Raw genomic sequence first — 144,179 nt, 5'->3', positions numbered from 1 at the left:
TATTTATTTTTCTAACCCCACGCAGTGATTTCACTGAACACAGGGAAAGAAATGGTAAATGCTACCAAAAGGCTCATTATGGACTGCTCAGTGTCAAGGGATGCGGTTCTCAACTGTGGATTGCATTCTTTTCGTCCTTCTCTGTGGCACCTTCCAGGCTGTGACTAGTGCCATAAACGTAGGAGGGGTACAAAGTCTCAGAGATAGTTGCTTCTCTCTTCCGCATCTGTGGGGCTATAGGAAGCTCACAATGGGCTAATCAGAGCCCCTGACTTTTGGTCTCAAAGATGAAGAGTTCACCAATTAGCAGAGCAGCAAGAAAGCAGGAGGCAATTTCTCAGCAAAAGAGAGAAGGCCTGCAATTTGCAATTGTCCAAGAAATTCTTGGAGTATCAGTAAATAATGAGAAGAAATAAAAATTTCAAAACAGACTAGTGCATCTTTGAAACTGGTATTTTTTTTTTAACCAGAGAAATAATTCTAGACGGACAATTTCATACATACAGAGCACAGGGATACTTCCATAGAATCCATTGTACCCAATATTTCTGCCTAATTCAAGTCTTTGACCAGACAATAGCACTTGAATGGTCAATGCCTAGCTCCACAAGCATGGATAAAGTATAATGAAGAGGACTGCTCCATGAAGCCATGGATACAGGCGTAGGGATGTGTGATGTCTTTACATGTGTACACATTATATATGGAATGTGTACAGTTGAGGCACATTACTCTCTTGTCCTAATTGTCTCCGTAATTTGTAAGTGAAAGTGAAATTAAAACTACTGTTACACCTTTAGATGACTTCCACATTTGAATGTATTTACCGCGAGGCAATTCAATTTTATTGTATCTAGGACTATTCATTTATTTCTGGATCTATGTTATTTTTCATTTGGGTGAAATGTTTATACATTTCTAGGAAATGTGGGCTTTAAAACATGGGTCATAATTACTCAATTTATTTCTCACTTTCTGATGTTCCACCAATATGGCAACATATTACTATTTTGGGTGGCTTAGAAGCAGCATTGATTTTTAAGGGAATAACTTGGTAGTATCTGTCTGTAAGTATATGCACTATATCCATGAACTCAGAGGACATTCTTAATGTCTGGCAGGGAAACAAATGGAAGTGGCTGGAAGTGTGTATTCTCAGTGCTCAGGGGAGACAGACCAAAAAAAAAAAAAAAAAAAAAAAAGCCTCTAAGACAGTGGCTGGCACTAAGTAAATAAATAATAAAAAGTAAATTAATGTTGCCACATAAACTGACAGAATCCAGCAACACATTAGTTAGGATAAGAAAAAGTGTGGGGTGTCAAAGCTGTGAGAAAATGAAAATAGATGTCATGGCTGAAGGGTGATAGGCAGGAAGTACTGCAGGAGGCTATGAAAATGAGAGTCAAACAGCAGTCTGCTGGGAGCCGATAGTGACCGTGGATTGGGATTCCAGAAACATGGTGCTAGACAGTCCCTTATCTTGCCTCCTACTGAGCTATGGTCATATCAATGCCTAGCTATGTTCTCTCCATAAGCTGGTGTTGAAACGCATTATAGAAATGAAAGAGAAGGAAATTAGAGAGGCCCTTCTAATCTCTATTTAAAAATTCAAACTGACAAAGCCTATGTGTTTGTTACAGAGAGAATGGCAATTATAACACACTAATAAAAATTTCAAAGCTCTCTGTGAAAAGACTTCAACAAACGAACTTTAAAAATCTCTTGTTTAGTAAGCCTGATGCAAAACTGAGATTTTCCAGTGAATCCAAGTGGCCTTTAGTTCAAGCAAGTTAAGGACACCTGACCAGAAGTCCAACACACTTCATATGTTTGAATCAAAGGAGAAAATGAAAATGCACGTTCGTCTCCTATCATTTCTGCCCTGGCATTTTGACTAACATGCTTATTTATTAGTATTTTATATCCGCAAATGATGGATGGGTAGGAAGAAAAAGAAAAGGGACAGAAGGAGGCAAGAGGAAATGGGGGAGGAAATGGGGGAGGAAATGGGGAAAGGAAAGAGTGAGGAAGATGGAGAGAAAGGAAGAGGGAGGGGAGGGAGGAAGGAGGAAGACAAGGAAGCAAGGAGGGACAGAGGAAATAGACTTTATTAGATGATAAATGTGTGGCTGGTTTATCCCTTAATTCAGTGGCCCTACACCTTCCTAATGCTGCGACCCTTTAATACAGATCCTCATGTTGTGGTGCCCCCCAACTAAATTATTTTTGTTGCTCCTTCATTATAGTAATTTTGTTACTGTTAAGAATTGTAATGTAAACATCTGATATGCAGGATATCTGATATATGACCCCTGTGAAAGGCTCATTCAACCTCCAAAGAGGTAAGTAACCCATAGGTTGAGACTCACTACCTTACTTTAACAGGGTCCTATGCTGAGAAGTGGCCTTCACAGGCATGTGTATGACCTTAAAAAGACACTGAGTTGCTCTGGAATTCAGTTGCATTGTTTTAAAATGGTTGTATTTGGGTAAAGAAATCCTAAAGTTATAGTGCACATATTCTTTGATTTATCTCCTCCTAATTTGATTTTTTTTTCAAACAATAGTTGGACACTAGTGTTTCTACTTCTTGGGAGTAGTTTTTAAACAGCACCCCAAATTCATTTTTTTACAGCTCTAGAAATCAGCATATCTAAGAGCAGAGTGCCAACTGGGTTGGGTTATGAGGAAAGTCTGCTTTAGGACTACAGGAGTCTGCTCCTTGGTATGTCCTCCCATGGTAGAAAGGACCAGTGAGTGAAACCCCTGGGCACTACTCCCCTTCCTAAAAGCTCTTTCATGCTGCTAATCATTTCTCCACAAAGGCTTCAACTCTTATTGCTATTACTTTGGGGGTTAGGATTTTAACATATCTATTTGGAGATGACACCTAAGCAGAGGAGGAGTCAGGAGGAGATACTGTATGTACACATCAGCAATAGAGAAAGACATAGTCTCTATGAAGCCTTGAGATCATGGATACCAATGAACCAACAGCTTCCTGCTTCCACAAGGCAGGCTGGACTGTAAACATTTGGGATGTTTAACAAGAGTGCTTTAATCAAGTCTCTCTGCTTTGAAAGGGGAAAAGCAGGGACTTTTCTAAATTTGATTTTTGGCTAAAACTCTCCTCGCCAATTCCCTTGAACAATAAATTCTGAATAGTGGTATTTTATGTCTCCCAGACAAATGTTTCTTTCATGAAAATAGGTGGGGGTGGATGAATTTCAAAATGTCATAATTTTAGCAACCATTTATTCTACTCTATTACAAATTCAATAACCTTGAACCAGAGTTAATAGAAATTCATGATAAGTAATAAAACTCCAGCTGGCCTCCAATTCCCTGACTTCAAATACCATCTCTAAATTACCAACCCCTCAGTCAGTCTCACTTAGTTCTCTCCTGAGTTCCTGCCAAATCACTCAGGTAGACATCCCCCACATGGATGTCTTCTTAGAGCATCAAACTGGACATCTATACTCTCGACTCTGGTCCTTTTCACCCAAGTCAGCACTTCCCTGAGTATCCTGTGTCTCTGTGAAGGATTCCTCCATCCAGCCTGGCTCCTGGGGTGGGCTCCATAATAACCTTCTTTCCTTTGTCTCAAAAGCTGTTGGTGCAACCTCTGGAATTTCATCAGATGAACCCTAACCTTTCCCATGAACAGCATCTCCACTCAGGAGCCTGAAACACAAGTCTAGGCTGGGCATGGTGGTGACAATATATAATACCAGTGCTTTGGAGGATGAGCCATTACAGAGAGTTTAAAGACCACATGAACCATTTAGAAAACCCTAGTTCAAAATCAATAGAGGAATAAACAATAAATTAATCAAGAATAAAATGTAGTTGTGATTATTTTACAGCCTATAATATGTCAGTGTCCTTAGAGTAAAACTCAGTTTCTTTAACAGAGCATCGAAGGTGATACCTAATCAGGTTGCCCAGCCTCATTGACAGCCACTCTCCTGATTCCCACTGAAGATTCTGGCCATTTGCTGGCTCATTATAAGCTCTTCTCAGTTTCTCAGAACTCTATACATTTTCTTTGTCCATGTAGTCTCTGTATATATCATTCTTTCTTAGGGGGGAGTGTCTCTCATTCTCACTTTTAGGTATTGTCTTGGACTATGCTCAGCCCCCTCTGCCATGACCCTCCCTGGACTATGTGAACACTTGACAGTAACCTTGGCTTCATTTACTTTATGATTGGTACTTGGTAAATAATGAATGTTCAGTCAACATATAATAAATTAACATATGTGTAGTAAAGAGTATTTGAGAATGGAGCTCTTAGTCTAAGGATCCAGGGACAATCTTGTGCATACTTGTCCTAACCTGACTATTAAAAGTCCCTATCTTTATACTCCAAATGTCAAGGGCAATACTTTTTCAATCATTGTCTATGAGGTAATGCACAAGATAATTTTATAGACTATTTGATAGTATAGCATTTCAAAGCCACAGCTATATATTCACAGAGAGATTTGGGATGGATGATATTGCTCAACTAGGAAAACCTCCAAGGATGTCCCCTTCCACTATCTTTACTTTAATTAACTGACTTTCTTGCTTTCCTTGAACATATGGCACTTGTACAAAGTAAAGCTGGTTTTTGAAAAAGTCACAATATAATTTATTTCATGTGAATTTTCTAGAATATTCAGTTTTATCTTTAGAGCTGCTGAACATGCCAAATTCTCCACATTGAAAGTCAGCTTAGTAAATGGCAAGATGATTCCATCATGGAGATAAAAGACATCTGAAATTTGTGGTTACATTCACAGATATGTTACCCAAACCTTTATTCCATGAAAAATGAAACCAAACGAAACTCAAATAAACAGTTCTAGCGGACAGGATACCGGACTAGGCAGACATTTGTTTTGAAAGGTCTAGACTTCCACAGCTGCTGAGGAGAATGAATGTGCAGATGAAACTTTCACACAGCAACGGCATATGGAAAATGTTAGATGGAACATAAACACTGCTAATCAGAATCCAGCAGAGGTAATCCGGAAAATGTCCTCATGTGTGAATGTTCTTCCACACTCAGCTCTTCTTTGCAAACTAATGCATTGCATGAGTTTGAATGACTAAAGCTTAATGGGATGTTGGTGTGGAAGAAAAGCAATCATGTCTCCGATCAAGGTTTTGGACTGATTAAATGTGTGGCGTGAAGCATCCTTGGCCAGTCACTTTTAACTTGTACTTAAATATAGAAGTTATAAGTACATTCGTGATTGAGTCAGTTTCAAATAAAGTTCCGGACCAATTACTTTTACTTACTTTCTCTGTTTTTCTTGCTGACTTGCAGATGCAGCCAAAAGAGAACAAACACATCTGTTCTGCCTGAACGGGGATATTTAAAATAAATCATCTCCATGTCGGAGGATTCCGATTGGAGGCTGTGGCTCACATATCTCCCAGAGTCTTCTATTTCTGACATAATTCTGATGACTTACAAAGTCTTGAACCTCAGCTTAAAGGAAGAGACAGTGGGGAGCTGCCAAAGGGCCCTACTCCCCTCCCCCGAGGGAGGAAGGTCTGTGGCTAGACTCTACAAATGATAGCTGACTTGAGGGGGAAGTATGTCCCCTAGCCAGGATGAGGATAACTAGTGAATTGTGAAATCACAGCCTAGAGATTTAAGTTCAAATGCTGCCCTGGGTCTTTGGTTGGTTTGCTGAAGCTCCTGATGCAGTCCAATGGAAGAATGGGCTCCAGGGAACATCAACACTCATCACCTACACCCCAAAGAATCAGTGTCCTGAGATGAGTTCAGAGGAGACATTTTCAGAAGTACAGATTAGACAGAGAAAAACAAATGTTCCTCAACTCCTCAACAACTTTCCTCTCGGGAGAAGTGACCATGATGGTGATGGTGGAAACAGAGCCTCTGTGCAAAGTGATATTCTTGCAGGACATGAGGAAGGTGAAGGTTGCCCTTAGCAACTCATCACACTAGAAATTAATTTCTTGTGGAGAGTGTGCTTCCTCTTAACACATACCCCCCATGGCAATTCATCCTTTTCCAGTCTCTCCATCAGTATCTATCTGTCCAGCTTCAGACACTAACTTCACAGGCCACCGGGCATCTCAGATTTCTGATCTTTTCTACTCAAGCATCATGTTGGCATCTCAAACTCAGAGTCAACACATCCAGTCCTTATCTCTTTATCCATCACTGGTTTTAATATTTTAGTCTTTGGGAATGGTTTCACCATCTTTCCTAGCAAAAATCTACCAGAAATTTTAATCGCATTTTGGTAGACTATGTTCCTTCAATACACAAAATAAAATTTACATTTAAAAAGATTCCCATGTCAATCACAAACAAAAATAAAACCAGAAGGAAACATGTAAACATAAAAAAAAAAATCTAAGGAAGCAATTTTCCACAAGGACTGTAGAATCCTAAACAAACAAACAAACAAACAAACAAACAAAAAACAAAAACCTTAAAGCAAACAATCCATTTCTTTTGGACAGCTCTGTATCTACACTATCTTGTTCTGTGCTCTTTTTAAGTTTTCTTAAGAATATATCCTAAAATCTATTATTCTTGATATGTGGCTTCCTACATTCTCTTTACATCTAGATGGTATCCTATTTATATCCACCACAATTTATTTAAGCAGGTCTCTATGGATGGATGATTTTTTCCTGCCAATGCTGTAGCAAATAACTGTAGACATACATACAAAATTATATATCTACAAATACATTCCTGGAAGTGAATTGCTGGGATAAAGGCAAGTGCATTGGTAATCTTAATGTTTATGTTGCTCAATTTCTCTCCATGGGACTTATCATTGTCTTTTGAACTCCCACCCCAGAATATTTGTAAACTTGCTTCTTCAGACCTTTTCAAGAAAGCTGTCAAACTTCTGGAGGATTCTGCCAATAGGAAAAAAAAAAACATTATTCTAGTGTTCTATTATTTTAGTTTTGGGTCAAGTTGGATGTATGCCATTTGTGTAAGTTCTAAAGATTTTGTTTACGACTGCTCACCTTTGTTTATCTTCTCTCTTCCCCACCCTCTGCATTAGCCATCATCTCTGGTCTGTTCTCTAATGCAAGTGTCCCCTGCATCATTTACTGCCAACATCACTGTTTTCTTTCAGATCCTACCATCTCTTATAGAATGCTCCAGTTTGCTTCCTATCCACCACCCTGGCTGCATGATCAGTATCATAATTGACCTCTCCAACTGGGGAAACAGAAAATGGCCAGAATAATTATCTTAAAACTCAAAGCGGTGAGCCATCCCAGTAAAAAGTCTTTGGGAAACCCTGCTCCTTCCTCCCTCATTTCTTTGATTTCTACCATTTATGCCTAGAAGACAAAATGTCCTCGCATTGCCCTGTACACTTGCCCTATTCCTGTACATCTCTTAAACTCTTGGTCAGAATCTCTTGTGTCCTTCTATAACACCTTGTCTTTAGCTTCGTTGGCTATATTTAGGGTTTGTGGGTTTCTCTGGTTCTTCAGTGGAACTCCAGAGCCTTACACGGCAAGTTGGGTATTAAGATTTTTCTCTCTCCTACAAATGGCTACTAACCGCCACATGAGCTATCCAACTGCTGTGGATGATGACATTGTTCTGCAAAGCCATGATGAATATAAAGAGCATACAGATGAAATACCTGGCTCAGAGCTTGACATGCAGTAAGCCATTGTAATGACCCTGGTGTACTGCAAACTATCACCCAAGGGGCAATTCTGGTCCATGAGTGTGTTTTTATCTGGCTCAAGGTTCTATTTAAGATAGAGAAGTTTTGTCTACAAATGCTGAGCTTAAATTTGTTATGAAAACACGTCTTAAAATCTGATAACACTGGGCCTGTATTCTTCATGCAATCAGCATCTCAAGCCAAGTAGTACCTGCTTCCCTTGGGTGAAACAAGAAGCCTGCTATCTTACTATGGCATCAGCCCTTATGCTCTCAGCCCTGGCCTGCCTCAAGTTCCTTCCAGCCTGTCACCCTGCCTTATTCAGGATGAACTAATGGAAATACCTCTCTCTGTCTCTGTCTCTCTCTGTCTCTGTCTCTCTGTCTCTCTCTCCCTGTGTGTGTGCATGTGTGTGTGTGTGTGCATGTGTGTGTGTGTGCATGTGTGTGTGTGTGTGCATGTGTGTGTGTGTGTGTGCATGTATGTGTGTGTGTGCATGTATGTGCGTGTGTGTGTGTGTGTGTGTGTGTGTGTCTGTGTGTGTGTGTGTGTGTCTGTGTGTGTCTGTGTGTGTATCTGTGTGCAGATGTGAACACAGGCATGCACATACTTGTGAAATCTCAAGATTAACTTCAGATGTCTTTAAGGTGCCATCCACCTTTGCTTTCTTTTATTTATTTTTTTATTTAGAGACAAAGTCTCCCACTTGTCTGGGACTCATCAGGTAGGTTATGCTGGCTGACCAGTGAGCCCCAGGATTCTATCTGGCTCTGCCTCTCCTGTACTGATTGACAAATGTGTGTCACCAAACTTGTATTTTTTTTTTTTTACATGAGTTCTTCGAGTTGAACTTGGGTTCTCTACTGGCTAAGGTATCTCTCTAGCTCTCAAATTTGTAGAAACTCTTTTCAGGAGTACATGTGCAAGATCACATGCAGAACTGTCTAAGTCTGTGTAATCTGATCTTCCCTCCAAGGACCTGCATGCTATAAATCTCTATAGATAATAGAAAAACTCTAATCATAACATGGAAGTCAGAACCATCAGAGGATATCTGCCATTGTTCTTTTTTTTAAAATTTTTATTCCTTCCAGAAACATAGCATGAGCTAGAGGATTGACTATTTACCTCACATAGCCTAGGGGAGCAGGCCTGTGCTTCATTTCTTAAAAGGTAGACTGAAGGATAAGGGACCCCCAACTGGGGATTGCTGTCCCTCCTTGCACAGACCACCAGCTGCTGGTGACATTTTTTCAAATCAGTGAGGTGTCCCGTTGTGTGGGGAGCCTCAGCCTTCAAGCCCCATGGGGCCTCTGATTATGGCATTCCTTGTTAAATTCTCTGCACACTGATGTCCCCTTCCTAAGAAAGGGACTTCCCATGAGGCCTCTGATGTTCTGTTCTGCGACATCTTTTCACAGACTACAAAAACCCAACTCTGAGCATCTTGACCTCCAGTTCTATGCAGATCAAACACAAGCAGCATGCTTCAACAGCAGCTCGGAATTCAGCATTGTGGTGAACTCTAATTCTAAACTTGATCCTAATTTGTTGTTTGACCCTGGGCTAGCTAAAGCGCTCATGAATCCCAATCTTCTTGTGATGATTTGGAGAATTATTGAATCGAAATATATATCACACTTGGCATATGCATGCACACACAAAATGATTTATAAAAGCATGCCCTATAAATGCTCTCACTACCACCCAATTGAATAAAAGAATTACAAAGCAAAGTAGCCATGGAAAAATCAGTATTTTCAATCAATAGGAGGATTTGGTAATTTTCTATAAAGACAGTTAGAGACCTATCTATTTTCTAATCAAATTCTAAGGTTCTTTAAGTCCTAAGCACACACTGAAATGTTGTGTAGAAATAACATTCTCTTTAATAGCCTACGTGTGTGATTGTGTTTATTCCTATGAAAGTACTAAGATTAGAAAAGGGTGTGTAGGATCAACATTGGGGAGTTTTAATAACGTAAAACATTGTAAGAGGACTCCTGGTTTACAGACATTAAACATGTCCCAACACATGAATAAAAGGACTTTGTCTACAAGTCATTAGTGATACTTGAAATGTACCGCCAAGTCCCTCCCACATCACTAACCCTAAGGAGATATAGGAAGTGAAACCCATTTACTATTTATTAACTTACTTGTTATTTATTTTAGCAGGACAGAGGTTTGAACCTACAACCCTCATGTGCCATGCAAGCACTCTACCACTGAGCTCCAGCTCAAGCTCTTGAAACTTGATTTTATTTAAAGGCCCAAGTATAGAATTAATGGCTCTCCTCTGACTGGATGCCTCTTTGCCTTATTTTATGTAAAGAGGGAAAATACTTGAGGACATAGCACACATACATTTGGTATCCATATCTTACAGCCTGCAAGAAATATCATTTATAAACTCATGGAAGGTAAAACATCTCACCAAGGATAAATGTTCATCAGTAATGAATCAATACACAGTCACCTCTGTCCCCATTGACTTGCAAATAGTGACCCAGGCTTCCTACTCGCCATTATATATGACATTTAAACCCAGTTAATTTGGACCATGGCCTTAGTTAAGCCCAGGCAAGTTAAGATCCTAAACAAAAGCTTGTTAATATATCAGTACTGGAGTATTTTTATTTCCCCTCTTTTCTTCCCTCCCTCCCTTTTCTTCAATTCCCATCTCTTCTCCCTCCCTCCTTCTTAAATAAAATTTTCCATAAACGATGCCACTATTTTGTATAATAGAATGCTTCAGGTCACACACTTCACTGGTGTCGGAAAACATAACATAATGTAACATGACTTCTAACTTGGTAAAGAATGACTAATCTATTGAGTGGGGATGAGTTTTCATCTCAATTATGGATTGTATGTTTATTTTCTGCAAATGTTACTGTTCAGCAAAATAAGTCGAACTTAACTGAAACCAGTGGTCAACATATATCTTATACCAGAATCAAAGAGTAAATAGAATTACTACAGAGTTGAATAAGATGTTCTTTACTGTGTGTACTAGTCAAGCTTGGCTGAGATCCCAACTAAAAAAAAAAAAAAAAAAAAAGAAGAAGAATCTGCTCCTGTGATTAAAAGGACTGCAGAAAGCACACTGTAAATTACAAAGTTATATCAGAACAAGCAAAACATGGAATGGAACAATCTCTATAACCTGTCAATAATTCCATATGCCCTTCAACATGAGATTTCTCACCATCAAGTAGAGTATGCTAGAGTCCTCAAGAAATAGTTATGTCTCAAAAAGTATTCTTTAGCAGGGTCAATAATTAACAAGAGTGTTTAATATAGTGTGAGTGATGAGTTTGACACATTTTTGCATCTGGGGAAGGAACTGTTGCTGTCACAGAATTCAGCATGTCTAAATGTCATCGGCTTTCTTTTCCAGTGATTTTATTCTAGAAATGATGATAATGCAGACAGCAGCCAACTAACCCACTCATACTAACACTGAGGCCCTGCAGCCCAGACTGGCAAGAAAAACAAGTTCTCGGGTTGCTGAAGAATGTTTATGGAAGGGCTGGAGCAAAGGTACAGCAGTTAGGAGCACTTGCTGCTTCTGCAGAGGACATGGGTTTGATTCCTAGCACTCACTCGGCGTCCCATGACTATCTGTAACTCTAGTTCCAGGGAATCCAATAACTTCTTGGCATCTGAACATACCCGGCACACATGTGGGGCACATACATACATACAGGCAAAGCATCCATACACATAGAAGAAGAACAAACATATCTTTAAAACAAGAAAACGGATGTCAATAGAATTAGCTTCAAGGCTGCAGACTGGATGGAGGTTGTTTGATGCTCTAGTTATATGGCTGTTGGAAAGAGGATGAAAGATTCCTTTTTTGTACTTAACATTGATGTTTCAACAAAACACTCCCTCCTTTTTCTTACCCATACAGTGACAGGGTTGGGTTAGATGGTCATTGGCACTAAAGAACTAGAAGAAAGGGTGCCACCACAGGAAGTACACAGAGGCCAGTTCTGCAGTTTGAATGTAAACATCACCATGCATGAGCATGGTAATCCAGGAACGGTTGCAACTTAACCTTTCGTGCTACCATGCTTCAAGAGACTACTGGGATAATCTAATATAAATCCAATATTGTACAAACAAGGAAACTGAGGAATTCTGTCAATGGGGACCTTACCAAAGCTATTTTTAGAACCCTTTCTATATGGAATTAAATGCATGAAGATCATTGAGTGCAATGAGGAGAGATAAAACTATAAAAATTATTAATTTTTCAATATGAAAATGTTACAAAGGAAGTCAATTCTTTAAACTATGAAACAATTATGAAAGTGATGTAGATTCTTGCAATCTGCAATCTAGCACATTATTTTCTTACAAAGGAAAAGAAAAGATTGTATAATTTGTATATAATAACCCCATTGTTCATTTTTGCATTAAACAAAAGATAAAGTTGTAACAAAGGCAAAATGCATTATTTCTGAATTGGTAAGAATTAAAACAGAAACAGTAACATTGGAAAACAAGTTAAACATCTTTATGCCAGAAAGTCAATATTATAAGACAGTAAAACCCAAGCATTCTAAGAGCAAGATTTTCTTCTAATTATTTTCTAATGGATGTAATTCTAGATAAATACATCATGCATTCAGACAATATTGAAAGCCATAAAAACTCACTTCCAAACTTTAAAAGTTAGGTTAATCCAAGCTTGTAGGTAAAATTAATAGACTATGCGTTCCTTGCCTCCCACCAAACACTAAAAATGTAACTCAAAAATCTCACAACAGTGGGTAGGGCAGAATACCAAAAGAAAGCTCACAGCAGGGTTTCCAGACAGCTGGGAGTTAATCAAGTACAAACTCTCCAGAAGTTAGGATCTGAATCATCATTTAAACAAAAATTCTTCATAGACAGTTTATGATGAGAGTCTAGTCATCCAACTGCTAAAACTTTTAGAAAAAAAAAAATATGACTTTAAAAGAGAAGGAAGAACTAACAAGTTTTATCACACAAAAGCCAAGTCAGAAAAAGCCTGTAGAAATTCTGAACTGTGTTCCTGATGCTTCTGTGGCTCTCTGAACATGATCATTCTACCATATGTGGAAGGATGACTTGCTCTTTAGCACACATTGTGACGGGGGACCCCTGATATCCTTACAGCCAGTGCCTGTTAGCACATAGCTAACTCAGAGCCTCACCACATGCTCCCAAAACTCATGTATGGGTGGAGGAAATGGGAAAGGAAAAGGCAGCTCTTGCAGTGTTGGAGGCTGTCTGTCACGGACAGCACAGCTAGGGGTCAGGTGAAGGCGCCTGGCTTCTCAGATCCTGCATCCAACCTCACCCAACAGAGTAATCAGCATACATCACCGGCCAGCCATTATTAATGCTCGCTGACGGTAAAGCAAATTTACAGAGGATTAAGGAGCCCAAACATACTATTATGCCACTTTAAAGTTTCAACCAGAGTCGGGAAATCTTCAAAGGGAATTCTGAGAAGGGTAGGACACAGAACAAGGGAAGCCAACATTAAATTAAAAAATACTTAACTGCTAAGCAACAAGATAACCATCTGTATGCTCATAAACACAAAGTCCCTGGGTCTGACTTTGAAGGTCAGAACACTGATGCACCCGCCATCTTGCTAAGCCTGTGACCTTTGGGGTGAGCAACATTTCAAGGCATGTTACAATTTTGGTTTAGGAACATAGCATCATAAAATTTTACTTCTTTTTTGAGGGTACTTTCCAGTTAACCTCTTTTAAATGAGATTGGACACAATACCATTGGCTTATTTAGGTAAATTTATAAGTTTAATATTATACCCTTCTTAAATGTGTGGGAAAATTCATAGCATTTAACCATCTTTTAGGGTTTCCTTTCAGAACTTGGTTAGATTGTCCAGAGCTCTGCTTCATTTTTATTCCGACTTTGACCATTGACCGTTTAGCCATAATGTGTGTGGCATCCGCTGGAGAATATGAATGGTCAATTATTCTCTTGGCCCATCTCTTTCCTTAGCAAATAGTCTACAGTGTGTGTTTTTTTCCCTCCTTACTCAGCAGTAGTCTTTACTAAAAGAAAAATATCAATTAGAGGTTGTCACTGCTCCTACATGGCTATCAAAGCTTACCTATGACAGATACATATAGTGGTGGTCCCCTGCAATCCCATGTAGTCACATGGTTGAGGTGAGAGGATTGGAAATTCAAGAGCAGGTTGAAAAACTTAGCAAGAAGTTGTCTCAAAATTAAAATAAGAGTTTGGAATATATCTGAATGAGTTATTTCTTGGCTAGAATTCATAAAGCCTTAAATTTAATCTCTAATACTGAAAAATTAATTAACTAACTAATTAAGTAATTTAAAAAACTGAAGATGCAGTTCAGCAGCAGAGGTTTAATGGTATACAAAAGGCCAGAGATTCAGTCCCCAGTACAAAAATTAAGAATAGAAAAGAAATGATCTATTGTGAATACTTAGTTTTCAAATAAAAATAAGACTACTCAAATTGATTTACAGTATACTTAGGAGTCTAGCTTAGCAATAGAGTACTTGTCAAGCACATTCAAGGCCCAGCATTCTAGTCTCAATGCTCTGGCAGAAACTTTGCTGAAGATATTTACATATAGGTTGTCAACCCAAACAGAACAGTGGCTCAAGGTGAACAACCGATCTTATGACTTACCCATAGACACCTTTGCAGTAAAAGACACAAAGGGAGAGTTTCCCAGCACTTTCTGTAAATCTTCTACTGAGGAAGGCCTAAGGTCCTCCAGATTGGAGGTTAACAAAAGGATGAGTATTGCTGGTACAATAGAGAGAGTAGACTTCCACCTTCCATGAGTCTACTGTGCTAGGTTGAGCAACGATCCTTGGGGACCTCAAAGAGGAGCTTCATTCTTCCTGGCCCCTCTGTTGGTCTTTGAGGGGGTCATTGAGGCTAGTGATAGAGCTGCAGTAACTTTGTCTTGGAAATATAGCTACTTTCAAAGATAAATAGAATCAGGTTTTTGTTGCTGTTTGGTTTTTTTATTTTTGTATCAGCAGTTTCATTAAATGTGGCTCATATTGAGTTAATGTTGCAATGGCAGCTTTAGTTTTAGACTGGAATTGTACTCACATCTATGCTAGCTTCCTTGCACAATTTGTGAAATTAGAAAAAAATATAAAAATGCTTAGTTAGAATCTGAATAATTTCATTTGCCACATACTTATAACTTACATATTAAAGATCACACTTTGCTTTATCTCTCTTTGGAACCATAATGTACAGTGCAATGTCTGGCCCAGAACTTGCCCAGATGAGCTGAAATATTAGTACATCTATCTTTTTTGTTGTTGTTTTTGTTTTTCGAGACAGGGTTTCTTTGTGTAGCTTTGTGCCTTTCCTGGAACTCATTTGGTATCCCAGGCAGGCCTCAAACTCACAGAGATGCACCTGGCTCTGCCTCCCGAGTGCTGGGATTAAAGGTGTGCACCACTACCACTGCCCAGCTTAGTACATCTATCTTAACTAGCTCACCTAAATGAAAATATAAGCCATATGTGCCCTGACACAAGAATTTGAAAGCACTAGGCTACTACAACACTGTCTAGTAAAAGAATGTTTTGGTACTATTTTGTCAAAATAGATATGAAGATTGTCTGGAATAAATATAATGATAGGGTCCTAAAGTTCTAGAAAGTCATCATCTAAGACTAAAAATAATGAAATTGACATACTTAGGAAGGATAAAATATGCATTTAATTTATTCCATAATAAGCTATGAAAATATAAGGCCCTCCATGTTCATCTGTTAAAAAAAAATAATAATAATAACTTGACTAACAGTTACTCAAGCTCACCTGTCTCAAATACTGCTAAGCCCTGGGCCAGCCCTGCTGGGCAGACCAAGTCTCAAACCACGATTACATACTAGGTACCAGTGTCTTTCCTCCCTAATTATGATTTTCAAAGGCATTCCCAAAGGGGCTGTGATTTACAGAATGGATGGAGACAATGTAATTATGCTACTTTAAAACAAAATCAAATTGCTAAAGTATGCATCTAGGGAGAAAAGTATCTTTATGTAATTTCTTTGAAGCCTTTGGTGAGCAAGAAGATTTTCAGAAATGTAGATAAATGGACTAATGCTCCTAGCTGACAAATAATAAGTGAGTTATGTGCGTCTCCTTCATCGTGCTTCATATTAAGAAGTGATACATTTTCAGAAAGAGCCACTTCATAAAAAAACACCTCAAATGGCTTTTCCTTTGCATTATGCTAGATTTTCCCCAACTATCTGCTGAGGGGAAAAGGAGGGAGGGAGACAGAGAGAGGAAGAGCACACACACACACACACACACACACACACACACACACACACACACACACAATGGAACAAGTAGGTGTAAATGACAAAGCTTCCCTCTGTAGCCTCTATTACTATTAAGGAGTATAATTGAATGTATTAGCGGGTCTCTGTAGGAATGCAATATGCTAACACACTCTAATTTTCATTAGTTTCTCAAAACTGTCATGTGAGGAATTTGAAATATGTGCAGGAGAGAAATTAATAATGTCTGGTCTGAACAAAAGTATTAAATTGGTTTAAAATGGAAGAAGAGAAGCAGAAGTTGCTTATGAGAAGAAAGATGCTTAAATCACACCCAGGAAAGTGTTCCACTGACAGAGTAGCATTTATTATCCTCAAGGAGCAGCTGTGCAGAGGAGCGAGAATGAATGCAAGTCCTCCAGTCTCCACCACAGCAAAAACCATTGCACAAAGGTGGGCTTAGAGAAGCTAAAATTGTGTAGGAGACAAAGGGTTTCTTTTTATTTTTCAAAAAGAAAAGTCTTGTCAGTGGGGCTGCATGTTTTTCTAAGAAAAGACCAAATACCTTGCAAATACCTGGGTGTATTTGGAGGGTAACACGATAATTACAGCTCTCGAGCCTGCAACCTTATATGTCAAATGAGCAAAATGGAGTTAAAGTCAGCTTAGTTCATTCATCTCTAAAACTACCCCAAGGGCAATGACTTGTTACTGTTATTTCTACTTTAGAGACTAGAAACTGGAGATTGGCAGAGACTCACAGGCCCACCGGAGCTGGGATGAGTTTATTCCATTAAATGCTAGGTTTAAGGAGAAGCTATGTGCCACTGAGCTGAACAGGAGCAGGTACCCTCACCTACTAGTATTGCTCATCATGTTCTGCATACAGTGCTCTAGAGCTTCCCTAGCCCACATCTCCAAGCTCTTCCACATTCCTCATACAAACCAGCTCCAAAGTCCTAAGAACCACATGGTCAGGTCCAGGGGAAGTCATCAACAGCACTACACTAGCACTATGTTTTTAATTTATTTTCTTATTGCTCTGCCCAATACTAGACACAAGCAACTTAAAGAAGAGATTTCTTCTGGCTCACAATCTCAGAAGTTTCTATCCATTCCTGCAGGAGAGATATGGCTAACAGTGTCAATAATGTAGAGCAGAGGGATTTTCTAACACAATAGACCAGGAAACAGAAACAAGAGAGGTGCTTAAACTTTCAAAGCCAATCTCCCTTCAACAGCGGCCTATTTCCACAGGGTAGGCCTACCTTCTGAAGGTTCTAAGCTTCCAAAACAGTTCTAGCAACTAGGAAACAAGTGTTTGAAACACAAGACTATGGGGGATATTTCAGATTTACGCAGTAGCTTGTACGTACCTGTCTGGAATCATCTTTTCACCAACTCATGGAAGGAAGGCCTAAGTCAATGTGTAGAACCACATGTAAGTCTCTGCCTACATGGTCCCACTCTCCTGCTGGCTAAAGCCAGTCACGTACAACCACATTAATGGTGTAATTAAAGTAGCCATCACAGTAAGAAGAATGTTGATTTATTCTATGCAAACATTTGCTAACAACTATTCAAATAATCATAATAGTAAAAACAGTGTGAAGTCAAAATAAACAAAAACAGACATAAGGCTAAAAGGCTGAGATTTCCACCTTACTTTCGAAGAGCATATGGACATCAGGGCCAGTCAAACATAGTTCTAAATACAGTATCACTTTTCTCATACATGAGTCTGGGAAAAATTAACATACTCACTCACATGACTGTTTTCACATAGTGCTATAAGCACATGGATGTCTTTTATGACAGTCTAATATATGTTACAAATGATGATTGTGGTCTCTGGTGACAACAGTGATGGGGTGGATAAAGACGGTAACAAAGTATCAAAAATTTCAATGACTTAACTGATTTTATGTCAGATTACAATAATTTCAGGATATTTATATATGCTAAAGAAACAAGACACTGTATACCCAGTTATCCACCCCCCCAAAATTCATAGATTTTATTATCTGTGATTAGTATTCTAAGATTCTGGCTCTTACACAGCCTTATGGTGACCCTACTTGTCAAGCTATTTGTCAGCCCTCCCCCCACAGTGACCTGATAAGGAGAAGTGTTTGAATCCCTGTTCTGTTTTTCCTGGTTCAATGTCATGACCATTTGATCCTGTCCAATAAACCACTTCTCTCATTCCATCCCGTCTTCTCCCCACCTAACCTATTTGTGAGAGAGTTTTCTGATGAGGTTAACTGAGATGGGAAGATCCACCATACTGAGAATGGTACCATTCCATGGGCGGGCGCTCTGAATTCAATGAAGAGGAAAGGGGAGGCTGAGCATCAGTATTCATCTATCTCTGCTCCTTCATTGTAGGGCAGTGTGCTCTGCTACCTCATACTCCTGTGGTCACACTCTCCTTGACTGCCACGATGGACTGTACCTTCAAATGCTGAGCCAAGGCAAAATGAGCAAATTAATAATTTTGAGCACATGAAACACAAAATGCAAGATGTAAAAAGAGAAAATCAGCAGCGCTCACTCGATGGCTCAAATTTAAAAAAAAATAATTGTCTACATTTTTTTTTTATCATCTGTGTATGATTCCAGATAGAGTCCAGCCCTTTCACAGGAACTACTGTAGGCTAGCCTCCATGGGAAATCCCATCCACACTAATGTCAAGAGTTTTCTTTAATGGAAAAGCAGTTGTCAGCTCCTCCGGGGGTGTAAGCGTCCTCCCTCAGGCCATCTCTAGACCATGCTCGGCTGCAGGCACAGGAGTGAGCAAGGATGCCCACGTCATGCTCAGTCCTTAGCAACCAAGTGAGTTGGTAGGTATCACTGCGGCTTTCCCTCCTGGTGATAGAGGAATAAGAAATCACAACCTGAAGGAGCCCTCCAGCCAGGAAACCCCACCAAAAGCAAGTGACAGCGGGACTGGCCAGCTGGAGTTCCCCATCTTTTCAACACAAGTACCGGGTAACCATGGCGAAATCCTATTGCTGTATAATTACTAGAGTTTCACAGCTAAAAGGCCGGGAGGTTGGCCTCTAACACACTGTAGCCTGTGCATGTGGCCCTCAGCACTGCATGGGCTGCACTCTGTTTTTGTGTATTCCCCCCCCCCCAAAAAAAAAATTTAAAAAATCAGAAATGCCGATTAAAATCAACCTCTATGTCTTCTTTCATTTTCAGTTTGCTTTGCTGAGGTAAGATGGGCTATGGGTCCAGGCTAACCTGGAAGGTACATTCTTCCTGCAGCTCCCTCAATGCTGGGATCATGAGTCTGCACTACTGGACTGGGTGACCACTATCAGCTCATTCAACTTGCATTGTCATCTAGAGGTCAGCACAAATTGGAGACGTGTTATTATGTCTTTCTTCTAGAGTACCTTTGGCATGGGAGGTGCTTAGTCATTGAGAAAGTGAGCAGACAGAAGAAAATAAGAGGGGAGGAGAGGGAGGCTAGGAGGTGGCTATGCACTTGAGAAGACAAGAACGGGGAATGATGGGAGTAAGGGTGGTACTTAGGTTACTGATAAGATATTATAATGAGACTTTCCATGTAGAAATTCTGTCTTGACAGTTGTTTAGCTTGAACTGTTTGGGAGGCCCCCAGGCAGTGAGACCAGAACCTGTCCTTAGTGCATGAGCTGGATTTTTGGAACCTAGTGTCTATGCTGAGGCATTTTGCTCAGCCTTGGTGCAGGGAGGAGGGGACTGGACCTGCCTCAACTGAATCTACCAGGCTGGGCTGACTACCCAGGGGAAACTTGCCTTTGAGGAGGTGGGAATAGGAGGTAGGTTGGGGGGGAAGCTTGAGGGAGAGGCTGGGGGGGGGAGGAGGGAGAACAGGGAAATCCATGGTTGATATGTAAAAACGAATAGAAAATCTCTTAATAAAAAGGAGGAAAAAAAGTAACACTCTGAAGGAAAAAAAAAAGAAATTCTGTCTTGATAGCTTGCTAAAATTTATGATGTAAGTGGAACTTACTCTCCACCTGTTACATCAGTTTGTAAAGAGTATTTATTCTATGGCTTGTTATTTATAAAAGAGCACTAACCATCAGTACATGGGCCAAGAATGGTGTGAGGAGATCTCTGAGTACTTGTGAGGAAACTTTAAGGAAACAAGACACAAGTCGTGCGGCCTCAATTTCTTCAAAACATGGAATTGTTCTGGGAGTGGGTTGTCATGCTCCTCCCACGTGTGGCGGATAGGAGTGAGTTTACTTCAGCTGCTGTTATTCATACATCTCTGTGCTAGACAGTTTTATGTCAACTTGACATAAACTAAAGTTATTTGAGAGGAGGGATCCTCAATTAAGAAAATGCCTCCATAAGAGAGAGCTTAGGGGAGCAGGAGATCCCAGCTGGATCAAGAACAGAGAGGGAGAACAAGGAAAGAGAGACCCATGATAAATGAAGACCCCATGGGAATAGGAAGAAGCAAAGTGCTAGAGAGGTCCCCAGAAATCCACAAAGATATCTCCATAATAAACTACTGGCAATGGTAGAGAAAGCCCAAACTGGCCTACTCTGGTGATCCAATGGCCAAACACCCTAACTGTTGTGCTAGAACTCTCATCCAATGACTGATGGAAGTGGATGCAGAGATCCACAGCCAGGCCCCAGGTGGAGCTCCAGGAGTCCAATTGGCGAGAAAGAGGAGAGATTATATGAGCAAGAGATGTTGAGACCATGATTGGAAAAAGCACAGGGACAAGTAGCCAAACTAGTGGAAACACATGAACTGTGAACCAATAGCTAAGGAGCCCCCATGGAACTGGATCAGGCCCTCTGGATAAGTGAGACAGTCAATTAGCTTGAACTGTTTGGGAGGCCCCCAGGCAGTGGGACCGGGACCTGTCCTTAGTACATGAGCTGGCTTTTTGGAGCCTGGGGCCTATGCTGGGACACTTTGCTCAGCCTGGGTGAAGGGAGGAGTGAACTGGATCTGCCTTGACTGAATCTACCAGGCTGAGCTGAATCCCCAGGGGAGTCCTTGCCCTGGAGGAGATGGGAATGAGGGATGGATTGGGGAGAGAGAAGGAGGGGGAGGTGGGGGGGGGGGGGAAGGGAGGACAGGGGAATCCGTGGCTGATATGTAAAATTAAATTATATATATATGATCCGGCCATAGGAAAGCATATGGGGCATTTTCTTAATCATTGATTGATAGTGGGGAGAACCCAGCCTATTGTAGGTGAGAACACCTCTGGGCTGGTGGTCCTGGGCTCTATAAGAGAGCAGGCTGACCAAGCCATGGGGAAGAAGCCAATACACAGCACTCTTCATGGCCTCTGCATCAACTCCTGCCTCCAGGTTTCCGCCCTGCTTGAGGTCCTGTCCTGACTACCTTCAATGAAGAACTATGATCTAGACGTATAAGTCAAATAAACCCTTCCTTCCCCAACTTGCTTTTTAGTCATAGTGTTTTGTCACAGCAATAGAAACCCTAAGACAGCCTCTATGGGAAAACATGGTTTTGCCATGTGTGGCGTGTCCTTATGATTGCCTGATGCACTGAATAAAGTTGTCTGTTGCATGAGACTTTAGTTCACCTCATTTTAGGTCCCATTCTCCCAGGTCATGCCGCCAACCAGAGAGGTAAGTAACCAACCATCCCTGCATACTTCCAAGTTCAGTCACTTAATCCAATGTTGGAAATTGTCAAATAGCCCTGCAGTCTGTCAGCACTAGATTCCCCAGTCCCACCATCCAAACCACCTCTGGCCCTTTAATCATTTCTTTCATTAAAAAAAAAAAAAATCAGCCAGGTAGTGGTGGCACACGCCTTTAATCCCAGCACTTGGGAGGCAGAGGCAGGCGGATCTCTGTGAGTTCAAGGCCAGCCTGGTCTACAGAGTGAGTTCCAGGAAGGGCACAAAACTACACAGAGAAACCCTGTCTTGAAAAACTGAAGAAAAAAAATCAAACTATTTTGTCTTAAGAAAACCCAACAATCACGGCTGAAATCACTTATGTCCTGCCAAGTACACCCCACTTCTGGGCTTTATTTCTTAGGTGCTGATGAGAGGGCTCAAGGGGAATTCCTGATGAGTCAAAGCCCTGGGTAGCATAAGAAGGGAAACAGCCTGTGAGTGAATGCTCAGTGCTTCCTATCAACATGCTAAGGACAGTAGTTCAGTGAGCCCTGGCACTCAAAGGATGGAGGAGCATCTATTTCACTAGCCTGTATCTTTAATCCATGACTAGTATGCCCCTTAAAGTCACCTAGAAATGCCAAGCCTGTCTTACCTGGGCTGCTAAATTACATCCCGACTTGAATATGTATGACTTGATTTATTGACCTAAAGGTGGAGCTTTCTGTCTAGTCCCATTTAATTTCATCTTATTGGATTTCCTTGTCATTCACTCTACCCTTCTGAGATGTCTTTGAGCCTTCTTTTGCCTTTCAATATACTAATATCTCCCCCAGTTTTCTGTCAGAAATTAGATCATCAGTATCATTATCCATGTGATGCATTTTAAAAATAAGAAACAAAATAAATAGAAGGTGAGGGTTTTGCCTGAGCACATGAACTAAATTGTCATCCATGAACTAATGCTCTCTTCTTGGGTGTGGTCACTTCATTGATTATAGGCATTCTGTCACATGGGCCTTTGTTTTCCTACTCGATGCCACAGAGCATTCCATAAACTGGAGAAGACAGGGAGAAGATTCTGGAGGTGAGGGTGGGGTGGGGGACTGTGTCTCTCCTCTTCCTAGGATATATTTGTATTTTTCTTTTCTTCTTTATTTTGGTTGGGGAGGGGAAATTACATCTATCTCTCCATTTACTTTTGTTTGAAAAGAAAATTCCTGAGGGCTTAACAAGGCTTTGAAAACAATAGATTGAAGCCAAATTTCTCTACTTTCTGTGCACCCATCCTAAAATCCTTTGGCAAATGCCCTTGAAATTCAGACCCATTGCATGGACCTTCCTCTCACTAGTACTATACTGATTCATTTCATTGTCAACTTGATTGGGCTAAGAAATACATGGGGTATCAATGAGGCACACATGGTATGCCTGTAAGGGTGTTTCCCTAGAGGTTTAACAGAGCAAGGCAGAACCATCCTGAATGTGGGCAGCACTATCATTCCATGTGCCAGGGTCCCAGCCTCAATGGATGCTCCCTGGTTAGTGCTACAATGTAAGCTGTAACCCCTGTCACACCTCTGACCAAAATAAACTGTATTCTACTAAACAATGAGCCTCAATAATATTTTCTCCTCTTAAATTGCTTCTTGCCACCAACAAAAACAGTAACTAATACACAGTATTACCAATCAGAAGGAAAATAATCTTGGAAAATCCTCATGACATCATGATGCTTCTTCATTTTATTCCAGTTCTCAAAATATACTTCATATTCTCCCTTTCACTGCTCTGGAATGGAAGTCAAGTTTTCATTTCTTAGATTTATCTTTTAATATTTTTCCATTGTAGATATGCCTGTGTGTGGGTATATGCACATGATTACACATGCTTTCAGAGGCCAGGAAAGGCCATCCCACATCCTGGAGCAGGGGTTATAGGCAGTTGTGAGCTGCCTGAATTGGGTGCTAGGAACTGAATTCAGGCCCTCTGAAAGAGCAGTACATGCTCTTAACCACTAAGTCATTGCTCCAGCCCCAAGTTTATCCTTTGTGAGACTGCATTTGCCAAACCAAGGAAAATCATTGTTTTTTTTTTTTCCTACAAATATGTCACAATGATCAATAAAAACCAAGGAAAATAACTTTCAAATTCTTTTTGAGATATTAGACAACAATTCATTTCTATTAAGGTGTGGAATCAAATGGTATTGCGATCCCCTTCTGTTGGGACTTTCCCTCTACCTAAAGCCCATGACCAGAGTCAAGAAACTCCATTCGCTTCAGAGAAAATGCAGCACAATGGGTAGCAAGCAAGCCTGCCGGCAGCATCATTAGTCCACAACTCACATGTTTTCATCTAGAGGAACCAGGTATGTATTAGAGACTAGCAATATTTACTAGACTTTGCACTCAGTATTTGGTAGCTCTGTGGAGCAACTCCTGGCCACTGGGATACAATGGGTAGCGTTATTAATCTTTTTACACATAGAGATATAACACAATGTGCTCCAGTGGTAGTGAACATCTATAACATGAAGTAAAATATCAGTGGACTGTGAACAGTATTTTTGAAACTCTGATAAAATTTCATATTTTTGCCAGTAGCCTATGTTCACATTGAGACAAATTTCATCCAGGTTGAAGGCCGGCAATATTTTAGGCTGTCATCCAAATACAAAATGTTTTCCTGCAGATTTAGTAGATAGCCCTGCAAACTCTAGACTGGGCGTCATAAAGAACACAAGAGAAAAAGGATAATTATGTAAAGCCAACATTTGAATGCATTGTGTGTGGCTGGCAGCCTTCTTCTGCCTCGCATTAATATTCACACCGGGCACTGTTTAATGACGCCATTCAGTGTGGGGATGTGGAGCAGGAAGAGGAATAGAGGCAATCAAAAAATAATTTATTGCAATAGAAATATTCCTCCTTTTGAGGCATCATCTGAAAAAATAAAAAAAGGTACTTTCCCCCCAGTTCCTAATTTCACTAAATAGATTCTCTTTCCTGTCAAGTCCCCAAGGTTTCTTTATGAGAAATATGAAATTGGTCTGATAAAAATTCCTACCCCACATGTATCCCACTCAGGTGCCTCCTGCACGAAAATCCTAAATCTACCAACTGCCTCCAACAAGCCAGCACCTTCCCCGGATCACATGCTGCTTTGCTCCATGGTTTTGTGGCTTTGCCAGGTACTTGAAACACCTAAAGAAAGGACATGCTTCCTCTGCTGTCTTTGCATTCCCCATCTCCCTTTGTCCATTTTCAGCTGAATTATACTGAGAAGGAGGAGACCTTAATTGCTTTCTCTCATGGAATCTGAGAATCTGAGGTTAAGCCTTACTTCCCTGAGGCAGTAATGAGAGATGGGGGGCACACGATGACATTCTCTTCAGTGGTGTGGCTACTGGTAAGTGGACTGTACCAGCTGTGCTCCTGTAAGTAACCCCAATGAAACTCTCTGGTTCACCAGGTTTATACACACACACACACACACACACACACACACACACACACACACACACATAAGGGTGGGGGTGGGGAATGGGGAACTAGTTAAGGAGGACTTCAGAGTGGGGGGAAGGACAAGGAAAATATTTATAAGTACAAAATGAAACTCATCACTGCATATAATTAATGTATGCTAATAAGAAACTTTAAAAACTGCTAAGCCTTCCAAGGCCATTGACGTCCTATCATTAGGGAAGAGCACATATATAATAAAGCTTGTTGCTTTATTAAACAGCCTGCAAAGGGCTGAGGAGGAGGGAGAGCGGACAGGGGACGAGCAAGCACAGAACAGTTTCAAAAGCCACAAAGGACCTTATGACATGTGTGCTGTTATCATTCCCACCTCAGAAACTTACCAACAGAAATGTTGCACGAATGCCAAGGCTTATCTAAAATACATAAAGATCGCTTAATAACAAAGCTAAGCCTGTGTGCATATACAACAAGGAAGAGAAGCAATTACAAGTAAAAATGTAGCTCAGAAAGTGTCCAGTAACTTTTGACTGACCTGAGGATAGTTCTAAGGAAAAAGACCCTGGAAGTAATTTAGATGTCGAGGCTAAAAGGGGTATCTATCCATAAGAAGATAATTGAGTACAAATTACAGATGAAAGAGTTACAGAGACTTAAGTAAAGCGGCATTTGGTTTTCTTACAAGCAGCACAACATCTTGAGAGAGCGGCTACTAGCACTGATTTGATAACGTTAAGAATGATGATATGGAAATCTTCTGGCCATTTACTTCACAGTTAAAAAAAGAAAAAAAGCTGCTGTGACTCCAGCAATCATACCACAAAGATGTGGGGTGAGAGAGGCCAAATGAACAATCAAAAATACCAGATCTTTCTCCAAACCACCCCATGGCCCTCCTTAGATCTCCAGTTAGGTCTCAAAGTTCAGAACTCAGTCACAGGCAACCACTAACAAAGCAAGCTAAGGAATATGTAGTAGGATTGTAAGAACTGGACCTGACCCACAATACAGATAGAGCAGGGCCCCTGCGATCTAGAACTGAGATGGGATTCTCTGATTCAATCAGCAACTAGACTTGGGGTTGCCATGGCTGCCATGGGGCCTTACGTCAGCAAACTTCCGGAGACAACCAGCCAAGTATACACTTACATCAGCAAACTTCCGGAGACAACCAGCCAAGTATACATTTTAAGTTCTGAAGGCCACATGCGGTTACTGCCACATATTAATCTTGGGGAGTTGTAGTAGAAAGAGTGGGGAGGAGAGAGAGAGAGAGAGAGTGAGTGAGAGAGAGAGAGAGAGAGAGAGAGAGAGAGAGAGAGAGAGAGAGAGAGAATCCATGTACTTACTGCCTCTAGAAATACTTGGTTTGTCAATTATCTTAAAAAAGGGTAGCAGTGTCTCTGTTCCAGAGTCTGTCAGCATGCAGGACAGATAGAGGGTACAGCTATGGGCCCCTAACCCTGCATGGAAGGGATGCATGAAACCCATCATCTCATTGTTCCTCTACATCCACACTTTCACTTTCTCCAAAGAAGTGAGACTAGAAATTAGGAGAGCCGGGTCCTTCCCCCAGCTTCCCCAGTCACCAAAAGACTTAATAACTGCAGGAAGTAGCAACAGGCATGGTTTTTTTCTTTCCAGCTCCAGAGTGTCAGAGGAGAAGAACCATGGTGTCCTCTAACACTGACACACAGTGACTGTGACACTAAAATGCGGACGAATCGGGGCCATAGAGATGGATGGATAGGGGCGCTTGCCGTGCAAGTGTGAAGACCTGAGTTCAAATCCCAAGAGAGCATGTAAAAGTCAGATACATAACTCAAACACCTGTAATCCCAGTGTTCCAATGGGGAGATCAGAGCTGAGACAGGAGCATCTCCAATTCTCACAGTGATGAACAACACAGAGAGCCGACCTCAGAATATGAAATGACAGGACTGACCGACACCCAAGGTTGTCCTCTGACCTACATAGGTACACCATGGCATGTGGGATGCACCCCAACACACACATCCCTACACATACCCACAACTACTACTGCTACTACATGTGGGTTTGCCAATTTTAAAACTCTTCCTGCATCCTCTCCACAGCCTAGCTCTCTTTGCTTTGAAATAAACATGGTGGTTTCCATTACTTCACATTAAACAGAAGGGATGCTGAAGAGCTGGGGCCTATGTCTGTGCTGGAAGATGCTTGATACCTCAGGGTGTGGAATGGGGTAGGGTGGGCAAGCACACTGAACCAGAACTTCCACTAAGCCTGTTGGAGACCCTGATACTGCTGGATCCACCGTTAAGTTAGTTGTACATCTAACTTGGATGGCTAGCCTCTTATCCTAATTTCCAGAGTTATAGAAATCAAAAATGTAAAATGAATTTACCTAAGAAGTCAGTAACATCCCCCCCCCAAAAAAAATCAAATGAGTAAGCCAGGCCTCTGTTAAATTTCAACCTAATTAAAACACCGTAATAGACAGCTTCTATTTACCGATTCTTTACCTTTCTAATGCATTCCATTTTAGTTTAATTCACTGGCCCTTTGAGAGCTTCAGTTTTCAGATACTCCGGGCACAGTGCCATCAAAGTTACAAGGCCCAAGCTTTATTTCCCACTCCATACTTTGTTTTTTCAGAAGAATTGTTGCAAGCAAGAATGGAGTTATATGATTTCCTCTAGTGAGCATGGTCTAACAGGAAGATCAGTCATGGAAATAGCAAAGATGCTATCAGGCCCCTCCATCTCCACTGCCTGGAGCAGACTCTGCAGGGGAAGGGCAAGACCCTATAATATTTACTATAGTTCAAAGCACTCCATATGTCCCCAAATCTGGAAAGGCATTGTTTATATTAAAGTCCTTTGACATTTGAATAATGATTTTAGCATTGAAGGTGTTTGTCATGTGTGGCTACTTATTCATCAAGACCACACTTATGTCAAAAAGAAAAGCTGTATTAAGTGATCGAGGTCACAGATATGTTCTAGAGTTTCTGTGAAGCACACAAGGACGCCTCCTAATTGTTATTCCCCCCTTCCCCAGCTCCATGTTTATAAAAAGTCCTGGGTGGCTCATTAAGCAGGCTAGATTGCCTATTTAAGAATGTGGGCCCAGATCCAAGTAACCTGGGGTGCGGGTGGGCTTCCAGAACGAGAGGTGTGGTTGGACAGTCCTTTTCCTGCTCTGTCTCCTGAGAAGTAGAGGAAGAGTTGCTACCAGGAACGGGAAGTAACAGCATTCTCTCAGCCTTGGCAATCCTGGAGGGCAACCCTTTCAGAGACCCACTGCCTTAGCACCCTTAGCCTGAGGCTTGTGTTCTCTGTGATGTGCATAGAGAAGACTGGGTAGTGAGAACCCTGCCCATCCTGGGAGATGTTACTACCAGGACAGGAAGGGGGAAAGGCAAGAGTGCATCTTGAGTATTCTCATCACCAAAAGGGGCTAAGTTGGTGAGGAGATGAGTGGGTTCAGTAGCTTGAATTAATAATTCTATGTGGTATTCATAAGCAATAACATTTTGTACACCATAAACTTAGATGATAAAGCCTACATGACTAGAAAAAATTAGGGTAAATATTAATGATCCTGCGTCTTCAGCCTGAAGCTCCCCAATCCGCAACTGTGTCTCTCTCCTCCTTTCTCCTATTCTTGTGAGTTGTTTTTATTAGCTCTGCTATGTCTGGCTGTAAGCAACAAAACACTAACAGAAAACACGCGTGTAGTCTCTCTGTGGGACAGTTTACCGATTCATGGTTCCATGTGGCATCCCAAACCAACAGTGTCCTTACTTCAGATTGGTTTCTTCATGAGGCTCTTGAAATCCTCTTTGTGGACCAAAGAGGCCTGCCCCCACCTCAGGCAAGAAAACAGCATCCATCATAGCTACTACCTCTTAGCTACTTTCCTTTATTCAAGAGCCCCTTGTTGCCTTGTATGTACGTGGTGGGTGCAGGGTATGAGTATGCCTGCATTTAGAGGCCAGGAGAATGGTTCAGGTGTCCTTCCTCAAGTGTTAACCACCTTGTTTTTTGAAGCAGGGTTTCTCACTGGGCTGGGACTCAGCAAGTGGACTAAGCTAGCTGGCTTAGCGTCTCTGCCTCATAAGCACTGGAATTGCAAGCATGCACTACCCCCTGTGGCTTTTTATAAAACACAGGTTCTGGGAATCAGACTCAGGTCCTTGTACCAGCAAGGCTAGCTATCTCAGGGCCCCAGCTGACTTCTTTTTATAGAGCTTGTTAAGGAGAACTAGGTCATTCCTCTCCTCAGACTCTTACTGATGGGCTCAAGCCAATCCTAAGTCATTCAGTGGAGCCAGGAAATGGCTTTGACTCGGCAAGACAGAGGGAGGATGTCACTTGGCCATTATAAGCATTCTCCCAGCCTCTAGGCTCAAGCTCCCCAGCCTCACTCTCTCTATTGTCCTGCCTCCTTCTTGATTGGTGCATTGCTTCCTTCCTCTTGTATCAAGTCCCATGATTGTGTGAAATACCCCCCCCCCCCCCCGCCGCCGCCACCCCGCCACCCTCACACATCCTGCATCCTCCAAGGCTTGTGATCTCATCTTTGCTGTCTTATTGCATGTCTGCTTCTTACTTGTGAAACTTTGAAAACGTCCAATGAGGTCTTCTTATCACCACACCCACTCTCCTTGTGGCCAGAGAAAGATGTACGTCTGTCTCTAAAGCCCTGCTGAGATGACATCATTCTGTTTTGCTTCTGACATGTGAACTGACTCCTCCAACTTGAGAGTAAGATTCACACTCATTAGCTTAACACCAGAGACTATGTGTGGTATCAAACCAACCCACCTTTCCTAGTGCCTACTGGCAAGTGGGCTCATTTCCCACTGTTCTGCACACGTGTGGGGGAGGAGGGAAGGGAAGACAGAAGGAGGGGAGAGGGAGAGCCATGATTCATTTTCTATCTTACCATTTCTCCTCATTTTTTATCTTCTACTTCTTTTGAGTTTTGTTGTTTTGTTTTAAGACGGGATATTACTATATAACCAAAATTGATCTTGAACTTGTAGCAATTCTCCTGCCTCTGTCTCCTAAGTGCTGGGACTATAATCATAAAAGCACCACACTTCACTCCTTGTGTGTCCCTTCTAACTTCACACACACACACACACACACACACACACACACACACTAACAATGGCTACATCTCATCCTTCTATTTTCTTCCTATCTTCATAGCAGGCAATCCATAGAGGGAATGCTGTTCTTAGCACAACCCACCAAGATAAAGTTCAAAGCCAGCCAAGTCCCTCCAGTGATCTGCTTGCCAAAGGGATAGCCCTGACATTCTCTAGTATCCAGCACAGTGGTGAGAAAGCTGTGCTCAGAACGGTCTTCTTCATGTAGTCTCCTCATGTCCTCTGTGTGGTCCCTCCCTTAGTAATTCATCTCATGCATTTGATATGATGGTCTTGAAGCAGAATTAGCTATACCTGGCTCTTATCTCTTCCTCTCTATATAGTCGTTGAAGGCCAAGTTTTTACATGAAGTAAATATGAGCATAAAAACAAAACAAAACAAAACAACAACAAAATACAAGAGTGCAAGCTAGCTACTATGAAGTACAGTTCTCATTCTGACCACTGAGCTCAGGCTAGGGGTCATGCTCAGCCTGCTGAAGAGTCCTTCAGGAATAAGATGGAGATGAGATTGAATTGAGGAGGGGTGTTCCATGGACAGGGAGATGGGGCAGAAGCAAATGAGAACAGGGTGTGCAAGGCAGCATTATTCAACAAGTACAAGCAGATCAAAAAGTGATGGTGTGGAGGAAGGGTTAGTTCATGGAAAGGAGGAGAGAGGAAGGGAGGGGAGAAAAGGGGTGGGGAGGGAGAGTAAGAAAGAGAAGGGGAGGGGAATAAGAAGGGAAGGGATCCACAGGGCTGCCCTGAGTAGGGGCTGAGCACCACGGCGCTGAGAACGAACAATGTGGCTGCTCTTTCCAGTGAGGGTTACACGTGATTCCCAAGGCCAAACACCAATGTTCAATATATTTTGACTCAATACATTAAACTTCCTGTAGAAAATGTAACAGTTCAAATGGCGGTAAGATAGTGTCTCTTAACCATTAAATTAGAAAATTATGCCATTGAACTAGAAACTAAGACTCCCACTGTCTACTAGGATTCCACAGAGAGGGCAGGGGGGCTAGCGTCAGAGAGAGAGAGATGGGTAGAACGCAGAGGACTTGAGATGAGATCCTGAGGTAACCGCCACTTGGTGGCAACCTCCCTTGTTTGGTAGGCCCCTGTCTCCCTATGCCAGCCTCTCCAGAAACTGGGAAAAGAAGATGTTCCCCCAGGTCCCAGATGGCTGACTAGGACAAATGGAGCACCCCAATCCTTCTGCCACATACTCCCCGAGAATGGTCTCTTTTGTAAGTCGTTCTGAAGGGACAGTTCTTGGAAACCACAGAGGGCAGAAAGGGGACCATTTTCAGTCTAATAACATTTTTTTTTAGGACAGAAAGTGAGGGGTCTTTCTTGTATTCATCTATGATGTCCACAGTGCCTGGGAGGCACTTACATGAATGAGTCTTATGAATGGTCTGTCTGAGCAGGATCTGAACACAAAACTCAGAACTCAGCATCACCCCAGGTCAAGGAGTGCTTCATTTCTGTCAGTGTATGAAAACCAAATGACCCAACACATTTACATTTTACCTTGGCTACTAGGAAATTAGAGATACCTGCCATGTTCTTTAATTCATTCCAAATGTGTAGTAACTTTCTAGTTCTTTTCATTTTAGAGTTCACATTTTATATTTTTAAAGATATGGAGCTGGGTGTAGTGGCACACAGCTTTAATCCCAGCATTCATGAGGCAGAGGTGGAAGGATCTCTGTGAGTTTGAGGCCAGCATGGCTACAAAGTGAGATTCAGGATAGCTAGTGCTATACAGAGAAATACTGTCTCAAACCAAACAAAAACAAACAAACAAACAAATAAATAAAAAAAACTACCACCAAAAAAAAGATAAGGAAGACTTCATTTTTTAATCATTTGATGGTGTATATTGTAATTTTTAAGTTTATTTTTATTTTTAACAGTGTCACACATGAATATAACGAACTTTAATCATTCTATCCCCTAATACCCACTCTCAGCACCCCCTTCATTCTCCTGCAGTAACCCCTCTTCCCAACATATCCTCTGTCTTCACATCCTTTGTATGCATGAGCCTCTGAGTCTATTAGGGTTGATAAATGAGCATGGGTAGGAGGTTGTTCAACCGGGCATGGGCTACATATCAATGGCTACATCACTTAAAAAAGAGACACCTCTCCCCCCAGCCACTGTTCCCTGATACTTTCCTAGAGATACTTTCTCTTTGAAAGATGAAGGAACATTAAAACATGAATAATATAACCAACTGTACCAAAGACGGGCAGTTCTTTGGAGAGATAACTCCATGGGTACAAGCATGTTGCTCAAGTGATTTAGCAGCCAAGAACAAGAAGCTTGGACAGTTTCTCTAACTATCTTTACTGTGCTTGTGGTGACATGGGTAGATTAGAAATGGGTTCCAGGGCTGGAGAGATAGATGGTTCAGTGGTTGAGAGCACTGGCTGCTCTTCCAAAGGTCCTGAGTTCGATTCCCAGCAACCACATGGTGGCTCATAGCCATCTGTTGTGAGATATGATGCCCTCTTCTGACCTGTAGGCATAAATGCAGGCAAAACAATGTATACATAATACATAAATAAATCTTTAAAACCAAACCAAAACAAAAGAAATGGGTTCCAAACTTTAGCAGCTGTTCAAGCTGATGAGATAACTATTGTTGATGGGAATGACGGGTTGTGTTAGTTACTTTTATTATTGCTATGGCAAACTACCTGTCAATAAGCAACTTAAGGAAGGAAGGTTGTATCTTGGCTCAGGGTTTGAGGACACAGTCTATCATGACAGGGAAGGCATGGCGGCTGGCTGGGTTCCATTTGCCATCAGGAAGTGTGGCTGAGTCTCAGCTCGCTTTCTCCTTTGTTCCTTTTTATTGTGCCACAGTCCAGCATGAGAGATGGTGCTATGTCCAGGTGAGCCTTTTATTAAAGCTCCCTGTCAACACCCTCACCCACACACCCAGAGGTTAATCTTCTAGGTGACTCTAAACTCCTTCATGTCAACAACTGACAATTAACCATTACAGGGCTCTTCACAACATGGCTGCCTGGAGGACACAATTCCCCTGAGTTTCTGAGTTTCTGCACTCACTCTCCTGACTCTGGCAGTCCTGCTCCTGATGATTTGTTTTTATTTTGACATCCTATACCTGGACTACAGTTCCAGATGCTCCTGCAGGTCCAATCAGCATCCTGGGAAAGCCCCAGGCCCCAGTAGTTCCACCTGCTTCCTAATCCCTGGGAACCTCTCCCCACCACTACCTCCTTAAGGGCTACGCATGTCCCTTCAGCACTGAGCCATTTTAAACCCATTTTTGGGTTTAAACAAAGGCATCTTGATAGCTCTATCCTTTTCCTCAGTCCTACTGTGCTCTGATGTCTGAGTGCCAGGTCATATCTGAGAGATCTATGTGTTTTCATTCTGCAGCCAAGTGTCTAGAACATTCTCAGCACTCAACAAGTATCTAGGAAGTTGTTTGTTGTTGTTTGTTTTACCTTTCAGCCTTAGTTACAGCAGTACGTCACCTATAAAGTAGAGATTATAGGGCTATTGGGAGTATTTGGCAAGTTTAATCGTTATGTCCTGCCATATTCTAAGCACTTGATACAATTTAAGAGATGTCTGTCTGTCTGTCAGCTGACTAAATGAGTATTGGTGTAATGATAGACTTGGTATTAAAGATTAAATGATTCATTTATCTAGTGAGGTTTTTTTTCTTCTAAAAATTTTTTACATTAAATCCATACCAACAACTGCATGTGGTAGTTATGGAAACCAGACATCGTTATTGCACAAGGCACCTGCCAGTCACAGACAGACCTATGATATCACTAGATATATGTCATGTACAGAGGGCAGGAGCCAATCTCTCTTCCCCCTGGCCTATGCTTCCTCCTAGAACCCAGGGCAGCAGAGTGATTTTGGAAGGGATGTGGAGAAAGTGACCCCACTAGCAAATGTACCCCAGCATCTGTTTCTGGCATCTGCCAGAGCAATTTCAATTAGCTTCCAGAACAGATACCACCACAGCGCTGATGCTGCACTTTCCATTTAAAGCACTCTGGGGCCATTGCATTTCATAAAGCTATCCCCGTAGCTCACACTGGAGAGTCTGCCACATTTGTGGAGATGAAAATGACATCATTATGTTCTAAGGAGAGTCTGTGAGTTACAAACCAATTCCAAAGGCCAATGAATCAGAAAAGTTGCTCACCCACCCCCACCCACCCCCACTCCCCCATCCCCACCCCCACCCCCGCGCCCCCCTCCAGGCTGGCTCTTGCAGTTATTTGGGGCCTGTTCATGAACCACATGAGAGGTGCTGCTTTCATGGAAGTTTCTGAGCATTCCCCACCAGCCTGTCAAGATGAGCAACATTGTGGAAAAATAACCATTCCTGGTATCTCAGTAACTACGCAAATCTCCTATTCAGGTAATGCCACCCTTTCCAAGAATAAGATTTGCCTGCTAAATGGCTGTCTATCACCTCAAGTAGCTGAGATAGACCAATGCTGAGAAAAAGAGACTTGTTGGAGGCGTGGTACAGTGTGTGAGTGATAGTCTAGTATAGTTTAAGCTCTGGGTTCCATCCCTACATCTGCAAAAAGAAAAAGAACAAGAAAATCCCCAGGCTGGAAGATGTAGATTCCTACAGATAAATCACCCAGGTAATTTTAATTAGCTCTATCCAATAGTTTTTTAAAAAGTAAAGAAGAGAAAAGAAAACAAATGTTACCCCACTCTCTGCCTACCACTGTATATTCTGCTACATCTGACATTTGTGAACAGAATTGTTCAAGCCAAAGGGCAACAGTGTGTGCTGTCATTGCTTGTGTCTAGGAGAGGCCTGGAAAGGAGGAAGGGGGAAGCCATGCGTGAGCACCTGTCATGTGCCAGACCCAGATTCCTGGCTTTGATCATTCTGTCCCCACAGGACTACACACTGCCACAGTCACTATTAGCTCCACTGAGGAGATTAAGCCTGGGAAAGATCAAGGTGAAAGTCCAGCATCACACAGCCCACTAGGACGCAAGGCTTGACCTCAACTTGCTCCTCCATCACCAGCCTTTGCAGCATTTTCTCTTAAAGTCATCGAAAGATGAAATGTGTGGCCTCTCATCTACGATAGTGGAGTTCTGTAAATACAATGGGTGCTCTGGGATGGCACATCCTAATAGTTAATAGTTATTGATTTAAAAAACATCCAACCGCAGACACAATCTACACACACACACACACACACACACACACACACACACACACACAAATACACTATGCATCATAGCCAATGTTTTCATGTCACTCTACTGTCACACATTTTTGGCATATTTGGCAGAACTAAAAACATCTGTCAATATTTGGATTTTGCTAGTATAGTATGCATTCAACTACTCCCCTTATTTCTGGAATGCTTTAATAAACAAGTTCACAGTCAAGGATAGAATAATGAATACCCCCCCCATCTGATTTTTCTTCTCAACTTATTTTAATGTAAATAAAAATGAACACTTTCCCCCAAGTCCTAGAAAACAGGCAACCAAAAGGCATGAGATAAACATTTTCATTGATCTATTTTTAAGTTAATAAATATTTAAAGGCACACATTTGTTGAATCTAATCTTAAAAATCAGAGCTCTAATGTATTCCCATGGTGTGGGTGAAGCCTAATTTTAAATCTCAACCAGAATTTAAAATCCAGAAATATAAATTGTAAAATCAGAACCAGAGGCTGCTCTGCTTTATTTAACTGCATTCTAACAGACTGATTTACAAGTACACTTTCATACTGCTTAGCTTTTTAAAATAATATATGTAAATATTAAAGTGTAAAAACCTTAAGTACACAGTTTGATGAGTTACTATATATGTACATACCCATACATTCAATATCCAAGTCCACACTTAGAAAACATATAACATTCCAGAAAGTTCTCTTTGGGTCTTCTTCAGACAACATTACTGCATCACAACTTCTAACATCAGATTCGTCCCACCTATTTTCTTTCTTTCTTTTTTTTCTTCACAGTCATGAGATTATGAGAATGCCTGTTTTTCATTTGGCTTCTTCTGCTGAGTAGATTTTCTGAGATCCCTCTCTGTTCCTTCGGGTACTGATGCTCACTGATTTTTTTTCCTTAGCCTTCTAAAGCCTGTCCTGCCTGTCACCAGCCCATTTTCCTTGGCTCACAAACCCCTTTCTGGCACACCTGCCACCTCCTCGGACCAATGTGTGCATCAATTTTCACTCTGCCTCTTGAATGTGTTACAGGTTCTAGGGAGGAAGCCTCGAGTGTCAATACGTCCATTCTACACAGCCACTGATTTCCAGGACATGGGGAGCAGAGAAGACAGGCAAATGGTCACTTGATGGATGAGTACAAACAAGAAGCAGACATGGAAGATGGATCCAGAGAAAAAATGATGAAGACAAAGACATCCACACAATTCCCTTCTCCTCATTTCTACTTCTTCTTTGCTGTTTTTTTTTTCTACCCTTCCACCTTCTGCCCTTCATCTTTCTCCTCCCCCTGGTTCCTCCTCTCATCCTCTACATTTCTCAACCTCATCCTTTGCTTCCTTCTCCTGGGAGGTTCCTATTTTTCTCTTCTTGGGTTAGCTAATCCACTTGACAAGCACTTAACAGAATTCCATGCTTCCGAGTTTCCATAAGCATCCTTTTACTCCTCCACCTGGACAGCAGGTAGTGTGGCTGGTGCTGACCGCACAGATACAGAGAGGAGAAAATGGGGACACTCTGCTACCGCAGAAAAGAAGAGCTGTGGGGGTGGGTGGTCCTATGTCGATGACTTGAAGGTGAAATGCCCCCGCCCCAGGATCTGGTGTTCGAGCACTTGGTCCCCACGTTTCAAAACCAACCACACGAATAAGATTCCAGCCATAGATTTTAATAACCAAGCTGCAGTTTTTTAGGTAACTCCAAGGAGGGGGGTTGTCTCTGTTCACCAACAAAATCAAATTGTAGTAGGAGTTGAAGAGCTCCTACCACTACACACACACACACACACACACACACACACACACACACACACACACACGCTTGAGGTCATGGCTGTGGCTCCTTGCATGCCTTGGTGGCTTCTGACCAGCATTCACTTGACCTTGATTCCCAGTCTTCCTTCCAGATCCCTGCCTTGCATCTTCCCTCTGAGGGTTTGTATCCATCCCTCCATCGCCATGTCTGTCTGCTTCTGAGTAAACGCCACAACGTCTGCGGATCCTAGCCATTCTCTCATCCAATTTTTTCGGGTGGCTCTCATTCCTTGGCATCCTCTGAGATGTCCTCAAAACCTGATCAGAATTTCTATAACCATGAAAGGATGGAGGGAAGACTCTGCTAAAATGTGGACTCCAAAATTTGATCTGTCTCCTGGGACTGAGGCTGCTCAGAGGCTCTAGGTGGGATTGAGGTCCAATTTAAAACTATGGTCTGACATTTGAATTTCCAACATATTCTGTTAGAATGTTGGAATATCCAGGTAGCATGGACTCCAAAACTATTGGTAAGGATACAAATTTCAATTCCAATTTTACAGGAAATATACTGTGTAACAGCCAGCCATGGGAAGGATGTTAGTTAATTGCATCCCTGAGTATAGCTCCTATCCAACATTGTCCAGTGTGACGAGTGTCCCCAAGAGCATAGTCACTGCCCCAAAGCCTGCCATGTCTTTGAACACAGTCTTTTTTGAGAGGAGATTTTTTTCCCTATTATTTTCCTTCAAAGGGGTAATCAGCTAAGAAATAAAGAAATTGCAATGGACTGAAGGCTTCAGTTACACTATCGGTTACCTTCCTTTTTACATGTTTATCAGACAGCCTGGATGCTTTGCACATACAAATGGAAATGTGGACCTGAATGTGAACAATGTATGGTGTGTAAAAAGACATTTGTACCTAGCATGGTAACTTTTTCATACATGAAAAAAATGATGCTGCTAGTTTATAGACCCCAGCATGCAATGTAGTGTGCATCCTTCTGCTTCGTGGGAGTGCCTTCCCAACCATTGAAGGGACATGCAAAGAGTCACAGCTGTGCTCACTAAAACTAAACTGTCAGAAAAACTCAATTCTAAGATACCTTAGGAAAATAACCATTTTATATAAAGCAAATACCCCCACCTACAATGCACTTAAGATGTTCTTCTCTATGCAGTCTAGCACACATACACAGTTCTCTATGCAGTCTAGCATACATACAGGGTTCTCTATGCAGTCTCACACACATACACAGTTCTCTATGCAGTCTAGCACACATACAGGGTTCTCTATGCAGTCTCACACACATACATGGTTCTCTATGCAGTCTAGCACACAGAGAGCATTCTCTAAGCATTCTAGCACACATACACAGTTCTCTATGCAGTCTAGCACACATACAGGGTTCTCTATGCAGTCTAGCACACATACACAGTTCTCTATGCAGTCTAGCATACATACAGGGTTCTCTATGCAGTCTAGCACACAGAGAGCATTCTCTAAGCATTCTAGCACACATACACAGTTCTCTATGTAGTCTACCACACATACACAGTTCTCTATGCAGTCTAGCACACACGCACAGTTATCTATGCAGGCTAGCATACATACACAGTTCTCTGTGCAGACTAGCACACACAGGGTTCTGTATTCAGTCTAACACACATACACACACACACATACACGCACACACACAGTTATCTATGAAGTCTAGCACACATACAGAGTTCTCTAAGCATTCTAGCACAGAATTTTCTATGTAGTCTACTACACATACACAGTTCTCTATGCAGTCTAGCACACACATGGACTTCCCTGTGCAGTCTAGTAAACATACAGAGTTCTGTCTTCTGAATTGTCTGGGGTTGTTTTTCAGAATACTAACCTCAGGCAGGATAGCTACAACAACAGAAATGGAATGTCTCACTATGAGAAAGCCAAGTCCAATACCAAGGTTAGCAGACCTGGATCCTCTTGGGGGATATTAGGGAAGGACATGTCCCATGCCTCTCTCCATGGTCAGAACATGAGCACATATTTTCAAGTTCAGTGTCTTCCCTGTAAGCATATTTATCTGCAAATTTCCTTGACTTATATGGACCAAAGTCATTTTTATTAAAATGAGCTCACTTGAACTTGATATCTTCTTAAAGACTAGCTTGGAATAAGGCTGTAATCTGAGGTGCTCGGATCCATAGTTTAACATATAAATGTACTGTAGGGAGAGACACAGATAAAGCCCTAACAGGAAGTTTAAAACATAATAGCTTTTAAAAGAAGCTATGCATGGTGATCCAAAGATTTGGTTACCAAACTTTGGAAGGGAGAAGGAGATGGATCTGTGTGGGTTCCAGGCCAGCCTGGTTGGTCCACAGAGTAAGTTCTGGGCCAGCCAGAGCTATATAGTGAGACCCTATCTCAAGGAGGGAAATTGCTTACCAATTTGCTAAAGGAAAAATACATATCATTTAGAAAGTGTCTATTTCCTGCTTCCAAAAGACTTTTGGAATTCATCAGAGTAAGGAAAACAATTCTGGAAACTTGGGATTTATACGACCTCATATGTAAGGTAGCAACCACATCTGGCCACAACTGTTAACCACTGCCTGAAGCCTGGAGGTAGGCTTGTCAGTTGCAAAGTGGGGACCTCATAAGTGAAATTTTGTTTAGGTAAAACAAGAAAGAATCTGAATGTATTTGGAGACCATGGCTTTTTAATTTGTCTGCCTTGAAAACATGTAATACTCACAAAGGGACACATCTGGGAGCTATCTACAAGGACTCTATCCCGGTTTCACTACTTTAATCACCCTGTGAAAAAGTTTCCTAGCACCATTGTTCCTCAGTTTTCCCATTTGTAACATGGGGCAATCAAATATGATGTAAGGAGTGCATGACAGTGGATATACATATTTATGTTAAATACATACAATTTTGTGTATTGCTTACAACAGTGTTCAACTTAGGTAGTACTTTTTACCTATCATAGTCTATGCTCTGATTCTTCTCAATTATCCCCTAACTAGGCTCTTTGAAAATAATAACTTGCTTTATTAGAAAGTCAGAGGCTACTTAAAAACCTAACTGAATAAATACAAACAAGCCCCAAAATGCTGTGAAAACAAGGGCATCCTGGGGCATCTGTACATTATGAGCATCATACTCACAGGTTTTCCTGGAGCCATCGGGGCTGTGTAATCACACCCATGCATGTTTTGTTTTAAGTCCTAGAGAACCACTGTAATCTCTAGGACTGTGAAACAAAACAAAAGAAAATCCAGGAGGTATTGAGACACTCAAGACGAGTTAAGTCTTGTCAAAATAAAAGAGCCGCAAATGTCACCTGACCTAATTTTCTGTACCCATGGCCACAGAGCTGACCAATCATTGTCCCACAGCCGAACCCCTTTGCAGAGGCAGTCTCTAGAGAGCTTCACAGTAGGAGCTTCTTCATTTGACTGCACAATTCTCTCAAATGATTTCAAAATCAGCTGATTACTCACACTTCTGACTAGTAGACAGCACTCCAGGCTTCCTGGGTCTTTATTCGCATATCCCCACCATCAGGCCCACCTACCCTTTTTCTCTTCCTCCCCTCCATTCACTATGTGCACACCCCTCATGGGAACAGTGTCTCTGCAAGCTATGTCCTATGGGCTTTGATCCTTATAAGTGGAAATTTCTTCCCTTTGAGATGCATTGCTCAGGGTCACAGATCACCTTCATGGCCACTTTCCTTATTTGGGGGTTTCAATTCCTCTTTCCACCTTAGGTTCTTAGGTTACTGAAGGATAGTCCTATTAAAATGCTGCACTCCAGTGGTTCTCAGCCTTCCTAATCCTTTGACCTTTCAACATGGTTCCTCATGTTGTGGTGACCCCAATCATAAAGAAGCTGCTATGATTAAGTCTGAGAGTCACATTGACCTACAGGTGGAGATACAAATTTAAAGGGGAGTTTGATATGATGTCCAGTTAACAAAATAATAGTAGTAGCTTCACCCATGAGGCCTGTAACCACCCCAACCATGGGTTCTTGGTTCTCAAGGATTCTCAACTTTACAGTACCAGGCATGCATTTCCTCTAGGGAGTGGCCCTTAAATCCAATAGGGTTTTAAAGTGGATTAATGTTGTCAAAGACAGAGCTGGGGAGATGGTTCAGTCAATAAAGATCTTGTCTTATAAGAATAAGATCTGACAGGCAGTGGCGGCACATGCCTTTAATCCTAGCACATGGGAAACAGAGGCAGCAGATCTCAGTGAGTTGAGGGCAACCTGGCCTTCAAAGTGAGTGCCAGAACTGTTTCATAGAGAAATCCTGTCTCAAAAAAGAAAGAAAGAAAGAAAGAAAGAAAGAAAGAAAGAAAGAAGGAAAGAAAGAAAGAAAAAGACCTGAGTTCATATCTCCAGAACCCTTGTAGGAAGCCAAGTATGGCAGTGTTTGACTATAACCCAGCAAGAAAGAGAAGAGCAGACAGGACAGATGAGCCTAGAACTTCACCTGAAATTCTAAGCTAATAGGAGACCTTGTCTCAAACACAAGTAGAAGGCACTTGAGGAACAATACACACACACACACACACACACACACACACACACACACGTACACACATATACACATACATATACATGCACACACACACACACACACACATATATATATATATACATGAATATTAAACACACATGTATGCACACATATATACACACACATGCACATATATATGCCTATATACACACATACACATATACATGCATAGAAACACACAAACATATACATACATATATACATATACACATGCACATAAACACACACCCACATACAAACATACACACACATGCATGCACACACACATACACATTTGGGCATACACACACACACACACACACACACACACACACACGTTTAAAAACATCCACACACATGAACACAACACATGCACACACAGAGACACAAGAACAAAATTAAATACTTTTGGAGAGATTCCTTCCATCCACCTCATTTTCTGTCCATTCCTTTGCTTATGTGAATGCCTTAAGATACTTATTTTCCAAGTAAATTGAATGATGCTTCTAAGGCTACAAGGATTACTTACAGATTCCTTGCCACATTTCTTGCCAGTACATCTTATAAGGTTAAAATGTTGCTAAAGATAGTAATGTGGGCATGACATTGACCTAGTGCTGAACACAACACAGAAAACGGTCAAAGACAGCCTATAGAAATACCACCACATGGGTCTTCATTACCTCTCATTAATAAAGACAGCTCCCCTGTTCTCCAGTTCCAGTTCCCAACAGGGCACACCCAGAAGTTTCATGAACATTAGTGCAGGCCTTCGAGGAGACCTCTCTGGGGAGTCATCTCTATTATACTAACATAGGACGTGTCCACATTTGGTGAATGTGCCAGCCCAGCCTCATCAATCCCATAAAGCTGGAGCTTCATCAAGTTAATGCATAAGTGAAATCCAAAGAATTCTTCCAACCAAGTTGAGAAAAAGATCTTGGGCATTTCAAGGAAAGATGAGTCAAAGCTAGCTCCCTGCCTGAAAACCAGAGTTGAAACTGGATCTCCCTCGAATGCTGCTGGCGCAGACTTTGGAGTTGAGAACTCTCCAGAACTGCCAACTATGTGATCACACAGCATTTAACCTAATAGGGAAACTGTCTCCTGGCTGGGGCTTGTGTGGTGGAGTAAAGGGCACACACAGTCCCCTCACGGTCCCATAACAATGGCAGAAACGAATGAGCCTATTGTTATCCTTTATAGTCATGTTCTTCAGAACTGTTGGAACTCTCAACTATGAAAAGTAAAATGCAGTGCTAAAGTGAGAGTTTTCACTGACCTAAGCACTAACTCAAGCCATATGTCCTGATGTTTAAGCATTATTTAAAAGAAGAATGTCTTGGTCAGTGTTCTATTTCTGTGAAGAGACACCATGACCACAGCAATTCTTAAAAAAGAAAGCATTTAATTGGGGCTTGCTTATAGCTTCAAAAGTTTAGTCTGTTGTCGTCATGGCAGGGAGCATGGCGGAATGCAGGCAGACATGGTGCTGGAGAAGCAGCTGAGAGTTCTACATCTAAATCCACGGGCAGCAGGAAAAGAGAGACTCTAGGCCTGGCTTAGGATTTTAAAATCTTAAAGCCTACCTGCCCCCTCACCCCCCAGTGACACACTTCTTCCAACAAGACCATGCATGCCTCCTAATCCATCTTAAGTAGTTACACTCCCTGGTGACTAAGCATTCAAATATATGAACCTAGGAGGGTCATTCAATTCCAACCACCACAAGGTGGTGGTGGGGGGAACCTACGTTTATATAGAAAAGAAATCAGTCTGCACAACTCACTTTGGTAATTTTGTAAATCTGCAATTTTTGCAGTTGTGTCTGGATTAGCAATAAAACATTATTTTCTAATAATACTAACTCTATATTTTAGATGAAAAACCAAGGTTGTTACATTTAAAATTAAGTATTTTAAACCAACTGCTTTGGCCAATATATGTGCTGGGGGAGATGGCTAAGTGGGTAAAGGACTCGCTATGCAAGCTTAAGGACCTGAAATTGGATCCTGAGCACCACCACAAAAAGCTAGTGTGGTGGTGCACATTGGTCACTCCAGTTCCGGGAGACAGATACAGGGGCCAGCCAGCCCAGTCAACTGCTGTGCTTCATGTTTCATGAGAAACCCTGTTTCAGAAAGAAAGGGAGAGAGCAACAGAGGAAGACAGTCACTGCTGACCTCTGGCTTCTGCACACACGCAGAGGTGCATGCAAAACCCTCCCCTCCATAGACAAATGTAACACACACAAAAAAACAAATAAACCTTGAAAGTATTTGTGTATCTTCGTATGCTATTGTATCTAGAACAATTACTAGACAACAGTAACTTCTAAACTCAGAAATGCAAAGATGCATCCTGCCAAGATGTCAGTTCCTTCATCCACCCTCCACCTCCCAGCAAGGGAAATTGTTGTAACGAATGGGCTTGTTTCACTCATAAATATACGAAAGGTCGATTTACCTGGACTCACAGTGACATCTTCATTGAAAAGAACTGATCAAGGAATTGGGAGACTCTGGTTTGAGACCTGGAACTACCTGTAACTAGCCATGGTACCCTGAGCAAGTGACATTCTCTGACTAGGCTGCCAAATAACCAATGTGAAGAGGCTAGGCCCTGGTCCTGGGAGAGGCAGCCAGTGAGACCCAGTGTGCTACCTGCCCACCCCTCTTCAACTCCATGTATGATTGTCAAGTTCTAAGGAGAGAAAATTTAAACACTAGTCCTACAGCTTAAAGGAAGGGTCGTCTTGGGAGAATCAAAGACTCTGAAATGACATCAGGTTAAAATGAGAAATCCAATGAAAAAGATCTGTTTGTCAATAGAGACCCAGATTAACATCTACAGACACCTCCAAGTTCACAAAAAATCATCATACTAAAAATGTTACACTCACCCAGATAACACATCTGAGGCCCCCAAGTATGAAATAAACTAGGAATAGTAGGCTTTATTTTATTAATTAAAAACCCCTCAAAAGTCAACTTCATTTCTGTTGCAATCACCCAGCGGTAACTTCAGTGGCTGTTTGTGATGTCATTCCAAAGACGGGTAATGCATGCATACAATCGGTTTCTTCATCCTTTTGGTTTCATTTCTACCTCCCCTCCGCTTTGAAACTAACACAGTGATGTGTGGAGTCTGGACAAGTGTTCACATGCCAGCCATCTTAGTCAATGCTACTGTGCCTCGAGTGTCTCCCAGCTTTCGTGAATTCTGTTCATTCACCGTGTCCTTAACCTCCTAATTGGCACACTGTATTTTTTTTAGCCCTAAGTATTTCTCTCTTCTGTCTCCATGTTTAGTCATCTCAGTCCCACTCTGTTGAATGAGAAGATTTTGTAACTGTATTTGTTTGCACAGCATCAGACATTTCTAAAATACGATACAATACACAATAGGCAAATTTTTTAAAAAGTCTTATGATTTTTGGTGTGTGTGTGTGTGAATTCATATGTGCTCGTGAATGTAAGGAGCCAGTGGTTTTCCTCTTTCAATCTGTATTTTATTTTTTCTTAAGATTTATTTAATTATATTTGTGTGTATGTGTGAGTGTCTGCGTGTACGTCTATGCGCCATGTGAATACTTGGTGTCTGAGGCTGCCAGAAGTGGACATCAGGTTTCCTGGAACTAGAGTTACAATAGTTGTGAACCACAATGTGGGTGATAAGAAGGAAACCTAGATCCTCTGTAAGAGAAATGAGTGCTCTTCACCACTGAACCTTCTCTGTAGCCATGATATTTTAATTTTGAAACAGGGTCTCTCACTAAACTTGGGACTTAAGGTTTCAGCTAGACTTCTGGCCAGGAATCTCCAGGAACCCACGTGTCTACACCCCTATAGTCCTGGGAATACAGATGGTCACTGCCACCACAGGCATTTTCAGGGGTGGCAGGGATCTGAGCTCAGGTCCTCATGCTTGTGTGCTAACTACTTTATCCACTGAGCCTCCCTGCCTCCCCGCATCCCCCCTCCCCGCACCTCCATCCCATGATGTAGTTTTAAAGAAAGAGCTAATGGCTTTACCTGCAATCATCAACTTTTCCAGTCTAGATATTCTGCTCAGAATTGAAAATATTATGTCAAAAATGATGTAGTTCCAAGAAAAAAAAATCTTTTTAATGTGTCTGCAATCTTCAGCCTGTCCAATCTCAGATGCGAGTGGATGATATTTAAGGTGAGAGATTTTTACCAGTTTTTCAAGCTGTTACACAGTTCTCAATCTGTACTGAGACATTTATAAAATGTAAAATGTACTGTCACTGAAAAAGTAAGAGAGCCAATGGGAAGGGAGGGGAGAGGGCTGCCGTAATGACGGGTGGTGTGGGCAGCTGCCACCATCCTGAGGAGGTGGCATACCCGTTCCATGCTGCAACCTTTCCTTGAGCATCATTGAGTGCTAATTCAAGTGAATGAGGCAATGGAGCAACATAGTTTTCATAATATATGAATGCTCCCAAGCACACATTTCTTCTGGCAGCTGCTTCTTCAGGACAGGACGTAATTGCGTTCACACTGAAGTAAGCTGTATCAAGTATCTCCACTGGCCCACAGCAAGCCATGATTAACCCTTTAGTCCCGCTGGAGACAAGAAAAACAGTAGTCCTTGCCAGAAACAATGCCTCCACTTGTTTATTTTCTTCATATTTCATGTCTTTTGTAGCATACGTTCCAATACATGACCACAGTTGAAGATTATAATTTAGAGTATGCTTGTCTTCAAATAATATAAGCTTATGGTCATTTATGGAAGTCTGAAGAGTGTGCCCTCAGGGCCTACCAAATTTCTACAGCCGTGGTTCTCAGCCTTCCTAATGCTACGACTCTTTAGCACAGTTCTTCATGCTGTGGCGACCCCCCAACCATAAAATTATTTTCATTTTTACTTCATAACTGTAGTTTTGCTACTGTTATGAGTCATAATGTAAATATCTGATAGGTACAGTATCTGACATGCAACTCCCAAGGGGGTCATGACACACAAGTTGAGAACTGATTTTTTTTTTACAACAACATTAGGCACCTATATGATTAAAAAAAATGAGTCACAAGTTAATAAACTACTACTCTTCCACTAAAATAAGTAAGTTTAACAAGAGTTAAAGAGTTCTTCTGCCAGGGGTGGTAGTGTTTGATCCCAGCACTTAAGAAGCAGACGATGGCAGATTTCCGTGAGCCCAAGGGTAGCCTGGTCTACATAGTGAGTTTCATTCTATGCTACATGATGAGATATTGTCTCAAAAAGCAGTAAACAAGTAAATAAAATTAAAATATTGTTCTGAACATGAAGAAACATGATGCTTTAAAATCAGAATAAAATAATTGCCAGTATCCCCCCCACACACACAAAAGATATGATTGATGCTTAGGATAAACACAATAATGGGAATTTATAGCCTGCAAGTTCGTTCAGCAGACATGGGAAGGATTCTGTGATTTATTTAGTTTTGGATTCTCATTTCCTAGTGAACAGCTGCCAACTTGCCTGTTATACACATTGGTCCAGAATAAAAGACCGATTGCAGGCAAGAAGTCCCACTGGAAGAGTGGGTAAACAGCCTCATCTGCCTGGGGTCAGTTTGTACATTCCACAAGAAACCCACGGCAGGTTGATAACGGTGTCAGCAGATTGTTGCTCAGAGAATCTTAGTTTATCCTTCCTTCCTTCCTTCCTTCCTTCCTTCCTTCCTTCCTTCCTTCTTTCCTCCCTCCCTCCCTCTGTCCCTTTGCTCCTTTCTTTCTCTTTTACTTTTCTGTTTGTTTTTGTGGTTTTGTTTGTTTTTTATTTCCCTGTGTAGCCCTAGCTGTCAAAAACACAGTCAAGGGTAGAAGTGTGTTGGTGGTGTCTGATGTCCCTAAAAAATTCCCTTTCTGGATAGGCTCACCTCACCTCTACCCTCAACCACAAGAAGCTGTGATTTGTTTTCACACGTCTTGGTTCCTCCACATCTTTCAAAGATGTCCTATTACCCTCCAACAGAACACAGAGACCCGTGATCAAGCCTTGACAAGCTCCATCTCATTAGTGCCTTTTTTAATCATCAAGGGTGACAACCCATGATAAATTATGTCAAAACACAGGAGTCTAAATGAGGAGAGGGAAAGTGGGAAGAAAGTGACGCACGCACTCTGAGAATAGATGTTTCTTTGCCTAATTTTGAAATGAAAGAGAAAGAAAGGCAAGCTGAGGGCAAAGAGGGCTCTGATCTGGAGAGAGAGCAGTCCCAAGAATAAATAAGTAGGATACTGGTTATTTCTCAGTTCTGTTTGGTTTGCTTGTTTGTTTGTTGCCTGTCTTTATATAATGAGAACAGAGAACTTGTCTGAATCCCAAATTTTATATATATATATATATATATATATATATATATATATATATATACACATACATAAATACATACATACATACATATATATGTGTGTGTGTGTGTGTGTGTGTGTGTGTAAATATATGTAATATTATATATGTGGATAAGTCTGGCATCTCAAACTCTAGACAACTGTTGTTATGGTTATCACTATACCAGCAAAGCAAATGCAGCATCCCAAGCCCTGAGTACCTAGTCATTCTTTATCCACAAACCTGTTGACTATCAGTAAACTCTGTAGAACTGAGCTGGGGTGAACACTGAAATGTGTGGTAGAGGAGGAAACAAGGAGAACACTATAGGAGTCATTATAGCCCATCATCAAAGGGTACATTCATGGTCATAAGGAAGCATCTTCCACACCTGTTCCACTGCAACCCAGAGCTAAAGACAGGACTGCTGTTCTTCCCCCACTGTGAAGGATATCTACATGCCTGCTGGCTTGACTTTTGTTCTCTGCTGATAAGCAGATTTATTGCCCTACTAACAGAAAGTTCCAGAAACACTAGATAGTTAAGAGCATAGAGTGGAAGCCCTGAGCAGGACATAGAACTCCCGGTCTAAGTACCTCTCAGAGGCCCAGCAATGATGAAGTTCAACAAAGCACATGTAGAGTAAAGCTCTTAGTTAATGAAGAACATTTGGAGATTGCTAAGAAAATGCCACCAGGTTTTGGTGGCGCACACCTTTAATCCAAGCACTTGGGAGGCAGGGCCAGGCCAATCTCTGTGAGTTCAAGGACAGCCTGGTCTACAGATCGAGACCCAGGACAGGCACCAAAACTACACTGAGAAACTCTGTCTCAAAACAAACAAACAAAAAAAAAAAAAAAAGAAGAAGAAAAAAAGAAAAGAAAATATCAATAAATATCTAAGCATGTGCTTTAGGAGAGAGGGAAAGAGACATGCAAGAGAAGGACAGTAGTGCCCACCCCAGAGTAGGTGGGAGCTTCTTACATGAGGGAGGTAGAGTCACTATTTAAGGCTTTAAGTCACTATTTAAGTGAATAAGTGAAAGAAACCAAACCCGGTTTGGTGTATGCATTGGTGTCTTGGGCTTTGCCCATCAGTTAGGTGAAACCAGGCTTGGTTTTTCAAATCTCCAGGGACAAGAAATAGAACTGAGCCAGCAGCCCACAATAGGTTCTTCTTACTGCCAGGTCTACTCAGGAGAAAAATCTCCAAGTGGAACATGGAGACCTCGAAGATGTTCACAGTGAAGTGTTAGGATTTGCACTTCCTGCCTCCTCAAGTATTTCACTAATTAAAATACCAGGTTTATTTTAGAAAAGGAGATAAAATGAATCCTCCCCAACTCTGATGAACTCTGTATTTATATTAGATTAAGTTTATATCTTCTCTAATAATTAATACTGAGGTAATCAATGAATATTTATATAATTTCAGAAACTTATTGAATTGCAAATTCTTAAATACTGGGCTAAGCAAACTTGTCTAGAACTTACCACAAATGTCCAGCCTTCTCCATCTGAAAATATGAGCTTTATTAACTCTGTTGCCACTGTTAGCACCTTCCCTGCAGAATCAGGCCACTTTTAAGAAACCCCATAACCCTTCCTCTTATTCACTTCTCAATCTGTAGCAAATGGGCATTCCTTGCCACAACATTATCAAAAACACCAGTGTCTGGGTGTTGCCCAATCAGAGAGACACATGGAGCCATTTAACCAAAAAAAAAAAAAAAACCTTTGGAATGCACCCATGTCTGTTCCACTCAACTCTCTGTAATTCTGTCCCATGACAGAATGTCCTTCTTCCTTGCTGACCACATCTCCTTTTCTGTGTTCTTCACTGATATCACTCTTCTTCCCTCTGTTGAACTGTCTTTGTCCTTGTAGATCTCTCTTAGGCATCCTCTTCATGTTTACATGTTCATTCTGGCAGTCCAAACGTATCTATCGTCGTGACCTACCACACAGGCGTCTTTGCTGCTTCTGATTCTTTTACCTCCCATGATACAGCTGGGACACTTCTTTGGGATATAACTCAACACTGCTTTGAGTGAGAGAAACACAGTTGGTCCAGGCTACCCAGACAAGGCACAGGTGTGAGTAAGAGAATATTGTTAACTTTTCAGGGCCCCAGAAAATGGGCTCCAGGAGCAGGATAAAATGCTTGGGTCATGGCAAGTCTCCCAAATTCAATATCACACAGCTGTTGAGCAAAGACGATGTCCTCATCTCTGTAAATGCATTCAAACACTGACTGGGTAGATCACAGTTTCTCTAATTCCAAAGTCTCTGTGGTTTGTTGCTATAATATACCTCCCCAACACCATCCTTTACGTATTCACCAAAGCAACAACAACAGTGTTGTAGAGAGAATTGTTCACTCTTACTTTAGAAAATAATTCCTGACAACTTTGTTACCTGCAGGATCCACCACATCAGTGGTGGGGTAAGACTGCATGTTGTGGGATAATCTTTGTGATGATGTGTCTTTTCCAAGGAGCCTTCTGATAGGTTTAATAAAGAGCTGAATGGCCAATAGTTAGGCAGGAAGAGATTATGTGGGACTTCTGGGCAGAGAGAGCAGAAAAGTAGATGAATCTAGGTGTGGGAGAGAGAGAGATGTCAGAGGACATGGAGAGGAAGCAGGAGGTACAAGATGGAAGAGAGGTTTAAAAGCCATAAGGCAATACATAGATTAATATAAATGGGTTAATTCAAGTTATAAAAGCTAGTGGGACAAGACTAAGCTATAGGCTGAGCTTTCATAATTAATAAGTCTCTGTGTCACTTTGTGAGCTGGCACCCCCCCCACTCCCCCCAAAAAAATCCATCTACAATTGCATCTGGGGAAGTGGAAGACATATGGCACAATCCAGGTACAGTAATATGGTACCTAGGAGGCAGCAGGACCAGTGGCCCACAGGGAAGAGGCCCCACCTCAGCAGCATCTGAGTGACCAAGGGACAGGGCTGCTCAGGCTCGCCTAGAGAAGGAAGTCACCCTGGAAGGTACTAGACAATGATTCCTTAGGGATTCCCAGAGAGAGTCATGGAAGGACTGTCCACAGGACCCACGGCTCCTGTTGGTTCAAAGCCAGAGTCAGGTAGCTCTGGAATTCCTCTATGTACATCAGGCTAGCCTCCAACTGGTGGTAATCTTCTTGCCTCTGCCTCCTAAATGCCAGGATTACAGGTATGCACCATCATACCTGGTGCCCCTGAAAGTTTTGCCCTAGAAAGTAATAATTCTTACAGAAGTTGTGGAATTTGTGTGGATGAATGAGGATATTAGTATAATTTTCTTACTTTATCATAGTACATAAATCATATTTTATCATACGATGACTCCTCTCTTTTCAGCTACAATGTTTAATTTTCTAACTACACATTCTAAGATAGTGAGAGAATACATCTAGAGAGCTAGTAAGATTTTATCTAACATACTTATCAGTTCAGAGCGAAGTATGTCACACATGCGAGTGAGAAGGATTACCTGAAACAGTTACAAATAGATTTTGCTCATGGCAAACTCACAACAGGGCTCTCTTATAAATAGTCTCTTTTTACTATAAAGTTGACTAAGTGAGAGGGATTAATTCATGATCTGAAAACACATCCTAGCAGCTCAGGGGACAGTATCCCAACAGATATCTGGAGAAACCCCTGATTAATTAATAAATTAATTAACCAGACAGCTGTACTCTTAGGAGAGAATTTAATTGTTTGGATTAATAACCCTAGTAATTAATCCTAAAAACCACCAGCCTTACAGTTGAGAAAATGCCTATTTGGTAAAGCAACATCTAGATGATAAAATACTAAATAGTACAACTATTTAAAACACTCTCTGGCTGACTCAGCATTTGCAACCCAGGGCACTGGGGCTGCCAATCAGGTGATGCCCCAGCTAGCCATGATGACCCAGCACCTCCACATCTTGACCCCTGACCTTCCACCATGATGAACAGCACTGTGAACACTCAGCACAGAGTTCTCAAACATTATTCATCTAGATCGTGAAACTCCAAGACTGAAGCCTTGAAGAAAGGTTCTAAACAAGAGTAAAGATGTATGACCATCTCCTGGTGCAATGGGCCCACAAGGCGGGCCTCACATGAAGTCAAAGATACACAGACCCTCTCCTCTAGCACCTGCTTAGCAGGTGGTGGAGAAACACACATGTAAGCCAAGAGCGTGTTTGCCAAGTGTACAAAATCATTTTAACAAGAAACACTGGTGGGGTTGATGGCTCAGTGGGTACAGCAAGGACAAGGCTCTTGTCATGCGAGCGTAAGGGATAGAGTTCAGATCCTCAGCACTTTTGTGAATGTTGGGTTGTATGGCATGCATGTTATCACAGCATGTAAGAGGGGAAGGCAGTTGAACCCCTGAAGCTTGCTAGCTAGACTAGCCCAACTTGCAAGCTCTGAGTCTGAGGGAGAGACCCTGTCTCACTATACAAGGTGGAGAGCAGTCACAGAAGATACACATCAACCTCCGGCCTCCACAGGCATGCACATACATATGCACCCCACCCCCATCCCTCCATCCCATCCCCACATAAATGTGCAGAAAGAGAGACAAAGGCTGTTAATGAAAGATAAAGAAAGTAAACCAAACACAGTTAAAAACCCTTCTTAAACCTCCACAAAGTCCTTAATAATAGCCTTTAATGGTCAGGAGATATTATGATGTTTAATAAATCAATATTCAAATCAGATTTTTAAAATGGCACTCTTAGAGCAAACAGGCAATCCTATTTTCCCAGAAAATATATTGTTATAGAATGAACATTAGTCTCTGATAACCACTTGCATATGCAGAAACCAAAACTTTGCTACAGTATCAATTAAGACCTCAGCCACAGACTTGTGAGTTTAACAAATCTTAAACTGGAAACAAACTTTTAATCCATTGTTAAATAATACAAAGTTGAAACTTTAACTATTGTACAAGAGCTACTTTACTGAATGCACAGTGGATAGTGATGCAGATGTGGCCCTAAGTCTGTCCACACTATGATATATATTGCATGATAAAAGTTATAGGGACTGTTAATAAAAAGGAAAAAAAAAGAAAACCTTGGAGGAAAGTACATAAACAAAACCATAATCCTAGCCAAGAGCAAAAAATTCAGGAGGGGGTTGAGGATTTAGTTCAGTGGTAGAGCACTTGCCTAGCAAGTGCAAGACCCTGGGTTCAGTCCGCAGCTCAAAAAAAAAAAAAAAAAAAAAAATTCAGGTGGATAAAAGAAATGCCAAATAATCTTGTTTTCTAAACAATTTTCAATTAATTTTACATGGTGATGTGTCTTGTACTTAACTATGAGCCTGGCAATCATCGGAGAGGTTATAGCTAAAACACATAATGAAAACAGAGCCCCCCAAACATGTTTTTTCTTTGCTAACTTTGGCCAACATAAATATAAGCTGCTAAACAGCAGAGGCACATTCACTTGTGAATGATAATGAGATTCTGATAGGCCTGGGGGGATAGCTCAATGGTCGAGTGCCTAAGAAACACGTACAAGGCCATGGGTTTGGTCCCCGTATTACAAAAATAAACCAGCAATGTAAGGATAACTCAGGGCTGAATATAGAGTACATGTTATTGTTTTCCAGGTAAGAAACCTGGAGGGTGAGAAAAGTGGATGGCTTGGCTATGAATAACTTTGTACTTTAGTCCCTTCTCCTGACAGGTGGTGACTGGGGGCAACGAGGCAGGGGGCAGGATGGGGACCTAGCCTGGAACACCTTAGTTCTGAGGGGGAAAGAATATCAAGTTGATGAAGAATGGAGTTAAAACCTGCCCGTTACTAATTCTTAGGGAAGTTACTCCAAGGTTCTGACTTCTAAAAGGAGGAGGTAAAGTACACGTGCTATTTCCCCATGCAATATTAAAATCACCAATGCTCATTCCTGTCGTTTTGGTTGAAAAATCAATCCCACAGAAGGGACAAACATTTCAAACATGTTGGAAAACGTTTTAAAGGGCTGCTTGGTGGAGCGAGGCCCAGGGCTATCTTAATTCTCATGGTGACCTAATCCACAGCTGGTCTTCAGCAGTAAAGCAGTAATGTCTAAGGTGGTTTAGGAAAATTATCCTACCATAGAGAATTAACAACTTCTCTAAGCTTTATCGTCAGAGTTGAGGTCAAGTCAGACTTAGGGCTGGGAAAGCAAGTCCTGGCTGAGTAAGTGTTACAGAAAACCACCACCTTTTGAAGAAAACAAGCATAAAATACTTAACAGAGTGACACCCAACACCAAAGTTACATCAGCTTTCGTTGGGAGTTTTCAAGCAGCTGGCAGAAAAGACCCCCCAGTTTTCTCATATGAGCAAAGTTTGGAGAGATGCTACCTGGAGCCCTCTTTGCTGATTTTCCCTGGAGACAGTTCAAGTTTTCTTTTCCTACGATCAGCTGTCCTTTGGATGGACCCGGGGTTGCCCTCTGCTTCATCATCCTGCCTTTGTTTCCTTTTGTTTATTTGCAGTTCTGAGGACCAAGCCCAGGACTTCACACATGATAAGTGTCCTGCCACAGAGCTCCAGCCCCAGCCCTGTTACTCACTGCTAGAAAGAGTCATCCATTATCCTAAGTCTACTGTCTGTTTAATAATTCCCCTTAGAGCGAAAACACATACTACCAATACATGCCTTTGTAGCAGAATGGATTTGATGAGAACTTGTCATAAAAATTCCATCTCACTTAGCTCTGCCGCTCAGAACTTGGCATAATTAAAGTAAGTGACATCTGTAAACTTCATTATAATCTCATTTTACTTTTGCTATTCCAGGCCACCAAAACCTTTGGCAAGATGTGTTAATAAAGAGAGTGGGGACGACTGCATCCTCCTCTTTCTGCTCTTTCCTAACCTCTGATCGTGTCTTAACAAGTCAAGAAATGAGCAAGAGATGAGCGCGGGAGGGGGGACAAGACCCGAGAGCGCAGCTAATTCATACACAGTCTAATTAACTTGTAATGAAAGTGCTCAGTGTGGCACTTTCCTCCTGTTGCTTTTTATTTCAGACCCGTGGGATGAGTTTGTGAAGAAGGTGAGCAGGTTGCTTTCCCTAACCTTCAGACACAGAAGGAATGCCAGTACAGGGGATGCCGAAGGAAAGAACACAATGCGGTCGAGTAAGGAATGCACGCTTCTGTGGGTTTGATTCTTATGAAATCTGTGTTTGGGCTTTGTCAGCCTCTGCAAGACCTTCAGGTAAGACAGCCTGAAAAATACTGCAACTCAGCCAAGCGCAGATGATGAGTGGCCGATGCTGCCCCACAGCTCTGGGGCATGCGTTGGTATTTTGAGCACATTTGTTGTAAAGAACATACCAAATGTATTAAGCAAGCATTTTATAGCATGGGTAAAGATCTGCTGAACTGATAATTCTGGGAGCAGGGAGCTTTTCTTGGTCCTTCGGATTAAAGGAGATTTCCCATTCCTCTTGCTTAATCTCCTCCTTTGACTTTAGTGTATTGATCATCTAGTCATGGTAGTATTGGTATGTTCTTTGTCTCTCTGCTGAGCTGGCAGTTTTGTTGAGACTGGGAGCCATCTGATTTGTTTGGTGCTATAAATCCAAGTATTTTCCTAGAGTATGGGATGGAGTACATGTTACTTTTAAACGCTCAAGAAAATGAATGAATAGATCAGTGAATAATCAATAGACAGACAGACAGACAGACAGATGAATACACGAATCCTGGATTCCGTGACCAGATGCTAACTAACTTCTGGTGTGCCCCATCAAAGTCACTGAGCTATACAACATATCTGTCTCTGCTACATGAACTCAAGCCCAACAGCAGTCAGCTTTCATTACCCCCACAATATTTCAGGATTCTACTATACAGTTTTTTGGTTTTTTGTTTGTTTGTTTTTTTAAATATTAACATTGGTTGAAGGAGGTTCAAGGTCTCAGCAATAGATGGATCTGATGGATCCTGGGCACAGCGTGAGGAAAGAGAGTGACAATAACACTTACTACAACATCTGTGGTGGCCCATTTTGCAGCTGCTTACAAAGCTGGGACCTTTGCTCACATTCTCTCTTATGTCTCAAGCAAACCTTCAGTATGGGTGTTACTGGCTGTCTTACAGATATACAGGCAGGTACACAGAAGAACTTACACAGCTGTTATCCCCATCATCTGATTGTTGGGTACCACTAATTCATGTATCCAAGCTTTGGCAACTTAAAGAACAGAAGGGATTACTTGTTGGCCCATTCACTGGGAGAAGAATGCAGGGCTGCAGCTCAGGACCTGTCTGAGCACACAAACTTTATCACTCATAATGTAGGGGAAGGTAGAGATCAAGAGGACCCAAAATGGGTGAAGAAGTAGTGATTTGTGTGGGAAGCTGGGTATGAGCCAAGTGAGAAACTAGTATATAAATATGGATGGAAAATGAGTTGAGTAAATGTAGACTTCCTTTTTCAAACTAACAGAAGAAATTCTCCTCTTTGGGACTGTACTTTCAGCTTATCTCACATGCCTTCTCCTCCAGGAACACCTTGTGAGCTACTCAGGTAAGTCAGGTAGTATGCTTCTCCCAAGCCCCCACAGTGGACCTTTACTGCCTCTCTGCTTCCCCATTAGATCTACCTATTTATCATATGGCAGGAGGGAAACATGGACCCCTGTATCCAAGATAGGAGAGAAGCCGGGGGAGAAAGGCAAGTCCTGGTCATGAAGGTAGAGCTGTGTTTGGGAATAATCTGGGTAATTTGAATTTAAATAAGGAGACATTCTAGAGCCAAGAGAAAGAGACAGACAGAGAAATGTAGTGGGTAGCTATCCCAGCATTGGCCTGGAAGTTCCAACCCCCATTGAGGCTTTGGTAATGGTCACACCCACAGGGTGGGGCAGAGGGAGGAAGTGGAAGACCCAGGACCGAGAGGAGAGGTCTCTCTTGGTTCTGGGACCCTGGACGCTGGAGGTAGACCAAGCAGAGTTCTCCAGAGAACACCGCCGGACTGCGCCATACCTTTGCCAGACCCTTTCCCAGACCCTGCAACCTACCTATCCCTTCATTTGTAAGTTACACCACAAAATAAAACTCCCTTTTAACTATGTGGAGTGGCCTTAATAATTTCACCAATATCTGGCGCTACAGAGAAAGACAGGAGATAGAGAGAGACAGACTGAGGGAGAGACAGAGGAAGGCTGACTTTCTGGTCAGAACTGCTCTAAAGGTTTCTCAAGTAACAGAACTGCTGCTTGAGGATGGGACAGATGTGCTCAGAGGTGGCTCAGTGACTACATCTCACACTCACGGAGCAGGGGCTGGCTAGAGATTGGAGAGATCTATGCAAAGGCCAGCACTTTCTTACTGCAGTTGAGTCACTTTCCAAAAAAATGTCACAGCAGTCCTTCTATTCTTATTCTAAGCATAATAAGTCAAATTAGTGAGAATGTCCTATTTTTAAATTAATATCATTACCATTTCCATGGAAAACTGAGCAGCACATCATCCAGATATTTCACCCAGAATGCCCATCTTCACATCACAGACATTCAATTACACACCGATCAGAAAGAAATGCTCATAACTATGTACAAAGTGTCAAGGAGGTTACTTATTACTGAAATTTTTCCTAGTAAACATGCAGAGAGAGAGAGAGAGAGAGAGAGAGAGAGAGAGAGAGAGAGAGAGAGAGAGAATGAGAATCTGAATTCAAGCCTGGGTTGATCTCTACTGTATAGGGTGATCCTCAATTCAGCTCACATTGCCTGAGACTCTCATCGAGTCTTTCATTCATGTGAGACTCTCAAGGGATGTAGGACAATCAAATAGCTATCCACTGGAAGAGTTCATTCTGCATAGGAGTTACGCCTTCTTGTTAAGCTTTTTTTTCTCTTAAGTTAGTTTGGGGAAACAGTCTGGCCCTTTTAAAGATAAAAACACCCCCTCCTGAAAAAAAAAAGAAAAAGAAAAACATAGTATTTGCAACCATTAAACCATTGTAATTATGGTTCTCGCTTCAAATAAATGGGATAACTAAACTGTGGCTTCTCCATGTTTCTAATGTAGCAAAGCCTTTATATAGAGCCTCTAAAAACAAGTGAAGTTCATATTTGCATCTTATTGGAAATGTGCTGGCACTTTGCTAGATCTCTCGCTGCATTCTGGCATCCTGCGCAGTCTCTCTAAAGACAGAAAGCAGGGTTGGCTCTGTGTTTCTAATTCTGATTCCCCATAGACATAGACATGCATATGCATACACTGGTTTAGAACGCCCACGATGCACACATTATTGCTGGCGTTCGGATGGGACACAAACCAGAGATGTGCCAGGTAAATACCCAGATCTCATTTGCTGAGTACTGACTACATGCTCAGCACTGACATTGATACTATATTTAATCCTCAGAGTTCTAATAGCAGTTGCTAACATTGACGGGGCATTTTCCGTATGCTGGGCTTTATTCTAAGAACTTTTATAATGTGCCAAATCACACGGCTCTTCCAGAGCCCACAGTCAGAATGGAGCTGGGAATTCTTACTCATACAGTTAAGCATTGGAAAGTAGGCCTGCCCTACTGCCTTTCCAAGAACTACCAATGCTGCCAGGGACAGATGAGGACACAGGGCTTCGAGAGGCTGGATAGCTTGCATAAAGTCACACAGCCTACAAATGCTCCAGTTGGTATTTGGACCCACGTGTCTGGCTCAGTTCCTCGCCCTTCATGCTTCATCATGGCTGTGTTAGTCCTATCAGCATCCAAGCAAGACAAGCAAGGGTGGGTGAACTAGAGAGAAACCAGGCAAGAGAACTTCAAACTATATGGCCAGTGTTCTCAATTCCGTGGGTGGACTGACCATAGACATGAGTGTACAAACTCCTGTGACTGGGAGCAGTGGCCCAGGGCAACTGATATAAACTAAAAATGCAGAATTAAGTCAGGGAGCTCTCATATAATGTCATGCGCATACTTCAGTGAAGCAAAGTGCTAGAAGAAAGTACTAAAACTGAGTACTCAATCCCAAACCAAGCTTCCCTCCATTAAGTGGTCACCTTTGGTAGTTACAATGTTACATTGATGCACAGACTGTTTGAGCAGTAGACTTCCATAAGCTATTTCTACACGGCATCATTCATAGAATAAGAAAACAAATTCACTCAGGAAATGGAAATGAGTCATTGAAAGTGGGCAACGTGATTCATAGTGTGCATGCATATAAATATTTGAAAATGAATTAGATGCATATCTGTGTTCTCACCAAGAGTTGTTTATTATCATTTGACTACTGCTGAGAATAAACATGAGAAACCGAAAGCAGCTTCATATTTCAGACTCTGCCCCCTGACCTCACATTATTGCTCACTTCCTCTTATTTCCTTTGCTTCTGTTTTGTAAACTTCAGCGGGGGACAAGCATCTCTCATCCTAAGAAGTCCATGTACAAAGTTCTAAACCTAGGAGGTCCACAATTCAGTTTGAAAAAAAAAAAATGCAACACTGCTTAGCATCACACATTTCCAGAGAGTATGGAAAAAAACAGCTTCTCATAGCTCTGCCCTGGCACTACAAAGTTAGTTGCGAAGTGGAGGAGAGGGGGTAAGTTCAAACCTGGCTGATTTGCCAGGAATAAGCAATTGCTTTGATAGACAAAGGACACACTGACAGAGAATGAGAAAGTTCCGAAGAATAAAAGTTCTACCAACCCTTATGGTACCAGAACTCATGTTGAAATTTGATTCAGCACAATTGTGCTATTGGTGGCAATGCATTAAGAGATGATTGGGTCATGATGGATCTAGAGCCACCATGGATTAATGTCTTTCTGGAGAGACTGTGTTCGGTCCCCCAGGAGGGAGTCAGGTCTTGCAGGTCTGGACCTCTGAGAGAAAGTTGCTATAAAGTTGGCCTCCCATCACCTCTTGGCCTTTCTTAGGAGAGTCTCACCAGAAACCAAGTAGATACTAGTGTATGCTGTTAGATTTGTAGAAGTGCTAGCCCAGCAAACCTGCTGTCCCCAGGTTACCAGCCTCGGGTATACTGTCACAGTAATAAAAAATGGACTAAAACTCAGAACTTGAAAATACAGAGGGAGAAAAAGGTAAGTAACTCTGAGGTCAACTTAGTACCAGAAACCATACTCCTATTCATATGTTAACAATCATATGTATATATTACAATCAAGATAATAGTTATAATTATTCATGCATAACAATCCTATTCATACATGATCTTTTTTTGCATGATTGCAGGTAATCTTATATTATTTATGCTGGGAAATTTTAGATTTATTCTGCAAGATATTTTACAGACTATACGACATTAGTGACCTTTAGAGATTATATTTGCTGTAGACACTGGAAATACAGTGTTGAAGAAGAGGTGGTTCTTACTCTCTTAAAGTCTTTAATAAAGCAGGGAAGACAAGGGCTAAATAAATGATCACACAAGTAAATAAATACCCAAAAGCTCCGTAGTGAAACTGAACAGGAAATGCCTTCTGCTTTTAGCTACAGACTTTACAATTAACTTTGTGGGAAAGTAGGTATTTTTCAAAGCTCAAAATAACACATGATACAGAAGAATAAAGACAGAATCTGTGTTGATATAGTTGTCTGTTAATAACTATTTACTATATCCATTATTCTGAATCTGTTCTTAAAGATAGACAAAGAGCAAAATAAATGGAGGAAGACTAACTTATATCCTCAGTCTTGTGTTTATTGCATTAAGTGGCCTTCACTGTATTTTATTTTTGATGTTGTGGCTTTCTTATATAGTCTATACATCTCTATGTAATCTGTAATATAAATTCTAATAGCCAATGCTTGAATCCCAAGATCATGACAGAATGCATAAGAGATTATAATTTTGGGGAAAAAAATCTTGGCAATTGGACTTAAAGAAACATCATGCTGTAGCTGGGTGTGGTGACACATGCCTGTAATTCCAGCATTTGGATTGTGAGTTGGGGGGTGAAGTGGGAGGATTATGATTTTGAAGTGAGGCTAAGAATGAGACCCTGTCTAGAAAAAAATAAAATTAAAGGATAAAATAAAATAGCATGGTCATGTTTGTTAGTTTACATGTGGAGTGCAAAAAGAAAGAATTTAGCTTCTCCATGTAGGAATTTTGTGTTAACACCTATAGATTTCATTTTTATTAATATTATTTCTTCTCTTATTTTTCTTTATGTAAGACATGGGCATTTTATTAAATATTTACCTAACAGTGATGTTTCATAAGATTTGGTATTTTTGAATGTATGTTCAGTAAGTTTTGCTTCCAACTCATTTGAAATAAGTAAAATATTTCTGTCTCCATAGCTTTCCAAATACACACTCTTGACAAATTGGTTAGTTATGATATGAGACTAGGCAGTTTGCCCATAATTGAAGACATTTTGCCAACAAGCCACAGGCTGCCAGGGGAAGCTGTGCTGCGCTCAGAATATGAGAAGATGATCCCTCTGTAAATATCCAGGCTCTCTGCCCTTTCAAAGCAATGATTCCAAGCCACATGATTGGCAGATGCCTTAATTAATCATGACGCCATATGATGGCCACACTTGAGGTTGACAGCTAACTCAGATCTGAACTCACACTCTTGCCTTCCTGTTCTTTATTATGACCCATTTCTTTTTGTCTTGATTTACTCAGAATGGAAACACAAAGAGTTTTGATTTCATTCACAACTCATTTCTCCTGCAGTTCACTGACTAAATTGTTACTGTTTCCCTAGCTATGTTTAGCCTTCATGATATGTATGTATACATAAGAATGAATATGTGTAGGGATAGCATTAGAATTTCAGGAAACCAAAGGTCTCCAGAAATTCATGAAATACTGTTTGTGAACCAAACAAAGAATGCTTTTACAATTGACAAACAGCAGATTTTTTTTTTTTTTAATATTGTAGGAAGTTTCTGGTCTAGCTTAGAATAAATTGTTACTCCTTGGGAACACTTTCTTCGGACTTTTTAGTAGTGATTTGATTTCTTATGCTAGAGTTGTAATTTAATAAATGAATTCCTAGTGGTATGAGGCCACTCATGCAGCTACTGAGCAAGAGCACTTGGTTGCTTCTCATTATGAGCTCCAGCACATTACATAAAGTCCCACCAGAGGCCCACCACAGCTCTTAAGAGCAAAATATTACTCTCTTTGGCAAGATTAATTATTGAATTTGGGGGCCTATTTGCTAACTTAGCAGTCACTAGGAAAGCATTTGTGCTCTAAGTCCTCTGGCCTCATCCTTCTCCACCTACACAGAGTTATCTCTATGGTTCTTCATTTGAACCTATTAAAGCTTAAAACCCTCCACAGGCCTCTGTCCCTCTCTAGAGAATCTTCCATCTAGGCACAGCTGTGACAGTCTCCATGTTTTCATGTCACAACCAATGGCTCTCGGTCTGTCATCTGCCTCAACACATATCTCATAAGTCAGAGAGGCTTACTCAAATTCCTGGAACTTTGGGGGTTGAGAGCAAGCATAGGAAACAGGACTATGTACAAGACTTAGATGCTCTCCCTTCTTCCAAATCCATCTTGAGCACTCACAAAGTCAAATACTCTAAAGTATTAAGAGCCATCGGATGCTTACATCTATTTTTTGTAGCAGGTGCCTTTATGAAGTCACAATGATTTTCCTCTCATGGTTTCCTCCCTTCCAGTCACATTTTCTAATAATGCTTTTATAGCTGGGATCATATCTGCCAAGAAAAACACACAGGTACATCTTGCTAGGCACTCACAGATCTAAACCAATTATTTCCTTGAAACACTTCAAAGAGAAATGCAGGTCTCCCTGTTTACTTTTTCTACAAAGGCTTATCATGCTAACAAAATACGGACACAATTTTAATGGGACAATTAATTCACAGTGATGAAAGGCTGTGTAGAATCAAGGGAACATGGGCTCCCGACAAGGCAAGAGAACATGCAGAAGTGGGGGAGGGCCAAGGGGGTTGGAGACATGAGAAATGACACTGTCCAGGACTTCAGGGCTAGGGACCTTGAGAGGGCAGATGTATAGAGATGAGTTACAGAGCACTGGTCAAGCTACAGGAAGCAGTAAAGGGATTCCCTTATCCGTATAGTATCATGTCAAAGAAGAAAAAAGCTGAAGGATGTGCATGAACCCTGCACTTAGGGGCTGTTTGCTTGCTGGCTTGTGTTTTCAAGATCATGGGAGTAATAACCAATGAATGCCGGCCCTCCATAATAAAGGACTCCATAATAAGAAGGCTGCATGATGCCAGTTAGAAAATAGAATGGCCAGCCTGCCACATTTAACTTCCCAGTGTTTTCTAACTGTATACATCTTCAATAGAACCAATATTCCCTAAAGTAAGAATACTTCAAAGCATTTTAAAACTTAGCAATATAAATGAATAGTTTAAGAATGTTACTGGAGTCAGGGAACATTCAATAGAATTATCTTGTGTAAAAACATCCAGTTTTTTTTTCTCTAATAATTTGTGTGTGTATTCCTATGTGTACATATGTTGGGGGTGTCTGTCTGGAGGGACAGGAGGTAAATGTTGTGTATCTTCCTGAATTGTGCTCCATCTTCCTTTTTGTAACATGCACTCTTGTTGAATCTGGAACTCATTGCTTTGACTAGACTAGCTGGCCAACAAGCACCAGAGATGTTCCTGCCTCTGTCTCCCTGGATCTGGGATTAGAGATGTAAACTGCATTGTAGGTACTGATGATCTGAATCCAGGTCCTCATATCTTGAACAGCCAATATTTTACTGAATGAGCCACCTCTCCATCCCCACTAATAAACCATTTAGGTAAATTGCCAAGTGTCTTCTGTATATGTATGCATGTTTTAAACTCCATTTTAACATGATCTCCAAGTGTAACATTCTAAACCAATGAAATCCCTCCATAAATTCCCCCCACCCACTACTTGCCACTGTGGGGCAGAAGGGCAGGATGTTATGACAAGGCTGGTGAGCAGCTTTTTATCTCAGCATAGAAGGTTCCTATATAGAACCACCTGCAACTTGCTGGGCCCTTCACTCAGACAGGATACTTCTAATTGAATATGCTGGCCCAGGAACACTGGAGTCAGCTAAGAATGTGTATCATGTGTTGTCAGCTCTTTCTCATAAATGATAATGTTGTACTTTGACTCTCTGAACAATTGGCTGCCACAATGACAACTGATTATAGCAAAAACAAAGAGGGTTTTTTTTTTTTTCTGTGTGTGTGATGGGTCTTTAATAGGTTTTAAATAATAAAAATCACAATGTGGCAAGCTCAGAAGCATGGCAATTACATTTCCCTTGTTTAGAATGTAATCCAAGTTCCCACATTAATTCCATGCTGGGTGTTTAAATTTTAGCTCACTGAGGCTTACTGATTAGAGCAGATACATCGTGTAGTCTTTCCTTCAATATCTAGCTAACTATGGCTTAGGATTTAGCAACAATTCCCTTCAGAGCCTGATGTGGCATCTGGAGAAACAGCTGCTCAGCTCCATATCAGGGAAATATTCATGCAAGGAAATGTGTATCTTTAAAACTAGATATGGATATTATACACCCTATTGTTGCTTAATGAAAAGGCACATGACTTTAAGAAATCATTAAGTATTCTAGTGTTTAGTTACATTTTTATTTTGCATAACAAGACTTCCTCAGACATTGATAGCACTCACATCCTACCACACACAGCATGCCTGAGGCATATGTGTCTTTTCCAGCACCTGCGAAGGTCATGTATCAGCTGCATAGGGTGGTAGGCAAGCGTCACACACAGCCGGCTCCACACAAGCAGATGTTGCTAACCACAGAAGGCTGGGCCTGTGATCACATCTGGGCCAATCACAAACCTCACTCACTGCTCAGGGCTAGGTACCTTAGACACTCAAGGACATGTTTTCACTGGCTTTGTTTAAAATTAGAACTGTGTGCCCGTGATACAAATGGCAAGAGGAAAAAATGTCAAAACAGTTGCTGTGCTTGCTTTCTGCCTTAAATTAGCTAAAGGTGATGCCTAAAGTTCCTCTTTATGGCAGATCCAACAAACTGCTACCAAGACCATTTATAGAGGACACTGGACAGGTTACACTACACTATAGGGATACACCAAGCAGATGCTCAAATGACATGAATGGGAAATCTCTTTACAAGGACATTTGTACTTATTCATATATAAAAGTCACTTGAATCCTCGGTATAAAGCTGGTTTGGGTAAAGGACAGCACAGACAACACTTTTTTTTCAACTGCTGTCTACTGAACCTGTTGACAACAGCAGCCACACCCACCTTTTCCACCTTAAACAGTATAACCACCCACCTCTCTGCCCAAGTCTGGGATCTTCCTAGTCTATCTAAAATATCCAAAACCTGGTGTTCTTCCTTTCTTGGTGGTTGGTCCTTTATTGATCGACTCACCCCTGCATTCTCAACCTTGATCTACCATCTCCTCCCCCTTGATACTTTTACTTACATTCAACCCCAGTCAAACTTCTACAAAGTTCTCTACTCATCATCCCTCAACCCCTCTCCAGCTGGAGCTGTTCCAGCTCTCTGCCTGCATAGTCAGACGTGTTCTAAGACACAGTCTTTATTGCTTCACCTTCCACCCACCCAGGAAAGCCTGGGCACCTGCTGTCACTGCTCCCCCTGAGGCCTCTAGTTTTCATAATATGGTACCTCCATATAACATGTACTTTACTGCCTTCCTGTGTCATGACCTTATATGATCTGTGACCTGTGACACAGTTGACTGTCCTTTATTTTGGGTTTGTCTTCATGACTGCCATCTTGGTTTGGGTCCATCTCCATCCTATAAGTATTATTGCTAGGGACCATTATATCCCTTCCTGTGGTTTAAATTACCCCATGTCTATGGATCCCCAACACACACACACACACACACACACACACACACACACACACACACACACTGTGGATCATTCTCTAGAAATATAGATATCTAAGCCACTTCTCCCCATAAAGAACTCAAACTCAACATGTTCAAAACTGAGCTTGTGTTCTTCTCACATGCCCAATTTACGTCAGAGCAGCAGCGTTTTGGAGAGGCCTGTGCCGTGTGTCTGTTTTCTCTCTCCTCCCTTACATAACCACTGTCTAACAGGTGTCAGGGAAGAAGAAAGGTACCACTTGTCAATTCTGTTTCTCTAAAATCAGAGCTTCTCCTCCACACTAAAGTTCTTAATCTGGGAATCCCATTTGGGGAGCACAGGGGGGACAAAAGTAGGAAGAACTATTATCTCTCTGGGTTGGAGAATGCCAAGAGATGGAGTAACCAAGAGCCACAGCAGTGATTTAGTCTCAACAGAGCATCCTTTCCTGGCCTCTTCTGCAACCTACAAAGAGCAAATGGTATGGCCACATCTCACTCCTAGATCTAATACAGAATTGGGAAAAAAAATCAATTTGGGGCCAGATGTGGTGGTGCACACCTGTAATCCCAGCACTCAGGAGGCTAGTCTGATATATAGTAAATTCCAAATGATGTAAGGTGCTTCTGTTGTAATAAAAGAATAAAATAAAATAAAGATTCATATCTCAGTGCAGAAAAGGATTTCTCATATTGTAAGTACTATAATAACTGGATATAAGAACTCACCAGGTGGGTTGGGGATTTAGCTCAGTGGTAGAGTGCTTGCCTCGCAAGCACAAGGCCCTGGGTTCGGTCCCCAGCTTAAAAAAAAAAAAAGAACTCACCAGGCATTTGATTTTCAAGGAAATAGAATATGCACTGAACTTGATACTTTCTGTGAACATCTAGACCTATGCAGTCTCATACATAACCGTTGGAACACATGGCTACTTGAATCAACTAAAATATAAAATCTGATTTCTCAGTCACAGGAGTGACAAAGTGCTTAGTGGCCGGACATGCCAACCACAATAGATAGTGCAGAGTATGACATTCTTACCACTGCACAAAGTCCTACTTGGCAGTGCTGGCCTAAACCAGGGTCAATACAGAATCAGAAGGAGGGAGTAATTAGTACAAAGAGAGGAACATTGTAAGAAGAGAAGAAAAAGCCAGTGGTGAGCTTACAGACAAACAGCTGACTTGAGGACTTTATGGTATGATGGATGAGCTCACAAAGAGGTTAGAAGAGGTCTCAGCAAATGCAGCCAATCACAGACCAGCGTGACCATGGAATTCTGAGACATCTGCGTGAGATGAGCCTTCATGCTAACACCCTCTCATCCGTTCCTAAATGATACCATGTCCCTCCCCACTGCTGGACATCAGACAAACAGAAGAGTTGCTTACCAAGAATTTTTACAGAGGTCGTTTGTCAATGATTTACTATTCTGTGAAGTAGGCTCTTCCTATCATACCAGATGACCCCAGACTTGCATTCTGAGAGTTCCTAATGAGAAGAGAAAGCAACAGCCAGCACCAAACTGCCACACCCCTCTTTCTCTAGAGTTAATTCTAAAATGGCAGATACAAGATGTCATTTTTCTTTTAATATGTGTGGTGCTGCCCGGTATACTCATCACATGAAAATATGCTGGTTCCGTGAATGTCATCAGTCATAAACCTGAGGACAGTTTAGAAATATGCAGTCTGTAAAATTCTATTTTCCCCTTTTATTATACCATTTAAGAATCATGCTTCTAATGTGATGGCAGACATGATCCTTTTCCTTCATTGGTTCATCCTTGGTGCAGAGCCATCATCAACAAAACACTGTGCACCCTTGACCAGGGGCATAGCACCTCATCTGGGATCCCCTCCTTCCTGCACTTTTACACTTTATTTCCACCTCCCAGTGATCACAATTCTCCCTGCTATGTAAGAGCGCTTTATCTAGATGACACACCACTTTACTTGACCAGCACATATCACATCTTTGTTTGACATGAACACCATGCTATCCCAGTGGAGACTTCTCTGCCTTCTCTGAATGTCTGTCCCCTCCTATACACGGCAATCTGCTTTCACCTTCTCTACTGTTCCCTCTGAGCCCATCACTATCCCTTCAGTATACACAGTTCAAGAAATTCTTCTCAATGTGTAGTTTTTAGTTAGGAGTTGGAGGTGGTTCTTAAATCATCATGCAGTCTCAGAAGCACATTTATCAAATATTGAAATGAATATTATGAAGGCAGCAAATATTTACTTGACACTTAATATATAGACAAAGCTAGGCAAAGTATTCATGTAGACCTAAAACAAGTGAGTTAGGTAACCCAAGGCAAATCAGGGTGGAATATCTATTACTTTTCTTCCTTTTTATTGATGTACTATGTTTTGTCATCTTTAATAAGTTTGGTCTAGGTTTATACAACATTGTATATATTAGTCTTGATGCTATATATAAAATATCAAGGGTTATTACCCATAAAACTTTCTGCTTCTGTCATATATTCCCCTATAATTTTTAATTCCCAGTTGTTTTGGAAACATAGTGCCTATTATAAGCCACAACCTATTCATATTTATGATTCTTTATGTCTACTAGCACCAACTCAACCATCAAAGAGAAACTATATTAATTTTTTGTGAAGGTAGATGATTTCTCAGAATTATATTTTTATCACAGAATAAACTCATTTGAAGAACAGTGTCCTAGAATATTACTTTAAGGTGTGTTACTTTTGTTTATTTTGCATTTGTTTAACTCTGTGAAGTGTGTTACTCTGCCTCTCTAAAACACCTGATTTATATAATAAAGAGCTGAACAGCCAACAGTGAGGCAGGAAAAGGATAATCAGGGATGGCAGGCAGAGAGAAGAGATAGGAGAAATCTTGGAGAAAAAAAGGAACGAGAGAGGAAAGAGGAGGACTTCAGGGGCCAGCCACACAGCCAGACACAGAGTAATAAGGAAAGAAAAAGTATACAGAAATAGAGAAAGATAAAAGCCCCAAGGCCAAAGATAGATGGGATAATTTGAAGTTAAGAAAAGCTGGCAAGAAACAAGCCAAGCTAATGCAGGACATTTATAAGTAAAAATAAACCTCCATGTATCTATTTGGGAGCTGGGTGGTGGATCCCACAATGACCCGAAAGAGTAAAAGCAAACAACAGAAAAGTTCTCTCAATGACCAAGATCTGATGCAACTGTATTTAAAGAGAGAGGAAGAGGAAGTGTTGAGGAAACTACTCAATGGGTAGAGTCCTTACACAACCATGAGGGACTGAGTTTGGATCCTGGGCACCTACACAAAAGTTAAGCATGCCAACACATATCAGTGCTGGGAGGTGGGGACCTAGAGTTTAATGGCCAGTCTGTCTAGCCAATTACTGAGTTCCAGGTTCAATGAGAGACCCTGTCTTACACTGGGCCTGCACAAGAATGGACCCATCAACAGTCAAGCATGGATAGTGGAGGGGCTCAGAGGTCCTATTCCGCAGTATTGACCTACTTAGTTTTTATAGAATCAGAAAGACAGACAGGGTCTTTATGTTCAGTAGTGAGCTCTAATGGGTAGTTTCAATCTACTTATCATGCAGAAGAGCCTTGTTAAAAATAAATGGGTTACAAAACCAATCAAATGTCATGAATCTGGGAAAGGGACAGATAGGAAGGAGCGGGGATTGATTGGGATGGAGGGAGATAAGGTGTTGGGGAGAGAGCAATCAGAATGTACTTTATATGTATATGAGTTCCTAAAGACAAAACCTAATTAGAAAAATAATGAAGTCATATGTAAATCAAATAATTATTCTAACTCTGATCTGGATACAAAAGTACCCCAATATTATTTGTGATTTTAAAAATCTGATTAAATATAACTATGTGTTGAACTTACTATGACTTCAAATTTTACTTTATTATTGTGTGAGGGAAAAGTGATTAAAGGCGTTTGAACTCTGACATAAATGCCACTTTTCAAATGAAAAATTGTCATTCATTTTTGTTTCTTAGATACCTCATCTCATTAAACAAATTAAAATGTTAAATATATATATTATATAAATATATAGCAAAGAACAAACTAAAGTCACCCAACTTCCACACTCACACACTCACACACATGCACACATGTAGCACCCACAGAGAGAAAAGAAAATACATCCTTTATTACAAAGATATATTCTCATGAAACTTATTATGACTGACTTAAAAGCCCCATTGTGATCTACAAAGACAAAATCAGGAGCATCTGCAAAGCAAGCTGCTATTGAAACCTAAGCACCATTTTCTTCAAGGAAAAATGGATATTGATACATATATCATATACATGCATGCACATATGTATATAGAAATGTAAAACCTATTTTAGTATTTCATTGATTATAATATAGGTGGAGAGGTATGAGTTGTTCTAACAATACAACTAGGCAGACTTAATATCAAAATAAAGATTAAGCAATTAATAATTACAGGGAAAAAATTCAAAGACAGAACTCCAAAACCTTATAAAATCAAGAGAAAATTCTCTTCTGAGAAACAGGACATTAAATACATAGCATTTTCAGGGTCTACTCTATTTCTCCACCAATACCTTCCCTCAACTGAGCTTTGTAAATGCATTTCAAACTGTCTCCTTTGTTTGGGCGAATAAGAAAGTTCCCTTTGTTCTAAAAATTGCATTTAGCACATCTATTGCTATGATAGACTGGACCTTTGTAATAGTATACTTGATGCTAGATTATAGTTTTCATCAACTTATTCTTTTCCAATTATTGGTTGAGATTACACTCTGGCCTATATTATGGATGTACTATACATTAGATTTACATATATAGTCAGTTGCTATGGCTTTTCCAAAATACAATTGTCAAAATCACATACAATTTAGCTGTTCCCTGTATTGAAAATGGTTACTTTGGCTCACATCAATTTTTTTCTCTGTGGATTTTAAATGTAAATATAGACTTAATTTTTCATTCAAAACTCACTTTTTTTTTTTTTTTTTTGGCCAACCCTTTTGTTATACTTCCCAAACCAGGAAATATGCCAATGTTTTACAAAGTATGCTTGCTTACTCTTCAAATGTGCTTGGGAGGAGATCAAAGCATGGAAAAGAAGAGCAGATGAAGATTGTAGGCCAAACAGGAGACATTTGACTCATTTCACTGTCAATTCCAAGAAAGTTCAAAAAGAGAACAAGGAAGGAAGGAGGGAAGCAAGGAGGGCAAACATCAGGCAGGAACACTTAAAACCTTGAGGCAACAATCTCAACGTTCTTCAAATCTAAGCCTTAATTATACTTATTAAATTATTGCATTAACATCTAACATGTATCGTTACGGTACTCTGAATGTGATGCACACAGTGAAACAAATGGCTCTCTGAAAATAGTTCCTCCATGGCAGCATTGAGGCAGACCAAGTTAGGACCATTGGGGTCACAGTTTGTTATGGAATCAACTGAGGGCTTACTGGTTCATAAAAGGATGGGGGACATTAAGGTGCTTCCCTCACAGCCCCACTGAAAACACCTGATCACTATAACCACACTCTTCCTCAACACGGGCTGCACGGAGGATACCATAGGCGCTAGGAAACCTTGGGCACCACTAGCAAACTATTTTTTGGTTGTTCTATGCTTGAAAATATTTCTGCCAGGTGTGGTGGTGCACATCTTTAATCCCAGCACTTAGAACGCAGAGGCGAGCAGATCTCTCTGAGTTCAAGGCCAGCCTAAGCTACACCTTGTCTCTCTCCCACTTCCTTCTCCATCCCCTTTGATTCATATGTATTCATTCATGTTGTATGTATTATTAATCAGTATAATAGAGAGAATGAAATTGTATGATAGAAAATTACTTTCTGAGCTCAAAATTTCCAAAAAAAAAAATATATTTTTCTCTCAGAATTGGTATGGCACCATTTCAAATGGGGATTTAACAATATTCCTTAGAGAATTGGGGAGAAAAGCAGTTAAAAATGGTCTCATAATTGAGATTCCATTTCAGTCACCAGTCAGATTCAGTGTGCCTTAGAATAGAGCAATCCCAGCAAGGCTGCTTCTTAAAAACCTAAGGACATTAAGACTGAGAGAGGTAAAGTCATTTCTTTTGGACTTAAACCCTGTGCCTTCATCTTCTCACCCGCACAGTAGCTTGGTAAAACCCATCACTTTATTGTGTTGTTAAAAGAATTAAATGGATTCTGTAGACAGCTTATTCTCAATAGTAAAGCACCATTCCCTTCCCCTTCAAATACATAAAGAGAGTTCAAGACCTTTGCTCCCTTACTCCATGACCCCCACCCTCATTCCAATATCCTACACACATTCTGAGTTTAACAAACAGAAACTTCGTGTTTCCAAAGATATTTTAAAACTTTAAAATGTTTTAACAGAACTTTAATATTTAAAGTCAACGTAGTAAATTTTGAGCATCTACTTGGAAAAATGCATATATTATAAATATGGGTATATAACATATATATTAATTACATATGTTATATATCATAATTATATATTACACACACACACACACACACACACACACACACACACACCCTGAGTGAATAGTGAGAGCAAATCCCACTTTAGACAGTGGGCAAGTATACAGGTATTAGAAGGCTCAGCTATTATTGGGCATTGCTATTAAAAACAAAAACACTCAAGTAAGAAGTTATTATTATTCCATAAGAGGAAGTGATAAATTCTATAAAGTGATATTTAAATCATTGTTTAAGGGCTCTCTATGAACCAGGGGTCTCCATAAAACACAGAAGCAGGGCAGTGAGCCAACATTTACCAATATAGATTCTACCACTATGGGGTAAATCATGCCTGAGACCCACTAGAGATTGTTAGCACAGGCTCAACTACAAACAGAATCCAAAAAATTGTTATTTTAAGCCCAAGGCAAGATTATGAATACATCTTCATTGGCATAGACAAGGGTAAGTGGTTAAAATCAAATAGTTGTTCAAAATTCCTTGTAACTTAACAGAAAAGGGTACTGTGGTATTATTCTGTTTGTGCTCTAATAAATAAAGCTTGCCTGGAGATCAGAGTGTGGAGCTAGCCACTAAAGGCCAAGCAATAGTGGCACACACCTTTAATCCCAGCATTTGGGAGGAGGAAACAGGAAGTGATATGGCTGGGTGGAGAGAAGAAGTGATAAGGTGGGGTGGAGACAGGAGCTCAGCCCTTTCAGTCTGGTCTGAGGATTCTACAGAGCTAAGAAGTACCTCTAGTAGCTGGCTCCTTTACTTCTCTGATCTTTCAGCATTTACCCCAATATCTGACTCCAGGTTTTTATTAAGACAAATAGAATTTGTGCTACAGGTTACCTCATAGTTTTGAATATACACACTTCTACATTTTAAATGTGTGAACCAAGGATAAAGAATGAACCCCAGTCCATTTCCTTATGTGTTTGGAATTAAGTATAAGGTCTTGTGCATGTACATAGGCAGTCTATCACTGAACTATGTATCTCTAGCACAACATAGTTTTAAATATTGGCTCACCATATACACGTTAGAAGGTGGCTGCCATTCCTGATGATTCAACTGCAGAGCCACAAGCCCATAACACTTCAGCCAACAACTCATTTAGTGGCCATTTGAAGAAAAAAAAAAAGGGTTGTTGTTCAAGAATCTTCTGCCAACAACCCTGAGAAAGATCAAGAAAGTTCCAGCACCTAACTCAAAAGGGTCTGGGTCAAATCCAGAGGCACAGATTCTCATAAGTCTTCTGTAATGGCATACCTGAAGGTTAGAGAACTTTTGAGGCCAATGGGGTCACAGCTAAACATGAGTCAAAAGTATTGGACACATGTCTGTCTACAAAAATGTTTACAGAATCATGTATTTACTTAGTATTATTTTTGTTAGTGTTTGTACATAACCAGTCTAGGAGGAAAACCAAGGATCTCCAACTCGGAAAGGCTGAAATACAATTCCATGAAGGTTGGTTGTCAGGGTCCTTGACCATCCAGTCCTTGAACCAGTATGTCTAGACAGTGGAACATATAATCTAAAAAGATTCTATTGCCTTAAGATTTAATGTTTGCCTTGTTGTGTTTGGACTTCATTGAGAACCTGTAGCTCTCTCCTTCTTTGCTATTGTTTCCTTTTGGAATGGGGTTATCATTCCGTGATGGTTTTAATCAGAATGACCCCCACAGCTTCATATATTTGAATGTTTGGTTTCCAGTTGGTAGACTGTTCAGAGCAATTAGAAGTATGCCTTGTCACTGAGGATGAGCTTTGAGGTTTCAAAGGCCCATGCTGGGCCCTGTCTCACTCTTTCTCTGCCTGTATCTTGTAGATAAGATATGGGCTCTCAGCTACTGGTTCAATGCCACACCTGTGGGCCTGCCTGCTTGCCTCCATGTTTCCTGTCATGATATTCATGAACAAATGTTCTGAAGCTATAAGCAAGTCCACAACTAAATGTTTTCTTTTGTAATTTGCCTTGGTCATGGCGTCTCTTCACAGCAAGTGAACAGTGACTAAGACAGTGGTATTCCTGTATTACCACTAAATTTTGGAAATACATGTTTTATATCAAGTTTACAAAACTTGGGATCAACTGGTCTTGGGATGAAGCCCATCTTTGACTCTCATATCTGACTAAAATGATGGAAGGGACTTAAGACTTAGACTTTTAAGTTGATACTAGGATGAGTTAAGACTCTGAGAGCTACTGGGGTGGAATGAATACATTTCTTATAAACTGGTTTAGGAGAACTCATGTGATTTGAACATACTCCCTCCAAAACTCATATGCCAAGATAATTGTATCAAGAGGTGAGAACTTTTAGAAGAAACTGTGTCTAGGGGGCTCAGCCCTTGTGAATGAGATTAAGACCATCCCAAAGGAGGTTTCACATCTCATTTGCTCTCTTTCCATTCTGCCTTCAGCCGTGTGAGGTCATGGCATTTCTCAGCATCTCTACAGAGAGTGCATCTCTCACCAGCAATTAAACTTGCCAACACTTTAGTCTTGGCTTTCCTAACTTCCAGAGACTTGCAAAAAAATAACTGAGGCTTGAGTGTTCTTTTATACACAACTGGACTAGACACCATCTTCAGCTGGTCCTCTCACACCTGCAGCATCCCCCCCTTCTGGTAACTCTTGCCAATCTGCTCTCTCTAGGGCTTCTTGATAGATATCTGTATATTTGATTCTGTCAGTAATTTTGACTTTCAGGCACACATAAAGGTTACGAAAGTAGGCTTAAAGTAACACTATTAGTACTCAAATTCCAGATTCTTGGTTATTGGCTATGAGCCTTTGGATTAAGTTACCAAAACCTCGACTTTATCTCAGTTTCATTAACAATGGAATGGTAATAATCATAGATGCAAAAGCTTTCACATAGTTATTATGAAGATTATGTCAATGGTTTAATTGCTTGGTATGTATTAAATGTCCTTTTAACATTGTTCTGCAATGGAATCATGAGCATTTTCTGTAATATATTTTGAAACAGTTTTTAATTCATAGGTTACAAACTCCCCGTTCAGGACACCTGCCTCAGTGCCTTCTATCAGCAAGCAATGTCTACCTGTTACATAGTGATGATAGAACTTCCCTCAATGTAAGATCTTCTACCAGTCGGCTTGCATAATATTTTAAAGGCATGACTCGACTTTCAAGTGACAGAACAGACTTGGTAGCTTATATAAGGTCCTGCAGCCAAGTGTGGGCAGCTGGGATTTGTGTCCAGGTTTGTGAGTCTAACAGCTTGCTGTCTCTCCTTTTCTTGCATGTAATATCAGAGGAAGGAAAGAAAGTAGCCATATAATCACTGCAGAGAGCCATGATCCTTTTGAGGTGAAGCAATCATAATTCTCAGCAGCTCTGAGGGGCTCAAACCCAGGTCAGAACAACCCTGCATTATTCCCAAATACTCACCTTTCTACTTATAGGAGGCAGAAGTAACCTTAGAGAAAAAACAGTTTTTTAAAGAGACAAAGTCATGGAGCACAAATTTCACATTAATTATGCCAACACAGGGTGTTTCCAAAGTGCAAAGAGGAAGTTATCCTTCAAAATATCTTTATATTTTTCCTGGCAGAAACCATATACTAACATGCAACAGGCAAGTTCATTGACCATAGTGTGACCAGCTTTCAATGCAGAAATAGATGGATGCTCAGAATTTTAGTTGCAGGAATAGAAGACATTCCTTTGACAAGTCAAAAATAGAAAAAAACAATGAAAAGAAAATCTTGATTCCAACAGTGTCATTTTATTACTTGATGTGACTTTATCGATCATTTAATACATAGAGTACATACAATTTTATTTGATTTTATACAAAAGAAAACATGAAATCTAGAAGATCTGCACAACAATGAAACCATGAAAGGTAGATGCCTAACAATGGGAAATGTGGTTGTCTGTGTCTGTAGGTCAAGGGCATGCTATCCTAGGAACACAGAAGCCACGGGGTTCTGCACATCCCTTGAAAACAGGAAGTACCCTAATAGAACCAACTTCCAGACCTTGGAGTTTAGTTCCCTTCAGCATAAGCATTCATTCAATCCTTCATTCATTCACTCAGCAACATTACCAAGCGCCTACAATATTGGTGCTGAACAATATGCCAGGAACTGAGGAAGTACCAGGTGGGAGCAAGGTTAGTGGGAGCTAAACAAAGATGCTCCTGACCTGGTAGAGGCCATCAAAGACCTCAGGGAACGTCACTTGGTGATTTCCTCCCTTCAGACATGCTGTTACTCACATACCATCTGTTTCTCCAACCTTCCCCAGAGTGTGTTTGGCAGTTCTGTTCCCTGAATGCTTTCACAGATGGGAGATGGAAGGTGTAAGAGGAAGCGACTTAGACAGTTCTACTCACCAAGCAAGCCAAGGCTGGATTCGGGTTTCTGATTTACAAAGATTTAGGACAAAATTATATGTTTATTCTTCATTCCAAGTGGCTATTTTTGTGAATGCTGCTGGGTAGATTGAAGAACTTCCAGAAAGAAGTTGAAGTTAAACTGATTGAGCTGATAGGGACGTGAAGGCATGCATACTGAGTACACAGAGCTCACAACCAGTACTCATTACTCAACCAAGATGCAGATGAGATCCCACAGCCATCCTGTTTGTGGTGCAAGAATGTATTTTGAAGTAGAAGATGCTAGAAAAAAAAAAGTGTCCATAATTACAGGAATCTGCTCTGTCCTCAGGGGATGAGTCCAGGAGGGAGCAAGGAGTAACTTCTTCATTTAAAATTGTTTAAGAATTCTCTTTTAAATTAACAAAAATTCTCAGCGGGGCACCAGATGGCCTGGAATGGAACTTGGGCCACTCATTATCCAGATTCAGATGAAAGACTTTTTAGAAGCTGCCTGATGTGAGCTGATTTTTACTAATGACTTAACCATGTCTTCTCTAAAAACTCATATTGGTGAGCTCTGCTGCCTGCATATTATCTCCCTAACTTAAATTTTTGTTTTTTAAAAAAAGTGTTTCAATGCTATCTCTCAAGACCATGAACTTTTCTAAAAATACTTTATGGATCTCAAGGAAGATGTGGAGGTGAAATACAGGGTTTCATAGCCTGGTCCTGGTCTTTGGAGGTCCCTGGGACTACATGGACTAAGTTCAAACTCAGTGCACTCTAGAAAGAGAAGTCTTTTTTTTTTTTTCTTTTAAGATGTCATAGCACTCTTTAAGTATATGTACTGGAAAAAAAAAAAAAAACAAGAGTGGGGTCATGTGAAATAAAAAACCAACTATATCTTCACTTTAAATTTACTTTCATCTCATATTCAATGTGAACAAAAACAATCACTAGGAATTATCATACAGCACAAAGCATCATCACCAAACTTCAAACTAATATTTTAGGACTATGATAAGCAAATAAAATGAATCTTCGATGTTTCTGGAGTCCTCAAATTCCAATTCAATTATATTTGGCTTTGAGTTCAGGACTTGGTGTGATGATCTCTAAGACATAGCTTTTCTGCAGATGAACTACAACAATCCTGTGGATGCAGTGCTATGGGAGCCACAGCAGACACACATGAAGAGAAACTGCTATAAGAACCCTTTCCACCAACCAACACACCCCACCACTCCTGCTGTGTAAGCCACTGTCACTGGGCAGACTCACACAAGGAAAGGTCACTTTGTTCATGTTTAACCTTTACACCAATCCATTCCAGTGTGTGTGATGGACTTACATGTAGTTTGACATGCAGTGTCGGAGACGTTCTTTGCAGTTGGTACTCATATTCTCCATGCTGACCATTTAGCTACCATGTTACAAACATGCATAGATTACCAATCTAAACAATGCTCAGACTGTTGCCTTCATCAGAATGTAAAAGTTTACAAAAGAGACCAAGGTGGAACCACTGTGAAAGCCATGACATTTATTGAAGGGGAAACATATGTTTGCAAATCACAATGCTGCATACATGAGATGGCTCACAACAATGTCCCAATTTGGCTTTTCACAGACTCATCACATATAGTCCCTCCATGAGAAAAGAAAAGAAAAAAAAATAAACAAAAAACAAAAAAACCCTGAAGGGGGGAAAACATTATTTTGTCATTATGTTTACAAATCCAAATGGTAGTTTCAATCAGAAAATTTGTGCTTGACCACTAGGAAAGACTCATGTTGACTTCTCAGCTCCATATACAAACCTCTATAGGGAGACAATTTGTGAGTAAATGGCTTTAATAACCCAACTTGTATCTCATAACATGCCCAGCCAACAGGGCAGCAGCTGCAAATGAATGGTAGACTGTCTAACATCTGTCTCATTCAACATGCCACCTTGTTTTGGGGAGTCTATACAGTATTTCATTTTTGGAGTAAGAAAAAAATTCATCTAATGAAACACATCATACAGAATATATCTATAAAAAATGTCCAGTTTAAATGTTCGAAATTTAACTAATTGGATTTTGGCCCAGTGGAAGAAATTTGAAGAAAACTATAAAAAAAATAAAAATAAAAATAAAACTACAGAAATAAGAAAAAAAAGTCACACAGCTCTTACTGTAGAATTTAACCACCTATTTTCCTAAAAGGTATCTTGAACAGTAGCCATAAAATATAAAATTTTATTCCAGAACTTAGACAACTTAAAAGAGAAAATACCTATTTTGATGAGTAGAAAGAGAAAGGTAAGTTCAATCATTTTCCTAAGCTATCTGACTCTTTTCTCCCTTCACATTTAATAGAAATATCTAAACTAGTGATTAGTGCTTGTGCAAGCGAGTTATTGGGTTTTATGTCATTAGAAATTAAGAATGGGAAGCTGCAGATTTTAAAATCAAGAATCTGACACTGTAGCCTGATACAGGAATACATAATGAAAGATAAGACCCATTATAAGTGTAAAATCAGAAAGTTCTAGAAACCAAAGCCTAACTTGCTTTGCTCTTAGCAGCCTGATGTTACTTAGTAAATCATCCATGTACACACCCCTATGGGTTTCTTCTACATTACTAGCTTATCTCATGCAAAAATTTTCCAAGTCTTGCCCCTTAGTTGGGACTAAGACTTGGTGATTGGAGGCTGGGTCTTCATTTTTATGCCCCTGACTCCAGTACTCTCCTCTCATTCCCTTGCATCCTGGAAAGTGTAGAATAGTTCATCTACCTGGACAAGCTATTTTCATAACTGCATAGATATTACTCATATTAGATATGAGTGCAGCATTTCCCCCACATTTTAATTTTGCTAACTTCTCTTTTGGTTGTGCATCAACCCCACTTACTCAAGGGAACTGCTTATGGTACTCAGGCTCTAAATGATAAACTATTCAGACATCCTGGTGCCAATTCTCTATCTGCTCACTGGTATGACCGGCTTCTCTTGAAAGCTTACAAAAGAGCTGGTTGGTTCCTCATCATCTGCATCATTCTTTGGCTGGATTCCCCACAGCTGCCAGTGTTGAGGGGAATCCACTTGAACTCACTGTGCAACACAGTCATGAAACCAGGAACACATACATATGCCATGCTCACTCTCTGAATTTATATACCTGATGCTGTTATAAACACAGGAATGCCAACTAAATATCTAGTGCTAGCCTTTATGAACTTGATCCCTTTTTAGTGTGTGTGTGTGTGTGTGTGTGTGTGTGTGTGTGTGTGTGTGTGCAGGCCAAAGGGCAACCTCAGATACTGTCCCTCAGATGTCGTCCACCTTATGTGTGTGTGAGAGAAAGACAGGGTCTCTCACTGACTTGAAGCTCATCAAGTAGGCCAGTCTAGTTCCAGGGGTCCAACTGTCCCCAACTCCCCATCACGGATTACAAGTACTTGTCCTTTCTAAATGAGGATTCTGGGGTCTAACTCAGCCCTGTGTACTTGAAAGGGCGGCATCTTACTGACTGAGCCATCTCCCTAGCCCATTGTTAAGCCAAATTCTCTTCATTCAGTCACTAATCATTCACTGGACTCCTAGTGTGATAGCACAAGGTAGCTTTTCTGAGCCCTTATGGGGGAAAAAAGGCCTTATTTAATGAACAGCAGCAGGACATGTCAATATATACTTGAATTCTCTGGTTGGTTTTAAGGTAATCTCTTCCACATAAGAAGAAATGAAGAAAATATCTGAAATTCAGGAAGGGGTAGAGAGAGAGACAGTCAATGCCTGCTGATGCCATGCCTGAGCCAAAGACTGAGAATAGATATAAGCTGTAACTCTTAAGCCTCTTAAGTGGAGGAGAGACTTATTTTTGCCATTTTATGGACGAGAGAAAAGAGGCTTTCATTTTGGAATTATTTGCAATGATTCCTCAAGCTACTTTGGAGCTTGTGTACCTAGGAGAGTCACCACAGGAAAATACTACTGGGGTCACTCTAGAATTTGAACTACGATTTGAGTAATTTCAAAGGAAAAACTTAATGCTCACTGTCATCCTGTAGTTCAAATAACCAACCATGATGCAAATGTCTCTGATCTAAGAAACTACTTGATCCTTTGGACTGAGAAGCTACCATCTTGAATAGCTATAAATTATGTTTCTTCTGAGATTTTTGGCTTTATTCTTTAAATCATTATTTTCCCTATGTCCAGAAATATCTCTTTCCCTCCCTCCCCCTTTTCCTCCCTCACTAATTGTGTTTCCCTCTGTGTGTGTGTGTGTATGTGTGTGTGTGTGTGTGTGTGTGTATTTGTGTGTGTGAATGTGTGTGTGCACGCTCGCACATGTGCACTAATGCATACTCATGTGGAGGCCAGAAATCAGGTGTCCCTCTGTAGGCACACCTCCTTTGAGTTTTTCTGTTTTGATTGTATGCTTTGACACAGAGTCCTCCTTGGCCTATGATTCACCAAGTAGGCTAGGATGACCAACCAGCAAGCCCCAGGGGCCTGCTGTCCCATCCTCCCCAGTGTTGGCAATATAAGTGCATACTGCCACACCTGACTTTTTTACCTGGTAGATTCTAGGGCTCAAACACTGGTCCTCATTGTTTGTATGGCACAAACTTGACTAACTGAGCTATATCCACATAGTCTCTCCTTTTATTTTGTTTGGTTCTGATATGTTTATTGAGACAGAATCTCACTACACAGCCCAGGCTAGCCTTGGACTTGAAATTCTGCTGGGATTACACATGTGTGCTGTCATACTTGAGAAAGCAACATTTTGCATGATTAAGATTTCTTTATACATTCCCCAATTTTTTTAAGATGAAAAAACTTTTCCTATTTTTCTCTATACCTCTCAATATTATGAAATAAGACCCTGACGCTTATGACTTATTTTAGAGAGAACTATGAATTGACATCATCAAGACATGAATCTTCCTGTCTTATTTTCATCTTTCACATTCAGATATTAAGGAAATCATGAGTGTTTAGAAAAAAGGAAAAGACACAGTGAGAAATTGTCTCTTCCTAAAGATTAGTCCTGAAAGATACAATCCAAGGTCAGAATTCCTTTGATATGCTATCTTACCTCATCTTGACTTAATGCACAGGGGTTAGCAAGCTTCTTTCCACTGATTCTCTTCACAGAGTTTAATTCTTCTATCTTTACCTAAGAAGTCCTTCATACCACTGGCAATTCTACCATTTTAAATTGTGACTCATAATTAAGATAGGTTATTGTTAATTTCAAATTTCAATAGTGGCATAGAGACAAGATTTAAATTTAGCCAGATAATTGAAGTTGGACATCAGTCAAATGGAGAATAAAACTTGAAAAGACGTGAGAGCCCTGTTTGGTTGTAGAGGATTCGATTCTTATTGCCTCCAGGGTAAATAATAGATTTTTTTTTTTCCAGAAATGGGGTCTTTGCTAGCCACAGTTCAACAAATGCATGCAAATGTACATCTGTGGAATAAATCTGTCACAGATGTGGCACCTGGAAATGAGGTCTCAACCAGGAAGCCATTATCACAATAAATCATATCAGTAAGCTATGCAGACAGCCATACCTCTTTAAAAAAAAAAAAAAAGTCTAACAGGTATTTTAAAGACCAGCTTATTTGAAAAGGTGATGAGTGTTTGATTGTATGTAGCACAGAAGGAACAACTCACACATGCTCTTAGAAGCTAATTTCCTTACATTTGTATTTAATCTTGAGAAAGGCTTTGCATGGTGCCTAAATTTATCTCTGAATTTAGGCAGCTCCAGTGTTTGAACTTTATATTTTAAAAACAGTATTGTTCCATGAATGCCTTTGGAAATCTAAGCCCTTTCTTAATTGCCTACCTATTCCTAGAGACAAGGTGCCTTGTCTCTTGCCTTTAAAAGTTTCCTGTTCTTGTCCATAATTATAGTGACACAAGCTTGCATCTTGGATGTCCTTCTGAGTAGTGAAGGGACGGTTCTGCAATACAGGACAGCTGGCAGGCTCTCTAAACTTGACAGCCCCAGAAGCCTGCCAGCATTGTTAAACCTCCCATAGCCTTCTCTCATCTAAGTTCAGACTCCATCATCACTGTTGCATTTTCTTAGCAGAAAATCAAACTACCAACACCCAAAGGAAATAATGATGAGAAAGAAAAAAATCTCTAGATTCATCTTAATTTTCTTATGCCCACTCAATTTCCTCTGTTCTCCTCCAGCACAGGTCCATGAACAAGTCCTCTTACCTATTGCCACAGTCCACTTCTCTGCCCCCAAACTGGTATCAGAAGCCCACTAAAGAGAGGGAGACAGGGCATCATGGGAAGGGGAAGCTGGAGAAGTCTCCAGGCAAGGAAGAATAAACAGCTGATATGTCTTCAATATCACGTCAGGACAGGGTACTCTTAACATAACAGCCACACCTCCACCACATTAAATTTTAAAAGTCAGAAAATAATTTCTTCCTTACTCTGTTAGTGTTGTGGTTATACTCATATGTGAAATTACTATATAAAGCACCTAAAATAAAAGTTCCTTCACCAAACTTCTTTATATAGGATTATATGAAATATTATAGCTTAATGAAAACAAAGCCCTATGCAAAGTAAAATGACATGTATGTTAAAATGTGAGATGAAAATTACTGTTCTTGAGATAGAGGCTAATTTGAAAGTGGTATAATTAATTAGCTACTGTAAGAAACCTACTTTTGTATAGTATACTCAAATTTAGCAATTACCCACAAGTCTTAATCAATCCCATCTAGGATGATGAAAATTTCAAAAAGCAAAGGAGAGAAATTCCAAGAGATGTATCAGACTTCTTCCTGCATGGAGTATCCTTTTAAAACCAAGTTCAATATCTTTTCATGGGCGGTATGTCACTGCCTTATTTCTAGCTACAAGTAAGTGGTTCAGCTTACTAAGTTGATTATTCCAGAATTTTCCAAGCAAGACATTTAAGCTGATGAGTGTTTCCAGAGTCACCATCCAGTTCCCTTTGTGAAAGAAGATTCTAAATATGCCCCTTTCAGTCTTCAGCACCTCATCAGTCCTCCACGGGCTCTCAAAAATGATATCTAGCGGTTCTGTGATGACTTCGGCCAATTCATTAAGTACTCTAGGATGCCAGCCATTGGGACCTGTGGATTTGAACATATCTGGGTTACTGAGGTTCTGTTTTACCCATCCTTCCCCTAGTCCATCACGGATGCCTGCTCCTGCCTTCAAGCCAGGCGTGTACCTTTCTGGTTACCATGTAGACTTTTGAAAAACAGTATTCAGTGCCTCTGCTTCTCACACATTCATTTTCCCTTTTAAGATAATAAATGGAAAATGCATTATATTCTTCTGAAGCCTTTGGTTTATTTTTAAACGGTCAATTTTTTTTCTTACATGTCCCTTGTAAGAAAAGGAAAATGCAAACCTCAAATCTACCTTGTAGTAGTTCAGATTTCTCAATCACATTGTTCAATGCATGCATTAGCAACTTTTAATCACAGAGCCTTAGTCGACATCCTGCAGATGTTCCAAATGCTAATGGTTGGTTGCCTGTCTCACATGCAAAGGGAACTTTTGTATTCAACTTGTAACAGTAGATGGTAGTGCTAATTCAGAATGAATGTATCTTCCAAAATAAAGACGGTTCACAATCATCTTTAGTCATTGTGTGTATGCATAAACAATGACTTCTTCTGCAAGGCATTTCAGAAGCCTGAGCTGGAGGTCTATGAATAAGGATTTCTGTGAAAGCAATAGCCTAGCAGAATGCATTTCCCGTGTGGTCATCGGCTTCTAGGGCCTCAGTTTCACATTACATGAATCATCTCCAAGTTCTGACAGGTGTTGACACTCTTCACCCCTTTATTGTCACACTGACTCCCCTGAAACTGAAAGACAGCCACTGATGATAGCTTTCTCCCCATCCATAACACTCTGTCATATGCTGAGATGGCCCTGCAGGCCCAGGATGGACAAAGGAGAGGAAGAAGAGATTGGTTAAAGGGACAAAGGAACCTGAGACTTGTCCCTGGCTTTGGGGTTTCTTGGATCTGACTGTTTGGTTCGGGGATTTTTGTTTCGGGTTTGTTGTTGCTGTTGTTTATTAGAAAAAGGTTCTTTGAGGGAAGGTTGTATATGTTGTGTTTCCCCACTCTGTCTCACTTCACCCCTATACTGAAGTTTATTCTTTGAAACTTAGCAATGCCCCCCAAACACAAGTCATATTGCAGCTTCCATGAAGACTCCTTTGAAGACCAAGTCTACACATCTAAGATTTTTCTCAGAATGTGGCGTTCTCGCCCTTGCTCTACAATGGCTGCCTGCTGACCATCACTTGTAGCTAATATGTCCTCATCTGTTAGTCTGAGAGACACCTTCAGGCAACTGAAGCTGATAGGAAGTATCTCTACTGACCAAGCTTAACCATTCTCTTTTCCAGAGAGAAAACTGTTTTGTTTTTTTTTTTTTTTTGTATTTGGATCTAACTCTAAGAAAATCTTACTAATAAACAATATATTCAAAAAGTCACCTTTTAAATATCTAGCCTAATTTAATACCTCTATTAAAAATCACTTCCTGTTACAATCTGTGGTGGAGTAATCTTTAATCTATCTTGACAAGCCAAGTTGTTGGGATGGTCTGGAGGGAGGGAGGGGAGTAAGGTGATGGCCTGGAGAGGGGAGATCATTGAAACACAGGAGGAGTTGTTTTTATCATTATGTAATGCTGTAGTAAATGAATAAATGACAGGGTATTAATAATGCCTATCATAGTTACTGTGTAGCACAGACAGCTGGATGCTGGTATCAGGAAGAAGAGCAAGTATAGGAAAAAGCCTCAAGTCAGGATGTTAGCCGTCACTAGGAGGAAGACAGATGCTGGCTGAGAAAGAACAGGTCCCTTAGACACCTGCCCGAGACAAGGCAGAACTCTGGATGAAGTTAGCCAACTGGCCTTCATGGTCTCACATGTTCCAGGAACATATGAAGAGCGTCGATGCCTTGGACAAGTTATCATCTTTCAAGTTCTGACAGTCTCCACATTAAACTTATTTGGAGACTGGGAGGGAACATGAAGTCATTTCTCAAATCTAACCACAAGCCCATAGCCTCCAAAATCCCTCTTGCCTTTTGGTTCCACAAAAGCAAAGCAAATTCATTCCACAAGCTGAGTCTAGTTTTGCTAGTTCTCCTTCCTGAGGGAAGAGGGTGGGAGGCTGACCAACAGGATTTCCACAGCTGGGTCATGGCCAGCTTCAAGTTGAGAGAGCAGTAATTAGCAGAACCTATGCTGCATCATGACTTGGGAGATGTTAGCATTCGCCCTGTCACCAATGCCCTTAGTGCTCTGATGGCTGAGACACATTGTGACATCCCACAGCCTAGTCCTCATAGGCCCCACTCAAATGAGCAGACTCAGAATCCCGACTAGCTGAGCAAACAATGAAGACATCTTAGGGGCAAACATGCATTCAGTTGTACAGTTCTCATACCTTGCTTTTTATTTTTTCATTGTTCTTTTTCCGTCTAAATTACCTGGCATTCTCCTACAATGAAAAATTCATTCCACCTAGCAAAGTATCAATATATTTGATTGATCTATGTTGATATCATATCGTGTATAAATCATAGTCATTTGTGTCTTTTTCCTTGGTTAGTGAGCAAGGTTGACTTAAGAGTCATGAAAGTGAGATGAAGATGTGTCTCCATGGTAGAGAGCTCACCTAACATTACGAGGTTTGGACTTCAGTTCTCAGTACCACAAGAAGCGTTAGGTGGGGAAGAGGAGAAAAAAGGAATGAAAGTAAGAATCCTGAATGAAATTTTGTATCTGGTATGTTCTCAAACTTCTTCAAATCCAACTTCAGGAAGAATGAACACCTACCACGTTGTTTTCGGGGCTTAATACACAAGACAATCAAAGATGACTTTGAAGGAAGGGAGGGAGGGAGCAAGGGAGGGAGAGGGAGAGGGAAAGAGAGGGGAAGGGAGAGAGATAGATAGATAGATAGATAGATAGATAGAGAGAGAGAGAGAGAGAGAGAGAGAGAATATTGAATTTCCTGCATGGTGTGGTAATACATATCTGTTATCCTAGCACTTGGGAAATAGAGGCAGACTGGTCTCTGTTACAGAGACCAGCCTGGTCTATATAGTAAGTTCTAGACTAGACAAGACTGTAAAGCGAGCCTCTGCCTTAAAAGAATAAGATAAATTTAAAATTTAATCCTAACAGTTTTATAAGATGGCCAGCAGCTTGTGTCCAGCCGGTTAGATTATCACCTCTAAATCACTAGGCCAGCATGCCTGAAGGGTTACATCCTAGTGGGTCTGTTTTGTTTCTCTCCTCCCTGACTTGGCAAGCATGCCTCAGTCAGTCTTCACAGCAGAGACCCCCAGGCCTAGTTCTTGGGCTACACTGGCGCTCTCTCAGTCATATCTGTTCTAGGTTTGGGTCGGGCTCCTTCTTGGAGGGCCTGGCTGTTAATTGCCTCTGCATCTCTACCAACGATGTAAGCTGTAACTGTAATCTGAGAAACAGAGCTCATGCTTGGGCCATGGGGGTGGGGTGGGACACTGGACAGGATGGCGACAGGAAACACAGCTGGACCCAGAAAGAAACCACTGTGCTGTACTTAAAAATCAAGATAGCTGAGATCTGATTTTTTTCCCAGTTTGATTATTCTGAGTTTTAGCCAATTTCAAGTCTGTTACTCTTTGGAGCTCGAGGTTCTTCCCCTAATTACAGGCAATCAGAGCTCTGTGCAAGCTAACCCAGCCAGCCTGAGAAGTTAGTCTCAACTTTGACAGTACTCTAAAGAAACAACCACAGAGGCACACATGCTCCATATTTAGTTACTCAAATTAAAAAAAAAAAAAAAAGTACTCTTCCTGAACAATTAATTATCTTGGGTGTCACTGTTAATACCGTCTCCTCAACGATAACAGACAAAGACCAAAATTGAAAATCTAGATAGCTGGTGACAGTTTTTATTTTGTTTTGTTTTGTTTTTAACTTCGGGACCTAACTAAAGCTAAGGTTTTTTGATATTCAGCCATGACATACTGGCTGTTATTATTGGACTGAGGAAGGAAGGACTCTCCTTCCAGAGGAGACAAGCACAGCTTGGATTTCATTGTAAAGTTCTCTGAGCACAGAACCTACATTTTAGACCATCTTTCCTCTGCAGGAAGGCTGTCCCTGTGTGTTTGTCCTCTGTTGTAATCTCACTGTGACCATCTATATTATCATTCTTACATACGAGTTCTCATCCAAATAAGCTCCTGTTGTGGAATTTGAACCTAGAAAGTCAGATGGGATTCCATTTTCCTTCACCTGCATAGAGAAAAAGTGATGTGGATCCACATCGTGGGTCTTGCTAGTCATTTTCTCTTCCCTTCAGCGTTCTGCTTGGGGATGCTCAGGCTGGCCTCTGGCCCCAACAGAAAAGAAGATGGGATGGGATGTTGTAAAAGAGCCGCCATATAAAACACTGTCACCTACCTGTCTTTTATACTAGGGACTCATAGAGTGGATTTCCTCAGATTCTATAAACTAGAAGAATCATTTTTTTTTCTTTAGAAACAAACACCTAAATGTCATCAGTCAAATGATGAACAGTTCCTGAAGATTATCCAATCTGTCTCCATCTTTATGTGCTGGGAGGTGACTTAATGTTTTCCTTTCTGGAACAAATTAAACGGATTAGAAGCAACTGCCTCTCCATGCCTCCCCTGGACACAAGCATTTCTAATCTTCATTCCCTGACTTATCTACAGCTCTTCAGCAAATGCAAAGTATACTAGAGAGGCTGCCTGGGAATTTTCCTACCCACTTATTATTCATAAAACTCGCAGAAACACACTCAGAGGTTAAAAAGCAAAACCATCTTTGTCTATGCTATCCTCAGGGCATTAACTGATGTTATAATTTTTCCAGCTGAATAGTAATGTAAATTCCCAACTTTTTCAAAAGCTTAGAAGGCTGCATCACAGCCCTCAGTCTTGAGCACTAGGAGTGAGATGACTTCTTCCACACACACAGAACAACCTGCAGGACTACTGTGGTTAGCCAGGGACAGTCAGTACTGCAGGAGGTCCTCCAGGCCTGGAATCAGAGCCTCATCTATCTCCTCCATCAGTAACAAAGGCTCAGGAATTTAACTGCAGGGGATTCTACATCAGGCTTTCTGTTGTTTTGGAATAATTAACAGCCAGCCAGTCAGAACAGGAACCCAAGGTTAGGTCATCTCTCTTTTCAGAATTGTAATAATATGGCTGAGGAAGTGAAATGGTAGTGAGGTTAGAACAGACAAGGAGCTTGGCCACAGTTCCAGACTGAGTGAAGGATGCTGTGGAGTCCACACAGGCGATTAATAAGGGCCGTAAGGTCTGCTGAGGTCAAGAGTGATAACCAGGAGAGGGGTGGTCATAGAGGGAAGAGAGGCCATGCCTCAGGAAGACTGGGAGACAAAGAAAGGACCAGAACGTCTCAGACACCAGCACAACTGAGGTCAGGAGGATGGCAGCTCCCGGGCAAGGCGTTCATTCCTTCTTCAGCAGTGACCGGCCAAGGCTGGATGCAGGATGAGCAGTGAGGTCAGAACTCTAAGGAGAAGGCACATGACTGAGGTCCACCCAGTCCACTTCCCCAATGGAAAACTGGTCTGTTGCAAGAAAGCGGGTCATATGGGATGGCACAGAAGGGCAGTGTGAGGGGTTTTGAGACTTCCTCTCTGCACTGTGATTCAAGGTCTCCAAACATCCTCCCAAACGTAATCCAAGCACAGGCCCATGAATACAACACAGAAGACTGGAAATCCCAGGGAGTGTGGGTCTGAGTACTTGGTCCTCTAGGGTAGATCTTTGAAACACACTCCTTAGATGAAAAGCTCTTGGTGACCTTGATATCTACTCAGTGTTCTGGACCACTCATTTAGGGTTCTGTTACTCCACTTGCCCTGTCCCAGGTCTCATTTTCCTACCTTATAGCAACATCATCTATTACTATTAACAATCTTTGAAATCACCATTAACCTTGGTGTCTGTTTTCTCTTACTCCACTGATTGCTAGTGTATTTGCCATCACAGTAGGTGTCTAATGTATACTATGATGATTATTACCCACTGCCCTGTGATAGTAAAGACACTATTAGTATTTACTGAGGGAAATCTTTCTATGGCAGGCATCATGTTGAGAATGTGTGCTTGCATATAATCTCTCCTCCTCACCCCACACCAACTTGATAGTGAGCCAGAACCTGATTAATAAATAAATGGAGAAGCTAAGGCTTTGAGATGCAGATGAGCTACTCCTGGAAAGCTGATAATCTAGGGCAGAACAGTTCTGCCCTTTGGCAAGTTCCACCTTAATCAAATTACATCTATTCAGGGCAGTCAAGTTGATTTGCAATCTGTAGTAGTTGAGAAGTAGCCCAAGAATGCTAAGAACGGAACCTCAGTTGGGAACAGGGTATTTTCAGTTGGAATTGGTCACAGATCGGTGTTAAAAATCACAGGAGATTTTAGATGGCCCTAAACCCAATGCCTGGTGTCCTTGTTTGAACAAGAGATGAAGTGCAGTCATACTAAGGAGACCAGCTGAAGGGAAAAGCCAAGACAGGTATGAACCACCATAAGCCCAGAGAGCCTAGAGTCACCAGAGGGTCCAGGACAAGGAAGGATGCTCCCTTCTGAGTCTTTAGAGGAATCCAGTCCTCCTGACACCACGGTCTTTTACTTCAAGCCTCCAGAAGCAGTATGGGAAAACTCTCTATTGTTTCACAGAGCCTGTGATAGCTGTTACCACATCCTTAGGTAACAAACACAGAGCACTTTCACCAACACACGTAATTCATTGAATGCTCTTAGGAATAGTTTTAATTGCTTTATTATTTTTAGAAAGCATATGCAAATGTAATTTTTAGTGAAAAGGAATTTTATTTTCACACAGAACATTCAATGTTATGCAAAATGTTTATTTAGGTATTGTGCAAAATGCTTATTTTGATTTTGTTCATATCACTCATTATACATATGGAAAAGTTTGCCCTCTTCCTATTCTATATATGACATAGATTTCTTAAGTTATATAAAACATAATTTATAAAAATACATTAAGGACTATAATATATTTATGTATGTATTATATATAAGACACACATTTATGAATACATAACTCCACTAGCACATCCCATTAAAGAAAAGGAAGCAATAGGAACTGTCAAGAGACAGAGTTTTCTAGATTTCTATTTTCCCCTTAAACATGCACACTCTATCATTAACAATAAATATTATCTGTTGTCTTTCTTAAAATACTGGGTTCAAGTGCTACAGAGATGACTCAGCAGTTAGGAGCTCTAGCTGTCTTGTGGAAGATCTAAGTTCCGTTTCCTGTATCCACTTGTGGAAGATCTAAGTTCCGTTTCCTGTATCCACATGGCGGCTCACAACAGCCTGTTACTCCAGCTCCAGGGACTCTGATGGCCTCTTCAGAACTCTATGGACACCTACACACACATGCTTACACACACACACACACACACACACACACACACACACACACTCACTCACGCAATGTCTTACAAGTATTTTTTAAAAAAGAAAAGGAAAGTACTGAATTTACTTTATCTGTTTTCAAGAAATCTTCCAAATACCCCAGTCTGAATACTCGTGGCTTGCCTCACCACAGCAGCTCCCTCTGGAGGGAAAATACTGCTATGTAGACAAACATGTTCCATTAACGGGGCAACAGACAACACCTGCCTCAGAAACAGGGCCATTCACACTTTCAGTGGCCACAGAAGAGTGCCACGTACTTCCATTTTGTCACACAGAATTCAGAATGGGGGGGGGGAGTCCACCAAGGCAGAGATTAAATGAACACATTACTAATTCTATTGCTTCATCATCGAGGCTGTTATGATGGAGAATGGTTCCTTTGGGTTTGTGGCAGTGTGGTGTGTGTGTGGCGGTGGGGGGGGCGGGGAGTCCAGAGACAGCACTGATGTCCCAGCGTTTGTACCCACCATTGCTTTTCTGACAGTGCTCATATCTATCTACACAGTGAAAACGCAGATAATGGCATGGCATTCTTGTGAAATTTTATCTCAAAGTCTCCTGGAGGGTACCCTTGGGAGTCCTCAGACCACACTTTGAGACCCACTGTGCTATTATATTTCTAGACACCACACACCAGAGAGACCACAAAATCAGCCAGTCTCAGACCCAGTCTTCAATGTGGAATATATTATACCTTGCCCTTTCACATGACAACACCTTCCACACAGTCACTCCCCACTTAGCCTTCTGGCCTCCCATCTGGCTTAGTCCCACAGACCTGGGACCTTCCTGTCTTACAGAGGAGGTGCCCTTTCCTGTCTGCTGAGAGGATTTGCAAAGATGGCTGGTCTGCTCACAAATGCATGCTTCTCTTGGGGGCTTAGCTTGCCAGCTTTGAAAATAGCAAGAGCTTTTGAAGTGACTCGGGCATTTCAGAACACACACGGCCTGCTTTATCAAAATTACCCATGCTCTCCTAGCATCCATACTCAGCCCCCAAATACTGAAGCGTGGCCTCTGCTGGGCCTTGACCTCACCTGCCAAATTGAAATGGGCAGGGAAGCAAGACAAGTGTCATAATCCTCTTTAGCAATTCCATCCAGGGCATATTTGCATGGTTAGTAGCAGCCCGAAGGAAGGGTTCAGGGGAGTTGTATTATTTTCCATTGCTCTCTTTGTCTCTGATTTTGGCAGGGGAAAAAGGGAGCCTTCAGACAGTATCACGTTCTCATGGACTAGCAGCTCAGGCCTTTAAAGGAGCAGCATGTACAAAGTCAACAGACCAACCCTCAAGAGGCTGACCTCACCTAAAGGAACTTCGAGGAGGTGTGAACAGGTTGCCTGTAGCAGCCAGACATGTAAAGCAGGCCGCCTTTCATCATATCCTGGAGTTCTCAACTGGGCACACTTGCTGTTAGGCAGTGCTGGTACCCAAGAGAAGATGAAGAAACAGAGTGTGAAACAGGCAGCTTCCCAGATAGCTGGAGTCTCAGTGCCCACTGTGGGGATAAGTGTGGACATGTATGTGTGGGTATGATTTGAAGTGAATGGGGATGTGGAAGCAGGGTGGTCAGAGGAGGCGGCAGAGTGGTTTTAAATGGTCAGTCAGCCTCTAGATAGCTCTGGAATCTTCTTCTTTCCCTCAAGGGCAGCTATGAAAGTCATTGGTGAAAACAGTGCAAGGCTGGATTCCACCCCAAGCCTGTCACTTCCTAGATGAACTTCTGTGTGCATCTGACCTCACCACTGCTTCAGCTTACCCTCTGTCAAATATGAACACCACCGCATCCCTTCTCTCTGAGGGCTGTGTCAAGTATTGTTTGGAGCAATACCTGGCATCGTGTAAGCATCCACCCTATACAGAGACATGAAATTACACATTTTTGTTCAGTCACTGAGGAATGTCAACTTACCCCTAAGGAGGCATAGATTCTCAGGCATATCTTCTGAACAAAACCATAATGGGTGCTCAGCAGCAGCATTATTGAGTTAGTCACCCACAATGTTATTAAAATAGATCGTGAGTAATGTGTATGCTTTAAGCACTGTTTAGCCATTAACTTTTAAAAATTTTCATTTAGTTTTGTGAAGCATGCCCTATAGAACATAACTGCCACAGATGTGGTCCTCAGCTTGTTGAAGCATAAAGATCTCTTTAATTGTTTTAAAAACATAGACTCTCCCTCCAGGTACTTGTGTGAGTGCATATGCGCACATACACACATTGTAACATTGTATGTTTATTTCTTTCCTACTGTCTTTTACTGAGGAAAATATTGCTTTGAAAATGACCGGGAATTTAAGAACTTCAAGTACATTTACATAAAACATGCCATTTATGGAGCGAGTTGGTGCTGGAGAGGTTGTATACACATATATATACACACATACACACACACATACACACACACACACACACACACACACACACACACACACACATATTTATATATATATAAAATTGACAAACGGGCTAAGTGAGCCAAAGCCAAGTCCCAGAGTTGTAACTTCAAATGTGACATGGGTGCTCTCTCTATGTTTGCACTGGGCAGTGCCTAATAGGTTAGAAGAGTCTGCAGCAACATTATTATTTCTCTTAACTCAGAGTAGCTGGTTTGTTCCCACTCATTCTTCCACAGCTGGGTCTTGAAATACCATTGTTCCCTTCCTCGGTAATCCGCCCCAGTGCAGCAAAGACATTAAACAGACACACAGATAATCCCTGATAGTTTCTTCAGAAACTGAGATTCCAGAGATGAAACAGAAAATACCCGCATTTCCTGTAACTAATAGCAGAACCATGGAAACATCCCTAAGGAAAAACACAGCCCACTGGGTTGGATATTTTTCAGCAAATTTACAGTAGGATAAAAGGATTTTAGAATCTTCCTTGTCTGTGGGATACAGGACAAAATCCCAAGCACTGGCTTTTGTCCATCAGAAATGCATGCATGCACTCCCAGACACACACACACACACACACACACACACACACACACACACACACGAGTGCACACACATGCTGTGATCACATGTGTTAATGTTTTACTTATGTATTTCTCATTCCCATTGAAACTAAATATAAAGTAACCCTTTCACATTAAAGAAGCTGTTTTTATTTTCGGAGTAATGTGCGAAACCATGCTACTTAACACTACATTACATTCACAGATCATGCAAGGTAAATATAGACACCTTGCAGGTTTCTTAATATAGACTCGGCTAAGATTAGTTATGCATCTGCCACCTTCACATTCAGATTTTGGGGGCAGGAAAGAAAAACTGTAGTTAGAAATCACACTTGCAGTGTAAGTGCTTAGGATTTCATGGTTCATTTAAGAGAATCACAATCAAGAATTGAATTATGTCAAAAAGGGAATAGCATCTTTCCAACAGTTAGGATTATATCCCTCTTTATGCCTCTCCCATAAATCACAAAACATACCAATTCCTTTACCCTCTATGGACCTGTTTTTTGATAGATGACATAAAGAGGAAGTAGAATACCAGAGCCAAGGAACTCTTGGAATATAGTCAACTTAATTCCCAAACAAAATAGCATTTACTCTGGTTCACCTCCCCCTCCCCCCCTAAAAAAACACTGTCCTGAAAGGCACTGTAGTGGACTGGTAACTCGGCTGAAGAGCAGCCAAGTATTTGAAAGTAACAGTGCTGTCCAAACCCGCAGGGTGCTCTAACACTTCAGATTTTTCTGTCAATGTTCAGCTCATAAGCCTAGTCTCATAATCTATAGATTTGGGCTAGGAACATAGTTCAGTTGGTACCATTCTTGTATAGAATGCACTAAATGCACTGCAGAAACCTGGGCACAACGCTATACACTATAACCCCTGTATTGGGGAAGTAAAAGAAGAAGAACCCAAAGTTCAAAGTTATTCAAGACCTCACTGCATCATAGAAACCCAGCAACTCAAACCAGCAAACATGGATTCCATCCAACTAAAACTGATGTGCTATGTCATCAGTATACACTACAAACTAATATCTTCGTGAAGATAGACTAGCTACGTGCCTGGAGCTGGGGAGGGTCTTATGTTGGGACCAACTCATATAATAAAAATAACATTTCTAATGTGACTGACAAAGTCATCACATTTTGAAGTTACTGCAAATATACAGTATAATCACTTACGCAGCAGAATTATGTAAATAATTCACCATGGTGGTAGATAATGCTTTGCCTGGTTCAGCTGAAGACTAACAGATGATGAATCTTACTCCTCCAGGAAGCAAAGCCTGAGACAAACCCCCCAGGCAGGAGTTTGTTTAGGGATACGATTCTTGAGCATAGCAGGGGGAAGAAAAGAATGAAACAATGGAGAAAAAGCCTGTACAGGATGCACGATGGAATTATCCACTTGGCTGTGGTGTGTTGCTCAATTTCATGCTGTTTTCCCAGGAGCCTTAGGAAACATGTCTCAGAATCTTGTATGAAGAAAGCAAGCAGGGAAACATTTCTCCATCAGCTTCCATTAGCCACTTGTCAAAGCCACTTCCTTGTACTTCCTGTTTATCCATGTGAGTGCTTAGTCAGCTCTAGTAGGGAGCACCTGACAGTGAGCAAAGATGCTGGAGAGAAAGCGTCAAGCCAGCACGGGCCTAAACCAATGAGCTGTCAACTCATACCTAGGTGATGTCAGCTGAAGTCTGCATGGGATCGCTTGCTCAGCAGTAGCTAGAACAAGACTTAAGGCCAAGGTCTTCTGGAGTGATGCACACTAGAGCCAGGCCATCTGTATCAGTCAGGATGGTCCAATTATGCTGCAGTAACAAATGACCAGCATTTCAATAGCTTGCCGCAAAGGCTTATTTCTCACTCATATTAGTTCTCACAAGTCTACCAGGGGTCAGCTATAGTTCCATGCAGTTTTCTTTGCTGAGGTACAGAGTTGACCAAACCACCTCTCTCAGGAATATTGCCAGTACTAAGAATAAGGGAAAAGATTTAAATTATAAACTTGTCATGGGTTTGTAAAAATGCTGCTCAGAATAAACCCACATCAGTCCTCCTGAGCTTTCCTTGACCGAAGTATGTCATAGTTTACGGGCAGGGGAACTTAATACACCTTGAAGGAGAGGCAGTGCAGGAGAAGTTATTGGGAATGCACTGGTAGAACACACCACAACATGGTCTGGAGAGGTGACTCTGGGGGTGAGCTGCTTGATGGACAACTATGAGGACCTGACCCCCAGAATCCACTTGAAAAGCTGGCCATGTGGAGCTTGTCTGTAAACCCAGTGCTGGAGAACACAGACAGGAAGATCTTGGGGTCCCACTGGCAGCCCATCCAGTTGAAAAATCAAACACCAGGTTCAAAGAGAGACCCTATCTCAAAATATAAGGTGGAGAAAAAAAAATAGAAGGAGATGCTTGAAACATGTGTGGGCAAGCATGCACTTGCATGCACATGCATGTGCAAACACACACACACACACACACACACGCACGCACGCACGCACGCACGCACGCACACACATGGAATGTGCCATATATTTGGAGGCAGAAAGCAGAAGACAGGAAAAGAATTCCCTCTGGGCTCCCTATGCAAGCTTGTTGATGATGCTACCATCTTTTCTTTGAGCACATGTCCCAAAGAAATGTTTCTAATCTAGCAATTAAACAATTTCTAAAACCCAAATGTTTTAGAAACATTAACTCCCAATGGAAGAAAGCAGATCAGTTCCTGTAGATTTTGTTTCCAATGAGAAAATAAGGCACGGGTACCCCTTCAAAGGGTACCTGCTCTCTTTTGAGTTCTATATGTGAATGTATCTATGTTATAGCTGCTCCGATGGTCTCAGTTCTCAGAAACCACCAAAAAAGTGATGTCTAAGCAAGTTAAGAACAGAACTTAGACAGAAATTGGATCTCTGTATTCCCTACCAGGGTAAGGGTGGTAGCAGACATACAGCTTCTCATTTTATACTCTAGTTTAAATGTAGACAACAAGCAATTAGACATGTCAGTAACCGAGATAACTTCAAACTCTGTCATATTTTGTATAAATTATAAGGAAGTAATGTCACAGGGAGGGATGACGTGTCAGTTCATAAAGGATGATCTCTCCAAGGAGGTAACATGTAAGAAAATCATGAAACCACACATGTAAAATCAAAACATGGCTTTTGATAACAGTTAGCAACAGCATCCTCCACTTTGGGGGTATCACTACTCTGTGATGATGTCCCCTCTGCATTCTCTTTACTCCCCATTCTTTGTCAAATCAATCTCTTTTAATTTCATATGTACACACACACACACACACACACACACACACACACACACACACACACACATAAAATATGTACTCATTAAGTGAAATTTTAAAGCTATGCAAATTATTTTATTTTATATGGCCATTATCTGTTTCTTGTTGAGTTTTGTTTGAGGGTGTGTGTTTGTTTGCTTGGTTTTGGAGTTTTTTGCTTTGCCTTGGTTTGGACTGGGTTTTGTTTTTCTGTGGATCCCCCCAAAAATCCTTTCTTCTGATTAACTCCAGACACCCTCACAGCTAATTTTTGTTGAATAATTTCTTCTTCAATCTGCCCTTAAGTAAAAACACAGGGTTCCATTGAGCAATATGCCCTTCCTGCCCTTGTCCTGGAAACATGTGTGGTAGCTAGAGTTCCTAGATGGACCCTGTGATTCTTGCTCTTGAAGAGCTTGTCCTTCTTAAGTCAGTGTAAGAGGAACTTGTAACTACACGATGAGGTGTATGCCCAGAAGGTTGGTGACAGTGTATGACAGCAGGAAAATCAGAAGGGTTAGCCTCATCTAACACTGCTAACACGTTAAAGCACCATGTTCCTCTCACTAGAAGATGAGAAATTCAAGAGATGTGAAGCTTGAAAAGACAACTTACCATTGCTACTTGGAACTGAGTGGGAGCCATGGGAAAAGGAGGGGAGACAGCTGCGTGATCAGAGAGAATGGACAATGGCTACTGGCTAGCATAACATGGAGACCTCACCTCTACAGCAGCAAGGAGCTGAGTTTATCAGAAAACCTAAATGAGTTTGGAAGCACAGCTTTCCTCAGCACTCAGAGCCCAATCCAGCTGATACCATGAATCTGGCTTTGAGCAGAGAGCTCGATCAAGCCCAGAATTTTAACCTACGAAACTAGGAGATGATAAATGGGTATTATTTTTAGCCACTAAGTTTGTGGTAATTAATTATGCAGTAATAGAAAACTAATACAACATGTAACTGGATTTATCAACTTCAGTGTTCTGTTAAACGGCTAAATAATGACTCTTTCCCATCTTTCGAATGTGCACCATTAATTCTCCTGAAAAGAAGGTATTCACCTGGGACAGAGTAAGGAGGTCAGTGATGGAGAGGCTGGGCCCAACGTGGGACAGACTAATTGGAAACATCATCAGCCCACTGAGCAAGGTATGCTGAGGGTATGTAGCCAATGACTGTAAAGGAAGTAAGAGTCAAAAAGACCAGGATAAATGACCATATACTGAACCACAGTGATAGGAATCTGGGTAAAAGCAACTGATTTTCTTTTCATTAATTAGCATGTGGGTTAGGAGTAGCAGGGAGATCATGAAATAAAGATGTCACATATTCATGATACTTTTTTCATTGTGAATTCATGAGATCATAGGCTGATATTTCAGAATCATTTACATAATGTAGGACATGAGAAATCATGTCCATCTGATGCTTTTTTTTTAATTTCTCCTTTCTCTAATACAAAGAAAGGTTTTAGTCTCTGGTTCCTAGCATCACTTACCAGTAGATGGAGGCCCATGAATGGAGATAGCATCCACAGAATAGAGTAAAAAATAATCAGTCACATCCAGTCTCACTCTTAAAAAACACCATTAGCCAACATTTCTGGAGAATGCAGACAAGTCACAAGAGAGGGGGAACATAGGTCCCTTAGTCACAAGATGGAAGAAAGCCTTCAGAGATACCACTGTAGGACTCTGCCAGCCTTAAGTGAATAGTTGACAAATTACAGTTTTGAGTTATAATTTGAGGGAGGATGAGGTATTTTCCCATTAAAGCACAACCTGACCTGTCCTGAATGTTCATAAGTCTTTTCAACTGTGTCCTCCACAGCTTGATAGAGTCTGTCCTCCTCAGATCTTTTTCTTCATTTAGTATAATACTAAACATCACACAGGAACTCATATGTCAAATTTAGTTAATGCTATAAGAAATGTATATTCTAGGCCAAGCATTGTGATGCACACCTTTAATCCCAGCAAAACTGGGAGACAGAGGCAGGTAGATCTCCGTGAGTTTGAAACCAGCTTAGTCTACAGAGTGAGTTCTTAGGAGTTCCTGTTCTGGTCCATCCTTATACCTATAGTGAATTATTTCTTATATCAAACTCTAGGAAGCATAAATCCTAATTTTCATATATGCATATATGAACACACCTATGTACATGCAAATCAATACATTATCACTAAGGATGTGAATAATGACAAGCTTTCTCCAGCAAAACTAAATAAATGTACTTACTCCTAAGTATGTTTCTACCTTCCACTGACCCCTACCCCAGTCAGAGGGACCCACCTCTCTGGTCTTCTCAGTCTCATTTCAGGAATGTCAACCTGGAAGTATGACAAATCACAACAAAGAGCAGCACTTGCTTAGCATGGTGAAGACACATGGTGAGGGGTTAAAATTGCTTTGAGCATCCACAAAGCATGTTCACTATTTGCAAAAAAGGAGGCAGGAATGAACAGATCAGACCCACACTCACACCTCTCCCATTCACTTGAAATGAATTTCAAAAGACCTAAGAAGAGACAAAGGGCTAATACACATTCTTTAATGTACAAGATTATAATTAACCTAACGTCTGTTTCAAATTTACTATTATCTATTAAGAAATAAATAATTTTACAGTCTCTAATGTAGCTCTTAAGCCTTAAATCACTGACCATAACTAATAAGCAACTTAATAGCGAGACTACCCTACATAGAGCCACAGACCACAGCTTCACTGGGCATAAATCATCATCATTTTTAATGCAGAGGCAACAGCAAATCTCTGTAATTACTGGGTGCATTTTGAATCATTTTTATTATTACTGCACTGGCCCCATTAAAAATCCAAAACACTGAACTGCATGGAATATAAAACTGGAATTATGATACACTACAAACTCTAATTGAAATCCATAAATTTCCTACTAGTATTCAGAATTATTTTGTTGCCAAAAGAATTTCAGCTCTGCCAAATTAAAGAATTAACCTTGAAGGCATTTGTTCCATCTATAACAATGAGTAAGAACATTTTACACTGTAAGATTTGGGGAGTCGATTTTGGAGCAAAGAAAAAATTATGAGGGCTGTTTCCAATTCACTGAGGATTTTTTATTTCTAAAACCAGCAGTGTTATGCAAAAAAAATAGAATTAAAAGAACTTAATAGAATACATTATATGCATCCCAGGTCACCAACAAGCCCACCTTGCCCATCAAAGGCAACTCTAAAAGATCCTATAATATCAGTATCAAAATTTTCTCTGTGAAAGTAGCAAAGGCATGGAGCTAAATCTGCAAAAAAGAGAACAAACACAGGATGGCATCACTCTTATTTATGTGAAAATCATAAATGAGCATGCAGTGTAAGCGGTGAAGCCATTGTGATGGGTGGCCATACCCTGAATATCACTTTAATGGCTAATAACAATAACAGCCTCGTAAAGTATTGTATAATACTCCTCTGATAAGCATTTTTGATAACTATGGTCCAAGTTGTTTCACTAGGAATATGAATTTGTATAAGTCTCTCTCCACAGAACTGTTGATCAGGCAGAAAAAACTGATGTCTCCAAACTGGATAGCCCTTGTCCAGTTTTGCTTTGGACCCAGTTTCAGATTGGTGGGGTGAGAAATTTAAAACATTTGCATATCCAGGATGAGCTACCTTGATGAAGGGACCAAGACCTGAGTTTAAGCTACACAGGAAGTTTATTTGCTTTGCACATGCATGTCACATACACCACCTGAAGGAAACTTCATCCAATAATAGCCTTGCATATTTCTCACATGAAATAGTTTTATAATGTGGAAGTTTATACTTAATCCTGTTGCTCAAAAAATCCTTCTGATTTGGAAGCAGTTTGGGCCTTAGACTTTTGGGTGGCAGATGCTCAACCTGCTATCTTTTGGACATAAAGATAAATATTCCCTAAATGCTGGGATTTGGGATTTGCTTAAGTGTGTGTGCATATATTGTTTCTACTATGTGACTGATCATGCCATAAAATTCCTCTTTTTGAAACTCCAGCTTCCTACCCAGGTGTAGTGGCATATACCTGTGATCCCAAACACCTGAGAGGAAGAGCCAGAAGGGTTGCATGTTCAATGCAATCCTTAGTTCATGACCAGCCTGGACTACGTGGGACCCTGACTCAAACAAAGCAAAACAAAAATAATAATCGAATTTGGAAGGACAGCTCCTTTTGGAAAGTGTTTCCCTCCTCCCTACTCTCATTTCTTAGTGCATCCAGTCATCAGACAGATTTCTCAAATTCATGACCTTAAGTTGATCTCAACTCGTGCATTAAATATTTCACCAATTCCTATCTTTTCTTATCAACTGTCGGTTCCCCACAGAGTCATCCTTAGTATCAGGAATCATAAAGAATATTGTGCATAATTGTAAGTACTTCTCTACCGTTTGGATATTGTCAGAACTATATGTCCTTCCTCAAGTTATCGAAACTTCAATATTGTGAGTGTTAATAATTATGCTCAAGTTTGCTTCAAGCACTTCAAATACCTCAGCCCTAATATGAACAGTCTGGATATTTCAATACTGAATTTTCTGAATGTTAAAATTTCTTCACCTCTACATAAATTAAGCTAAGTTCTAATTCTGACTTCACGATCACAAGAGATTTCTTAAGCAAAGAACCCTTGACTACTTCATGCTATCGTCTTAAGCTGTATAAATATTTCCAGAGGTTGAGGGGGCCTCTGTTTAAGTGAACCAATACACAAAAGAGCAAAACTACAGGCTTTGAAAAGGAAAATGACTTCAAGTCTTAATTTTTGTCATCCCATGATCTTGAGACAGCCATTTGTTCAGTGATGTGGGATAAGAACGACACTCTCCAGTGGTTTTCAGGCCAGACAACAGCTCAAGGGAGCTGTTCTTTTCTGTTTTCCCCAAATTTCATTTAGATGAACAGCTGTTAACTGCTGGGGGAGGTCAGATTTCTCAGTGATATTTTTTTTCAAAGGAGTTATATAAGAGAAAATAATAACAAAACACTTAGTCCTTTTGCCTCTGGCAGGGTAGGTCTCTGAAAATGTTCCCACTTTATGCGGGAGAATTCAGGCTTGAAAGAGAAAAAGTCATCTCTTCCTCCAGACTGAAAACTAAAGCATCTAAGCAGAGTGAAAATTTCAAGTCCTAACTCAACTGCTGCCCCCACACAACCATTTTAGGTGCCAGAAGCTGTCTCCACACTGTGTCAGGTGGTGACCCACTCCTGTAAGACCTCTCATGGCCTAGTCCGTGATAGGAGATTTTGTTAACCTAGACGTCCCTGTGAAATAATGTCAATGTGATTAGCATTCCAACAGTGCATTTTGGTTGATTCTCTGTGGTGTTTTGACTAATTCTCTCCCCAGCCCCTGTGCCTTCTCATCTCCCTGGCCCTCATGCCCCTGTATCCCTCAGGCCCCATTACTTCCTCTTCTACCTGCATACACGTGTTCCACTTCCTTAATGTAGGAAAATGCTAGAAGGAAATCTGATGATACTTTGTATTCTGACTAAAAAGAAAAGAAAAAACAAATTTTAAATGTTGGGGATATAGCTCAGTGGCAGAGTGCTTGCTCAGCAAGTACTTACTCCCCAGCACAGGGAAGGAGGAGAGAGAATATAAGTCACTGTATTTGAGTCAAGTAATTATCCTGCTTAATGTAATAATATGAGCGGGCTCCATCCAATCAATTGAAGGCTTTAGAGAAAACATTATAAAGTTCCCTATGAAAGAGGGAACGCTGCTCCCAGGCTACCTTCAGACTCAACACTGCACCAGCTTTTCCTTGAATCTCAGTCTGGTCTGTCCTTCAGATCACCAGGCCCTCGATCATATGATGTAATCCATTGGGGTAGGGGGCGGGGGAGGCACAGACATTCTCTGGTTCTGCTAACATAATACAGTGTTCTTTATCCTGCCAGAATCTGGTGACCCCCCTTCTTGCTGCCTCCTGTCGCCACTGATAATCAAACCCTGCTATCTACCTTCATGACAAAAAACTGTAAGCATGATTTCTTCAATGCCCTCTTTTCTGATATAAGGCTGAGCTACTATGAAGTTTAAGTCTCATGGTCTATTGCCTAAATCTTTTATCTAACTTTTACTTTCTTTTCCCTATGGTTTTGTTTTGTTTTGGCTTTTCAAGACAAGGTTTCACTGTGTAGACCAGGCTGGCCTCAAACTCATAGAGATCTGCCTTCCTCTACCTCTGAAGTACTGGGATTACAAACGTGTGTCACTAGGGCCTGGCTCCCTAATGTTTTTAAATATCATGTTCCAGAATCCTGGTTTTTTGTTGGTTCAATAGATTGGTCTGTGTCTAAGTACCATGTGTGAAATCCCCAAATGCTGCCAAGGCCCTTTTCTGGCCACAAACTGTACTGACTTCCAGGTCCAGGTTGCATTCCCTCCTTAAAGTTTGACAACCAAGAAGTCTAGTGCAGTAACTGTCCCAACATCAACACTGGTGTGTGTGTGTTTACTACCCTGGTGAGCAAAGTTGACCTTCCCACTCAGGGCTGTGCTCACTAAGTGCCCACCAGGCCTTGTCTTGGGTTCAGCTGACAGCATGACTAAGCCATGGGGGCCTGCCTTCACATCTTATGGAAATAAGAAGACTTAAAACAGCAATTATCCTGATAATAATCTAAGATTACAATTAAACACTGTCATTTCAGGCAGGGTATTTTAAATGCCTAACTAGATTCCATCCTACAATTTACATAATCACAACTGATCATTATGGCTTTAGTGTAATTTTATATGTGGACTGGACTTGATTCACATAAACAAGAATAAAGCATTCTTCTGAAAAATTAGAATGAAAACTAACAACACCCTGAAGCCTAAAAAACTTCTCTTAATTCTAAAATTGGACAGAAATAAAAAAGAAACTATTATTTTTAAATCCTCAGAGGTTTAAATGTTCTGAAATAAATAAAGTTGCCATTCTGGCTTTATTATACGGACCTCACAAGCCAGAAAGGATCTAGGAGAAGGCAGTCTGGGTTTTATAAACAGGACAGTATTTCATATGCTAGAGTCAAGACAGTAGTTTACATTTTTAAACAAGGCTAATTCTAAATGAAACCAGGTCAAGTTCAGAGGTTAACTTGGATTAACTTGGATCTGCATTTCATGATTTTGTAGTTCTCAGAATAACACATTAAGACATCAAATGGAAACCACAGAGAAGGTTGATTATGCAAAACGCCTCAGGCTCAGCACCCAGGATATGCCTGCTCTGCCGTTGGGAGGCACTGGTCTGGCCAGACTAATTCATCAACTCCACTCCCATGAGGCTCTGCAAGCCTGCTCACTTCCTTTCAGCTGGTGTCTTTTTAGCAATTATAAGACTCTCCCATCTGCAAGGTTTGCCTCTTATTGCTATTCTGCTTATTAAATTAATTGCACAGATCTCTATAAGGGCTACAAGACACAAAACAAAATCGCAGCCAGTTTGGAAGTGGGGAGGCAGGGGTTGGGCCGAATGCCTTGTCTCTGGGATGCCAGGGGATGGAAGGAACTGGCTGCCCCAGAAGGCACAGCAGGCTGCCTTCTTCTTACTCCTCAGCTGAGGGGAAATGAGAAGTGACATGCCCTATCACTAAAGGGGAAAAAATCCTTCTGCACCTGCCCTCTGAAGGCTACACACAGACCTTGCTCCTCCAAGGAAAATTCTAATAATACGTGCAGGAACATGTACTCTATGTGCCCTGCACATGGATGCATACTTACACAACATGGTAGTGTTTTACTGTGCCACCAAAATGCATTCCTCCTGTCCATATTACCTTTATTTATAATTAAAAGTGCAAGCTTAATTATTGCTGAACAGAAATCGCCAATACCAATAATTTCCTTACTGAGGTAAAAACCTAATGTAAATATTTCATAGTTCTGTGGCTAGTCTGGAAAACATAAGAAAATTAGTATAATTAGTATAAGAAAATTAGTTTCCTCATATACAGTAAGGGCTAAGCCATTTTGAAGGAAACAGAAAAACCATTCTAAGAAAAATTGGCTTAAGAATTTTAGCAGTTTACATTTTAAAATGTCCTCCCAAACCCGATCAAAAAATCGGAAACCATTTTTACTAACTTTATTCTTTTATACTTCTAAGATTTATTTTTATGTATGTGTTTGTGTGTATGTGTGCCCATATGTGCAGTTACCTACAGAGGCCTGAAGCTGGAATTACATACAGATAATTGCGAGCCACCTGACATGAGTGAGGGGAATTGAACCCAGGTCCTTTGCAAGACCAGTAAGTACTCTTAACCACTGGGTCATCTCTTCCATTCCTTGCTGAATAATTTTAATGTCCTGAAGTGAGCTTTAAACTAGCAAAATAAGTGTGTGAAAGCACCAGTGGAAAACTGGCTGCTTTTCTCTGGAGTAAGATGGAGACAGAAGCCAAAGAGGTTTACTCAGTATTTTCTACAACTGGTATGCTTCTTTTATGTAAATGTTCTGTCCAGCTTCCTATGAAGCTATCTATAATGAAATGATAATGGTGTCCAGTTGCCCTATATCTGAACAAGACAAAGAGTTTATTTGCATCATAAAGTCAATAGGCTTGGGTAACTCTTCAGATCAATATATCTGACAAGTGCTGAGGTCTTAGAATAAATTCCAAACTCATTAGGACTACAAAGAGGTCCCTCAACAGCCTACCTCTTTTATACTTGGACCTGGAGTATTCCCCAAATTCTCATGTTAAAGGTTTGGTCCCTAGCTAGGACCTCTGGTGCTATTAGGAGGTGGTTGGAACTTTAGGAGGTGGGATCTGGAAGAACTGGTCACTGGTGGCATGTATCTGAGGGCTATGTTGGGACCCTGTCTCTATCTTCTCATTTCTCATCCTAGCAGGGATGATGCGAGCAGCTCTTACCTATCTTGAGCTTCCTCTGTGATGCTTTACTTCACCATACGTGCAAGGAAACAAGGCCCAGTGACCATGGATTGAAACCTCTGAAATCATGGGCTGGAATCAGCAGCCCCTCTGTTTACATTATTTGTCTCAAACATCTTGGCCCATTGATAGACATCAGGTACATAACCTAAATCTGTGCTTCTCCTCATGTCAAACAGCCATTGAGCTTCACCACCAACACAAAGGAGGCCACTCGCCTATCTAATTCTTGGATTTGCTGCTTCATATATGCACTCATGGAATGAACATCTTCTGCAAGGTGCTGAATACACAAAAGCTCATAAAATGGACAAGATCTGAATGCAGTCCACAGGCTTGCAGTTCCCTGGAAGTTTCCAGTGCTTAGCCACACAGCAGCTCCTCTAGTGAGATCCATTGCCTAGTCTCTACATTGCAGTTACTCCCCAAAGTTTCTTCAAATTGCAGTCAAAATGAACAAGTCTGTCCTTGGCAGTCCCATAGAACTCTGTTTATATTTCTTCTTGGCATTCACATAACACTAAAATGGCATATATACTTACATGCTTACAAATGGATGGATGTATGCATGCTCATGTCTATATATGCATATCCTCCTCCAGATAAATTCTCTTAGGGAAAAGTTGAACCATAGCCATCTTTGAGTTCTCCCACATGACACCTAACAGTGCTTTGCATATTGGACTATAATACATATGCATTTATGTGCTGAATATAACCATCCACACTAATAATTAGCAGATAATGTGTTAAGAGCAGTCCTAAGTAGAAGTAGGCAACCCATCAGATCTAAGCCTTAAGAACACTAGGCTTGTACAATGCTTTCCCTGGATCCCATTTGTCCCTGTGCTCTCTGCCCATGTCCATGCTTTTTAACTGAATAGCCACAAATCTTGTTCCCTATCCAAACCCTGGCCCAGGGATGACTTTCTGACAGTCCATTTGAAGGGGGTGTATAAGTGACAGTGAGGGAGTACCCAGAGGCTGCCAGCTGTTGTCTTTGTGGTATATCCAATGATCACGTAGATCTGTCCCCAAATTGGGAACTTAAGATCGGTTTAAAGATAATGTCCTACAACCACCATTAAAACTTTTATCTCCATTTCCAGGAGACAGGTTGACTTTCTCATAGGTGTTTTCTACCTGCATATGGTCAACAGACTAATCGTGCTTAAGAGGCAGGATCTGTCCAGCACAGTAAGGGGTGTATGCAGTAAACTGTGCTTTTCTCAGGCTTCTTTGTCAGATTGTAATACAGGCATTGCCAATATTGATCACACAGTAACGAACCACATGGTTTATGCCTTAATTAAAATCTCCACGAAACTCTTTAGAAGGCTTTGGTTTATTATGTTCGACCATCCACAATGCCAAGACACAAATGGGGAAAAGCTAGAATCCCATTCTTTGTGTTCTGTGGCTATCAATATACCGATTCCATATAAGTTTTTCCCTTGTGTCTTAGCATCACATGGATACATGGATGCTTATTGTTACTCTTTTTTATTCTTTGATAGTTTGACACACACACACACACACACACACACACACACACACACACACACATACACACACCATGCTGAATATATATCACTTCCTCTTATTCCATCTCATACTCTCCCAACCCTTTCTTCCACTGAAACCCTTCTCCCCAAGTCCCCTTCCAATGTTCATGTCTTGTGTGTGAGAGCAGAATTTAAACAGAGTTGTGTGCATGGGCCTGGGAGGTTATTTACTAAAGCATGGGCAACTTAACCATAGTTATACCACAGAAGAAAGTGGTATCCCTGCCCCCAGCTCCATACACACAATCAGCCACCATGAACTGTCAGTAATTCCTAAGCCCTTCCCCTTTCCTTGGTGAAATGTTGATGGGCTCAGCATTGTGCAGGTAACTACAGCTGTAGCAATTCATGAGTGAATGTGGTGATATATTGTGTACCCCAATACAACTTATCTGGGGATCAGAGGACAGAACCAGCCACTAGATTAGACACAAAGGCCAGACAGTGATGGCACACACTCTTAGTCTTATTACTCAGGAGACTGAGATCCCTCTGGATCTCTGTGAGTTCAAGGCCACACTAGGAACAGAGCCAGACATGGTGGCACTCATCTTTAATCCCAAGACTTGAGATCTCATGTCTTTGCTTGGGAAGCACACATGCCTTTAACCCCAGGAAGTAAGATGGCAGGACAGAAAAGGGTATATTAGGTGTGAGGAAACAGGAACTCACTCTCTGGAGACTGAGGATTTCCTAGAGGTAAGACCTTGTGGCTGGCTTGTTCTGTTTCTCTGATCTTTCAACTTTCACCCCAATATCTGGCTCTGGGTTTTTTGTTTTGTGTTTTTAATAAGACCTTTTAAGGTTCATGCTACAAGTGAATGTATGAGTGTTCTAGCCATGCCATGTCCTAAAGACACTCCTTCAGAGCAGTCCTTCTCAACCCCTGACTCTGTCTGCCATCTGTTCCACAATGTTCCTGGAGCCTTGTGGGAGAAGGGTTCCTATGGACTTCCACCCCAAGAAATATATACATTAAAGATCCCCTTGTTTGCAAGAACCCCCCCCTCTCTGGTGTAGTGTCACTATCACTTTCACCAAAGGAATCTTCCTCCCTGACTTTAGTGGACGCTTTAGTCTATGGATCCCATGCCTGGTCCATAAGTCTACTCGGAGGACTTATCAGAGTAGATGTAGTGCCTAGGAAGTTGTTTATTTCCACAGTGAGTTTATGAGGGCATAGACCGAGCACTGAACTTCATAGCAACTCTATCACATCATAACATAACACAACTAGAAAGGATGCTAACAAGAACTTTTGAATGAAGGCAGAAGGGAGACCATGCAGCAACATAAACATCAATTTTAAAATCAAATGGTAACATTCTCCAAGTTCTTTTCTGCAGGGACTCAGTACATAGCGATACAACATACCTGCCTTTTGTCCAACAGAGAAATTAAAGCAGTTTCAATATGACTATACATTATTTGAGTACTTATTGTATCCCAGGCATTTTTAGGTGCTTCATAAAAGATGGTATTGCTATCTTACTTTATATAGAAGGAAACAAAGGCATTGAGAACGTGTCCAGTGCTAATAGACAGCACAGTATGGTTATAAACAACTATTGATGGTTTTTCTTTATTTCATTTTAATTAGAGATTTTTATGATGGTTTCTATATGTTCTTCTATAGATTAATAAAGCTTTATACAGGCTTTTAAAAAATAACCTATGCATACTGATTATTTTTTAAAAATAAAGTTGGACAAATGCATGTAATCATATAACCATGACTGTAATCAAGATATGTACCACTATCATCTCAAATGTTTGCCTTAGCCCCTTTGGAGTCAATTCCTTTCTTCCATTCCAGTCCAGGACAATCATTGCTCTACTATCAGTACAGTTTGTCATGCCTAGAATGCCACAGAAATGAAGTCAGTCAAAATCTTTTGTGTCTAGCTTATTTCATTTGGTGCTGTAACTCTGAGGTTTATCCCCATTGTTGGAAACACGGGCAGTGTTATTATTAGTGTTGCTGAGTTTACTCCACACCATGAATATGTGACTATTATTTTTTTTTCATTATCAAGTAGGTGAGCATTTGTTTTGATTCCACTTGGGACATATTTTAAGTAAAGCCGCTGTGCATATTCATACCTAGGTCTCTATAGCCCTCTGTTTCGATGGCTCTTGAGTTAATGGCTAAGAATGGAGTACAGATTGGTTTCTTGGGGAGTTTATGCTCAACTTTGTAAGAATTCCCACATTATCCTCCAAAATGGTTGCACCATCTCTTCCTTCCCCAGAATCTTTAAGAAGTCCACTTGTAGGTTTCTGATAGCCCTTGATTCTAATGGGAATGTTAATTATAACCATTCTAATTGTGCCATGTCTCACTGTGCTTTAATTTGCCTTTCTCTAATGACTAGTGATGTTATCCTTAAGTATATTTTCATGTACATAATTTTCATCCATATATATTCTTTGGTGAAGGTCCAAATATTTGTCAATTTTTCTTTAATTTCTAATTTTTTTTTAATTTAATGAGTGTTTTGCCTATATGTATTTATGTGCACCACATGTAGACATCTCCTCTAGAGGCCAGGAAAGGGCGTCAGACTTCCCTGGAACTGGAGTTACAGATGGTTGTGTGAGCCACTATATGGGTGTCGAGAACTATGTGATTACTGGAAATCCCTGGTAGAGAGTCCATAGTCAAGACTTTGATGGAGTCTAGCCCCATTTCCATGAAAACACACACTTTCACAGATAAAATAAAGTAAATTTTATTAGAGCTATTTAATATAACAACTAGAAATTTGGTCTAGTTTAAATGTCCCTTATACAAGACTGAGGAGGAAGGAGTCCGTTTCCCAAGTTTCTAAAAGGTTCTAATGGAATCTCAAATATTTGCTGTGAAGAGTATTCAAATACATGGCTATATAAATTAGATGCTTATTAGAATTTGTTTGTTTGTTTGTTTTTCAAGACAGGGTTTCTCTGTGTAGCTTTGCACCTTTCCTGGAACTCACTCTGTAGCCCAGGCTGGTCTCAAACTCCCAGAGATCCACTTGCCTCTGCCTCCCGAGTGCTGGGATTAAAGGTGTGTGCCACCACCGCCTGGTGCCAAGATATATCTTTAAAAGCAATTATTGCTGAGATCTCTTACTTACATCAACAGTGAAAGTACCCATAGTAACAAAGCAAAAGTCCCTTGTACGTGTCCATTCCTCTTTAAAACCAGATGATAATTTGCAACTGTGCTTTTATTTTATTGTTTAATTGTTGAGATTTGGATCTTACATGAGCCTACCCAATGGCTAATTTCTCTACCAAAATGATTATTAACTGTTTCCAAATTCTACCTCAGATGCCAAACAGCCATTATGGATACTCAAAACTATACTGCAGGTTATAACAACAGCCCAATTTATGTCTAGAATTGGCCTGCAAAAAGAACCATCTGATTAAATGGCTGCTGCCTTCATGTTGTTTTCTATATTGTCAAAAGAAAGGAGAGCCTTGGATCCTAAGATTGTATCAACAACTAACCTAGAAAAGCATGGACTTAGCAGTCTTTGGAATGATTAGAACTCCCACAGCCCTGGACTTTCCTAAGGGAGCTTATATTTCTCTATGTTTAACAGTCACTGCCATACATAGGTAGTGAGGACTAACTCTTCTCGCTATAAGCAAACATGAAATAAGACCGTGGATACCCAGGTTTAATAGGAACTTCACTTAGCAGATTTCTATGATTTGACTTATAAATCATCATTTGTCCATCTTCTTATTGTCTATCATAGTTAAAACATATTTTGTAACAATGAAAGAATTGTATGCTAAGTCAAATATGGTACATAACATGGGTACATTCTACTATACCATTGAAATTTAATTAGTATACTACACTAAGCTTTTTTATTAAAAACACTAAAAACTATAGGTTATATCCAATCCCCTTCCCATGCCTATTTTTCACAATAAGCAGAGATCACTGTCAAATCCCACAATGCACTGTTTTTAGGTAGAATCGTAGCCATGGGCTTTGGCGTCAGTACATGTAGTTTTTTGCTAATTTTTTTGACTTTTGCAAAATTCACCCAAACTCTTTAAGCTTCATTTCCCTCATCTATGAAATAGAAACAACCAAAATAACCTCTGCCTTGGAGGCTGTCATGATACTCAAATGAAACAGTGCCCTATAGTTCTTCCCCGGATAACAACAACTATACTCACATTACAATTGTGATCTGGCTTAGCCTGGTCCACTGTCTTACTTTCACAAGGCTGACTTACAAAGCAGATCGAGGTGAAAATTGAAAATAGCATTCTATTTTTTTCCAAATTCATGAGGTAAGAGAGGAAAAGAACACAAACTAAGACTTTCCCTCCAGATGTGAGGAGGAAAACCAAACATGTCCATAACCGATTAACATATGGTCAGATGAAGACTAAGTCTAACTATCACAATTAATAAAATGAAATCCCAGTGAAAACACCTTCAGTTAATTGGCAAGCTCTTTATTTTCAATACATCAGCTTACACAAAGCATCATCGCCTTCTCCCTTCCTTCTAAAATCAGTTTTAATATAATTCAACATATGGCTCCCAAACCAGCTTTGTTACGGTGACTAAGAATATCATAATTGTTGTTTTATTTCTAGAGACAGGGTCTCTTGTAGCCCGGGCTAGCCTTGAACTTGTTACATGGCTAAGGATAAAGGTGAACTCCTGATTCTCCTTTCTCTACCTCCCAAATACTGGATTATAGGCACGCCCTACCATAAGAAGCTGAGGGTTGAACCTAGACAGGTACTCTACCAACTGAGCTACATCTCCAGTCCTAGGGAGTATACTTCTCAGAAACAGGCCTCATATAGCCCAGCACTTCAGGGGAGTCATAGCCACCATGTTTTAATAAGTGATCAGAAGATAGACGATTCAATTCAGCACGTTGCTAGGGTAAGTATATCCATTCAAGGACCCCATTAACAGAGATCTCGCTCTGGTCCAAATTGCTATGCCAAAAGCAGCAGTAAAAAGTCTGATTTAAAATGACACAGCAATAAAACCGAGCGTGAACATAGCCAATCTAACGGCAACTCTCCACCACCTCTCTGTAATGAAGTAGGTCTCCAAGAGTAAATTACTTTGCATACCCTCTGGCTCCATTCTAATGTATAATGGATGCAAGAGGCATCTCCTGACTTGTTTCCTAGTGCACGAACCTAAGCAAGTAGTGATACAGTGCATCTGTCATCCCAGGTGGCAACTAATCCCATTCTCTCTTCAGATGCCTTCAGATGATGGGGTCTTGGATGTAATTAACGACTTATCAAATTATCAGCTTTCACATTAGGTGGAGCTACTTGGCACCTTAACCTAATCCTGTAGGAAGCACGTACTAAGAACTGCTCTGGGGGGTTTTATGTCAAATATTTTCTTTTCACGGAGCTCATCTATAGCTTTATTACTTTCTGGCCATGAAAATATTGCCACTACTTAAAGCAGGACTGTTTTTGTCAATCAAGAGCTTCCCAGAGGAGTGCTTCATAATACAGCGGGGTTGCATTCTGCGTTGATACATGGGTCCTTTAAAGTGGCTACATCTTTATTGCATGATTGATAGCTAGCTTAGGGAATGTTGGGTGTAACCATTTTTGCCAACTCAGCTGACTTCAGCACCTGATTTACGCATCTTCTCTGCAAACACACTATTTCTAAGCTCCATTTTTAATCCTTGCTTCACTAACTTTTTTTTTAATTTTAAAAAAAATCTATATCTATTTGACCTTTCAGTGAAAGTTTAAATATAAATTGAGGTTTGTTAAATTAGTATTCCTTGTAGAGTTTTCCAATTTTACCTTTGTTATTCATTGAGCTGTTACCACTATGCAAAGCCAAATATTTAAATTAAAATGAATGCCACCTCAATTTTTCTTATAAGGGTTTTCAGTTTGACATAGCATCTGGCAAGAAGCCTCTAGGCCGTGTCTTCCACTGAAAGGTCTGGGAGTTGGCTAGAAACAGGAAAAGGGTGGAACATGGGAGGGAAGGACAGAGTGGGCAAGTGAGTGGATGAAGAAGGATCTTTTCCAGAGCCTGGGAGGCATTTCCTTAATTACACAAGGCAAAAAGAAAAAAAAAATCCTTCCTTGCTATGAAAGACTATCCAATGCCTCCCATAGCATCTCTGCTTTGAGGTTCAAATCAAGACAGCTATGGGAGCCAAGAACAGTTAATTATCACCTATACCCCCTAAACAGACATCACTATTTCATAAAAAAATATTGTCATAAGGCCAAATATAACAACATCTTGACAATGACTGGTACAGACATCAAATGGCTGAGGGTGAATGCCAAGCATTACTCACAAAATAAAAGACACAATGGAAAAAAATGTGGTAAGGACTGGATAACAAGATTCTTCTTCATTCTTTATCTCATGCCCTGGTTGCTTCAAAAGATAATTTCATTATTATTCAATAAGCTATGTAAGAATGCTTCCATATTGGGAAGTCTGTTAGTTCAATACTCTCTCAACATGGAGCTCAATAAGAAAAAACTTTATTTTTAATTTTATACATTTATTGTGTGTGTGTGTGTGTGTGTGTGTGTGTGTGTGTGTGCGCGCGCGTGCGGGCGCGCGCGAGAACCTGAAGTACATACTCATTCACCATGGCAGATAAAAAGGATCAAGGGACAAAATGTAGGAATCAGTTGTCTCCTTCCACCATGGGAATCCTGGGGATTGAACTTGGACTGTCATTCTTGGCAACATGAGTCTTGACCCACTGAGCCAACTTGACAGCCAAGAACTCGGCTATTTTTAAGTTGTTGAAACATGTTTAATGACACTTAATATCTATTCCTAATAAAGAAAAAACTATTTCAAAGTTAGAAAAGGAAGGATGCTTTCTTAACACCAGGAAGGCCTAAACTTTGAGCCAACAGCACAATAAGAGTTAAAACAAAAATCCTTTCAATTTTGCATTAAAATTTGGAATAGAATGAGGATGCCTGATTGCAATAACTATTTAACCCTGTTTTATAAACTGAGCCCAATGCAATAACAGTAGAAAAAGAAATGAGAAATTTAATTTCAGTAAATAGGGGGGACATAATGTGTCTAACATAATTATGAATAGCGTTAGCATATGACATCATATCATGTACCAAAATAAAATTTAGACAAATTAGATGGTTAGATTTTTTTAAACGAAATCGAGAAAGATATTTATATGCATATTAATTGGCAATAGACTTCAACAGGGGTTTTATAAGGACACAAACAATCATTAAAATCAAGAGTGGTTTTCCTTACTCATGTTAGGGAAAGTATATAAGGCAAAGGAAACTTCAAGTAAGTTAATATTTTCAATAGTTATAACAGATTCAAAAAGTTCTTGTTTATTTGGTTTGATTTTTGGTTTGGTTTGAGTTTGGGGGCTATTTCTCTGGGATTTTTATTTGTTCATTTTGTTTTGTTGGAGAAAATGCTTTATAGTGAGACTGACTTTGAACTCCTGATCTTTCTGCTTCCAATGCCCAAGCAGTTGGATTCTAGGTGGCTACTTTCAGTGGAAACTGGGTCTTGTTATATTTCTGAGGCTAACATGGAACTCACTATGCCGCCTAGGCTGGGCTTGAACTTACATTCTCCCCCTTGTAAACCTCCTAAGAGCTGGATTATATCATGGGACATCATATCCAAAAAGTTGTTGTGCTTCTTAGAGTTTTTATTAACTTTTTAAAATTAATTTTATCTATGGACAGATGATCTTTTCACAACTGAATGGCAAAGAGATAAGTAACTGGAGATATGACTTTCAGATGAAGAATAATTTACAGTCATTAAGTTATGTATAATATCAAAACATTAGCCAGATGTTTTGAATGACTACTATGCTAGGTATTATATAAGGCCGTTCTCACATAGTATCTCATTCATTCAACACAGAAGCTTAAGAAATGGGTGAGATTGTAGCTATTTTATGAATGAGATTCAGTGAGATGAAACCACTTCTCCAAACAAATAACAAATAAAATCCCAACTCCATTTTACTTGAATATTTACCACCTGTATTCCTCCAGCTTAGAAGAAAGAGATTAAAATTACTGATAAAGTATAACACATAAGAAACTTAAGTCTATGGACATACAAAAATCCATAAAGTTCCAAACTAACACATTCTTATGTTTGGAAAAATCTTTGCACCCTCTATTAAAATATGCTTAACATCCTTGATACATAGAAAGCATTGGCCAAACAAACAGCAGAGGGCAATGAATGGGATGGGAAAAGTGGTCATGGGTAGGAAATACATAACTGTAATTTTACGAAAACCACAAACATAAAGGGGTATAATCTGTAACTGAAGAAAATGCAGCCTAGAGAGTGGGAAAATGGCATTTCTTAAAATGACATTTTCAAATAACAAAGATTATAAAAACCAGTAACAATATGGGTAGGTTTCAGCTCAGTGGGAGAATGCTGAAACCAAGTGAGACCCGATGAGACACAACATGACTTAGTATTAAAATCACTTTTGAAGTGGGGTATAATTGGGAACATATTGGTGAAAAGGTATGACGTTCCAATTAGGATAAATTGTGGAGATCCATTATGCAGTACAGTGATTAGAGTTAATATTAATGTTTTGTACATGTAATAATTGCCAGGAGATTAGACCTCCAATGTTTTTAGCACAAAGACAACATGATAAATATCTGAGTAAACTAATGACTGAGTCATTTCACAATGAACTCATATATAAAAATATCACACTGTACACTATGTTCAAGTCTGTCAACTGTGTCTTCACAATGCTGAGGAAAACCAGTTTTCAAATGATACTTGCTGATATAAGCCCAGCTTTGTGTATCTATCTAGACCAGGTGTTTTTACAGATATATGGTTTTTAACATGAAATTTAAATTTTTTCATGCAGTGTCATGCTAGAGATTTCAATATAGGCTATTTAAAATTTCTCTTGATCCACCGCATGGGTCTCCAAATTTCTTCAGTGCAGTAGCTCTACTCATCAACATAAAAAAAAAAAAAAAAATTGAAAGAAGCCTAATGATTTACACTGCCAATAAAACACCTTAAATCTGGAAAGCTCGTTAATATTTACAAAGTAGCTTCACATATATCATTGAGTTAATATTGCACATCTATTAGTTGGATGTAGACATTGTTTTACACAGAGGAAATTCTCCTAAAATCATCAGGATTTTGTGTTTTACACTAACAGGAAAGAGTGCATCTCAGCTGCTACCTATAGGGGTCATTAAGAACAAAATGACTTCTTATTAAGCATATGCCCCATGGGAACTGAGAGGCGACTCTGTGGGTAATAGCACTTGCTGCACAAGAAGGCCTGAGTTCATTTCCCCAGCACGCTTAGCAAAAGCCAAGCATGGCCCCACACACCTGTAATGGCAGGGTTGGAGAGGACAGACAGGAGGCTCGCTCTTGAGTGTTTGCCACTGGTCTAGCTCTGGGTTCAGTAAGAGATACTGTCTCAAAGGAGTAAAGCAAGAGAGGTAGATTAGGACACTCATGTCCTCCTCTGGCTTTCATAGGCATACATGTATGTTTACATCACACACACACACACACACACACACACACACACACACTCATACCACATACATACCTACACAGAAAAGCACTAGCCCTGTCAACAATTTTCAACAACATCAGTGATAAGCTATTTCTTTGGGGCAGGGTTGGGGCAGTTCTGCTGAACTTCAAGGGACTACATAAACTTCAGATCTACAACTCTTAGCCTCTGTCATTGGTAAGTGTTGTGGTCTACATGGATGGTAATGCAGACATTCTCAGTTACACAGTTAACCCCACACCCACAGAAGTAGCTCCAAGACTCCTTTTAATAGAGTAAACTTGGGATGTCACACCTGCATCATAGTATCACATATTCCCAAGAGAAGCAGTCAATCTGAAACAAATAACAATGGTAGCATGATTTATAAAAGAAAACAATAACATGTGGGGTACTTCAATTCTATTATTCTTCTGTGACCACTTGGAGTTCATGTATTAAGATTTTTAAAAAGGAAAACAGACTATTAAGTGCAAGGTAAAATAACTAGGTGAAGCTGGGTGGTGGTGGTGCACGCCTGTAATCCCAGCACTTGGGAGGCAGAGCCAGGTGGATCTCTATGAGTTCAAGGCCAGCCTGGGCTACCAAGTGGGTTCCAGGAAAAGGCTCAAAGCTACCCTGTCTTGAAAAACCAAAAAAAAAAAAAAAAAAAAAAAAAAAAAATCTAGGTGAAAATTCTATTCAATAGATGACATGTTTCCATTAAATTTGAACACTTTAAAATTATCTCAATTTAATTTTTTTAAAAGGAATGAATAAAATAATAATAGTGAATTATTGCATGACTCGTAAAATAATTTGTCAAATAGAGATGAGATATTGAATGATGATGAACTTGATGTCAAGCATGGTAGGTACATCTTTAGTCTTACTGTGTTCATAGAAGAAAAAAAATCTTAGAATTTGTTTATTATGAGTTTGGTTAGCAGAGAATACATACCAATTATTTTTCTTCTTTTAACCTGTTCCATATGAAGCAGATCTTAGTTTGTTTATATTTGTAACTGAAAGACCCCCGGAGAGATCTCCCTTCAGGAGAGACCCCCGGCTCAATGAGCACGCAGCGACCACCGATCAGATGCAACAGCATGAGGTTTATTAAAACACAGGTACCTGGGGCAACCAAGCCTCTCGGAAGACCAGCGCGCCTCTGGGTTGGTGGGATGGGTTTTTATAGCAAGAAGCGCGGGAAAGCATTAGTCAAAGGGTTCTGATTGGATAGTTTAAACAAGGCGCGAATGGTTACAAAGCTCTGATTGGACAATTCAAGTGAGGCGCGAATAGTCAAAGGGTTCTGATTGGATAGTTTAAACAAGGCGCGAATGGTTCTGATTGGACAATTCAAGTGAGGCGCGAATATATAAGCATAAATCAAATGGGGCGTGGATTCAGGCTCAGGGCGGTTTGTGGGTTTCCTTGGTAACCAGATATGTGTATCGACTCAACCCCTATCTAGAATTCCAGCTGCTCTGGTTGCCTTCTAGCTGAATTCCTTTGTTCCCCTACGTGCCTCACAAGCTAGGGGGTTTGCACAACAGGGCAATGCTTATCGGCTATCTGGGCTGCGGTGGGGCCATTCTATTTCCTGGAACTGTCTTTTGTTCCCTTATAAGCCTTGCAAACATAGCATTCCTATAGGGGTGCCGGGGGGGTCTTTCATTCCCCCATTTTCTTTTTAACTAAATGGAATCTTTCATTTACTGAGGTGCATAAAGGTGAGGGGCCAGGGGTGGTGGCTCAGTCTCTGACTGATGGAGTCGTTGATATTGTTGAGTTAGTACTAGAGTCTGAACCATCGAAATTCTCTCCTTAATAAATTGAATGAGCCTGTTTAAAATGCAAGGGCCAAACATCAAAATAAGCACAAGGATCAGTAGGGGGCCCATGATGGTCGATATGAGGGTGGTGAGCCATGGGGACCTGCAGAACCATCCCTCGAACCATCCTTGTTGTTCCTCAAAATATCTCTGTCTCTGCTTCAACCGCTCTCTGAGTTTCGCCATGCTATCTCTGACCAAACCTGTATGATCAGCATAGAAACAGCATTCTTCCTTTAGAGTGGCACATAGTCCCCCCTCCTGCAGAAACAGGATGTCCAGTCCCCTACGATTCTGGAGTTCACAATAGGTGGGGGGGGGCCCATATATAATTTAAAAGGGAGTCAAACCATGGGGTCCGGGGGTATTCCGGGCCCGGTAAAGGGCTAAGGGGAGTAGGAGCACCCAGTCTCTAGAGCCAGTTGCAAGCGTCAATTTGGTTAAAGTCTCCTTAATGGTTCTATTAGCTCGTTCTACCTGTCCTGAGCTCTGGGGCCGGTATGCACAATGAAGCTTCCAATCAATCCCCAGCAATCTGGCCACTCTCTGACTTACCTGGGAGACGAAGGCAGGCCCATTATCAGACCCCATTACCTGGGGCATCCCATATCTGGGAAAAATGTCCTCCAACGACGTTGGCTGTTTCCTTCTTGGTGGGGAATGCTTCCATCCATCCAGAAAAGGTGTCCACAAAAACCAGGAGGTAACGGTAGCCATAGAGTCCGGGCTTTACCTCTGTGAAATCTATTTCCCAATGAGTCCCAGGGCGATGGCCCCTTAGGCGGGTTCCCTTGCCTAAGTGGGCCTCTCCGGGGTTCACTTGGGTGCATGCTGGACAGCAGCTAGAGGTCACTTGCTGGAGTATTTGGTCCTGGTTCAGTAGTATAGCCCCAGAAGTCTCGGCGGCCAGTAGGGCCTTCATTCTGCCCTTGCTTAGATGGGTCAGTGCATGAAGGAACTTGAGCATGTATTGGGTATGGGAAGTAGGCATGACTAGTTTGTCTTCTTTTGTATAAGCCTGCTTCTCAGAGTCCCATTCCACCCCCATTTTCTTTGCTAGCTCAGCCGTCCACCGGTATCTCCTACTACCGGTGGCCCCCTGGACCAAAGCAGAACGGTCACTGAGGGGGCCTCCAGAAGGTTATGGGTTGCCCCCCGATCTTGAGGGTTATCCGAGGCTCAGGGGGGGGCTCCTGGCCTGGACCCCCCTAGTCTTCCAGATTAAGGAGGTCCACAGCCTTGGGTCTGGGTCGTCGGGGTCCCTGTGGTCTCTGTGGGCATTCCCGAGCCCAATGTCCTTTTCCCTTGCAGTATGCACACTGGTCCTTTTCCAAGGGGGGTCGCCTTCGTTCTCCCATCCTAACTCCCTCTCTGTCCTGGCCCTGCAACACTACGGTGGCCAATGTCTTGATCCTCTCATCCTGCTTCTGCCACATCCTCTCCTCCCTTTCCTCCGGGGTTTCCCTCTTGTTAAATACTTTCTCTGCCTCCTTTAACAGATCCGAAAGATTCAATGTCGACAGTCCTTCTAACCTCTGTAACTTAGTCCTGATATCTGGGCTCGACTGGTAGATAAATGACAGGATAACTCCTGGCGCCTGCCCTGGGTCCTCTGGATCATAGGGGGTGTACATTCTATAAGTCTCTTTTAGCCTTTCTAAGAATGCGGCCGGCGTCTCCTCCTTTCCCTGGATGGTGCTTCTTACCTGGGCCAAATTAGTAGGCAACCTAGCAGCGGCACGGAGACCCGCTAAGAGCAACTGGCGATAGAGACGTAGGTGTCCCCTACCTTCATCGGTGGTATAATCCCAATTCGGGCGCGTGAGGGGAAAGGCTATGTCAATGAGATTGGGGAGCTGGGTAGGTCTCCCATCGTCGCTGGGGACCAGCTTCCGTGCTTCCAGGAACACCCGCTGCTTCTCCTCCACAGTCAGGAGGGTCTGCAAAAGCTGTTGGCAGTCATCCCAGGTTGGCCGATGGGTCACTAGGATAGACTCAATCAAGTTGGTTAATGCCACGGGATCTTTGGAAAACGGGGGGTTAAATTGTTTCCAGTTATAGAGATCAGAGGCCGAGAATGGCCAGTACTGGAGATGGCGGCCGGGCCCTTCTCTGAGGGGAAAGGCCTTGGATCCCAGGGGGGTGTCATCCTGGCGGGCCCGAAGGCGACCGGCAATAGGTGAGGGAGCCGGGGTCCCCCCTGTGTCCCCGCCAGTTGCCATCCTCTCAGGGGCTGCTGTCCCTCCGATGGCCGGCACCCCTGTTTCCGGTCCCGTGGCTGGCGCAGCCGGTGCCGCGCGATAAGGTGGCGGCTCAGCTGTTAGGAGGTCAATGAGGGGAGGATGGAAGGCTTGAGAGCCTCTTTGCGGGGAAGTATAGGGTATAAGGAGGAGGAAGAAATCGCAGGAGGTGCGGAGGGCGGGGGAGAAGCCGAAGGGGTTTTAGAGGGACCTAGGAGGAGGGCTTGACCCATGGAAATGGGTTTTCTACCAGGGATCTCCAGATGGCTATATAGGGGACCTGGTCTGGGTGCCCGTGGGGTTTGGGAGCAAAAATCTTCCCTTCAACCTGTGAAATCAAAGAGGGTTAAAGGAGCCCTCTCGGGGCCAGCCGACACCCATCATAACCCATTCAGCCTCGCAGAGGGTGGCCCATTTATTCTTTTTGATGATGACTCCTTCCTTGTTGCCACGGCCTTTTACGCCCGACCAGTGGTCGAGAGTGAGGCTCAGGGGCTTAGCGACGGTTTGTCCCATTCTGGTGTCTAGATAAAGAAGAATTAGGCAGCAAACAAGAAACAGACAAACAACAGACAGACGTGACAACAAATCGCGCTGTGCGGCTTCGGCGCAAAACCGAAAGCAAGAACTCAGTCGGGGGTTGGGAGGGTTTGCGCCCTCCGTCCCCTGCCAACACCACGTATCCCTCGGATACCTGGGAGGCCCCGAAAAACCGTGCCCCAAAGGGGACTTCAGACTCCCGTGGAACGTCTTCCAGGGTTGGTGAGCGAAGTCCGGGCTCGTCAGCCCCTTCAGCTTCACCCCGATACAGAACACTAGGGGAGATACCCTAGTGCGGGACTCAGGCGGCCAGGCCTCACGGCAAGTCTGCCTGCCTCCTCTCCCGGCACTACAATCAGGCGGCCCGGCCTCACGGCAGACCTTGCCCGCCTCCTTTCCTGGTCCCTCCGGACGCTGTGCAGGAACAGAACTCAAACACAGAAACAGACAGCACAGAGACAAAACGGACACAGGACGGCTCGAGCTTAAACATAAATACCGAGGCTGGCCGGCTTACCTCCTGATGGTGGGTTGGTGGTCCGTGAGTAGAGGGTCTCTGTCTCCTGGCTGGCTCGCCAAATGAAAGACCCCTGGAGAGATCTCCCTTCAGGAGAGACCCCCGGCTCAATGAGCACGCAGCGACCACCGATCAGATGCAACAGCATGAGGTTTATTAAAACACAGGTACCTGGGGCAACCAAGCCTCTCGGAAGACCAGCGCGCCTCTGGGTTGGTGGGATGGGTTTTTATAGCAAGAAGCGCGGGAAAGCATTAGTCAAAGGGTTCTGATTGGATAGTTTAAACAAGGCGCGAATGGTTACAAAGCTCTGATTGGACAATTCAAGTGAGGCGCGAATAGTCAAAGGGTTCTGATTGGATAGTTTAAACAAGGCGCGAATGGTTCTGATTGGACAATTCAAGTGAGGCGCGAATATATAAGCATAAATCAAATGGGGCGTGGATTCAGGCTCAGGGTGGTTTGTGGGTTTCCTTGGTAACCAGATATGTGTGTCGACTCAACCCCTATCTAGAATTCCAGCTGCTCTGGTTGCCTTCTAGCTGAATTCCTTTGTTCCCCTACGTGCCTCACAAGCTAGGGGGTTTGCACAACAGGGCAATGCTTATCAGCTATCTGGGCTGCGGTGGGGCCATTCTATTTCCTGGAACTGTCTTTTGTTCCCTTATAAGCCTTGCAAACATAGCATTCCTATAGGGGTGCCGGGGACTATTAAGTGCAAGGTAAAATAACTAGGTGAAGCTGGGTGGTGGTGGTGCACACCTGTAATCCCAGCACTTGGGAGGCAGAGCCAGGTGGATCTCTGTGAGTTCAAGGCCAGCCTGGGCTACCAAGTGGGTTCCAGGAAAAGGCTCAAAGCTACCCTGTCTTGAAAAACCAAAAAAAAAAAAAAAAAAAAAAAATCTAGGTGAAAATTCTATTCAATAGATGACATGTTTCCATTAAATTTGAACACTTTAAAATTATCTCAATTTAATTTTTTTAAAAGGAATGAATAAAATAATAATAGTGAATTATTGCATGACTCGTAAAATAATTTGTCAAATAGAGATGAGATATTGAATGATGATGAACTTGATGTCAAGCATGGTAGGTACATCTTTAGTCTTACTGTGTTCATAGAAGAAAAAAAATCTTAGAATTTGTTTATTATGAGTTTGGTTAGCAGAGAATACATACCAATTATTTTTCTTCTCCTTTTAACCTGTTCCATATGAAGCAGATCTTAGTTTGTTTATATTTGTAACATTATGGAAATTTAACAGCGAGATTTTTAGAGATCCTTGGACCATTTATTTCAATTAGAAGTGGTAATGAGATCTCTGTAAACTACTAGCTGTCACTTAGTCTTTATGGAAGACAAATTGTATGCTTAATGCCTCTTGGCATGAGCCAGTCCTTCGCCTTTAATAGTTTTTATATTGACTGAAAACAAATATTGTATTTTTTCTTCTTCTAGTTCTCCTCCCCAAGCCCAAGTCAGTAATCAATTCAAATAGCATTCTTTCATAAAACTTAGGAAAGGCCTGATAATCACCTCAATCCTAGAAATGGTAATAGGAAGTCTGGCCCAGCCAAGGAATACATGTTGCTTGGAACTTTATCCAGGCTATGAGCTCAAGAAGCTATGAGCACCACACTTCCCATTATCTTGCACCTTAGAAAAATGCTCTTCCAAGCACCCCAGAATTGCACTTGGCTATCTTAAGAGCCAGCTCTAGTCTTTATGTGACTGACCTTTAGAAAAATTCACTTCATAGCATGCCTTACAACGCAAGAGCAGACACAAATCTCATTTTGTTACAGGGCACCCTTGATTATGGACCTGCTTTAGTGTTGATTTTTTCCCTCCACTCAAGTGAAGGAACATGTTGAAAACTGTTAAGACTTGACTTGGAAGCATCTGGAAGGAATTTGCAAGAACATAAGGAGAAGCAAATGCCAAGCCCTAAGAATACTGTGACACCATCTGAATGCTGAGCAACCTACCGAGGGAAGCACAGTTAGTGGATGTCCCCCACAGTCTGCCTAAGTCCTCCCCCCCCCCCCCCCCCCGGTGTGCCACAGACACCTCTGCTATAGTTGGCAGAGATCAGTACTGGTGCTTTGGGATTTGAAAATACCATGGACCTAACTGTTGTAAGATACAAACTCTTTGGGCAAATTTCCACGTTGGCAAACATGTTTCTTATTGTTGTAAAAATACAAAAAGGATTATAAATACCATACAGCATAAAACCCACTCTATACATTACAACAAAATTACATCATTCCTCTTAATTACCTGATTGGGTTTCAATTATAGCAGGTGTTTATCCCAAATTAGATCTACCTGAGAAGAATCAGAGCTTGCCCTCATGGGAGACCATCCAAAAACATCTTTGTATGTGCAGAGTTCAAGAAATGCTTCAAATATCAGCAATACTAAAACCTTATAAGTGAATAGTTTAAAGATCACAATGCAATTTTGAAATAGCTTTTAATTTTTTTTTTTTTTTTGAGACAGGGTTTCTCTGTGTAGTTTTGGTGCCTGTCCTGGATCTCGCTCTGTAGACCAGTCTGGCCTCAAACTCACAAAGATCCACCTGGCTCTGCCTTCCCAAGTGCTGGGATTAAAGGCATGCACCACCACCACCCAGCCTAAATAGCTTTATTTTTAAGAAATAATTTTCATTATCACAATCTTCATCACAGAGACTTGATTAGACATCATTTGTATGAAAAATCTACCATGGGTTTATTACCAAATAAATGGGTATTTCCAAATCCCCCTACCATTGGTGTCAGGAGGCCATTCTACATACAGTGCTTCTGCATTCAGCTGCTTATAGTTCTGTGTGTATTACATAGCATATGGAGTTGAGGGACCTGAGCAAGCCTCTGTAAGAGCAACTGGGGATAACCTAGCCAAGCACTTACCATAAGCCAAACTCTTCATCTGCCAAGTGCTCCTCCAGAATGCCTTTTGCTTTCAGCTAGCAACTCCAACAGTGCATCTCCCTGCCTGACCTTAAATGTGTATCATCTCTAGCGAGATTTGACAGTTCATGCCTATAATCCCAGCATTGAAGACACAGAACCAGACAGGTTTTCTCTTGAGTTCTAGGCTGTTCTTGAGCTACAGAACATCCCTTCTCAAAAACCTAATATATGCATGCATGTACACACACACACACACACACACACCTCCATCTATATACCTCACACTGGTCCCAGACATTGATGGTTTGGGCAAGTGAGCAAGAGGAAACAATTCCTCCAGCCCTCCTGGTAATACTTTTGCAGGTGAGAAGGTGAGGAACAAATCTGACAAACATTTGGAAGGCTTCTGCCTTTGGGGATTTTCAGGTGTCCAGTTGTTTGGGGGTGGTGCACAATGCAATATGTCTTCCAAGGTGGAGGATAAGTTGTAGCAGCTTTCTTCCCTCCACACTGAGAAAGAGGGACAGTGTCCAAAGTGCTTCTCTGCACTTGAGAGGTAACATATTCCTCCTTGAGTGTGCTACTCTGGCCTGTTAGCATGTAACCCAAGATGCTGCTAATTTGGAGTAAGTCCCCAAACAATAGAAGATCTGCAATAGCTCCAGGCTACAGTTAAGCCACTCAGTCACTTGGGCTATATAATTCTGTAGATTCAGTGGTGCTTGTGGTGTTCAGGAAAGACAAAAGGAAGCTGTTTGGAATCCTTGGCAAGACCCTGTTAGGTGAATCATATGAAAAGCCCTTAGGATTTTCAAGCAAGGTCTTGCTAGTCCCCTAATCTTGGACTTGTAACCTCCAGAATTGGTAGAGAACAAATTTGAATGCCTAACAGCCTGTGTGTGGTACTTGTTGGAGCAACTCTAGACTGACATGATTTTGATCTCCTAAGTTCAGGAGTGTGAATTCACCTAACCCACGCAGCAACCCTATGAGGTAGTCACTCAGGTTGTCTTTTTTTGCGCCGCAGTCAAAGGTGACCTAGCTTGGTCACGGAATAGAGCTGGGACTTAAATTTAACATCTAGTCTGAGCCTGTGCCCATAACCATAACACTACAGTGTCTTCAGAGGGAGGGATAGGAAGGCACAGTGCTTTTCTTACCTGGGGAACTCTGAGAGCCATGTAACTCACAGAAACCATACGCTAGTGAAGTTTGGGAGAGCACTGGCAGCCCTGCTCTCTGCACATTACTTTCAGAGTAGCTAATAAGTGGAGGAAGAGAGAAGCCTGCTTAGGAGTGACCAAAGAGATGCTTGTGATGCCTACTCACACTTGATAGTTCAAAAGGAATTTACTCTGATCCTGGTGGTTACCCCAGGACAACCCTGAAAATAAGAACCTCTTTAAACCACACACCCCAAGCACCCCTCTGATTCCCTCTCATCCTGGCCTCACAGCAGAGGTCTTTTTCTGAGTATCCTACAGGGCCAACATTTTAATTCCTGAGCCTTCTTCAGTAACTCTTGAGGGATAAATTCTTTTTTTTTTAATGTCATTTCACCACAAATTGATCCTTTTTGTCACTGAAATAAACACAAGGGAAAACTTCTCTGACATCTAATGTTCATAAAAAATAACATTGACCCTTGATATGCTACAACTACCAGATGCCAGGTACTAGACTAGGCCCTGCACCTACAGGTAAAGATCATGTCTATATAGCATGCTGTAATCCGATGCCTAGGGCCTAATCCATGATAGACACCCACTATTGGTTAAATGGAAGGAAAGATGGGCAGGTGGGTGGGTCAATAGATGAACAGCTATACAGGTAGCTTAAAGGAAAGAGGAATGGACAGAAGAAAAGAAGGATGGATGGATATGACAAATGAACACATTGGTGGACAACAGAGCACCAGCTTACATGGAAACTCTACAGATCATAAACATCAGCTCTTGTTTCCTCCCATTTCTTCTTCCCAGTGTTCCAACTGGACCCAAACCAAAAAAGCCTAGAAGGAGCTAGACTAAGGATATTGGTTGAACTGGAGAAACTGAACTTTGCCAGCTTCCAATCTGTCCTGGTAATGTCACACAGACAGAAGGGATTTTTGGGAGGAATAATATTTATTGTCAAGCTGGCTTCTGCCAAGACCCCAGGCAAAATTCCAAAGGCCAGAGCATGTCTTTGCCAGGATCTCTTCCTTTCTAAGGCTCTGTGCCTTCCATGTAGAGCAGCTTTCAAAGCAACTTTGTCTCTCCAAATTCCTTCATCTTAGGCTACCTCCTCATAGCCTATTACCATGGAGCCTTGTTAATTTAATTTACACTAATGTGTGAATGATGGTTAACATTCCTATAGCATTATTAAAGAAAGCTATACCATCTCAAATAGCTCCCACTGGTAGAGAAGCAAGGAGACATTTTCCAGGGAAGAACTCCAGAAGTCTGTCCAGAAGATGGATCAGCAGGTGTGAGAGCTCACTGGGCACACTTGCTGACCTAAACTCAAACCCAAATAAAAGCTGGAGAGGAGAATCAACTCCACAAAGGTGTCTTCTGATCTTCACGCATATGCCATAGCACATGCAACATCTCCTCATACGTACATACTACACGTACAGTGATAATAATAATAAACAAATTAAAATTTTCAAGGACTGTATAAATGCACCCCATTAATGTCCTACCCGGCCACAATGTGACTTCTTGAACAGTTTCTGTGTACTGAAATATCATGGCTTCTAGTGGCTTCCAGAATTCCACTTCCTCCTACCTCTCTGCTAACATGCCCCATGCTCCCATTCCTTGTAAAAAAAATAAGTTAGTGCAACTGTTTATGGTATCCTATGCTTCCCATCAGGGCAACATCACACAGGGTCACCACTGTGGATTCTATCTAGATCTTCCCCACTAGACCTCACAATCTCTGAGGGCAGGATATCTGCCTGCATCCTACCAACCACAGTAAGCTGGAGCCTAAAGAAGGTATTGAGTGGAGAAGCTCAGTCATTAAAAAAAAGTTATACACACAAAAAAGTATATGAAAATTATATACATTTATGTTTGTATGTATGTGCATATAAGTATGTCCCATTACAGAGGTAGAAAGCATAGCAATAGAAAAGCCTAAAAAGAGCAGCCACAGGGTCATCTTTGCTCTTGACTTGAAGCCTGGCCTTCTCAAACTCTTGGTTTTCCATATGAAGAGAACATGGGAGAAGTGTTTTTGTTTTTGTTTTCTTTTTTTCTTAAAGTTTAGCTCACTGATATGGAAACCTGGGCTTTTCTACTGATGCAAATTTTACAGCCCTTTCAGGTCATCCTTGAAAAAAAATTATTCAGTTCAGAGTTCTCTGCAAGAGGCTCACCATCCCCAGTGTGACCATGCTTGGCTTGATCACCTCCAAGCCACACAGTGTTCTCATTGCAGTATAAAATTCCAAGGATGGACCATGCTAATGACTACCAGGGAGAGGGAGCCTACTCTACCAAGCTGAATCCAAATCAGTACAATGAACAGTGCACATTCTGATCATGACCATGACAGAACCAAGGAAATTATGAAAATCAGAACTAGAATGTGGTCACATTTTAAAGAAAAAGGCCCAGCACTGTCTGTGGGAGAGAGAACTGTATCAGAAAACAAACTTCCACACAACTGAAACTCTAGAACTTAAGAGGCCATCATTTATAAACAGCAAATTCCCAAGGAGCAATGTGATTTGCTACATCATAATTGTATGTTTAGTTTTGTATCCATCAATTACATTTTAAATCCTATGTCTATATGTGCTTTTCTTTCTTACAATTAAGCTTTCCAGCTCCATTCTTTCAGTCCCCAGAAGGAGCTTCCTGAAGGAGGTAATGAGACCATCACTGCCCCCATGTGAGTCTTCTTTCAGTTAAAGAAGGAAAATTAAATACAGAAAGCAAACATGGCTGGGCAGTTGTGGCCCATGCCTCTACTCCCAGCACTCAGGAGGCAGAGACAGGAGGATCTCTGTAAATTGGAGGCCAACCTTGTCTACAGAGCTAGTTCCAGGATAGTCAGGGCTACACAGAGAAAAAAATCCTGTCCATAAAAACAAAACAAACAACAAAAACAAAAACAAAAAATAGAAAGTAAAAGTGGACAGGTTTTATCATTAAGCATTACAGTTATAAGATATTTAGGTAAAAGTAAACTCAGAAGTGATGCATGGCGGTGCATACCTATAATCCCAACACTTGGGGAGGCTAGGAGAGGAGGGTCATGAGTCTGAGGACAGTTTAGACTACATAGCTTAATTAAATAAATTTGACAGAAGTAATTCTTTACATGGAAAGTAAATAGTATTACAATGCAAGCTAAATATTTTTATTTATTATGTATGATTTATTTTATTTTATTTTTTTGTTCTTCAAAAGCCCTGGTGTAGCAGGAATCTTAAAAGTTCTTATTAATAAAATCAAACCTGAGACAGGTATTGGGGTGAATGCTGGAAGATCAGAGAAGCAGAACAAGCCACAGCTACCTCACCTCACCAATTCCTCAGCTGATCCTGTTTCCTCAGACTGGAAGCCTCTCAGTCCTCATCCAGAATGAATCTCAGCTGAACTGCTGCTCCAAAGCCTGAAAGCTTACCCAGCCAAATGCTTTAGTTTCTGGGCCTCACCCCTTATATATCTTTCTCTTTCTACCATCACTCCCTGGGAGTAAAGGGGTGAGTCACCATGCTTGGCTGTATCCTTGAACAGATGGATTTCTGCCTCTGGAATGCTAGGATTAAAGGTGTGTGCTACCACTGCCTACCCTCTATGTTTAATATTGTGGCTGTTCTGTCTCTCACCCCAGATAAGTTTATTAGGGTGCACAATATTTCGGGGAACACAATACCACCACACCCTGGCTTTCCTGGAACTCACTCTGAAGACCAGGTTGGCCTTGAACTCAGAACTCAGAGATCTGCCTGCCTCTGCCTCCCAAGGTGCTGGGATTAAAGGCATGCATCACCACTGCCTGGCCCCTGCAAACTGATTGTTTTTATACAAATCTGACTTACAAACATATACTGTCATTAGATGTGATGGTCATTCCTGTGATCCTAGAACTCAAGAGACAGAGGCAAGAGGATCTGGAGTTCAAGACTAGCCTCAGCTCTACAGTGAGTTCTGAAGCTACAAGAGATCTTGCAAAAAGAAAAGAAAGGGAAATGCATTTGCCATGTTACTTACTGCTGTAAGCAGGACTCACATCTCAGAGCCTCTGCTTAAACTTTGCATCTGTCCCTTTAACGCTTTCCAGCTTGGAAATTAGATGTTTAGGCTTGTTTTTGTTAGTTTGTTTTTGTTTTTTGTTTTTGTGCTTTACAACAATTGAACCAAAGTGCATTACTTTATGCTATCCACTCTCATCCTCAGCCCATGCCTCCCATCCTCTCAGCCACATTTCATGATACCTGTCCTGAAGATTCAACTGGTCCTCGATTGGCTCGTGGTACAACCTCATTTTCCTTCCTGGGATATTAGTAACAAACATGGAGCAGGGCTCCTGCTCCTTTAGTCCTGGACCAAGTGTATGTTCTGCTGACCATAGTCCTTCTAACCACACCGGATATCCTATAAGGCTAGCTGCCAGTGATGCATGTGATTTCGACTCTCCATTCCTGATCCCAGCATCCATCAATGGTACTGGGTCAGAGCAGGTGGCTGGCACATGTGTTTGAGGCAAACCTTCCTCAACCTATCCTTACAAAAGCAATGCACGTTCTCAGACAGGTGATCTCAATTGCCTCCCCTACCTGCAAGATAACAGGTGGATAATAATAAACCTTCATTTCCTTTTACTGTATCTACTTTTTGCAGCACTGACCCTTGAACTTGCTTCCATTAGGCGTTATCACCTTCACTTGAGGCTACAGAGCACCTCCAGGGCTGGTGCCGCCCACAGGATAATTAGGCCAGGCATTTCCTCCTGAAGTGTTGTGTTAACACACTCCTGGCCAGCTACGCTTTCTTGCCAGAGCTTTTCTACTGGGCTTCTCCAGGCCCTTACTTCCAGGCTGAGATGTTCATTTTCCTATGAGTTCCGGGCAAACCCAGGCATTACCTGTGCTCCCAGCGTCTGTGCCACAAACCAACCCGCTTAACTAAACCAAGCCAGTTGGAGCTCGGGGCAGCACTTGGAGGTGAAAATGCACTTTCTGGTACTTAATTGCTCAACCCCCACCCCCAACCCCTGCCGGACTCCACATGACAGCGTGTCTTACAGAGCAACTGTGAGAATGCATAACCTGGCCTCACATGCAAGAATTCCTTTCTGGGAACTGAAATGCCACTTCCTTCTGTCCTTCCCCAAACAGATCCACTCTAGACTTTGTAGAAGGATGTACCTTCCTTTCGTCTGGATCAATGAGTCAAACTTATACCACAGATCCCAAAAGCACACTCTGAAGTCCAGTTACCCCATTTGTTCAACATCCCATCATCCTGGAATACTTCAGCCTAAGGAACCTATCTCATGTGAATAGGCACCTGCTTTGTTTTAAATTCCCCCACTCTTACCCCCAGGTTCGTGTTAACGGTACACGTCTCAGGAGCAGGGAACTGAGACCAGCAGGACCTTAATTTCCCTTCTCCTTCAGAATAGCCACCTATTGCTCTTGAAGTTTCTCAAAACTCAGGGGGAAAAAGTAAAGAAAAAGAAAAAAGAAGGTTGAAAATAAAACAGACGTAACCCATATTTTTGGTAGTCTTCAAATGCAACACTACTAGAGGCATTCGGATTTTCCAGTGGTCACCAACAGCAAGCACCCACTCATTCCTTGCCCAGGACTTGACCATCAAGCCCACATACAACAGGGTGCCCTGTGCCTGCCTGGCTCAGAGTTGTCTAGATGCAGAATCTGACTGACCAGCTATTACTGACCCCAGGACGGACAGAATACACAGCTAACACAGAAAATAGAAGAGTCCCAGACACCCCAAACACCCTGGCCTCTCAGTTGTCACTTAGACTATCTGCTGAGCCGCTGCAGAAGCGCCAGGCCTGGTCCCCCCACCCCCCCGCTGCGCCCCCAAGGCCGCCCGGGCGGCGCCTCCTTACCTTGCGCGAGTACGGGGGCTTGCTCAGGTGGATGCCATCGCGGACCAGCTTATCCCGGATCATGATCTTCAGCTTCAGCTTGGGGTAGCTCACCAGCTCCCTGCTGCGGGGAGCGCTCGTCTGGCCACGGGGGTCCCCGCGAGTACCCTGGGCCGAGCCGCCACATGGCTCCCCCCGGCGGCCTGGGGGCACCGGGTCCACCTGCGGTGCGGGTGGCACCGGCTGCGGCTCGAGCGTGAAGTAGAGGCCGGCGGCGGCCGCGTCCTGTTCCCGCAGCCGGCGCACAGCCTCCAGGATGCGCCGGCGGTGCGCTGGAGCCAGCACCCCGATGGCATCCAGGTCCGGGTCTCCGATCTGCTTGCACACTTCCAGGTCATCGTAGCCATTATCCACGAAGGACTCGGCGTACTGCGGGAGCTGTAACGCTTTCAGCCACTCGTAAACTATGTTGGTGCACATGGCTGAGACTAGGAACTCGCCGGCGAGTACCCAAGTGGCACTGGCGGCACCAGTTCTTGGAACTTTTAATCCTCTCCTGGAAGGGGGTGGGGAGAAGAGACAGCTGGAAAAGTTTCTTGGTTAGTGGCTAGGCTCCCGCGGCAGAGCAAAAGCCATGGGAGGCAAGCCTGGGAGAGAGCGAGCGTGAGCGAGAAGCGTCTAGCAGCAGCGATGTGGATTCCCCGAGCAGGCGCGGCGCTCGCGGGCACTGGCGGCTGGGCGAGCGGCTCGGCTCCGCGCCGCCCCTGGATGCGCGGCCTCCGCGGGGAGGGGCGCGCGGGCGGGGCCGGGCACACCCCTCGCACCCGCACGGGTCACCGTCGCGCCGCGCCGCCCAGGAGTTTCCCCAGCCCGGCCAGTCCGGAGGCTGCGCGCTGCATGTCGCTTTCTGGACCCCCGCCGTGGGCGTCTGCACCCGCGTCCCTCGTTGGGGAGGTGGCTCCGGCCGGTAGACCCGCGGATCCCCGGCGAGCTCCTGGTCTGCGCGCGTGTCAGTCACTGTCGTTCCTGGGGTCACAGTGACCCGGCGGTTATTAAGCTTCCGGACTCCGGTGGCTACGTTTGATATCTTTCGACATTTCTGTTGAATCCGACTTCTCTAAACCCTTAGATTTCTCTTCGCTCAGTTCCCAAGCCAATAGTGACTCTCGCCCGCGCGTCCAAGGGCAGGTCCCCGCCACCCCGTTGGGCTGAGCGACGCTGTTAAGTCCAGTGTCCCTTTTCCCTTCTCGATGCACGTACAATGTCCCTTCCAAGGAGCCTGCTGCCAGTCTGGAGTCGCACGGTGTGTCTGCCTCTGTGATCCTGCGTTCTATGCCCTGAGCGGCAGCGTTTTGGCAGCAGGGTGGGCGCAACGTGGGGACCGTCCAGCCTGATGGGCGCGCGGCCCCTCCTCGCTACAGCTAGTCACGCTGGGTGCTCATCGGGAGGGGCACGGCTGCTCCGGGTTGCCTTGTCCTTCCAGGACCATCAGATCTGCGAAAGTTTGGGATGGGTTATTACTTTCTCCTTGGCCAGCGCATCCCTACCTGGTCTCCATAACCCACCCACCCACCCCCATCCTGACACACACACACCGCGTTGTGTCAGACCCCCTCGATCTTGCCTGCCTTCTGCTTTTTCCCCCACCTCTCCTCACAATCATTCTGCCCCAGGTGGGTGGCTGCATGCCCAGGGACACGTGAGGCTTTCTGCCTTGGAGACGGGGATCACAGCAGACTCTCCCTTCTCTGCCCCAGGATCGCGTGTTAATCAATACACCACCATGCAGCTTGCTTTAAAAAGAACGCTAGGGCATCCAGCACTTTCTGTCTAGATGAGAGTAACAAAATCAACCGAGATTCCCCCTGGTGCCAACGTCCCAGCTTTGAAGGTGTGGGGCGAGGGACCCGAGTTCCTGGACAGCCTTTCCCTAGGTCTGATCTTTTGTGAAAAAGACAAAACCTTAAGAAACCTTACAGGCGGCAACAACTTCCTCCCTTTTCACAGAAGTAAGAGTCAGGTTCACTCTTGAGCTAGTGTTTAAAGACCATTTTCCTGGAGTCCTCATGGGGCAGTGACTGTCTCTTGCCATGACAGTGATGGGTGAGAATGAGTAGTTTTAGTGTCCTTTCCCTATCTTCAGGGCCTTAGGTTGTGGGGAAGGGATTATCTGTGTTTCTCTTCCTCTAAATTAGCGTAGCCCCCTTGGACATGCACACTGAGAGTCAGATGATATCTTTATGGTCTGGAAAATACCTGTTATAAATGCACCCAAAATGCTCCCATATTTCTACAGTGTGGTGGGGGACAGTAGTGAGAGTGAGGGGGTGGCTGGGTGTCTCTGTTCCCAAGCTCCTGAACCCAACAATCTCACATTGAAAAAGAGCTACCAGAAAGGACCTTACATTTGGAAAGAGGAGAAAGACAACGCGGGTAGTCGTGGAGCTGTATCGGTCCCTATCCTTTTATCACCCGAGTTGCCCTTTCCAGAGCCTGGATTAAGGTCCAGAGCAATGCTCTGGGTAGCACCCGACCCTCCCTGTCTAATGCAGATCTCAGCTAACCTACTGTGTCTTGCCAAAGCAAGCTCACAGTGCCCCCTCGTGTCCAAGTGCTAGAATTTTAAGGCGTTGCCCAAGTCCCAAACTTGTTTTGTTCCGCAGAAGGGAGAGGGCTTTGTGGTTCCTAGTCACCTTAAAGTACAGATAATGTCCTCATGGATACCTCTATATCTCAGTGCTTTGTCAGGAAAACTTTTGTGGTTTTGGAGAGGCGAATATTCCAGTCGTTTAAAAATAATTTTAATGCAAGGGAACAGAAGCGATCAGCAGATACCCGTTTGGAAGTTGGTATCGTATGCCAGACATCTCCATGTATGTCTAAACATATGTGGTACATAATAGCACTATCCGCTAACTTCCAGAAAAAAAGACGATACATCTCTGAAACATTCACTTTGCATCTGTTCACTATAGAGTCAGGGGGAGAGAACTGTGAAGAGGAAAACTGAGGGCCAGGCTTCCAGCTACTGGACTTCGACATCCCCAACTGCTCCTAGAGTAACAAGCAGAAAACATTGGGCTAGTTGTAAAAGCTTAGTCTCTGATTTATTCTTGATGTTTAGTTTTTTTTAAAAAAAGGAAGCCTAAAGCTTTTGAGCTTATTGCCATGGTTTTTCTTACCCAAGTTGTGTGAAAAGTCCAATAACATTACTTGATAGTCCTTCACCTTCTCAAACACAGCCTCTTCCCCTCGGGGAGCTTCAGGACATTCATTTTGTCTCGTTAATCTTCAGCAAGCCAGTGAGTATTTTTATTTCCATTTTACAATTAGGGGAACTGTATTGGAGGAAGATGAATGGCTTGCCCAAGGTCATGTGGTAAATCAGGATAGAGACAAGAACAAGCCGGTCTTGTTGAAGCCTCTCCTTCTCCGTAGGCAGCAGGAATTCTCCCTTATTTATGTTCAGGGCACTGCCCAATTGGGAAATAAAGCATCTCTCTCAGGAGGGGATGGCTTTTTATGAATTAATCATTTGTTAATCAGTCATAAATAAAATCTCCTGGCTTTTGACTTCTCGCTTTCCTCTTTTGCACACTTTTCCTGTGCTTGCTCAAGTCTCTGTGTGAAGCTGAGGGAATTCTATGCCTCTGCTGCTGCCATAGAGAGACTCTTGATAGACTTCATTTATTTCTGAAGTCACAAGTGCAAAACTTCTGCATCCTGTACTTGTCTCTCCTTCCCTTGGAGGCACCTAGTCCAGAATGAACAATGGTGAGCAGATGGCTCAATGAACAGAGTAACTTGCTGCATGGAGTTCCTATCCTGTGTCCAGATACTTCTGCACCCAACTAAAAATAGTTAGGCTGGCTGCAGGGGCATGGGCCTGGAATTCCAGTGCTGGTGGAAGGGGGAGGAGTCAGACACAGGTAGATCCCAGGGACACTTGAGAGCCAAATTGGGGAGGTCCAGACTCACTGAGACCCTTTCTAATAAAAATAAGGTTGACCATGAGCTGGCAGTTTTCAGAGGCTGACTTACAGCCTCAGCCATGCACATACAGTCAATTACCATGTGCACACATGCAGAGAAGTGACTGATTTTAAGATTTAGAAGCCTTCGGGAGCTAAAAGCCCATGCCTTAGCCACCACAGCACCCAAATTTACACAGAGGAAGTAGAAGTCCAGGAAACTCAGGTCTCCTACTGAAGTTCACATGTGTGACAGACCCTATTTCTCTCCCTGCTGGCCCTGTACAACATTACCTACTTTTACCTGGTTATTGTCAAAAGCATATTTATTCATCAGTGCTTACAGAGTAGATAGTACCAGACACCAAAAACAAAACAAAACAAAACAAAACAAAACAAAACAAAACAAAACAAAACACAGTTTTTTCTTCACTAGTGGCAACTGGAGAGATTTCACCATATAGAAACTTAACTGGTATGGGTTTTTGTTTTGTTTTGTTTTTGTTTTTTACTATGTGATCTCCCATCCAAGTACCAACCACATCTAACCTGGATTAGCTTCCAAGATCAGGCACACCAAGGGGTGTGTAGCTGTAGACCTGTACCCTGTGAATTTTGGAAATCATACTGTACTGGCAGGGACCATGTGTCTACCTGGCACAACTAGAGTCATCAGAGAAGAAGGAGCCTCAGCTGAGGAAATGCCTCCCTGAGATCCAGCTGTAAGGCATTTTCTCAATTAGTGATCAATGGGGGAGGGCCCAGCTGCCCATGGTAGGTGGTGCCATCTCCGTGCTGCTGGTCCTGGGCTCTATAGGAAAGCAGATTGAGCAAGCCAGGGGAAGCAAGTCAGTAAGCAGCTCTCCTCCGTGGCTTCGGCCCTGCTTGCGTTCCTGTCCTGACTTCTTCCAATGGTCTGGAAGTGTAAACCAAATAAACCCTTTCCTACCCAACTTGCTTTTTGGTGGTGGTGTTTTGTCTTAACAGTGAAAACCCTAAGACACATACTATTAACCAGATTAGAAATTGAACCTTGACATTCAGAACCCCTCATACACATTTTAAGTGTCTCTCATGATCCTGTTCATAGCCTTAAAACATCAAGATAATTTACCCCACACACCTTGTCAAGTACCTTTACTTTTTACAAGGTAGTTTTGATGGATAATGCTTTCTTAGAGTTTTTTCATTAAAGAAAAATTAGAAACCAATGTTGATTGTTATTGAATACACTGAGGTGTGGGCTCTTGTCATTTGATTTATTCCTTGATTTAACTGGGCTTTGTTGTATTTGCAATAGTGACTCTTCTTTAAATGAAAATCCCTGGGAAAGTAGATTGCGGAGAAAGTTTCTATTTAAATACCATTTCAGAACTATTTTGCAATGATAATAACTATGGAACATGCAAAGTTAACACTGACATTCTCAGTGTAATTAATGATAATTATATTCAGGTTTTAAAGTCTAAATATCAGAAAGCAGCTTTTCTGCTCAGAAACTCGATTCGGGACTGCCAGATGAGAAAAAAATAATAATTTGTTTTGAAATTTTCCTGGTGTTCCATAAGGTTCCACACTACTTTACTTAGAAGATAAGTGTTCATACCTAGTGTGTATAAAAATTAAATTCCATTAACATCTATTAAACATCAGTCCCCTGGGTGTCTAGCCTTGTAAAAGTTGAGCATATATAATATTAATCTTAAAATGCTAAATAAGTCTTGCCTCTGTTTAAAGCACAAGCAGAAAGCTTCTCAAAGGCTGTATGCCACAGGAGAAAGGAGAGTAACGTGCTTGAGTGATGTAACAGGCAATCTGCTCTTCAGTGGGTGGGAGTGAGGTGTGGGCTTGGCACCTTAATTGGGGGCAGGCTGGGTGGGGATTTCTGTTAATGGGCTTGGGCCCTGGATGTTATATTTATGTGTGACAACATATTTGAAAGAGGGAGAGACAAGGAGCAGTGGGGAGTACCAGCGGGAAGCCATGAGATTATGGCTTGCTATTATCTAACAGGCCTTTCTTTTTTAAAGGAAGGCACAAAGCAGGTGAAGAATGTTCTAGAAGTCTTTGGCTTAGAGGTCACCAAGAGGAGAACAAGAGACTATATTCGTGATAGAAAGTAACACGAAACCCATGAAAGAACACTCTTGTCCCATTATGTCTGCTCATCTCCAAACTATATTTGAAATGCACCCCAAAGATGAACCCAGCATTTCCCGAGGTAAAAATAGGGGTGCAGGGCACTGCTAGGTAACGCGAGCAACACTTGGGAATACCCTTTTTTCTTTTCTTTTTCAGTCTAAGAAAAGCTAACTTAGCACTTAAAAGTTATGTAACTTCCAACAAGTGAAATGATACTGATAAAAAATCTCTTAGGCAAGTGAAAAATTAGTTAAATATGTCATCACAACAATGAAATCCTTGGACTTCAGCAGAGAACAGCTGCTCCCAGGTGAGGGTTTATTTCGAGGCAAGAGTTAGGACAAATGGCTCCTGACTCCGAGGCCTCTGTGGTTCCTGAGGACTGGGAGGCTGCTGATATTCTGGTTTTGAGAGTACAGGAGCGTCATGTTTTTGCAGGAACATTTTATTCCTTCTTATACGGAGTGAAGAACATAGGTGCTGATCCCACTAATGCCATGTTTTCCTCCTCTGGTTCTGCATTTGACTCCTTAGCCACCTTGGATTTTAAGAATAGGACCGGTGGATAAATGTATGCATGACAAAAATTAGAAACTGCTGACAACCACTGAGCCAGTATCCCTCAGGACAGACTGCTCCTAACTGAGGCCCGTTATCCTTGAAGGCAGGTCACACCCTGGAGCAAGAACTATCAGATTCTGAAAACCAGATTGTTCCCACAAGCGGTAACCACGATAACAACTTCTGCAGGACCAGAAGTGAGACAGTAATCCCCGGACTCTGCTGGACCAGGACTGCTTAATTATGCCGACCTCTTATGCTCCCTGCCCCAGCTCTTCCTCTACTTAAACATACAGCTCCTGTCAGTCAAAGAAGTACTTGTGATGATGGCCTCTTATCTGTTCCACCCACAATGAGCATGTTGGTTAAATCACCTCTCTCGGCTTTTCATTATTGCTTATCTCTTTAACTAGAGTGTGAAGAATGAGTGGCTGACTTACCCTGTTGGTATTACCAGAACTATTAGGGTCACAGCCTGCTGTGGCAGCCCTGACAGCCTGCCTAGCCACCTGACCTTAATAGACCAATTTAACTGAAGAGAGAGAAAAACAGAGAGAGAAAGACAGAGAGACAGAGACAGAGAGAGACAGGGACAAAGACAAACTGTCCTCTGACCTCCACACACAAGCCATGACATGTGGATACCCACTCCCACAAACAAATAAATGAATAAATTTCAAAATACAATAAAATAGAGAAGCAGAGGCTTGAACTATTAAGACAAACATATTGATATCTATCAAATTCTCAAAAATTCGGAAGTTTAGCAACAAACTCTTTGGCAAGGTGATAAGATGCAGAGCTATTCTCACTAAGGGTTAGAAAAAGAAAATGAGTGTGGCCTGCTGGCACAGACTGTAATCCCAGCTCCTTGGGGGTGCCAAGGCAGATGTAGCCTGGGCTGCAGAGTCAAGACCAGCTTGGACCAATTGTGAGGCACTGTCTAAATATAAATGGAGAAAAGAGAGCTTCAATTCTAGGCACTAACTTCAATGAGTCCCCACCCAGCACAGTACAATAATGTGAGGATTACCAACAAGGATGATAAGTAAAATGGATCGAAGTTCATCAAATATGGAATCCTGTACTGGTTTCATAAAACTTAAATTAGCTAAGAGAAAGTTGTGGATATTAAGACAAAGTTCTTCAGGCCAGACCCAGACAATTTTGTAGCTGGCAAACAATGAAGGAAAGGGCCCATGCCTGCCTGTCTGAAGTAATAACCATTTCAACTGAGGCAGAGAAGCATAGGATGTGGTTTAGTAACTATGGACTCCTCTTGGCATGGGCTATGCGCAAACCCCTCTTTTATTAATGCACTTGATAGCTTAGATTCTTCACTAGCATGTACCATGTATACACACTCTTCCCTGAACAATGTCCCTAGCAACCTGTTAGCAACCTGGGATCCCTGCCTGGATGCACACCACTCTACCCTCCCCTTGTCAACAATGAAACCTAGATTCTATCCAATTGTACTCTCCTTTGGTGTGGGTACAAGACCAGAAGACAGCATTTTATGGCATTCATTACAAGTGATGTTTTAAAAACTACAAATAAAACATTGCACAAGATAGCTGAGAGAAGAATGCAGAGCAACCAGGACTTAGCTTGGTGTTTTTGGAAAGCCTGTGAGCTGGAGCACAGTGACACTGGGGAGGGGACAATGACTGGAATAGAAAGAGGGGGCAGGGCCAAGTCCCTGAAGATTCTAGAGCTTGTTGCATGTGTGTCGTTGGAGCTCCTGAAGGTCTAGTCACAGGGGCAGTCAGAGCCGATCCAACATTTAGGAGGACCTTTCTGAATGTTTCATGGAGCAGAAGCCCCAGTGGCTAAGAGTTGGACCAGTTAGGAATCAAGTTCATAGGCCCCGAGAGAAAAGAGCCACTTTAACTTGACACGACAGTAGTAAAGATGGCAAGAAGCGTGTGGAATTTGTGGTGTTTGCTGGAAACAGCCAGAGAGAAAAAGAGGGTCTCAAGGGTGACTCTTGAGCATGTGATGGGTTGTTACCTTCTGTTGGTTAGTCTCGGGTCTCAAGTGCTCTGCATCTGGACCCACCTGAGAGCAAAGCTGCTGAGCACGCATGTAAGGGAAGTGTTTGATCAGGTGACTTGATGAGGAAAGAGCTGTCCTCAGTATGGGTGGGACCTTCAGGCGGCAGCCAGGTAAGAGGTCTGAGGGAAGGGGCTCGGCTCTTGCCTGCGTGCGTGCACAGCTCAATGGTGAGTTATTTCATTTGCTGTTAGCACCTTCGTCTACGTGCTTTGTTGTCTCACCTACCCCCTTGTCGCTATGGCCACAACTGCTGAAGCCGCCACGGTATCAGAACCCAGCTTCTTTGAGTTTCCAAAATGGACTGAAGACCAGGCACTCTTCAAGAATCCTGCAGGTCTTCAGCACTGGGTTAAGACTGTTAATGTGCCCAGTCTTGGATACTGAGCATCTACTGCAGGAGTTCTCAACCTGTGTGTCCTGACTCCCCCATGGGGCTTGCATATCAGATCTATATTTACATTACATTACAACTCATAACAGTAGCAAAAATACGGTTATGAAGCAGCAAAGAAACAATTTTATGGTTGGGGATCACCACAACATGAGGAACTGTGTAAAAGGGTCGCAGTGTTTAGAAGGTTGAAAACCATTGGTCTACTTGGTTCTCAGCCTCTTCCATGTAAAAACAGTCATTGCTGGCCTACCAGACAGACATAAATTAGTCTAATAAATCTCCTTTTGCCACAAGTACGTCACAAATTCTGCATGTTTATTTCCTCTGGGCTGTGGTCCTGGGTTGCATTAGAAAGCAAGACATGGGGAGCAAGCTGGTAACTCCAGTATCTCTGCTTTGGCTCCTGCTTCCAGGTTCCCGCTTTGATTTCCTGCCCTCACTTCCTTTCAGGAGGAACTGGAAGCCGGAAGCTGAAATAAACTCTTTCTTCCCTGAGTTGTTTTTAATTATTGTGTTTTATCCCAGCAACAGACACCAAGTAGGACACAAGGTGATAATTTTGAAAGGCCTCATTTGGATAAATCACCTAGCAAAGCCATACTGGTGACATTGGTGGTCCAGAAGGCAAGGTGTCACTTGGCACAAGTTACAGTCACTTATACAACAGTTACGGTACAGTGATGGAGGTACCAGCCCTGACATCGGAGAAACAAGGGCTGGTTAAGCCCTGATGGAATTTCAGAGAACACAACTTTCACAACCCACCTTCATGTAACCCGCCATCCGACAAACACTGCAAGAGCAGAAATTACAGGTCTTAGGAGTCTTTTCCCAGGGCCTGAGATCAGTGGTGTCGATGAGTGGAGACAATTTATAAGTCACTGACTGGGCACAGAGACATAAATTCCAGGGACAAAAGAAATAAAAGAAAGAGGAGCACAGAGGCGGGATGAAAGGGAGACTTTCTTAACTTTTATTGCATTAATTTAATTCTATTCCTGGAAATAATAGAAAATGACTTAAGGCAATTTCTTTTTTCTTTCCAGAAAAATCCAAAAGAATTTTGCTTTTGATTGGTAAAAAGAAGGCGAGAATAACTCATGAGGATCACCACGAGGGGTTTATAAAATATAAAAGCTATACAGTAGACCTTTTCCTGAGAGGTAAAAATTTAAGATCTTTGCAAAAACTATGTTCTCCAGTCGCCCCACTAGATTAATGGAGACGGGGGATTTTTATTATTTTTTGACCAAAAAAAACTTAGAGTGTGCATTAAAATGGAAATCCAATGAGGAAGACACTAGATGATAAATAAGAACATAATGATAGATTATGTAACCTTGAATGAATATATGTTCATATATCTTTTAGTTCCTTGTGGAATTGTGAGGTGGGAGAGGCAGATTCTTTGAAATAAATGATGGCAGTGTGAGTGTGTGGTAGAAATTCTGTGCCTTTCCTTAAAATATGTGCATCTTCTAAAGAGAAAAAAAAAAAAAACACATGACTCCTCTGTTCAGAGAAACTTACACAATATGATGAGCCAAATGAATTATCTAACATTAAAAGTAAGCCTGGGGGTCTGGGGAGGGGGGTTGGATAAATGGCTAGGAGCCAGCCCTGCTTTTCAGAGGACCCAGGTTTGGTTTCCAGAACCGACAGTGGGTGAATTACAACCACCTGTTAATTCCAGTTCCAGGGGATCTGACTCCTCTGTCCTCTGTGGGCACCCATACTCACATTTTTTAAAAATGCTTGGTCAGTACAGAGAAATCCATAAACAAAATATTTTAATATAACTTGTTTTAGATAAATTCTGTTTTTCATAAAGCTATTAGATTCTGAATTGTTTTTCCCTCTGCAAGTATTTAAATGCAATGAAGTTAAAACAATTGGGAAGTAGAGAATGTTTTCAATAATTAAAAGAAAAATGTTATTCCTTTGTAGTAACAACATACATTAATAGGATACATTGACAATGTCAGATTCTGTAACCTCTGTTTGGTTTCATGTTGACCTATTTCCTTGTGGTACTGGACACTGGTTTCTCCCACTATGTAACCCCTTTGCTGAGATGACAAGCCACTGATTGTCCTCCCAAGCTTTTACTTTCTGAGCCTCTTCTTTTGGCCCTCTCTGGTAGAAAACCATCCCGATTTCCAGAGTTCTCTCAGTATGCTTCTTCCCCATTGCAACTCACAGACTCTCTGTGAATGACTCAAA

The 144,179-nt window shown here is 41.6% G+C and overlaps 1 protein-coding gene across 1 annotated transcript; it reads right to left on the bottom strand.

Annotated features, from left to right (window-relative positions):
- Positions 1–81,550: 81,550 nt before the first annotated feature.
- Positions 81,551–134,372, bottom strand: Samd5 (sterile alpha motif domain containing 5). Its single transcript, XM_036169074.1, has 2 exons — positions 132,852–134,372; positions 81,551–83,976 (listed from the first exon to the last, which is right to left on the bottom strand). The coding sequence occupies exons 1-2, from the start codon at positions 133,308–133,310 to the stop codon at positions 83,914–83,916; spliced, it is 522 nt and encodes a 173-aa protein (XP_036024967.1). The 5' UTR covers positions 133,311–134,372; the 3' UTR covers positions 81,551–83,913.
- Positions 134,373–144,179: the final 9,807 nt, after the last annotated feature.

This window comes from Onychomys torridus, chromosome 19 (genome assembly GCF_903995425.1).
Source record: "Onychomys torridus chromosome 19, mOncTor1.1, whole genome shotgun sequence".
Lineage (NCBI taxonomy): Eukaryota > Metazoa > Chordata > Mammalia > Rodentia > Cricetidae > Onychomys > Onychomys torridus.
The sequence above is the reverse complement of the archived record's forward strand: the minus strand, read 5'-3'. Positions and strand labels throughout refer to the sequence as shown.

Excerpts from the sequence above, each read along its gene's own strand:
- Samd5 (XM_036169074.1), bottom strand. The coding sequence starts at position 133,310 with ATGTGCACCAACATAGTTTACGAGTGGCTGAAAGCGTTACAGCTCCCG. Across the intron at positions 83,977-132,851 it reads AGCCCCCGTACTCGCGCAAG|GTCCCAATGGCTGGCATCCT; the intron begins GTAAGGAGGCGC and ends TCAAATCCACAG.